Here is a 111,279-nt window from a genome sequence, read left to right as displayed (position 1 = left end):
GGTGGGAAGCTGTGGCGAGGTCGCCCTCTAGGACCCGGGGGCGTCCAGCAAAAGCCACGATGACATCACGCCCATGACTGGCACCCAACCTCATTTGCATCGTTGGTGCGATGATGTCACAAGGTGCATGACATCACTTCCTCCTCGGGGTCGCCCACCCCGGACCCCTGGTGGGGCCAGCGTGATAGATAAGACGCAATGGGAAAAATGTGCGAAAGTTCAGAAATGGGGGGGGAGAGGCGAAGGCTTCCCCGCCCAGGCACATGTAACATGTTTGCAAAGCCAGCCTCGCGATCAGACGAGGGGGAACAGCTGGCTGTGCAACGGGCGCGGAGGGGCACCGGCGCAGCGGCTCTGCCCAGCCCAGCCAAGGCAGCGGCGGAGGCGGCGCGAGCCCCGGTCCGGCACCCCCGGCCCCGCCCGCCCTTTGCCCGACCGACCCCTCCGGCACCCGCCCCCCGCGATGGGCGTCGGGCGGCCCGGGCTGCCAGGTGCCCACAAGCGGGGAGTCGGTGCCGCGCCCCGCCGCGCCCCGGGGCCGAGCAGCCCCGAGGCGTGGCGGCGAAATGGAGCCTCCCCGGACAGCGGCAGTGCCCCCCGCCCGCGGTGGCCGGGAGCGCCCGCGAGAGGCGCCCCAGGGCCGGGCGCCGGCTCTGGCGCTCTTCCGCCGCGCGCGGAGCCTCCCGCGCGCCTCCCCCGCGCTACCCGCGCCAGCGCAGCGCGGCCCGGCCCGGCCCAGGGAGCCCGGCCTTCCCCGATCCGGGCGGCCGCCGGGCCGCCCCTCCCGCCGAGTGCCCGGCCGGCGCCCGGCGCCTCGCCGCCTCTCCGCCCCGCGCCCGAGCCGCGCGTCCTGGCGCGTCCGGGGCGGCGGCGGCGGCGGCGTCTCCGTGCGCCCCGCTGCCTGGCTCGCTCCGCCTCCGGAGGGCCGGCCCTGCGCTCTCGCCCGCCCGCCCGCCGCCCGCCTGGCTTCCTGCAGGAGGGGGAGGCTGCTCCTGCTGCTCCTGCGCCCAGCCCGGGAAGCGGCGGCGGCGGCGGCGGCGGCGGCCCGGAGGAAGCCGGGGCGCACAGCCCAGGCTGGCCGCCTGGCCGCGCAAGATGGCCCGGAAGGTGCCTCGGGCGGAGGTGTGCGCCGACTGCAGCGCCCCAGGTGAGCCCCGGCGGGGAAGGCGGGGCCGGGCCTGCGGCTCTTCCCTCGCCCAGCCCTGCCCGCGCTGCCGGCCAGGTGCGGCGGGCGCAGCGCTGGCGGCGGCGGCGAAGGGCGCCTCGGCAGCGCGGCCCGGCCTGGGGCTGCCCCCGCCGCCGCCGCCGCCGCCGCGCTGCGAGGGATGCGCCCGCCTTGCCGCCCGCGCCCCATCCTTGCTCTGCGCCCGCCGGCCTGCCCCTCGCGTCCGGCTCCCCGGCCGAGCGCAGCCCGGCGCCCCTTCCCGCGGCTGCCCCGGCCGGCCTTCCCGCCGTTGCCCCCGCCTTTCCCAGCAGGCGCCCCCTCCCTGCCGGGCCTGGGTGCCAGGCGCTGCGGAGGGAGGGCGCCCCGTCGGACCCGGCCTTGCCAGGGAGCGCGCGCGATGGCCCCCCGGCCGCCCGCCCGGCCGCCCCTCGGCAGAAGATGCTCGGCCTGCCGCCGTGGCCGGGCAGGACGGGCCGGGCCGGGCCGGGCCGTGGCTGCGCGGAGGCTTCTCTCGCTTCGGTCCCCCCCCCTTTCTTGATGTTCGGATTTTGCTCGCCGCCGCCGCCGCCGCCGCCAAGTCTCCGTCCACTTCTAGAGAGTCGAACGCGGCCGGGCCTGCGCCCTTGCTCCGGGTCCCCGCCGGCGATCTGAAAGGCGGCGGCTCTCCAACCCCGTGCCCTTGCAGATGTATTGGACTACAACTCCCATTGCTTTGCTCCCCACTCCCCGCGGGCTGGGTCTCAGGGGAGTTGTACAAAACCTTTTGGGTGGGGAAGACTGACCGTTTCAGGAGGGAGGAAAAGCCCTGTCTCCCGGAGGGATTCCTGGCACCCCAGACCTCTGCTGGAGGTAGCCCCGTGCCCACCTGAAGCGGCTTGGGGGGCTTCTGGCTCCAGGTGGGGTTTCCTCCAGCTCTGGGCCAGCTTCTAACCCCTTTCTGCCACCTCAACATCTTTGCCCGGGTTTGGGTGGGCCAAAGATTGGAGCGGTGTTTCTCAGCCTTGGCCACTTGAAGATGTGTGGACTTCTTCACAGCTGGGGAATTCTGGGAGTTGAAGTCCACACATCTTCAAGCGGCCAAGGCTGAGGAACACTGGCTTGGAGTCAAGCTCAACAGTTTCAGGATTTTTCTGGACTCACTCCCTTTTCTTTCTGAGACTGGGCAGTGGGTCTCCTTGGCATCAAGGAGGTGGGACCCTTCCGTGCCTGGTCTGTCAGCAGTGATGCTGGTGGTGCTGTGGAGGGCCTCTGGCTCTTCTTTGCACGCTGGCTTTAGCACGGCTGCCTGAGCCCACATTGTTTTCTCTAAAAAAACGAAAGGAAAGAACTGATTAAGAGAGACCCACAGGTGGGGCTCCAAATCCATCCCAGAAATGTGGACCGTGTGGTTCCTAGCATCCTCGTAGGGAGCAGCTTCCCTTACCGCCCTCCCCGCACTGTGCTGTGCAAGCCCAGTGATTAGTGTGAACCCAGAAATTTGGGAAAATGTAGTCATGATTTTCTGAGACCATCAGAAACAAAAACAGGGTGTAGGCCTGTGACATTCAGGAAGGGGCACCAGCCAATGGCGTGTCCACAGAGACTCCATAACTGTGTTCAGCCCGGGGGAACCTTTCCACTGGGGGTATCACATGAGGGTAGCCACTCTTGTGGCACCTGGAAACGCGCAAATGCTCCATCTTGATGATCTCCAAGTGGAGAAGCAAGCTGGGCCCTCTGTTCAAAAGCAGCTTGAGATCCAGAGGACCCCAAATTGAGGATTGGATGTGAGAATGGCTGGGTTCACGCCTTGGGCTAAGCCATAATGGAGTTTTTAGACCTGGATTAGGGTGAATCTTGCCTTAGCCCTCTGCAAACCATAGTGGATGGTGTTGTGTGTAAAGAGTTATGTGGGGGGGGTGTTCACATGCTATGGGAAGCCATCCTGGGGTTAGCCTGCTTTTGGCTTCTGGGCATCCTACAAATGTAGTTTTTGTGGTTATTAACCAACGCTTTGAATGGGGAGCAGGGTGAACCTGACTAGAGTCATTTCTTCAAGAAACCAGGGTTAAAAATCCCTGTAATGTGTGAGCCGGGCCTCCATGGTAGGGTTGAATATCTGGATAGTTTGTGTTTTGGAGGTCTCTGCACCCCTCTGTCTGCCTTTAAGAGCTAAGCAGCCCACTCTGTCTTGTACCCCCATGAGTAGGAAGACGGGAGTCACCTGATGACCATGCTGGCTAGGAATTATAGGGCTTGTAGTCCAACACATTTAGAGGAGACCTGTTTCTCAATCTGGATGGTTCCTTCACTGAGACTGGGAGGAAGCAGGAAAACAGGGAACGAAGCGTAAAAACCCCGAGACACGCAGGCGGCGTGATAGCCAAATCCAGCTATTCCCCCACACCCCCGGTTGGCGTGTCAGTGCAAGAGGCTTGTGTAAGACTCCTCTCGAGGTCCGGTGACCCTGTCCTAAGAAGGAGAGAGCTGCATCTAAGTGAGAGGGGCAGTGACCACATTTGCAATATAAATAAAGAAGTAAAATGTAGTCTGTTGATAAATGCAGATGGGTTACCCCTTCCCCGGTCTAGTTCCTCCCTTGCCAGAATTTTCAGTTGCAGCCCTGACCCATCTGGAGGGCACCAGGTTGGGGAAGCAGGCCTAGAGACCCCAGGTGTTTGGGTCTCGGGATCCTGGGGGTCTTGACCTCTCTCGTTAGAGAATGGCAGCGTCTCTGAAGTCTTCCTACCGGAGCTCCCGTAGGCTGGAATTCCAATATATAAGGTTGGATCGTTCATATTTGCTCCCATTCCTTTGTGTTTCTCAACCTTGGCCACTGTAAGATGTGTGGACTTCGACTCCCAGAATTCCCTAGCCAGCATGGCTGGCTGGGGAATTCTGGGAGTTGAAGTCCACACATCTTACAGTGGCCAAGGTTGAGAAACACTGATTTAGACTGTAAAAGCTTAAAGACAGAGAGATCGTTCTTTTGTAGCTCTTGTTCTATAAAGTTCCAAATAACACCGTGGGAACTGTAAATCACCTTGATAATGTTTAAAGTTTCCATTATCTCTGGACACACGGCACGCCTCTTCCTCCGGATTGAACTTCTGCAGTTGTAATAACTTAGCGAAAATTTACATTTGCACCGATATCTGGGTTTCGTTTCATAGCAGACTTGCTTAGGTCATGGGTTTTTTTAGTCTTGTGGGGGAGCGCCAGAGTGCCCTGTCGAAAGGGACAAAACCTGGAAGTTGATTTAACTGCTCCTTTTCTGCCGGTTGTGACTGAGATTTTTCTCATCTTCATGGGTATGGATGTAGCCTTTTACACACACACACACACACCCAGAAAACGCCCACCTTATTTAATGTACTCCTCGTAAAGCTCCAGACATGGGCTTCAAGGGAACGAAGAACGCGGTGGCTTTTTAAACCTTTTTTAAACTGAGTTGTTTAACGACAGAAGCTAAAAATTGTAATCGCTCCAGAACCTTGATGGCGTGGAGCTGTTTTTTGCAAAACGCAGGGTGGCTGTAAATGCCCAAAGCAGGAAACCAACTTGTGTGGTATGAGAGATACTGCTGAGGTCAACAAAACCCTTGTTAGCGGCTTCTGATAAATTTAACAATCATAGTGGGAGGTCTTGGGATTCAAAGCCGTTGGGGTTTCTTGGAGGGACGAGCGGCTTCTGGTGGGTATCTCCTGATTGCGTCAATAATCCATACGGTCTAGAAGGTTTTTTTCTCAAGGCCTGGCTTTGTTTTAAGTTGATTGCATAACTTCAGAGGAAGTGGGTTATGGGGGGGCTTGGGAGTCAGGCTACGGCATGGAAGTGGATTGGTCACTCTGGTGGATGACCTGTGGTGAGACCGGGACGGGGCCTCCTCGGCCATCCTGCGGCTTTCAGTGCCATCCAAGAACGTGGAGAGGGAAGCCCTGTTTGCAGTAGGGGGTCTTCTCCTTTTGGATGGGGTTCCAATCACGGGGGGCAGGGCGCTCTGCCTGGAGGTCCTCACTGTGGCCAGGGGCCCTCAGGACTCTCTCTTCTCCCCACTTTTTAACATCTGCCTGAACAGCTGGGGCAGGACATCGGTCAGCACAGGGTCTGGTACTGTCAGGATGCTGACGATGCCCAGTTATGCATCTTCTCCCTGGCCAAACAAGTAGTGCAGCGAACCGCATGTGTGGACGGGAGGAATAGACTCCGACTGAATCCCTCCAAGATGGAGTGGCTTTGGGTCTGGGGGCCTGACAGGTACCGAGCAACACCATCTTTGACTCTGAACGGGCGTGGAATCTGACATTCGGGAGGGGTTTGCAGTTTGGGGGTCCTCCAGGGCTCACGGCTCCTCCCCGGTGCAGGTGGTAGCTGTGGCTACGAGGGCTGTTGCACGGTTACCTCTTGCACACCAATTGTGGCCATTCCTGGATCACGAGGCCTTCCTCACAGTCACTCACAGGCTGGACGACTCCCGCTTGGATTACCGTTCTGCGCGGGGCTCTCCTTGAAGAACATTCAAAAGCTGCCGCTGGTACCGAATGTGGCTGTTCAGGCAGGGGAGGGTTATCCTGGTATATCGGGGTGTCCCCACGGCTTCGGGGTGATTTTAAAACTCCAGCCCTGGTTATCTGGGAAGCCGCCTTCTTGCATGCTGGATTCCTGTGCCCGTCCGGCCAGATCACCCGCCTCCAGGGCCTGCCCGTTCATGATTCTCGTCTCGTGGGGCTTGGGAGGTGGGCTTTCTCAAGAGCTGCCCCCACTCTGGGAACTCCCTTCCCGTGGAGATCTGGTTGGCTCCCACCCTCCTAGGCTTTGAAGACTCCCCTACGCCATCTACGGCAGGAGGAAGAAGGCTTTGATGGGGCAGACGCCGGCTCTAATATTTTGGTTTTATTTTTTACTGCTTTTTTGTATCCCCGTGTTCGTTCTTTCTCAATGTTTTAGGATGGGATTGTTAGTCTAGAGCAGGGTGTCAGGGTTCAGGGTCGCTCGGCTGCCTCGGGGCCCGGATGACCTGCCCTCGTTGAGGGAAGCAGGACGTCTGCTCTGTGGTGGAGGGTTCGGTGGGGAGCCATCGGGCCATCTGTGCACCAGGTGAAGCTGAAGCATAAGCGGGTTATGCAACCCGACAGTGATCCCCAGCATACCAGCAAGTCTACGAGGGGAAGAAGAAATTCAGTGTTTTGGAACGGCCAAGTTGGCCTCCAGGCCTGATCCCATAAAAACGGGTGTCGGCCAGTGAAGGGTGCCCTTTGTGCTAGAAGAGGCTCCGATGTTCCTGAGGGGAAACAGTTTGCATGGAGGGGGGGGTCAGAATTCCCAAGCAGCAACATGAGAAATTGCAGGAAACGTTTGGGTGCAATTTATTTTGTTCCTGTCTGTTTTTTGTCACTTTCCCCATCTTCACTCTTTTGTTTACTGTTGCATTTTTTCTTGCTTTAAACGTTTTTTTTATCTGTAATCGCCCAGAGTTGTTGGGAGTCAGGTGTAATAATAATAATAATAATTAATAATAATAATAATTATTATTATTATTAATTAATAATAAAGAAGAAAAGGGACATTGGAAGAATATTTGAAGGACAGTGAAGAAGATGCACTGAAGCTAGTACACCATGAAGGCTTACTGAATACCGAAGAGGCCAAACTGGCCTATAAGAAAGACCAAATGAAGAACAGAAAAGAGACATGGCAAGGCGAAGTATTACATAGCCAATACACACACACACACACACACACACACACACAACCCTAGCAGGCAAAGCAGATAACAACACGACCTGGCAATGGCCAAGAGCAGGAAAGTTGAAGAAAGAGAAAGAGGGGCTCATTCTGGCTGCACCAGACCAAGCCTTAAGAGCAAATGCATACAAAGGCAGAATCGAGAAGACGGCAACAGACAGCAAACGCCGCCTCTGCAAAGAGCTGAAGAAACAGTGAACCAACTAGTTAGCAACTGCAAGAAGATCGCAGACTGACTGCAAACAACGGCATGACAAGGTAGCAACAAGGGCGCATTGGGATATCTGCAAGAAAGGCCACTGGCCTGCCAGCAAGAACTGGTGGGACCCCAGAACAGACGAAGGGACCGAAGACGAAGAGGCCGAAGCGCTCGGGGGCTCTAGAATCCAGACAGACCGGCCCCTGCCACACAACGCCCCAGACTTGACACCTGCGGATAAGAAAGACAAAGAAGGCTGGATAGTGGACGTTGCCACACCTGGAGACAGCCGAAGAGAAGAGAAGAGAAGAGAAGAGAAGAGAAGGACCTGGAGAAACTCGCAAGACACAAAGATCTGCAAACAGAAGAAGAACGACTGCGGCAAAAGGAAGCAAAGGTAGTCCCAGCAGTAATAGGCGCCTCGGGTGCCATCCCAAAACATCTGGAGCACCCCTGGAAGACCATCGGCATTGACAAAAATCACCATCCGTCAACTGCAAAAGGCAGCTTGACTTGGAACAGCTTCCATCCTGCGACGATGCCTTCAATATTATTAGACAACATCTGCCTATCCCAGGTCCTTGGGAAGGACTCAATAGGCGGATAGAAATGCCAAACTCAGTCTAAACATCTGGCTGGCTGTGCGACCAACCACAATAATAATCAGCTACAGGTAGTTTCAATCCCTTGGAATCTCAAGGGGTGGTTATTTTTCATGCTGATATACGACATGTTTGATGCTGTTACAAAACCAGCACCAAACTTTGGTGTAACTTGTTCACTTAGGCTGCTTTTATATACTGTATATATATATAAATATAAATATAAATAGGGCCCACAGAAGGCCTACAGAAATTCAGAAAATCCCAAAGGGTGTGAATACTTTTTCACAGAATTGTACGTTGTGTGCCTATCCATAAATATAAATCTCCATTCTGTGTAGAACAGATCTGTTTAGCATCTGTACACATTTCACCAAGATGATTTAAAATCTTTCAGGAAGAAAAAAGGGGGGTGGGGTGGGGTCTGGCTGGCTGGCTGGCTTCGGAGCTTCCCCAAAGCAGCTAGTGCGGACTGCTCTCTGCCTATGCTCAGGTTGCCTGTTGTCGTCCTTGGTTTCCTGCGGCTGGACCCGTTCCAGGTCGGCCTTTAAAGCTGTGGGGACGTGCCGGGAGCTCGCGGCCCTGAGGTCTGTGGCCTCGCTGCAGGGGCTCTGGGTTCCAGTGGGGTCCCACGGCTGGTGGCTGGGCAGGGGGGAAGAGACGCGAGAGGGGCGGGTGCTGAAAGCGAGAGGAGGGTCTCCCTTCAAGCGGCAGCCCAGGGACGGTCTGGTCCCCCCAGCGCCCAACTTCCTGGCCTGCTGGGAGATGCCTGGCGCTTCTTGGCAGGCTGCTCCGTCGTGCAACACCGCCCGAGTGCATCAGCGACAGGCATCTGCCGAGGCAGCTGTTGCCGCCACCGGTGTGGAGGTGCCCACGCGCCTCGCTCAGCATTTGCCGTTGGAAGCTGGAAGGGGCAGCGGGGGCAGCGGGCGGCTTTGGGGTGGCTCTCGGCGGTCTGCCATGGGGCTGCTGGAGGGAGGGACGGAGCAGGGTAGGCGACCCCGTCTCCGGCTGCTGAGGGGTATCCCTTAGAACAGTTGCTGGGGGTCCCCCAAAATAAATAGCTTTACCCATCAAATAAGCCTGACGTACTAGATAAAAAGGGGGGGAAACTCCCCATCCCTGATTTGCAGACCCGGTTTAGATTCCTGCCACATCAAGGAAGGGGTGCTGGTTGCACGTGGGTTAGATTGCAGGAAGGGGGGAAAGGATATTTGGGCTCACCCTTGCTGGCAAAAGCGCGCGCACCCGCCCAGAGGCAGTGGACCGGTGGGTGGTTAAGTTCCCTTTTTCTTTGGCTGCCCTTTTGCGTTCGGGGGGGGCGACGAGCAGTTGAAGCCTCCCTGGCTCAGGGCAGTCTATCCCTTGAACACTGGAGGGAGGGAAACCGAGTCGGAAGTCCCTCTCTTTCTCACGCAGCTCCTAGCTTCTCAGTGCAGGGGCCATTGTCGGTTGAATCCTGGGAGAGGATAAGTCTCCGTGGGCTTTCTCTTCTGCTTTCCCCCTTGGGAGGCAGCCGTGGTGGAAAGCTGGCCAGCCTGTGGGGTGGCACGCCCACCCCCTCGGGAGCCCCCTCTTCCAGGCGATCTGCTCAGCCTTGCGAATCTTGCTGGTTTGTGGTGAATTTCGGTTACGCAGGACGGGGCCTCGTGTTTCGGCCTTACGCCTGAGGGCCAGGGAGGTGCGTGGCGAGGGGGTCGGTCTGACCCGCATCGCCCTCAGCCACGATAGCCCCCTGCGGGACCTTGGCCCGAACCCACTCCCTTGGCCCAGCCTACCTCCCAGGGTGGATGTGGTGGGGAGAAACGGGAGGAGGGAGCGAACGGGCACCACCCTGAGCTCCTGGAGAAAGGGGGGTGAAAGCTGGCGTCCTCAAGAGTGTCGGGTGACGGCTCAGGGGGCCTCAGTCACGTCGGTGGCGAAGATCGGGAGTTGCATGATCGGAGCGTTGCCGCCCAACACATCTGGAAGGCGCCTGGCTGTTGGATGGCGGGGCAGTGTGGCCAGCTGTCCGTTCTTGGCATTTTGCTGCACTTTGAGCCCCCCCCGGTTCAGATGGAGAAAGGAAGCAAACGGGTGGGGGGTCCTTCGGCATAACAGAGGAAGGGTCTGATCTAGCAGAGCTCTGCGGCCAACCGGGCGTCTCAGCTCTTTTCCCACCTGAGCAGGGCTGGTTGGGGTCTCTGCCTCATGCTGGAGGGTGCTCTGCATCCCCACTTTCTGCAGCTCTGGGTTGCCCCAAATCTATCGCCGAGTTTGCCCCTGCAACCCCCAAGCCTTTCTTTTGGCTTCCCAGGGATTGGGTGGGGGAGCCTTTTCCCCTCTGGGGCTCAGACCCAGGTCACCCGGGGGCACGCAGAGGTCAGGAGGGGCTGCTTTGGTCCAGCCTTCCAGCCGCGGACCATCTCCAGAATGGGAGAAGAGGAACCCGGGTGCGACGCTCCCTGGCCTTGGGGCACACCGAAAATAATAAAAGTCTGTCTCAAGTTTTGCTCAGCTCCTGGGGACCGCATGGCGAAATCCGTGCAGTTTTCTTCTCAGTAGTATGCTAGTGGCTCACGGTTGCTGCCTTCTGCGTTTTTTTTAATGTCGTGATTAAGTTGCAGACCTGAGATCTCCTGGTGGTCTCCTATCCAGTACAAACCAAGTCTGACTTTGCAAGGCAGGGGAACAATTCTCAGAGTTGCTGTTTCAACCGGGAGGTGCCCCCTGGGTGAAAGCCGCTGCGGACGCTCCGTGGTTCCATAGGTTGATCACAGATTAATCCAGAACTTTATTCTTGTTTTGTCACTTGCAGCTCCTGGGGGTGGGGGAGACCCCTAACCAAACCCTCTGCGTTTAAAAAGTTTTTGGTAGTTGAACTGATGGCTCCTTGGCGCCTTGAGGTTCCCACCGGGGCTAAGGGCCGTTCCTGGAAGCCTTGGGGCTTAAGTCGACATGTGCTGGTCAGAGTGCAGAAATTGGGCTTAAAAGAAAATGTTTTCATTATTTTTCAGGAAACTGAACGTTGCATGTGTGCCCTCTCTGTGCACCCGCTTGGTAATTGTGGAAAAAGTTGTCTCATCGGTCAAAACTGGGGCGAGCCTGATGGGAGAGCAAAACAGAAACAGACTTCCTTTGAACGGGGCACTTTTTTTAACACGTATCCTGTGTTGGAAGGGAAGTGACTTCAGGGCCGTGCGTGTGCATTAAAAGGGTGATTGGTGGCCTTGCATGGGTCATCCCCAGGAGGTGGGCCTGGGGTGGGCCTCAAGCGCTGCCATTTTCACTTTTGCCTTTCTTTACATTTTACAAATCCTGCTTTTTTCCGTATTTTTGAAAAGTATTTGTGTTTGCAAAAGATAGTCACTTTTAGGTTCTGCTTCATCTGTCTTATGCTTCCCAAGGGGGGGGGGGTGCATGCATTTCTCTCAATTTCTGAAAAAGACCTGAACGTAATTATAACACGGCTGAGTTTAAAAACTGAGAATAGCGCAGGCCGAAAAGCTGAAGTTTAACAATAGCAGAGAAATCCCACAGCGAGCGTGCCCTCTGCAGTTGGAGGTGGCCCACAGGGCAGAGACCGCACAGAATCTCAGGTACCCGGGCACAATATCTCCTGCCAAGTTGAGGGACAGGACACGAGAGCTGAGGCTCTCCCCTTGCTGCCTCCTTCCTGTCTCTGGCTTCTCCCTCAAGAGGGCTAGCAGCATGAGCTTTTAAAAAGAGGAAGCGGCTGACTTCTCCCGCTGCAGCCAAATGGGGGGGAAGCATCCGTAGGATATCTTTGTTTACTTGCTCCATTTTGATGGCACCCAAGCGAATTGTCTCCCTGCCCTCCCAAGCGACCCACTTCAGCGCTTCAGCCCACGCTGCGCGGCTCATTGTCCAGAGAACGCGAAGTTTAACGAGAGAACCGCTAAGCCTGGGTCTCCTCCATCCCTGCCCTCGAAGTTGACTTAATTCCAGGTTTCTAGCAATCTTTGGCTGAGCGTTCTTCCTCTGTTTGTGCATTCTGGCTGCACCCTGCACTGTTCCAACTTTCATTCTTCCCCGATTGCACGTTCAGCCCTGGGGAACTTCTGCACACGTTGTCGAGCAGGCGCCTGAGACCCCCGCCTTTCCCTAAATGATATTGGGGAGGGGGTGCAAATTCTGTCAATGCTCCGCCTCGAACGTGCCGATGGACGCTGGGCTCTTCCAAAGGCGGCAGACCGACCTCGGAGACCCTGATTCCAGGTCTCTTCTGCAGAAGGACCTTCATTCAGCCGCAGAAGAGCCAAAGTCCTCAAGGATGCCTGGGTGGGGGAGTGCTGGTCCCCCCCTTACGAGCGCATGCATGGCGAAGGGGCCAGGAACTCGCCGGGTCCAGCTTGAACAGAGGTGGAAGGTCCGACGTGCCAGGCCACGGACAGGACAGATGCGTGCGGCGGGAGGGAGGGCCTTCTGCGCTGGCTCCCGGTCTTTTTCGAGTCCGGGCATTCCAGGGACGGCCCCCGCACATGCCATGCTGGGGCTTAACCCTTTCCCCCCACGCAGGCTGGATGGCAGCGGTTGGGGGCTGGGGGCGTGAGAGGCCTGTTAGCCGCTCGCTGGCAGCCAGCGTGGCAGAACCTGGGAAGCAGGCCAGCGGGGGCCGCTGGTCGGGGGCCATCCTCGCCCCCCCGCTTCGTGCCTTTTTCCGCATCCTTTCACCGCTGACCTTTTCGCTGAACTGCATTCTGTGGCTGCAAGCGAACCGGAAAGCACGGCTGTTGTCTTGGGGCGAAGAAGAAGAGCCCCATCCGGTGGAAAGTGTTCCTGGTAAGGGGGCTCGGGAAGCCCCCTTGCTCACTGGGGCTTGGGGGGCCCCTTTCTTGTTTCCGCCTGTCAGACTGGGGCTGGCCGGAGGCGTCCCCATCTCCGGATGGCAGATGTGGCTCCCATCTTCCTAGCCAAGCGGGGGAAGGGCAGCACATCTGGAGGGGAGCAGCTGGGAGAAGCAGAGCCAGAAGGACGGAGTGCCCGCCTGCCCCTTGTCAAGGCAGCGGCAGACGAGCCACAAAGGGCAAACCGGTCCCTCCCTTTTCCGCTGGCCTGGCTGGGATTGTCAGTTGTAGCAACTGCCAGGCAGGGCCTGGGCTCCTGGAGCCCATCGAGGGCCATGCACCCCAATACTGTGAATCCCAAATACAGGTAGTCTTCAACTTACGACCATTGAAAGTTATGACGACGCTAAAAAGAGTGACGTATGACTGGTCCTTACATGACCGTCGCAGAGTCCCTGCAGTCACGTGATCAAAATTTGGGCGCTTGGCAACTGGCATGCCTTTATGATGGTTGTAGCATCCTGGGGTCACGTGATCACTATTTGTGACCTTCCCAGGGGGCTTCTGACATGCCAAGTCAATGGAGGAAGCTGGATTCGCTTAACAGCAGCAGCAAAAAAGGTCATAAAATTGGGTGCGACTCACTTAACAGCTGCATGACTTAGAGACAGAAGTTCTGGTCCCGGTTGTGGTCGTAAGTCAAGGACTACCTGTATGGGTGCTCTGGAACTGGCCAAGAATAAAAAGTGGGCACTTCCCAGCCCACTTCCCAGGGATCCTTCTCAGGTTTTTCCAAGTTGCCTCTGATCTTCCTGCCTTTCTCTTCATTGCCTCCACAGGGGGGGTTCCTGCTCCCACCTCTCCCATTTTAGCTTTGCAATGACCCCGACCCCCCATAAGGCTGGGCTGGGATTCAGTGGGGACTGGAACCTACGCCTCTCCAGCCGGCCTGGCCCAGCACAGCAGTTGTGTTTTTCCTCTGAGTGCCAGCCAGCTGTTTCTGTGGGGGGGGGATGTTGTTTGGAAGATCTTGACTGGTCCAAGAAGGCTCACCTTGAGGGATGGGCAGGTGTGGTCAAAAAAGTCAAGATGCAGCTGTGTGATTAAAGTTCTGCCAAAGCACCATCTTTTATGCGCACGGTGGGCCTCTTGGCTGCAGACACCCCGGGGAAGGGGGCATCTGGTTTCCCTTCTGAACCACCACCTGGGCTGCCCTTGGGGGGCTCAGAGTGGGGCCCGGCCTCCCTCCCTCCCTCTGTTGCAGCCAGGGGGTGCTCCCCACCCCGGTTCCTCTCCTCGTTCTGAGCAAACATTGCTTTCGATAGGAGCTTCCATTTGTTGTTTAAAAATAGAGTCACAATGTTTTTTTAAAAAGGGCATTGTATAATGCGCACGGCGTGTGTGCGGGAGATTTCCTTCCAATGGGCTTTTTCTACATGCGTTGCTGCCTGGGCCTCGTTCTGCTGCGTGCGCACAAATGCCCAGCCGTTTGTTTACCTTCTGCCTCTGTTCCATCCGGTATTTGCTTTAATCCGCAATTAATTAATTTTTAAAATCCGTTCGGAAGTCCTGCAATGTGACTTCCCAACGTGTCTTCCGGGGCGCCTTTGGAAGTTCGCAGCCCGCTGGCAAGACGCGATTTCAGTCCTTGGATCCTGATTTTGCACTCTAACATCCTGGCGTTGTATAACCTCCCCGGTTTGCCCAGATTAAGGGCTGCTCAGATTAATTCCCATCAAGGTTTGCAGAGAGCGAGAGATGGCTCCGGGCAGAACTGGAATCCAGGGTGAGGGTGGGTGGGGTCCACGTGCCCCACCCCTCAAGGGCCTGGCGCACCCTTGATCTTTGGAAACGTTGGGAGGCTGGCAAAGAAGTCAGGCAATCAAGTTTCTGTGTGTGTTTGGGGGCGGTGGAACAGAAGAAGGGGTGACTCATTTTGCAAGAATCTGGAGTGGGTGGGAAAGGGGAGGTGGGCAGGATTGTCAGGAGCAGCCCAAAAAGAGGGAGCAGAATGTCTCTTTAATTGCCTAGAGCAGTTTTTCTCAACCTTGGCCACTTCAAGACGGGTGGACTTCAACTCCCAGAATTCCCCAGCTGGCTGGGGAATTCTGGGAGTTGAAGTCCACCCGTCTTGAAGTGCCCAAGGTTGAGAAAAACTGCCCTAGAGTGCCTCTTATGGGGGGACGCTCATAACAGCCCCTGCTGGGTCAGCTGGGGCATCCCCCCGCTTTTCCCTGAAGGCAGGACAAGCTGGAAGCTCTCACGGGGCACACCGGAGGTAGACGGCTTCTGAACCTGGAGGCTCATTTTGGAATCACGACGAATAGCCAAGTCAGATTCGGTTAATTAATTGTGCGTGGTTGGCACAGGGGGGTGGGGGCACCCGTGGCATTGTAAGTTCCTGGATTCTGTGGTCATAGGGTTGTGGCATTGAAAGGGAGCACGGAGATCATCTAGTCCAGCCCGTCAACACCATAAGTCTGCTGTCTGAACGGTTTTTCCTTGTAATGCAATCAAGGTGGTTGCTCCTCGGTGTAATCCTGGTTTGGGGGGGACCCTCTGCCTGATTGCATCCCAGCATCCAGCCGAGGGCTGGTGGCTCTCGGTCTCCTCCTCCCGCTGGTCCGAAGCCCTATTTTGTTTTCTGCTCAAAGAACAAAGAGCCCCCAGTGCCTGTGGGGAGGGGAGGCAGGCACAGCCTTGCTGGGCCTCCCAGTGAGGAGGTGGAGGAGATCCCACAGTCCTCCTTGGTTTGGGGGGGGGGTTCTGTGGGTGTAGAAGTGGCCCAGCGCCCCTTCCCCTCCGCCCAGGATTGGAATCTGAGCCCAGAGTCCTGGAGTTGAACCTTTGCTTGCCAGCCACGCTGCCCGGTGGGCAGGGCCATTGGCAGATCATCGATTTGCAGAAGTTGGCTGTTTACGGATTACTTGCAGGCATGCTCAGAGTTACTCTTGATGCCTGTTGGGGTTGCGGGGGGGGGGGTCCGAGGCTGGGCTGCAGGCTCAGAGCTTGATGGCCATTGATGGGAGGTAACTGTGTTGGGGGGGACCCCTGTCTGTTTTGTAGGTCCTCCCCCCTTCCGGGTCTGTGATGCAAAATGCCAGGGCACAGAAGAATGATTTTCTGCACCTCCTTTGGGGCAGGAGAAAGATGTAAAACCCTCACCCTTTGCTAAGCCACGCTGAGTCCCAGTCCGAAAGCGTGGGGCAATGCCACCACCAGGGCACAGTTGAGGCCACCGCCGCGGCCTGCCTTGGCCCTGGGAAGGCGGCCCCCTTGTTCTCCCCCCAGCCGGGCGGGAGGCAGGGCGGAGGGCTGCGTCTCTGGATGGCGGTTCTTCTCCAGGGATCTGGGTGTGGGGACAAAGCTGAGAATAGCTGAGTGCGGGGGAGGCATTTTTGCAGAGGCAAAAGAAGGTGTGAAAATGCACTTTGTCTTGTCACGCCGCCGGAAACTATCAATTAGAACAGGGTAAATGCTGGAGCTGCGTCCTTTCCTCACCCTCCCAGCGAGATTGGCAGGGATGCGACATCTTTCCTGGCTCCCTGGAACGCTCCAGGCCCTTCTTTTGCTCCTCTGAGTTGTCCCTATCGCAGGGACCCCCCACGTGTGGTAATCCGGAGGGGTGGGGAACAGAGGGGACAGGGCATCGCTTGGAGCCCTGAGGGAGGGGCATTTAGCTGGGTGCTGCAGGGTTCAGGGGCTTCAGCAGTACAGTCAAGGGGTGTCGGCATAGCTTTCTGCCCCACAGAACGTTTGCAGAGGGGGCTTTTTCTACAGCCAGTCCTGCCTTGATTCTTAGGACTCAGCCTCCTGCCATTTGACAACTCTCGCAGTAGGTGGCATTCCCTGGCACTTCGGGGGGCCCTTTCTGGCCTCCCCCAGAGATTGCTGCCTTGGGGTCTGGGTCCATGCATGCTGGGGATCTGAAGCGTAGGGAGCTGCCTTCCACACCACCCTCTATCCTCTGCTCACCGAAGGGGAAGGCTTTTCCAGCCCTCTTTGGAGCAGCTGAGAACTGCAATAAAGACTATAAGGAGGCAAACTTCTGTCATGGACAACGGCCTGCCTCCCATAGGCTTGGTCCATTGGCATGCAGAAGAGGATGACTCTGCTTCCATCCTGGAGCGTGTCTCATGCCTTCGCTTCCAGGGAAGGTGGTCGGGTCCAGTTTGGGACTGAGGTGATCTCCTTGGATCTCCGAGAGGAAAAGGACCGTGGGGCAGCCCTGTAGCCCGGCTGTCAGAGTGCACGGCTAGGCATTAGGCGAGGGCTGTGCCTTTGTTAGCAGCTTGGAGGGCCCAAGGGCATCTCCTCTGCAGCCGAGAGGGAAGGCCTGGGGGCTGACTATTTTGGACGGCGCATCCTCCCTCGGTTGCAGGCATCAGTTTGTCTGGGAACGGAATGGAGGGCCGGTGACGCGCTCTTCTGTTTTTCCTCCTCTTGCTGCCATGCCATTACTAAGGGAGGGTTTCCTTAGCGACTGGCAGAACCCCCTGGCTGTTACTAGGGAGACCTTTAGGGGTTTCCCTAGCAACCAGACAGAGACACAAGGTGTGTCTCTTCTTCAGGGCACCTCTGATGCCCTTTGCCCCCTCTTTCTCCCACCGCCCTCCCCTCTTGGCCAGGAGGGTCCCAGGGAGCTATCCCAGATGCTCCTTTGGAGTCTCAGTTGGTCTTAGCTTGCATTTGCTTCTGAGCATGTGCAGAATGCGTTTCCGCTTTTGCTGAGACTGAGGGGTGGGGCACAGAGGGGGCAGGGCAGGATCTTTTGAAAGGCGGAGTAGCAAAAAGGCTTCAAGGCCCCCCTTGACACGGGCTGCGGTGATGGCGTCGTGTCGTGACTGTGGATGGACGCGACACCTTTGTGCAAAGAGCGCACGAGCCGGCCTTATATAACACCCGGTGCGATTTCTAGAAAAAAGGCAGTCCGAGAACGAGAAGGAAACAGCCTTTGAAAGTGGCAGGTCTCGTTTAGAGCAAACACGGTGGCTTTCAGGAGCCCGGCTCAGTAAAGCTGTGGCCTCAACAGCCCTCAAAGCTTGGCACGCCTCTCTTCCCAGTCCGGGGTCTCCTCCGGGATCTGGGTGGGCTGTGATTCTGGGGGTGGTTTCTCGAATCCCCCTCGGAGCACCTCCCGGGCTTGGTGAAGGGCTGGGGGTCCGGCTGCCCCCTCTCGCCACGTGCCTCAAAATTGTTCTCCCTCTCTTTCTGCAGACCCTGGCTGGGCCTCCATCAACCGGGGTGTGCTAGTGTGTGATGAATGTTGCAGTGTGCACCGGAGTTTGGGGCGCCATATTTCCATTGTGAAGCACCTCCGACACAGCCCCTGGTCAGCCACGTTGCTGCAGGTGAGTGGGGGTCCCTTTTCTGGGGGTGGGGGGTGCGGAAGACCAGCGGTCAACCCAGTAATCCAGCTGGGACGGAGAAGACCTATAAATGTGGTCCGTTCTGTGGGTGTTTATTTCATACGGATGCCCACCCTGCAAAGGGCGCTCTGGCTGGCAAGCACCAGGATTAGAACCCAGGCACATCAAAAAGTAGATCAAAGCAAGCATTTAAAAAATGCATCACGTCCAGGCCTCCTAGTGCCCTGGTCCAGCGCCCGCGGGCAAAGGTGGAAGGTGGCAATGTCAGGGCCACCCAAATCTTGAGGGCAGGTGCCACCACAGAGAAGGCACATCTCGTGGGTCCCATCAGACAACGTTGCTCAATAGAAGGGACCCAGAGCGTGTCCAACGGGGTGCATCTCGGGGCGGGCTGACATAATAGGAGACCGTTGGTCTTGCAGACCACCTGCCCGTCTGTGAAGGGCTGGAGAGGTGAGAGCCAGCGCCTTCAGTTGCACCAGTGCAGCTCGAGCAATGGGTGTGTCATACACACCTGTACCTCCTCGTGCTGGACAATTGCAGATTCCGGGTGGTCTTCACAGCAAGCCCCGCCTGGGGTATCTAATCTTGTTCTAAGGCCATCTAATCAATAACAAAACATAAAACCAGGATGCAGCAGATCACACAAAAAAGAGTTGGGAAGATACTGCACGAGAGCCAGTTTGGTCTCGTAGTGAAGACTCCAGGCTAGAAACCAGGAGGCTGCGAGTTCTAGTCCCGCCTCAGGCACAAAAGCCGGCTGGGTGACTTTGGGCCGGTCTCCCTCTCTCAGCCCAGCCCACCTCACAGGGCTGTTGTTGTGGGGAAAATAGGAGGGGGAAGGAATATCAGATATGTTCGCCACCTTGCGTTATTTATAAAAATAAGAAAGGTGGGATAAAAAAAATCTTTAAAAAAGCTGCACCAACTGGAATTGTGCAAAGGTGCCCCCCCAGCCACGGCTGCCACCTGCTGTCTGAGCGAGTGCTACCTCATGGAGAAGGAATTGATGGAAAGCCCCCTGATTTGGGGGGGGGTCCTAAACCCCACAGCAACTCAGCCTGAGCTGAGGCTTTCCCATCTGGACCCCAAGGCCCTCCAACTGAAAAGCAGCTTTGATGGCACCACCCGGTTGGCCCCGGGCAGAGATGTATAGCTGGGCATCATCGGTGTGGTGATGATACCTCCCCCCCCACCTCCATTTAAATTACTCTCCAAAGATGCCTGGGCCCTGGTGGTTCCCGTTTAACCCGGTGCCCGGAGAATTGACCCCCTTCCCCTGAGCCTAGAGAAGAGCCAGCGCGTGCTTGAAAAAAGCGGTGCCCTTCCTTTTGCACTTTCTGGACAGGGTTTCGATGTTTGCTTTATTTAAAATCTAATCTGCTGCCTTTTATTTGGTTAAGCAATTAAGCCGGTTGGTTAACCAAACGGAGAGGCTGGCCGTTCACTTGTGGGGTAGGTTTGGGGCAGGGGAACGTGTTTGTTTTTTATTTGCAGTTTTTGTAACCCGCCCCAATCCGAAAACGTCGGGCTTCGGGTAACAAAGACGATGAAAGCCAGCCTGACAGTGAATGCAGATGAACACCCAAGATGACCACGTAGGACAGTGTTTCTCAACCTCAGCAACGTTAAGAGGGGTGCACTTCAACTCCCAGAATTCCCCAGCCAGCATGCTGGCTGGGGAATTCTGGGAGTTGAAGTGCACCCCTCTTAACGTTGCTGAGGTTGAGAAACACTGACACAGGATGTAAAGACCAGTGGAATAAGGTTGCTTCGCCCTCTTATTAGCGCCCGGAGGGGCTTGGGCACTGCGTGGACCTCCAATGGAAGGGAAGACCACCACGCGTGGGCTGCCATCTGGTGTCCAAGCCTTTTTGGGGCACCGAGTTGGGGAAGGCTGACACACAGCCATCGTAGGTCGGCGCCCCAAGGCGTACAGTGTTAAATTTATTCCCCAAAGTGGGAGAGGCACATCCAGGCCAAGGGATTCAGAAACGGGACCCCAAAGATACGTATGTGGGCTCTGTCGTTCCTTTGGGCCACAAGCCAAAGAACTGAGTTTATGGTCCTGGGAAGAGCTTCCCTTTATTGTTATCCAGAGAGGAAATCGGGTTTATTGCATTAGTCGTATTTTATTCTGCAGCCCTTATGACCGCTCTATCCGCCTCTACTTTGCAACGTAAAACGGAAAGACCCTCTCCCACATGTTAACAAATAGTGAAATCAGAGCAATGTCCCCTTCAAAAAATACCCCCCTACCCAAAATTCCCAACATAAGGGTGGTAAGAGAGAAGGAACATCATCACGTCAGGGAGGAGGGGAGTTTGGAATTTGCATCCAAAAACGGTTGGATGAACAGAAGCGATGAGCAATGAAATGTTCCCGGGGAAGCCTTGCTGGCGGTGGGGGGGGGGGTCCCTCAACCTGTGCTTGTGCTGTGCCCCCCCCTTTTCTATTGGCCGCCCTTTTCTTCTCTTCCAGATGGTGCACACTCTTGCGAGCAACGGAGCCAATTCGATTTGGGAACACTCCCTCCTTGATCCGGCTCAAGTGCAAAGTGGCCGGCGTAAAGCGAATCCTCAGGACAAAGTCCAGTGAGTCTGGGGGACGGCGGGGGGACAGGCAGGAGTGAACGGATAGCTGCCAGCCTGGCTTTGCACTTGGCCCTAGCCCTTTGGAGGGGGGAGGAGAAATTTCCATCCCGCTCTTTCAGACTCGTACATTTTTTACTGGGCATCCTCTTTGCCCGTGCTACTGCCCACCCAGCCTGGTTTCCTCCATCCTGTGGATTTGTTCCTACCCAAATCTAGGAATTTAATTACTGGCTTGCTTGTCACAAGAATTGGGGTGCAAACTGATTCCCCGGACTGTAGGTAGCCTACCCAGATGAAACCGACGGAATAAAAATTATTTGTGCAAAATCTCTAAGCCCCGCTGTGCCTAGAATGTGGGCTCCCCAAGTATTTTGCACCAGAGACAGGGAACAAAATGGCATTCCTGCCACCCATGTCATATGCTAGAGCAGTGTTTCTCAACCTTGGCAACTTTAAGATGAGTGGACTTCAACTCCCAGAATTCCCCAGCCAGCCTTGGGAATTCTGGGAGTTGAAGTCCACTCATCTTAAAGTTGCCAAGGTTGAGAAACACTGTGCTAGAGGTATCCACAAGGGGGTCCAAAAAGTCAAGATGGGAATGGAGACAGTACAGCTAAAACCCCACACATAAAAAGGGGCAGGGTACCCTTCCAGCCACCATCTTGACTTTTTGGACCCCCTTTGCGGACACACCTGGCCACAAAGCGGGCAGCAAAGTCCTCAGTGCTGATGATGGACCTGGGGCCGGTCTGAGGCTGGTGGCATTTTCTTCCTGCTTCTTGCTGCCCCTCCGCCCCACAGGGCCAGCCCCCGGGGCAGAAAGATCCCTTTCCGCAGCTCCGCATCCTGATCCCTTCTTTCTCCGCCCCCCCCAGCCCCACCAAGTCCGAATTCATCCGTGCCAAATACCAAATGCTGGCTTTCGTGCATAAGCTGCCATGTAGGGACGACGACGGGGTCACCGCCAAGGACCTCAGCAAGGTGAGCGTGTGCGTGCGCCGGCGCTGCGTTTTTGGTATCCTCGGATCCATCCTTTTTAAAAGCATTTGTGCTCGCCTTGATTTAATGAAGGAAGACGGAGAGATAAAAGTAAAATAAAACAATTGCGAAAGAAAAGCAGCGAAAATGATGTCTGTAGGGGCTTTTCCTGCACGGAGGCCAGTGCGTGAAATGTGCAAAACATTTTCAAAAGAGGGGTGACCGTGTTTCATTGCACGCTGGCTGGGGAATTCTGGGAGTTGAAGTCCACATGTCTCTGAGTTGCCAAGTTTGAAAAACACTGACACAGAGCATCATTTTCTGCACGTTTTTGCTCAGCCTGTGAGGCAGCTTGGCTTTGGCAGGCAGGCAGGCCTGGCCAGGTTTGGGGTGGGGAGGGGGGGCTTGGCTGGGGGCCCTGCGTTTTCAGCGCTCCGATCTCCCTCTTCCCCCGCAGCAACTGCATTCGAGTGTCCGGACAGGCAACCTGGAAACCTGTTTGCGCCTCCTCTCCCTGGGGGCACAAGCCAACTTCTTCCACCCGGTGAGTCCAAGGCGAAGCTGGACAGCGTCCAGAGCCAAAGGAATGCCCTCTGGGCGTGTGCAGAATTCCCACTTACCCCTTCTTTCAGGAGAAGGGGACCACGCCTCTGCACGTGGCTGCCAAGGCTGGGCAGGTCCTCCAGGCTGAGCTGCTGGTGGTGTACGGCGCTGATCCTGGCGCTCCCGATGTAAACGGCCGTACGCCCATCGACTACGCCAGGTGAGGGCTGGGGCGGTTTGCTGCCGGGAGGAGAGAAAACTCTCCCGATTCTGGGATTTCCAGAGCCAGAACCGTGTATTTAGCAATCCCCAAGGCTGCACATTTTTGCATCATCCAATCCATCAAACGCTTGAGTGGGAAGGGGCGTTAGAGGTCGTCCAGCCCAACCCGAGTGAGGGCAGGAATGCCCTACACCATCCCCGAGAGACGACAATGCCGCCCCTATTTAAAGCCTGCAGCTAGAGGGGTCCACCACTGCTTTAGGCAGACTCGCCCATTTCTTAAACGGCCTTTCGGTCAGGAAATTCCTCCTGAGATTCAGCCTGACTCTCTTCCCCCTGCTCCTTGTTCTGCCCTCCGTGCCCATCCTCTGAGGGCACTACCCTTTTTCTACACGGCAGTTTTTTTTCAGTATTGGTAGATTCAGAGACCTCTTCTGCTAGCTCCTTGCACCGTTCCTCGTGAGGTTTGCTTCCCAAGCCCCTTCTCCAAATCCACGATGGCCTCTGCGTCCCATATGCCAAGTGGACCCCCATCAGTGCCAATGGGACTATTGCCAGCCTTGACCTGTTTGCCAGGCTTTTGTGAATGCACCCCAGGATCGCACTGGCCTTTTTAGCCGCTGCATCACGCTGCAGGCCCATAGTCAGTTGTGATCCAGTAATACAGCTAGACTTTTTTGACATGTGCTACTGCCAAGCCAGGTCCCTGCAATCCAGTATCTGTGAATTTGATTTCTCCTTCCCAGATCATGCAAAATGCATAAAAATAGTCTCCATCTAGTGGAGACTTACTTTGCCTCCATTATTCGAGCTAAGAGCAGTCCGTGTCATCAGATGCACAAAGGGTCATGTTGAGTTGCAAGCCTGTATGATGTGTGCATCAATTGCTATGGCGCGTAACAGTGTCCCTGGCTTCACACCACAGGCCAAGCCAGGTTAACGTAACACCTTGGCTGCATTCACATGTGGCATCAGGAACCAAGCCCTGTCATGGCTGAACTTGATAGCATGTTCAGACCACATGCTCAGGGAATGACGGGGTATCTGCAATGCTCTGCACCACAAAACACCCAGACCTGTTTTGGCCTACAGAGTGATGTGTGAACTTGGCCTGCAGATGTACATAATTCTAGATCAGTATCCTGCCCCCTATGAAAACGGGGGCTGCCAGATACCCTCCCCCTGCTACAACCCTTTGGTGCTGAGCTGGGCATTGGCATCAGGTAGACCAGGCAGGAAACACGACCAGATGAGCTCATTCTACTTGATTGTGAGGCTACATTAACAGAATTGTGCAAGTCTGAAAGTACAGTTCTCCTGCCGTCTCCTTTACAGCCCAAGAAACTAGGGATGGTCCCTCCTGAGCCTCTTGCCCTGCCCACTATGCAGCTGCGGGCTCAGCTCCCTCTTATCTGACTGTTCCCGAGGCAGCATCTCTTTGCCCCTCTCCCACGGTCTTTCCCATATACCATTACATCCATTGCCTTTACAGCCTGAGAAACTAGGGAGGGTCCCTCCTGAGCCTCTTGCCCCGTCCACTATGCAGCTGAGGGCTCAGCTCCCTCTTATCTGACCCTTCCCTAGGCAGCATGTCTTCACTCCATCTCCCAAGATCTTTCCCATATACCATTACATCCATTGCCTTTACAGCCTGAGAAACTAGGGAGGGTCCCTCCTGAGCCTCTTGCCCCGTCCACTATGCAGCTGCGGGCTCAGCTCCCTCTTATCTGACTGTTCCCGAGGCAGCATCTCTTTGCCCCTCTCCCACGGTCTTTCCCATATACCATTACATCCATTGCCTTTACAGCCTGAGAAACTAGGGAGGGTCCCTCCTGAGCCTCTTGCCCCGTCCACTATGCAGCTGAGGGCTCAGCTCCCTCTTATCTGACCCTTCCCTAGGCAGCATGTCTTCACTCCATCTCCCAAGATCTTTCCCATATACCATTACATCCATTGCCTTTACAGCCTGAGAATTTAGGGAGGGTCCCTCCTGAGCCTCTTTCTTCTCCCACTATGCAGCTGAGGGCTCAGCTCCTTCTTATCTGACTGTTCCCGAGGCAGCATCTCTTTGCCCCTCTCCCAAGGTCTTTCCCACATGCCATCACACCCTCTGACCTGCTCTTTCCTCTCTGCAGGCAGGCGTCCCAACACGAGCTGGCCGAGCGACTGGTGGAGTGCCAGTATGAGCTGACTGACCGGCTGGCTTTCTACCTTTGCGGGCGCAAGCCAGGCAAGAGAAAGACTCCGGGGGTGGGGGGCTGCGGGGCCCTTGGCTGGGTGATGGGGCTTCCTGTTGAGGCAGACAGAACAGTGCTGAGCTGTTGAGGTCTGGTCCATCTGGGTCAGCCCTCCCTGCCCTCTGGGGCCAAGAGAGACTTTTTGGTGCCCTGCTGGGGGAGGTGCCCCCTGCACCTGGCCCCAAACTAATTTGCTGGTGGTGTGGTTGTGAGAGCCCAGATCTTGGGGTCTGCTTTGCCAGAAGTGAAGGTTGATGGGGGGGGGTGTAGTCCAACAGCATATGGATAGGATGCATCTTCCAGGTTCCCCCCCTTTGGAGATGGGATGGGGGGCAGGTGGGGGGGAGGGACAGAAAAACCTTGTCTTCCAGATATGCACAGCTTTTGGGAGGACATGGCGGCTCCCCTTGACACCTCTGTCCCTCTAACCCAGCACTTCTCAAACTTGGCCACTTGAAGATGTGCGGACTTCAATTCCCAGAATTCCCCAGCCAGCACGCTGGCTGGGGAATTCTGGGAGTTGAAGTCCGCACATCTTCAAGTGGCCAAGTTTGAGAAACTCCCCTAACCTGTTTCATTTAAGTCATTCCCAAATTTTGACTGTCAGTGTGAATCTTAATTCCGGCCCCCACCCCCTCCAAATTTGCTGGGTTGGCTAGGCATCCTGGGAGTGCCCCTCCCCAGCATCTGAAGGGCAGCAAAGGCTGTTTTGTTCTGTATTACTGTTTTAGAAGGGGGGTTCTGGGATGCTGCTAATGTTAGGAGACCCAGCCAGCCAACAACACCCTTTCATAAAATCCATCATTCCACTCCCCTTCTAGTGCCCGCTTCTTGGGGCCATGTCTGGTCCATGGGCATCTTTGGGGGGCTGGGTTGTTTCACTGGGACCCTTGGCTGCTCCCTTATTCTTCATTTTGTTTGGATTTTTGCACGATGTCGGCTTCCCCGAGTTCGCCAACCCTTCTCTCTTATTCCGTGGCTGCTTCGGGGCTCAAATCCCACCAGCCCCGTCAGCTCTTTTTTTGGCTTTGGGGGTGCGACTGGGGGCAGAAGGATTTGGCAAGACGTTTTGATTGGAGGACAAATCGTGACTTCTTCACAGAAATAGGAAGACTAACCCCGCCCGTGAAATAAAACCACCCCTTTAGCAGTTGCATTAAACGTTTTGCACCTTGTCCGGCTCTCGCTCTAAAAAGCGCAGCGTTTGGAATCGCGTCGCATTTCGAAATGCTGGAGTTCGAGCCGGAGGTTTGCTCTCATCGTTTCCTTGTTTTGCCCACCAAAACGGCTTAGGAAAACCCAGTTCCTGCTCTTCTTACCTTCCGTTCCTGGGGGTATTTTATTTTTCTACGGCATTGCCGGTGGGGGGGCGGGGTGTTGGTGATCCATTGCAGATATGCTTATGGCCTTTTCTTAAATGCATTTTGCATCTGTGTGAGAAGATGGCAGCGGGCCTGGCCAAGGTATTCATTCGTTAGGTCTGCTCAGCCGTGTTTTTCCCCGTCTTTCCATGCAGATCACAAGAACGGGCATTACATCATTCCCCAGATGGCAGACAGGTGAGGATCCCCTTCCCCTTTGACCCCCTCCCCCCTCTGCCCTCCGAGGGAAGAAATGCTGCCACCGCGTGGCCGTTCTCGGTCGCTCGTCCCCCGTTGGGGATCGTGGCCGGAAGGGACCTGAAAAACAGCCTTTCCTCTCCGCCCGCTGCAGAGAATTCCTTTTAAGAAAAAAAAATTGCTTGTGCCATCAAAAATCTAACCCAACCGTATCAGCGTGAACCTGACATCTGCCCTAGAGAAGGAATTGCCTTAATGAATGAATGAATGGTTTCACCTCTCCTGCCTGGTTTACGTTAAAGGAAGCCCTAGAGTGAGATCCAGTAAGGCAGGCCTTTGCACAACATTGCAGGAGGTAAAATCATACAAAATAATTGCAATTTATTGTGTACCCTTCCAGAAGAGTTTGAAACACTGACATTTTTTCCCCCTCAAGTCGCTTTTGTCTCTATGTTTTCGGATGGACATAGCAGGAGAGCGCCAGGGGAGCAAAATCCCACTGTGTAATCTAATTATCCATTTAGTGAATATGAGATATTACTGCCTTGCCAGTATTTAGCCATTAAAACCATGCAAAGCTCAACCAAGGTTTTTTTCCCCCCCTAATCTTGAGGCTCTCCAAACAGATGGCCCAATTCCCCAAATTCTCAGCAGTGGCCCAGCTGGCTGGGGAGTTTGGGGAGGTGAAGTCCGTACACATCCACAGAATACTGTATTTGGGGAAGACCCCCCCCACACACTTTTTATTTTTGGCAAGGAGTCAAAATTAAGCAAAATCTGCCAGAAGGTTTCCAGGTGTTTTACAGTAACACACCGGGATTTCCAGCCCCTGGAGATTGAACAATTGCAGCGACAACAGGCCTAGAATAATCAGGGGGCCCAAAGCACAAATGGGTGGATTTGCATTCAGGCCCCAGTTCTTGTACTGAAAGCAGATTCCTGCTGGAGCACAGCTGGCTTTGGTTAGTGCAGTGTTTCTCAACCTTAGCAACTTGAAGATGTGTGGACTTCAACTCCCAGAATTCCCCAGCCAGCCATGCTGGCTGGGGAATTCTGGGAGTGGAAGTCCACCTGCCTTTAAGTGGCCAAGGTTGAGAAACACTGGGTTAGTGAGTCTGGAAAGGCCAAGTAACCAAGTAAAATCCCCAAATGAATGCTTGTTAAGTTTCTGTGACAGTATCTCAGATGCCACTTCCTCCATTCGGCCTCTTCCTCCGGAGCCCCCCGGGCATGGGGCAGAAGAGCCGGGCTGCAGATGGGTTCAGCCCCGTGCCAGCTGCATTAGCAGAAGGAACATTGTGTGGTGTGTCTGGCAGGCAGAGGGCCATCCCGGTCCGGGGCGAGAGAGTCGGGAAGCCACCCTGGCATTTGGGGGGGGGCGTTGTGGCCGATGCTCCCCCCCCCGAGCCTTTTTAACCTCCTCCTCCTCTTTCTTTCTTGCTGCTCTTTACGGAACTCAGAGTGCGTCCAAAATGCATGTCGCAAAGGTACGGAGGGCTCAGCTCTCCACTGCACGCATTGCCATTGCCTTCCCCCCTCCACCCCATGTTTTGTGGGGCCTTGTGCATGTGGGGAAGGTTTGGAGAAGGGGGCCGCGGGGACCGTTGACGCCCAGCGTGATCATCCGTGCCTCTGCGTGGGAGAATTCCCAGGCTGCTGGACACCCAAGCGGGCGGCGTCTGGAGCCCCAGAAGATGGATAGACTGATTCCGTTTTTATTCCCCCCCGCCCCCCGGCAATCTTCCACCTGTATCCATCTACCAGCCATTGACCATGCTTCTTTTCTTTGCCTCCCCCCAAAAACAAAAACCTGGTGGTCTTTCTTCACGGGGGTGGGGTCCTGGGGCTCTGAACAGGGTTTCCGAGAGCGGTTTGTCTCTGGGGGGTCCCGTGGAGATGCCCTCCGCGAAGGAGCAGGTGGGGGGCACTGATGGACCTTTTTCCTGCTTCCCCAGCCTGGACCTTTCTGAGCTGGCCAAGGCAGCCAAGAAGAAGCTGCAGGCGGTGAGTGAGCCCCCGGGGCGTGGCTTGGTGCCCCATCACCAGCTCAGCCTTCCTTTCTCTTTAATGTGGGCAAGGGGAGGTCTCTAGCGAGTTGCCCCTGCCCATCTTGAAGTCTGGAAAGAGCTTCTCTGCCTTATCAGCCACTTGGGTGTGTAATGGGCAGGGGGAGAGGCATCAAAGGGCACGCGCCCTCCAGCAAAGTGGTGCAGAGCTCTGCCGTTGCTGTTTGTTTGGTACAGCCGCCTCCTTGGGCATCCTTTGGAGCTTGTTCTGCTAATCTTGGGAAGGGGCCGAGAACTGGGCACCAGGCACCCAAGCCCCCCCGTCCCACCAAAGCACCGTGCCCCAAGACCCCTCTCTAAACTGAACAGGAAGCCCCGTGGCTGACTCTTCTCCTCCCTCCCCTATAGCTCAGCAATCATCTCTTTGAAGAGCTCGCCATGGACGTGTACGACGAAGTGGATCGCCGCGAAAACGACGCTGGTAAAACCTCGAGTCTGTTTTCTGGGAGGTTGATCTGGGGATGATGGTCCACCTCTTCCGAGCCCTCTGCTCTCGCAATGATTAAGGACTAGAAACCTGCAGAGGCTTGCCAACTTCTCAGCTTCTTCACTGAAGGGGCAAGCCCGCTTTGGGAGCAGTCATCCAGGTTCCTTTGCTGAAGAGATTGGGTGTTGGCATGGGAGCGGGCTTTGGGGTAGCTTGGCTTACTTGCCCGAGCCACCCGCAGCAGAACATGGCATCTGTGTCTGATTGCTGCTTGGGGTTGGATGGGGTCAGTCTAAATGATCTTTTCCTCCTTGTTGGGTTCTAACAGACTCATCTCGGAAGGCTTGAAATGTGGTATCTAAAATTGCATTTCGTTAACTCTTTGCCCCCTTCCGGTGCACCTATTCTATTTAATTAGCACCTCTGCTGCTTCTGCTATGGCATGTTCACAGGCCCTTTTGTATAGCTTAGCGGAGCGTTTCATTGCTCCGTCCTGCTGGGCCTGGTTGTACTCCAAGCTCATCACCAGGGTCAAAATTTGGAAATCAAAAGAAATTAAAAAATGCAGAGTTTGAACGGAATAAAAACGACACCATGAGCAATTCTTATGCACGGCCCCCAAATCCAACTTCAAATCCTCACATCTGAGTGGGACTCAAGGACGGGAAAGATTTAGCTTCCACAATCTGGTGCCCTTCCAATGTGCTGGACTACCATGCCCATCATCCTATCCTCCACAAAGTATGCGGGAATCGCTGCAAGGAACTTTCAGGACTTTCATATCCCCAGTTGCATTTATTTACACATCATATCTCACCCTTCTGGGCTTAAAAACAAAACCGAGATGGCTTCTGGGTTAAAAAGCAGAGCTGCAGCAGAATTTTAAAAGGAGTGGATGCCAGAACAATAATAAAACATCTGCAAACCATTAAGCCAGTGTTTCTCAACCTTAGCCACTTTAAGCTGTGTGGACTTCAACTCCCAGAATTCCCCAGCCAGCATGAATTCTGGGAGTTGGAGTCCACCCATCTTAAAATGGCCAGTTTGAAAAACGCTGCTCCAGCCTGGACTTGGGCTTTCTCTTGTAAAACTAGGACCCCGAGAGGCAGCTCTTAATATGGGAGACTGATGCTGCCAGGGTTTAATAACCCTTCCGAGACCCCGTGAAGGTTGGAGACCGGGTTTCTCGAGAGCTGCAGTCCAGCATGCGTTGCTTGTGAGCGAAAACAAAATGGTCTGGGGAAGAAAAGGTGTTGCCTTTTTGGTGATTCCTCGGTTGTGAGCACAGCTGCAGGTCCGCCGTGGCCCTTTGCCTGCGGGAGAAACCGAAAAAAATCTGGGATGCCGTCAGAGTCGCGGCACTGAGTTGCCAGCAAAAAGTTGACATCACTGATGTCCATCGTCCCCCTTGCGTTTCCGTGTTTGGGGAGGAAAGGTTCTTGTGATGGGGGGGTGTTTTCAGGGGAACGCAGCAGGATTTCTCCCCACCTCATCGCTCCCGGAAAGGATGGCTCCCGTCGCTCTGCTGAAAACCGAGAGGCGCCAATGCGTTGTCCTGACTGATGCGTTTCAGCCCTTCTCTTCCGCGCTCTGGGGACGTGGAGCGTCTCCCCTCGATCTGCTGGGCAGCAGAGCACGTCGGAAACAGCTTTGCTTTAATTGACCGGGGCTCCCAGGGAGGGTGATTGGGAATGCAAGGGGCTGGATGAGGAACAGGGCCCCCATCTGAGGGGCTGTCTCGCTTCGTTGCAACGTGCCTCTAGTGCCCCTTCTTGCTTGAAATGGGTCCCCAGACCTCCCTAAGCTCTGGGGTGGCTTGCAGGGGAGGCGGGCTGCGCGTTGGCTAACCGTGCCTTTTGTTCTCTGCTTCCTGACCCCAAAAGTCTGGCTCACCACGCAGAACCACAGCACCCTGGTGACGGAGCGCAGCGCCGTCCCCTTCCTTCCGGTGAATCCCGAATATTCGGCCACGCGCAACCAGGTAACCAGGGAGGCACCATGCACTGGGAGGGGGTCTTCTGTGGGTGCCGCGGTGACCCAGGCAGGCCTGCCTGCCTCTCTTGGGCAGAGGGTGGAGGCAGATCCCGGTCCCCCAGTCCCACCTGAACCCGCATCTTCTGACTTGGCCTTCTGGTCTTCTGGATACGGGATACATCAGGCTTACGTGGGTCAGAGCCTCGTTGACCCAGTCTGGGTTCAAGCCTCGGCCACGTCAGATCTCCGGCGTGCATCCCCTGTCTTGGGAGGATTCTCACATGCAGATGGTTTTATTCTGGCGGGGGGGGCGTATTTTTAATTTTATTTTTCTTGTTAACTGCCAAGAGTCGTCACTAGTTGACAGCATAACAAATGTAATCAATGAAATAGGCTGTTTATATTTAGTGGAAGGATCAAAAGAATAACCTCTCTCTCCGTGTATAACAATTTTAAGGTCTTTTTGCGTTTTGGGACTGGAATTGAGGGATTTCGTTGCTGACTCCAGTCCTCACCCCTCCTGCCCTGGCACTGAGGGTCTTCCAACCAAGGCAGTTAACAGGAAAAATAAAATTGGGGCCGGAAGCACCAATAGCGCACTTTCATAAGGAATGATGTTTATAACTTGGGAGCTGCTGAGCGGTGGATAAAATTGGGAATATAGGTTAAAATGGCACGGAAATCCATGAGGTGCACAGGGGTGTTCACTGGGTGTGGTCAGAAGAGTCAAGATGGCACCCACAGCGGTGCAAATTGAGCTCCATCTGTTGTGCCACGCATAAAAAAAAGGTGGAGCTTTGATTGTGCTGTCACCATTGCCATCTTGACTTTTTCGACCACACCTTGCAGACGCCCCTGGAGGCAGAACCGTTTCAATCATGGCCACCTTTACGTGTCGCTTTGGCCCATCTCTTTCTTAACACCAAGACTGGCTTTTGGTGCCTGCTCAGAGTTGGGCATTTTGAGCTAGGAGTTGGTGCTTTCAACGCTGCTTCTGCCTGGGGCTGCGGTCCTCACCCTGTCCTTTCTCCGCTTGCCCCCAGGGTCGGCAGAAGCTTGCTCGCTTCAATGCCCGGGAATTTGCCACTCTCATCATCGACATCCTGAGCGAGGCCAAGCGGCGCCAGCAGGGCAAAGGCCTCACCAGCCCCACAGGTGGGTTTGGGGAGGGAGGCGGCAGTGGGGAGGCAGAGCCTGGCCGGCGGTGGGCCCTCTTCCCCTGCCGGTGACCCGTTTGCTCTTGCTGCAGAGGCCCTCGACTCCTCCGTCCACGGCCCCAGCGACTTTGATGACCAACACGATTACGACAGCGTGGCCTCTGACGAGGACACGGACCAGGAGCCCCTGCGGAGCGCGAATGCGGCGCGCAATAACCGTGCGCGGGTGAGCCTTCTTGAAAGGGTGGGTGAACGGAGGGCGGGCGGGCAGGCAGGCCTGGACTATAAGATGGATGGATGGATGGATGGATGGATGGATGGATGGATGGAAGGAAGGAAGGAAGGAAGGAAGGAAGGAAGGAAGGAAGGAAGGAAGGAAGGAAGGAAGGAAGGAAGGAAGGAAGGAGCTTGATTGCTGCCATGATAAACAATTCATCCCTGGAGAAGCTGCAGTCTTTGACAATGTTCTGGGCTGCGCATTTGTCCTGCAAGGAGGTGGCTTCCTCCGGGTCCCCGCTCGGCCATGGAAAGATGAATGGTGTACCCGCAGTTGAGCTTAGAGCAGACCGAATCTGACCACCTTTTCTCTCCCCGGCCGTCCCAGAGCATGGACTCTTCCGACCTCTCCGACGGGGCCATCACTCTGCAGGAGTACCTGGAAGTGAAGAAGGCCCTGGCCGTCTCGGAAGCCAAAGTTCAGCAACTCATGAAGGTGAACAACAGTCTGAGTGATGAGTTGAGGCGGCTGCAGAGAGAGGCAAGTGACCGTTTTGGGTGGCCGCAGAAGCCAGGGTGGCCCAGCCCTCCCATTCCTGGTGCCCCCTGGCACTACCACTCTCGGAGCTGGATGGGATTTGGGGAGATGTTGTTTAAGTCCTTCTGGGGGGGCTGGGATTGGGGAGGCCCATCGCCCTTTGCCTGCGAACTCAGAAAAGGAATTGTGTTTTCAAACAAATGAATGAAAATGGCCAGAGTCTTGGGAGGTAGCCCACGTCTCAGACATTCTCACGGGAAAACTTGCGCAGTTCTGGAGATCTTCTGCAGCTTAAATGCTTTTAAAATTGTACTTATATTAAATTAGTTTTGGGGTGCAAAACAGAGATATTGCAGACCCAAAATGAGTCAGAAGCACCATTCCTGATCCTGGTCTAGAGCCAGGAGAGATTTATCCCCCAAGCGCCAACCCACCTGGGAGAAGTGAGTGGGTGGCAAAGGACACCCCTGGGAGGTTTGCCAAAGCACCCACATTTACAGAAGGGTGGACCCCAAGGAGATGCAAATACCTTTGGAGGAGCCAAAGGAGGGCTTAGGGGCAGTGGGCTGCTGGTGGAGGGTCCGGGTTAGTATCCTGCCGGTGGACATCCAGCATAGGCAGGCTCAACATTGCGATGATTTGTCACAGATCTCCTCATGCCCAGCCCTGAACTGTGAGTAGATGTCTTCTCCTTGCCCAGAGGTAACAAGATGGTTGGGAGAGAAAAGACATCCAGGTTGGAGGCTGTAGATCAAGGCTGAGAAACTCTGCTGCAGAGGATGGAACACGGAAAGCCGCTTAGGCCCCACAAGCGTAGCCTTCTCTGTGTTGACGTGTCATTGCAGAACTTTGCCTGGAGTGCCAGATTTTGAGCCTGTGGCCGAGCAGATGCCCTTTCCCCGTCGAATGTGTCGTCTTCATCTCCTTTAGGCTCCCTGGAGACCCCTAGCTGCTCCTTGACTTGAACAGAGGGCTTCTTGTCTCTATTCTGCCCCGAGCAATTCTGTTCTGAGTCCTTCCCTCCCTCGTTTCAGATTCACAAGCTGCAGTCAGAGAACTTGCAGATCCGTCAGCAGGCGGGGCCTGTCCACCCCGCGGCCCCCACCCCTAGTGAGCGCCCCGAGCACGGCCACGTCCCCTCCACTGCTCCAGGGGCCCACCGGCGCGACCGCCACGCCTTCTCCATGTATGAGCCAGGCGCCAGTACGCTCAAGCCCTTCGGCCAGCCGCCCATGGATGACCTGGTTAGCCGCTTACAGCCCTTCCACCCAGGGGTGAGTGCGAGGGAATTGGGGCCCTGCCAGAGCTCACGAGCGTGCTTAATCTGTGCATCCAGGTGGCTTTTAGCACGGGGCAGGAGGACGTTGAAAAGTGTCTGAAGGAGGGCAAATGGTGGGGCAACTGTTGTTGCACAGATCAGCCTGGTCTAATGGGAAGAAGTGTGCGAGGGCACTGGTCTGTGTCACACACTTCTTGACCTCGTTTGGCCCTGTTCCTTCCAGGAGTCAGACGAGGATGGAATGTATTCCTTGCACAGCCAGCCCAACATTTACCGAGTAAGTAATTTTTTGGAGGAAAGAGAGGAGACCCTGCCTTGCCCATCTCTCCCCCCCCGGCTGCTCCCTTTTGGGGTTCCCACCCCCCAAGGGATCTCCCAGCTTCCCAGACCTGCCCGTGGTGCACCCGAGGGACTGACCCTCCGCTCTGCCCGCCTTTCAGATCCGGAAGGGTGGCTCCGTTTCGGCCATGCCGTTCCCTCCGTCTTCTCCGCTGGTGGTGGGCCCGCCGGAGAGCAGTGGGCGCCACTTGGTGAGTAGACACAGGTGGAGTCGCCGGGGGCTTACGAAGCACCTCCCTGGCGCCTTTCCCCTCGGCCAGGCATAGTGTTGCCTGCCTGCGTTCATGCCGAGCATGGAACAGGTCACTTTTGGCGTCGTGTGCGGTGTGACCCCAGGCGGCCAAGGCCCGTTTGAGAAGGAGGGTTGATGGCTCCTTGTAAAAGAGCCACATTGGCTGAAGCTTGGTGAGAATAGCTGTGCAAAAGGGCTCTGCCACCAAGGGAGGGCCATCCCTGGCCTTACTGCCTGGTCTGCCTCTGTAATGGTCTGTGGGAATGGCCCTGAGAGATGGAGGAGGAGGAGGAGGAGGAGCTGCAGACTAGGCAGCGGTCGGATAAGAGGCAGCTGAGCCCAGAGAAGGAATGGGGACATGGCAAACGTCTCAGAAGGGACCCTCCCTAGTCTCTCGGGCTGTGAAGGCAACGGGGGAGAGAGGTACTTCCCAACTTGCAAAATTCTGTTAATGTAACCTTACAATAAAGTAGAATTAGTCCATCTGGTTGTGCTTCCTGTCTGGATTACCACACGAGGCTGACATCAGTCTTGCACGTCTGGAAGTACCTCTCTCCCCCGTTGCCTTCACAGTCCAAGAGACTAGGGAGGGTCCCTTCTGAGACGTTTGCCACTTCCCCATTCCTTCTCTGGGCTAAGCTGCCTCTTATCTGATCATTGCTTAGCTGCCGCTGCCGCTGCCGCTGCCGCTGCCGCTGCCGCCGCCCCCGCCCCCGCCTCCTCTCTGTCAAGGTCATTCTCACAGACCATCGCAGCCTCTTTTAACCAGGTTACAGATTCTTCTCCACAAGATGATGTGGTTTCACTCTCATGAGCTGTAGAAGCTTGTCTGTGGCCCTCAGTTAAACATTGGTGGTTAGAGGGACGCCACCCCCCCTTTGCTCAGTGTTCAGAGATATAGTCTTGGCCACCCGACATCAACAGCTGGAATTCCCTTCCAACAGGAGCAGGGGCCTCTCCGGTATGAGGGGAGGGGGGCTTTGGTCTTCTAAACCTTAGGAAAGCCCTTGGCCCTGTGGACACTGAATCCGTTGCAGAAGGTATGTGGCCTGGGGGGCTGTCCTATGCCAAAGCCCTTTATTAGTGGTATGGGAGGGAGGGAGGGAGGGAGGGAGGGAGGGAGGGAGGGAGGGAGGGAAGGAAGGAAGGAAGGAAGGAAGGAAGGAAGGAAGGAAGGAAGGAAGGAAGGAAGGAAGGAAGGAAGGAAGGAAGGAAGGAAGGAAGGAAGGAAGGAAGGAAGGTCAAGGGAAAGGAAATACTGTGTCCATTTGGGGGCAGAAACAATTCCAGGGGAGGCTCTGCCTGTCTGCGCTGGACGTTTGTTGCGCCAGGTGGGGGCCACCAGCGAGAGCGTCACCCTCACAGCGAAGAGCATTTTTCCCGTAAAAACATGCGGATGTTCCCAGGGGGTCAGGATTAGCTTCCCCCCAGCCCACAACGACAGAGAGGCCCAGAAAGTGGGCCGGGCCAAGGTCACCCCGCGAGCTTCACTTTGCAAGCCCCCCGTCCCCTTTCCCCCTTCCCCATCCGCCACCCCCGGCTCCGTGGCACCATTTTTTTCTGCCCCTTCCAGAGCGGGAAGCTGGACCGGCACGGCAGCGGGACCGACAGCGACTACGACAACACGCAGGGGGGCGACCTGCCCCTTAGGTGAGCTGGCACAGCCCCGGTGGCCGTCATCCCTCCCTGGTTGGGGGCATGTCCGATGCCGTTCTGTGCCAAGGGGTGGGGGGCTCTGCGGACCGTCTGCTGGGGGGCTCTGACCTCGGCTGTTGCTGCGCCTTGAGATTTCAACGGGGACCTTGCATCGTTCCCACCCCCGGTTTAAACAGGCAGGGGAGGCCGACGTAAGGCGGCTCTTTTTCCCTTTCTAACCCGTGCCCCCCGTTGCCTCCCCGCCAGCATGGACGGGAAGCGCTTCCTGGAGCTGGGCAAGGAGGACGACCTGCACCTGGAGCCGGAGCTGCTGGAAGGGGAGCTGGACTGCGGGCTCCCCAGCACGGAAGACGTGATCCTGAAGACCGAGCAGGTCACCAAGAACATCCAGGAGCTCCTGCGAGCCGCCCAGGAGTTCAAGCACGACAGGTCAGGAAGGATCCTTCCTGCAGCCCTCCTGGGCCGGGGGGCCGCGCAGTGGTCGGAGGAACCGCTTTAGCGAAGGAAGAGGGTCTTGGGGTGGTAGAGCAAGGCGGGGTGACGAGGAAGCTCGGAGACTTTGGGAAGTTAAGAGCCAGGAGGTGTCTGGTAGAGCAGGGTTCCTCAACCTCAGCAGCTTTAAGATGGGTGGACTTCAACTCCCAGAATTCCCCAGCCAGCATGGCTGGCTGGGGAATTCTGGGAGTTGAAGTCCACCCATCTTAAAGCTGCTGAGGTTGAGGAACCCTGTGGTGGAGCCGTTTCCAGCAAACACAATTTAATACATTTACTGAATTGCTAATAATTTATTTAAATGCCGTTGTTTATTAAATTAAGTGAATGCCTGCTGCGTCCCTGCATGATGCCCTGTTCTGGCTGGGCCTTTCTTTGAACCAGGAATTGGGAACCTTTTGGCTGGAGGCAACGGCTTAGACGTTGGCTTGAGGGAGAAGCTGAGGGGGGGGGGCGTAAAATGCTGCTGCAAAATGGGTGTAGCCTTGTTTGCCCCCCAGCCCAGGGTTTTGGATTTTTTTTCCTTATTTGCGGGGGGGGGGGTAAGGATGTTTAACCTCCACAGTGGTTTGGAGCCCCAAAGGTTGCAAAGGCTTAATTCTTAATTAATTCGCATCTTGTTCCTTGCCAAGTAGGCATCCAAAGCAGGGAGGGGCAATGCCATCATGTGGCAGCAGGGGTATTTGCGGAGTTGTCATACATGCGATGCATGTAAAAAAAACGGGATGGATCTGCAGCCCCAGCCGCCATCTTGACTTTTTTGACTCCTCCTTGCAAACGTCCCTGCATGAGGAGATGGCGTTCATCCCGCCTTGCCCACGTTCCCCTGCAAGGCTTGAGGGCAGAGGTGGAGGGTGCCCCGCTCCCAGGGCTGCAGAAAGACCTGTGTTTTAAATCATTTTTTTAATTTATTAAGATTTACATAGCTGCCCGTCTTACGCACCATAACCCTGCGCGGCCGACAAGTACCTGGTTTCCCCAGGTGGCTTCTGTAAGCGGGACAGAAAGCACCCTGTGTCTGTCTCGGGCAGTGCCAAAAGGTTGACTCAGTCCTGGGGAGGGTAGGATTCCTGCCTGCCCAGGAAGGTGCCCGGCGAGTCTCTCTGTGAGTTGCTGCTCCGAGCTTGCCTCCAGAATCCCAGAGGGGGTCTTGGCGTATCTGGGGCTGAATCCCATTCCCTCCCAACGATCCTGCCAGCTCTTTCTGGGTCTCACTGTGTCTGTGTTGCCCCCCAGCAGCTTCGTCCCCTGTTCAGAGAAGATCCACGCTGCTGTCACGGAGATGGCGTCGCTTTTCCCCAAGGTAGGGTAGGGGGGCAAGAGGCCGCCGCCTTCCCATCTGCGCCCAGCCAGGGTGGGGCGGGGGGTGACGTTCCGCCATGAAATTCCTTTCCCAAGGTTTGCGCCTCCCCTCGCCTGGCTGTACCCCAGAAAAAGTGGGGGCCAGGAGGAGAATTTGGGGTGGCGGGAGAGCAGGGGAGGGCTCTTCCGGGGAGGCAGTCAGAATCGCTGGAGGCTTCTGGTCAAACCAAACAAACCTGGATGGAACGGGCCCCGTGGACCAGACGCAACCACTTTTGCACTGGACCCTCACCTAAAACAACAGACTAAACGCTGCATTTGCAGTCGTCACTTCGTATAAATTCACATTTAGTTATCAACGGGAGGATGCCGAGTTTACAGTGTCGTGACTCAAATGACGCAAAACCGATAGCTAAATCCGGATTTTGCAGAAAGCCTTGGGAGCCACCCTGCCCCAGTGACAGAGGGGTCTTTCGCATGGGCCCCCAGGTGCACGGGGGACTGGGAGGGGGCCGCCAACCCTGGGGCCAGGGCGTGCCCGCCCGCCTGCCCGCGCCACCTGTCCGGACTCTCAGGCCGCCCTCCGCATTCCTCCCCGCAGAAACCGGCCCTGGAGACCGTCCGCAGCTCCCTGCGGCTGCTCAACGCCAGCGCGTACCGGCTGCAGAGCGAGTGCCGCAAGACGGTGCCGCCCGAGCCCGGGGCTCCGGTGGACTACCAGCTCCTGACGCAGCAGGTCATCCAGTGCGCCTACGACATCGCCAAGGCGGCCAAGCAGCTCGTCACCATCACCACCCGTGAGAAGAAGCAGTGAGGGGGGCCCCCCTTCGCTCCCCCGGCTGCTGCGCCCGCCCGGAAGGGCCCTTCCCCTGCTCGGCGCAACCCGGCCCCTGTAGAGCAGGAGGGGGCCTGGGGGCGGGGGCTGGGCAGGCCAGAAACTGGTTGTGTAAATACCCCACCCCCCTCTGCCCCCAGGAGGGGCCTTCAGAGCGGCCCTCCCAGCGTGCTCCTCCCCCCCCATATATAGTGCGTGGAACTGTCCATCTGTGTCCCTCTCCCCTGTGCACACCTGTCTGTATAGAGAGAGACCAAGTGTATTTATCTCGCAACCCCCGTCCCCCAATAGTGTTAACACTGGAATAGCGACATCAAGGAGCCATGGAAATTGGAACAGCCCCCCAGCTGGGCTCTTCTCCCCCTGCCCCCCAGCCAGCAAAGACTAAACTCCCCCTTTGCTGTCCAAGTCTTTTTTTCCCCTTTTGTCCCACATCCCACACCCTGCGGTTCTGCTGCCAGGAGGGGTCTCCGACTGCCCCCTCCGCAGAGAAGCCTGTGAAGCTGAGGCCAGTGACGGAGGTGGGGGGCAGCAGGGTATCTGGGCGCTGCGCTGGAATCTCTGGTTTCGAATCTTGTAAATTTGTAACAAATAAAAGATGACGCCGTCGGCACCCGAGCATATGGCTTTGCAGCTGGCGGCCGTGCCCGGCTTGGCAGGCCCTCACCACGCCCTGAGCCCCCTCGGAGCTTGGCCTGGGGGGCAAACCCAGCCTCGGGGACTGCCGAGGGTTCAGTCTGTTGCAGGGACACGGGAGATGGGGTTGGACAGGGTTTTAACCCCAGGACGTGTTGTGCCAGCCCACCCAACGCTCTTTGAGCAACGTGGTGCTGGGGCCCCTGACCGGGCTGCACCCAGGAACCTGAGCAGCAGGGGGATTGGGGGGGAGCCCCACTGTGCTGAGCCCTTGGGCAGCTGGAGGGCTGGATTAGCAACATCTAGGAGGGCTGCTTGGTTCACACAATACGCTTGGCCACTGTGGAGGGGGCATCAGACAACCGTTGTCTTTAGTCAAAAAGGTTGAGATGCCAGTTCTGTGGGTGCCACCGTGACCCTTTTGATGCTCCCCCAGCACTCCTGAACAAGTTCCCCATACAGACAAGCCAGTGACCCGGTGCGACATTAACCCAATTCCCTGGAGTTCTGGCTCACCTCTTCTACCGCTGTGATTTTCAGCCTTGGCACCTTGAAGATGTGTGGACTTCAATTCCCAGAGTTCCCAGCCAGGAGGAATTCTGGGAGCTGAAGTCCAACCATCTTCAAGGCGCTAAGTTTGAAAGATACGGTTCTACCATTACCTTCCCCTTCTTGCAGTCCACGTGTTCCCACCTTCCCTTCCCAGGCCAGCAGTGCACATTTAGCACCAGGTGTGAATTGTTCCTGAAGTGTGGGGTTGGAGGGACTCCAAAGACCATCTAGTCAGACCCTCTGCAACACGCAGAGAAACCAATTAAACCATCCATAAGAGATACAACATTTTCTCAAAGCAGGACTTCTTTCACACCGTGCACCAGATTAAAACATGGTTTGCCAGCTGGAGAGGGGGTTATAGGAACTCAGACCTTTGGAGGAATGTGGTGGCCCCTGTGCCAGCATGGGCACGGTGCAAAGAACGTGCGCAGTGCTTCGGGCAGCTGTACGTAGGAAAATATATTTTATTGAGTAAGAAAAAAATTGGCATTCAGGCCAGGAGCCTGATCCTCCTCGGGCGGTGAGCTTTTGGGCAGCCTCCCCTGCAAATGTGCCAGGCCAGCTGAGGCCTTCATGCAGAGCTGTCGTCGCTGGAGGAGCTGGGCAGGAGCACCCGTTGCTGCTGAGGCTGTTGCCGTAGCCGCTTCTTCCGTCTGTGGCGCGAGAAGTGCCGGCGCTTCATGACAGCTGTGGGAGGGAGGGGGCATCAGGGTGGCACCAAACTGGCACTACGAAGGAGACTGCCCTCACAGGGCAGCTGACTCTGGAACGCCAGCAGCACTCCCGACACGCATCGGGAAGGCCCCAGATTGGGGGGAGCTGCAGTGGGGCCGAGGTTGTTAGATGGCAGCCATACCAGGAAGTCATTCTGGGGGGGGCGTTCCAGGGGAGGGTCCAGAGAGTCCAGATGGTGTCTGCAATGGCGATCAGAGCCATGTCCCTTCTCTAAATAAGCAGGACCACCCCCAAATGCTTTCTCACCCCCTTTTGAAAACAACAGCCTGCCACACAGGTGCAGGATTTCAACTCCCATCATTCCCAACTGGCAGGGAAAGGTGGGTCAGGACAGCTCCAAGTCTAAACAGACCCCTAAGAATTTGCCCGCCCAACTGCTTCACCTGCCCCCCAGCCAGGCTGGGAACTGGCCCTGGGAGAGAAGCCACTGCCTCCCCAAATGCAAGCCAATTATTAGGTGTACCCGCCCCCCGCTGCTGTCCCCCGAAGGTGGCAGACCTCTTGATGAACTTGGGGGGCACTTGCCACCCTCTGCTCAAAACACTTTTGAGTCAGGATTGAGCCATGATTTACTGAATACGCCAAAGGGGCTCTGCTCGCCCCACAAGCTAAACCAAAAATCGTAATTTTTTTCAAAGGATGGTTTGCCAGCTCTTAGGCTCAGGTCCAGCAGAACCAAGACATGGCACCTGGGGGTTCAGAAGGCAAAGCTTGAGCCCAGCCCAGACTGGATGCCAGTCAGGACAACTTGAGCTGAAGAGCTCCAGAAAAGTCTCCGGGACAGGGAGGGCAGAGGCGTTGCCAAGGCTGGTAGATCATCACGCCTGGCACAGCTCAGCCGGAAGCCCAGCAGGCACGGGGCAAGCACAGATGGGGCTGACCACACCTCTCCCTAATCCCAGCCACCCTCTTCAGGGGGGCCAACAGAAATACAGCCAAGGTCCAAGCACCAGCGAGGCTCTTCGGGGCTGACATGCAACGGGCTGTGAGAATAACCTTGAGGAACAGGAGGACGAGCCACAACCCAGACAATGATTCGACATAAGAAATTTGAGTGAGGCGGAAACGTAATTCAAGAAAATGCCTTAGACTTGACCCTCCCTACTTCTGTTGAGGATAAAGGCAGGAAAGGGGGAGGCACGTGCAGACTGGCAAGATTGGTGTCAGCCCTTCGGGGTAGACCAACCTTGGAAACCAAAGACACGCAAGCTAATACTGTACTACTTTTATTATAAGGTTACAGTAACAGAATCTTGCCAGTCTGCACATGCCACCCCCTTTATCTACGAGAGAACTAGGGAGGGTCCAGTCTGAGACGCTTTTTCAAATTACAGTTCTGCCCTGGACTCCGGTTTCTTTTATCTGAGCCTTGTCTTGGCTGCGTCTCTTCCTCCTGTTCCTCAAGGTTATTCTCGGAGCCCGTCGCAGATCGGCATGTGCAGGGCTGGGGAAGAATGTGCTGGCTCAGCAACCATAATTGCATGTCAGCCTAGCCCATAAATGTGGTTAACCAAACCAAAGGAAGGTGAGACATGACAGCCCTGTCTTGTGGGTGTGACTGCCACAGATGACACGTCAGGACATGGGGTCAAAAAAGTCAAGAGGCCAGCAGCAACCGTGCAGTCAAAGTGTGCAAAGTATGTAAGAAAGGCCTGGGGCTTCGATCACACGGTGGCAAAGACAGGTGTGCCTTTGACCCACGCTCCCCTGTGAATGCTCCCAGATCGGGTGCACCCTGCCCTGCAGGGTTCTGATCTCTGCATCGGACTCACCAGCCACTGTGTCGCGCCCCTCCTCGCCGCTCATCATCCAGTAGAGACTCGGCCCGCGGCGGCACTTCTGGTGGAGACGGGTGTACAGCACCGCCAGCGTCAGCACCACCAGCAAGAAGGTGAGGGCGCTGGCGGCCCAGGCTGCTTCCTCCGTGCGGGGCGTGGGCACCCGGAGCCCCACCTGGCGACCCTCCACCTCCTGGACAGGGACGTCAGTGTGTTTGCTGCCTGGGCACTGGCACGTGGCCCTGTGGACTGCCCCAACCTCCGTGGCCAAGCTGGGCAGTGAGGGCTGCGCACCCTGCTCGGTGACAGGGGGCTGCCCAGAGGGCAGGCTGGAGCTGCCCGGGTGGTTCGGCAGGGTCCTTTGGGCAGGGTCAGCTGGCTTCGAAGCCTCCTTCTCCTCCCTGGCGTTGCGCAGAGCTGGGGGCAAGCTGCTTTGCCCTGCCTGGGCACGACCTCCTGTTTCCGCAAACCTCTTGGTGCCACTCAGGGCAGGGCGAGAAGGCAGGCCTGGCCGGAAGACGGCTCGTCGTTGTCTGCCAAGCGCCCGCAGCTGCCGGGCGACAGGGAGCCTCTCCCAGAGGTGGAACAGCTTCTGCGGGATTGGGAGGGTTGAAAAAGGAGATTGAAAAAGAGAAACGGGGATTAATCTCCTGGATTACGTCGCTAGACTTCCTCTGTCGAGTAGCCAAACGTGCTTAAAAAGACAAACTTGTACATTCGCGGGGTTCAGTTGAACTGAATGGACCTTTGGAATGACGTGCGATTGTCCCACAAAATCCAAGAGCTCCATTGCCCCCGTTCTGGGGGCGTCAACCTCTCCAACCCAGGCCGGGCAAGCTCCCAGGGCTGGGCCGATCTTGCATGCAGGCCAAAGGTTAGAGAATTTTATAGCACCGAAGGAAGGTGTCCTGTCTAAAATCTACTCCCCGGCCTGAGAGAAACTCATTTGTCTTTCAAGACGGCAAACGGGTGCAAAATCTCAAAACTGAAGCAGAACTGCTGAAAGTCAGTCTCAGAGAGGGGATCTGGCCTCTCCAAATGCCCGATTAAAAAAAAGTTTTCCAAAACGGAAAGTGGCCAGAAAAACAGCTTTGATTGTGGTGCAATTTTAGATTGGATTCCTCACATCGAGGTTAGATCGTCCCAGCAACGCGGGCTAAGACCTGTATCATTTATCTGTGGATTTTTAGAGCCCGCTGTCCCTCAAGAGTAGCGTTTGGGGTGCCACTAGCATTCAAAAACATAGAAAAATAATTATAGCAATACAAAATCAACTAAAAACAAGCAAAAATGCAAGCTAAGCACAATGAACTTACTTACCCCAAAGGAAGGAACGCTCTGGAAAGCAACATTCCTGGTGAATCCCTTGCTCTGCATCCGAAAACCTGCCCATAGCAAAGACGCCCCGCTTCCTGCTCCCTCGCTGCCTGGCCTGACCCCTCAGTTGCCCCTCCAGCCACTTCTACCTGCCGTGCTGGGCATGCCTCTCTGCCCGCAGCGAAGGCTGTTCCCCTCTGCAGCCACTGACGGCGGAGGCGTGTCTTCGGCCAGGCAAAGACCGGTTCGACTTTGGCGGTGTGCAAGGGGGCACCCCGGGGGTCAAGGTGAGGGGCTGGAAGGGAGAGGTGGAAAGGGGGGGCCCTCCGTTCCTGTCCTCCAAGGCCTCGAGGGGAGACAGGCTCAGGCAAGGAAGGCTGGCTGCGCTGGAGGCAGGGGGGCAGGAGGGCAATGGGGAGAGAAGAGTGGGTTGCTCTCCTAGTGGAGGCGCTGGGCGGGTGGGCTCTTCCCTGCAGGTGGAGGGGCCTGCCCCTCCCCATTCTGCAGCCCTGAAGGGACGCTCCGGGGAATCGAGGCCTTGCCCCTTCAGGGGAAGATGCCTCAAGAGCTCCTTGGCAAATCGTAGCCTGGGGAACCCAAGCAAACGCTGGTGTCGCCCGTTCTGCCCACGAGAGACGCGCTTCGCCCCTTGGGAAGGCTGACTCGATCGAAAGAGATCTCCGCCGCCTGAATCCAAAGCTTAAGCCCCGCTGGGCCAAAATTAGTCGCTTGATATTGAAAGGAATCCAAAGATGGGCAGGGGTGACTGAAACCCCCCACCAAATGGGAGGGGGTGAGCGAGAGGCCATTCCTGCCCGCGTCCTACCTTCGGCCTGGGCAGCCAGTCTGGCGGACGCCGGTCCTCGTATCCCCCCAGGGCTGCTCCAGCGTGGCCGGTGGCTCTGCTGCGGACAAACACGAGTGAAAGGTTTGTCAAAAAGCACTTCCCCCGTCTGCCCCCCGGAGCACCCCAGAACGTGGGGCCTTAACTGAAGTGCCCCCAGGTGGAGCCGCAGGCTGGGGGCTGCAGGAGCGTCTGCAAACCTGCCGGCTGCACAAGAGGCCGCAGCAGAGAGAGCCTTCTGTGAGGCCCGAAGAGCCCGCCGCCCGCCTGGGGTGGGGCGTTCTCTGCTGCCCCTGGCTCTGGGAGAACCCGCGGGCGTGCCAGTTCACCTGCTGCCAGGAAGGCTCCGATGAGCAAATCTCCTCTGGTCCACGAAGATGGCCTTGCTCTCCTGGGGAGGGAAAAACCGTGGCTGAGCACCCCCCAAATCTCTCATTTGCAGCCCTCCGGCTGCTGCGGGTGTCGAGTCAGCCTGCCCCCCCAGGGAGATCCACAGGGGGGCCAAAAATTCACAACCCCCCTGGGGACCCCACCCCTCTTTGATTCACATCAAGAAGGGGCAGGACTTGGCATGGGCATGGCCACCATCTTGACTTTTCTGACCCCCCCATCTCCAGTCAGGCTCCATCCTGCTTTCAGCTCCTGTTTTAGCAAGCAACACTTGCAGCAACAACAACAACAACAAAAAGAGGGGAAAAAACAGATGTTAAACCCCCAAGAGAAATGCCCCTCAATCCTGCCTTCCCTCCTGCTGCCAACACGGTTTGAAAACTGGTGGCAAAATATGGCTTTACAAAAGCCGCCTATTTTTCAGTGTCTCAATCTCATTGCCTTTAAGACGTGTGGAGTTCAACTCCCAGAATTCCCCTTGCTGCCTGGGGAATTCTGGGAGTTGAAGTCCACAGCCTTAATGCCTCTGAGATTGAGAGAAATTGCTTTCAATAAAGTGCAATTCCGTCTCTGGATAAGTTTTTTTTTTTAATAGGATTATTTTAACAGGAGTTTGGGATTTTAAAGCCATTTTTACCAAATGCCAGCCCCAATTTTGGTCTCTTGCTCTTTGGCAGCCCCACCTCAGCCCCTATTTTTGGGGATCTTTTCCAAGGCGGGGGGGGGGGGCTTTGCCCCGGGAGAAGTGCCAAGGCACAGCCCCCGTTTCCGGCTTTGCAGCTGCCCCGACTGGGCACCTGGTAACTCCGCGGGCAACAGGTGGCAGTGCCAACTTGGGATCTGGATGGAAATCTGGAGGGGGCACAGACTGCGACTGCCACTTGGGCAGCTGCTGATTGGCCCAGGGCACAGGGGGAGGGGCCCCTGGCTGTCCGGGGAACCAATGGGGAGGGACGGAAACGCCCCCGAAGCGTCGGAAATCGGAGGAGAAGCGGACCCCGGCTGGCGATGCGCTGGGTGGGCCCTCTGCACGGCGCGCGGAGCTCGGCCGGTGGGTCTTAAGAGCCGCCCGGTTTAGCCGCGAGCGCCCGAGCGCGGGGAGGCGGCGCGGAGACCCCTGCAGCAGGGAGGCGCCAGGGGACGCGGGGAGGGCGAGCGAGCTCCGGGGTGGGGGCAGGCCCCGGTCCGGCCATCCCTTTGCCCCCGGCCCTGGCGCCCGCCGCCCTCGCCAAGCCCATCGGGCGGCAGCGATTCTGGACGCCGCCCGAGCCGAGGCGCTGCGGGGGGCGGGCAGGGCGGCGGCGCGATCCACCCCGACCCGCGCCCGGAGGGTTGGAACAACGCCGGCGGGAGCCCGGGGCCACAGCAGAGCGCCCCGCCGCGCCGCGCCTTTCCTAGGCGCCCGCGGGAGCAGAAGGGCCGCCTTCTCCTCTCGGGCTCTGCGGCCGCGGGCACCTTCGGCGGGCACGTTCCCAGTCCCGGAGGGCCGCCGGTCTGCCTCGGACTCGCGACGGCGAAGGGTCGCGCGGGCAAAGCAGCTCCTCGCGGTCGGGAAAGCTGCGGGTGTCGGGGCCACCGACCGCCCGGGGGCCCGTGGGGGCGCCGGGCGCGTTCGGAGCGGCCCGTTGGGCAGGAGGACTTTTCCAGGGGGCTGCGGGGCAGCGGGCAGGAGGCATCGGCGCCCTGCGGCGGTCCTCCCGGGGACGCTCCGCCGCGCCCGCGAGTAACTCGTGCTCCGCGGGGCCCTCAGCGCCGGTCGGCTGGCACGGGCAGGCTGAGGGGGGCCCCGCCGCCCTCTGCCCAGCTGGGCCGGCGGCGCTGCCAGGCCTGCCTCCCGGGCCGCTGCAGGGACCCCCGCCCCGGACTCCGCGAGGCCCCGTCCGCCCAGCCCGCCGAGGCGCGCCGCCCCCGGAGCCCCGCCGCGCCCGCGCCCGCGCCCGCCTCACCTGCCCGCCGCCGCTCCCCGCCAGGCTCAGCACCAGGAGCAGGAGCGGCGCGCCCGGAGGCGGCGGCGGCGGCGGCGGCGGCTCCCCCATCCGGCCAGCTCCGCCTCCCGCCTCGCGAGCGCCCGGGTGCAGCCCGCCCTCCCTGCCCCGCCTGGCCCGGCCCGGCCCGGCCGCCGGGGCGGAGTCGGGGCGGGCCGGGCTTCCCTCCGGGCGCCGCGCTCCGCCTCGCTGCACGGGCTGGCCGAGCTCGCGCCCCAGCGCCGCGGAACCTCTCGGGGCCGGGCGGAGCCCACCGGCGCGCCGCTGGGAGGCCGACGGGCAGGCCGCGGCGGGATGCCCTTGGCCGGGCTGCGGCTGCGGCTGCGGCTGCGGCGGGGCTGCGCCCCCCGGAAAAGCGCCCTCGTTCCGCCGCGCGACGGGGAGCCCCGGCCGGCGCCCGCTCGGTTCTTTTTCTTCCGCGGTGCGCCTGTTTTCCTTGGCGACCCACCCCAGCCGCGGAGCCGTGCCGGACAGACACGCAATCAGTGCTAACGGCGGAGGCCGCCTCCGGGCTTCAGAGGGACGCGGCGGGGGCGCCTGGGCCCAGACCTGGCCGCGGGCCGAGCCTCCGGACTCCGCTGCAGTTCCGCTGGGCGCCTGGACCCCCGGGGCTCCGCCGTCCCCGTCGCGTGGGGCGGGTGGTAAGAGCTTTGGGCCAGTCAGACGCTGCTGCCCGCTTGGGGCGGCTGGTTGCCCCCAGTGCCATGGGCGGGCTCGCCAGCAGCTGGGCCAGGAGGTTCCGGAGCAAATGTACTCCCTGGACTCTTCAGCCAGCAGGGCAGAGCGGTGCCCGCTCACCCTCTCTGGCTGTAGGCCTGAAAGAGGCCCAGGTCAGATCCCAGCCAGCTGTCAGCCCCGGCACTGGCTTGGCCCTCCTGCCCGGCTCTCCAGCCTCCCGCCTCGCCCGGGTTCAAGGGCAGGGCCTGGGGCGAGGCCGGCTTCCCTTTCGGAAGGGAAGCATCAGCAGGGGAGTGAAAGCCACTCTGGGGGCCTCCCAGGACCACCATCAGAGGCTGGGGAATTCTGGGCATTGAAGTCCACGCATCTTCAAGCTGCCAGGGTTGAGAAACCCTGCTCCACATTCTCCAAATTCAAAGCGGGAACCCCCCCCCCCGTATCCCTTGACCATGCGTGACCAAGGGCGGAGGGGTGCCGGGGGGCCCCAGCCCCTCCAAGGGCTGCTGTGAAAGGGAGGGTGTCCTTGCAGAAGGGTGGGGAAGTAGCCGAATGAGAGTTTCCAGCATCCTTTGCTAATTGGCTGTGCCTCCTGCCTAAGGGAGTCCGCTCGGGTGCGAAGGCAGCCGGACTCGAGCAGGAGGCCGCGGCTCACCAGAAGAGGCAGGCACGTTCCGCAGATTCTCTGGGATGCGGAAAACCCTCTGCTCTGAAAGGGGAAGGTGCTGCCCTCAACAGCCGCCCCACGGAGCGGGGTGCCATGAGGCCGGGCCCCTGGAGGATCTGTGCAAACTCCAAATGGGAGCCTGGTCTGCGCAAGCCGCCCTCCGGCTTTCCTTGCGGTTGCCGTTGTTTTTTTTTATATCATAACTTTATTAAATTTTGAAACAGAAAGTTAAAAACTAACAAGAACGGATAACCTAATAATAATGTTTTACTTCTATCTGCTGTAAAAGAAGTTGGAAGTCATTCGTTTTTGGTATTTCTGTTTCTTTATCTTTCTGCACTTTGGCTCTCCTTTTTCTTTATTCTTTCTTTACTTCTACTGGTTTTCTTGGTTGTTAGTTCTTGGTTTTTAACTTGCGGTTGCCATATTCATGGCCGAGAGCCTCTGATCAGGACAGGCCCAGCTGGCCCCCAGTCCCCTTCCCTTTGTAAAAGGAAAAGCCAACATGCCTTCATCTACTAAAATTAGTTTATTACAGCTCATTTTCTTAAACATTTCCTTTGCTCTGATACAAGGGATACTTACAAACAAAATATTACACATGACCTCACTTATTTTTCCACCAGCCTGGCGAGAGCTTCAAATGCACGGTCTATGCAGTTAATACAGGTCGTACAGGAGCTGTGATGTAGGTCTGGACCGGAGGAATCCTGGAATACTGACAAGCAGTGCTAGAATCGCTCGCGCTTCCCATGCCAGCAAGTGCCAGGGAGACGCCCCTGCCTCCTTGATGCTTAGCCATGACCAGCTTGCTAGGGAGAAAACATTAAGAAAAGCCAGAAACTCCAGAACAAACCCAGAGGTGGATCTCGTTGCCAAGCACTCACTCCTAGTAACAGATCCTCTACGAAACGCGCCCGACGTCCTACCGGGGAGGAGGAACCACAGACGGAACAACGGGTGAGGGCTTTGACCCAAGAACGGGCCCTGGTTAATACCATTTTGAACCTTTCCCTCCAACTTCTCTCCCCTCACCCTGAATCGGTTATGTTTAAAGTGATGGTTGCTCTTCTGGCCTGTGGAAAGAGAGGGTTCTGGTCCAGCCACCAGGATCCCTTGTCTGGGTCTTCTCTGTGCCCCTCAACCAATAACCAGCATCGTGCCAAGCCTCTCTGCTCCTCTGTTTCCATCTGCAACCCAGATGCCACCTTCTGCCTTCCCCCAGACCCACTTCTCAAGGCCTGCCTTCTGAATCCGGGTTCGTGCCTTTTCACCCTAACCCGCCCTTATCCAGGGACCTTGAACCAACGGTGCCACGCTTGAAGGCGCTAGCTCTGCCCGCCTCCAGGGGCACATACAGCTGTGGCCAGCCGGCAAAGGTTGCCATCGCACCGATTCTTTTCTTCTGAGCAGCAGTTGAGGGCCGGGGGCATCTGCAGTGTGGTCAAAAACGTCAAGATGGCAGCCCTGGTGGTGTGATCGACACGGTTGCCATTCTGACTTATTTGAACGCGCTGCTGCAGACACCCCTAACGGAAGCACATAGAGTAACTGGGGAAAAATGAAGCGTGGTAAACCACAACTTTCCCTGGGAGGCTGAAAGACCCCAATGACTTTGCAAAATCACCACGCTGAACTTTACAGCCCTTGTGCGAGATGGAAGTGGGGGGAGAAGGAAAGGACCAGAGCCGTGCTATAAGAATCAGGAAGAGGGAGGGGGGGTTAATTATACAAAAATTAATAAATAAGATTGTCCAGTTGGCAGGTAGAATAAGCCATTCTACCTTATAAAATCCCAAGTGGGATTTACATTGTTACGTTGAAGTTGTTAATAGTTCATTAGAAAGCAAGTTGTCTTTTCGTTTTCAAAATTATTTCCACAAGACAAGCAAGTTTCCAGGTTGCTTGGGTTTTCCCCCCTTACTTTTTAAACATCAAATGTACACTATTCACATCTCACCCAACTCATCTTGGGGACTTTCCTGTGCATCTGGAACAGCTGCTCTGCTTGATTACTAAAAGCAGCAGGCCCTGAGGAGGCACCTCCACCCCACAGTCCCTGATCCGCTTGTTGGATCCCTGAAACGTTTCCAGGAGGGAAATATGAAGGGCCTCCAGCAACCGAGTTTTCAAACGATTTCAACCAGTAAAACTGCTTTGTGTATGGGATTCTGCATGATTAGTTTGCAAACTCTGTTCCTCCAACACTCAACACAGAGTGCTCAGATGGAAATGGAGGGGGGGGGTCTTCTGGCGTGGGAAAGAGAAATGGTGGGAGGCACAGAGAAAGACGGGTCACATCTGGGTGCTGCTGCAGCTTCCCCCTGTGGCTGACCCAGCCTGAGCACCACCCTGCAGCTTTCAGACGACAGTGCTCTGCTACCCCTCCCCAACACCCACTGCAGAAGACCAGCTTTAGCCACAAGAAGGGCCCCTCACTCACACATCCTGCTTTAAATACCAAAGTGGGGAGGGGGAAGGGATTCATTTAATGGATTTACTTCAGGCCAGACAGATGCAACCCCCCCCTCCCCCCCCCCAAGTGCCACATCCACAGACAAGCTAGAGTTTTGAGCAAGAGTTTCACCATCAAAAAGCCATTTGAGTTGTAAGTTTCAGGTTTTAATCTTTTGATTCTGCTGGGTTTGGCGTTCCAATAGAACCGCCCAGTGTCAGCTGTTAAGCAGCAAGTAAGTGGAATAATCTAGGTCCTCTTTTTCCTTAATTCCAGCGTTAACTTTTCCTCTCCAGTTAGAAGAGGTTTCCGAAAAGAGGATCATGCTAAAAGGAGGAGAAAGAGAGCCCAAAGCCAAGAATGGGGAGGGGGGAAGAAAGCACCCCATGCTTGTGACCCCACAGACAGACTGACCGGCCACCCTCACCCAGGATAAGCAAGGCTTTGCCGGATCGATTCTAGAAATGGGGGGCACAGCCTCTACGCCAAGTCTCCTGTCCCCCCAGATGGGGGGGTCCTTGCTGCCCTCCCCTCCCCCACTCCCACCTTGGCACTGCCATCTGCCAGCAGCCCTTTGGCACTGGTCCTCAGGAAGGGGCAATGAGCTTGATTGGCAAGATGTCTAAATGCCGTGGGCTGGCGAGGGGCTGCGGATGGCCAACCAGGCTCTCCTACTAAGGAGAACAATGGTGGTTTCAGGAAGCAAGCAGAGGTTTGGGGTGGGGGCTCACGTGGTGCAACTCCAGGTGCTCTGCATTATTGGAAGCAGGTAGCCCCCCAAAAAACTGCTTTGCAAGTGTGGTAAACCTTTCAGGAGAGAGCCAAACCTCGCTTGGGGGGCCTGTCATCAGCCAGACCCCTCTGGACTGCAGCCTGTTTGAAGCAGATCATGACCCTTGGTTGGGGAGGGGGCTCCTGAGACCAGTGCCCCCATCTTCCAGGGATCCTGGTCCCACCCGAGACCTCAGCAAGCTCCCTTCCACTTGAAAGGAGGAGGAAGCTGGCCAGCTGTTTCCGCCCATTGGCCTTCAAGACCTTTGTGCGTGCTGGACTACAACTGCCATCATCTCCAGAAAGCCCACCTCGAGGACGCCACGGGTGGGTGTGGGAGGATGCTAAAGCAACTCTCCAAGCAGGCAGGCCCCAGGCTTCAAGCCACCCCGAAGCTCGCTTTGCGGGAGAAGATGCTTTGGGCACGCCTGGGCACTCCTGAAGGGGCGGGCGGGCAGGCTGGCTGCGCTTGAGATGGCAGTGTTTGCCACAGCTCCTCCCCCGGGGATGCCCACGGAGGGGGTAATGGACTCCTACAGCTTCTGTTCAGCTGCTCCCCCCCCCCAATGGATCAAGGGTTGCCCACGATTGGCCGCTGCACCCAGCAGAGATGACGCTGTCGCTCAGCCCTGGGGACGGAGGCAAAGCAAGGGCCGCCAGCCTGGGAAGGAGCTCGCGGCACAAGAACCACGAAAGCTACCCGGAGCTTGGCAGAGACTTTCCAAGGGCCCCCTTTCCTCCCCAGCAGCCTCACTGTCCGAGGCCTTCTCCCAGAGGCTAATCCGGGGGGCAGCCTTGGACGTCTTGATGGCGGCAGTTAAAGATCTCCTCCTGGGGAGGCCCCGTTCATGCAGCGGGAACCGCATCAATTGCTCTGGGCCTGGAGTTTGGAGGACAAGGCAACCCATCTCAGGGCAGCAGCAAGCCCCCCACGCTCAGGGAACTTGAAGCCAGCGGTTTGTTCCTTCTCTGAAAAAGCAGTTCCAGGGATACAGATTCGTTCTGGCCCCGAGGGATCCAGCAAGGGCACCATCTGGGCAGCCCTCAACCGAGCAGACCAAGGCACCCTCTCAGCCTTCCATGCGTCCTCCTACCCCAGTGGGCCTTTGGCTGAGAAAATGTTGATGTTCTCAACAGAAAGGTGGGGTGGGGTGGGGTCTACCGGATGTTTCTGCCGCAGCTCCCCTCTGGCTTGCTTTGCCTGCTAGATGCCTTTGCAGGCTCTTCCCTGGTGCCCCAAATGCCAGGGCGTGCCTTGGGGAGAGGGGCACTACACCAGACCATGGCCCCCAAGGGCCTCCAGCCATGGGGATGAAACACGTGGAGAAAGCTCCTTTTGAAGGGACTTTGGAGTATTCTAAGTGGAAACTGGCAAGGGAATACATGGAAAATTCTCCCCCCACAAAACTCATGAGATAAAATGGAAAGAGTTAACTTTGCAAGGGAGGCGAGAGAGCTCCAAGGAGAACGAAGCACCACTAGGAAATCCCACAAAACCTGAGTTTGCCGACAGATTCAGAAAGTTCACAACTTCTCTCAGAAAAACGTCCGCATGCTGCTACTGGCTCTGTAAGACTCACGCGCAGGAGGAATCCATTTCCGAGTGTCATTAGAAGCACTTACCAAAAGTCCGCACTGGCTTCCCTGCCTCGCCATCCTCAAAAAAGCAGGCCCCGCAGGAGCCGCAAATCAGGTTGACCCCCTGGCCCCCCACCCACGCCCCCACCCCGGCTCCTCTTCACGCACACCACACACTTAGACCAAGGCAGCCGAATCGGGTTTGGCAAATTGTTTTACTTAAAGTATTAATTTCATGAATAGCCTAGGGTCTGGCACAGAATGATGTACATGGCAAGTGGGGAGGGAGAGAACTGCTTCTATCCCAGTTCTCCCCAGTAAAAAGGACGCCAATGTTGAAACCGACATCACATCTGCTCGGAAGGTCAAGGTCAAGGCAAGCAAAGCTATGGGGCCGCTGGGCGCGTTCAAGTTCTGCTCGGAGTGCAGCTCCTGGGTGGGACGGGCCGGGAGGAGCAGAACGGGAGCACCCCGCCTGCTCCCCCCGCCCCAAGTAACCTGTGCCATGCTCCTCAAGGGGCACCTGTCCTGGGAGGCATCGCCAGGGCTTGGGGAAGCCTTCCCTCGTAAGATGCCTTCCCGGCAGGCAGATATGCAGACGGGGAGTTTGGGCTTGGTGGTCCTTGGTCGAGGAGGATGGGCTGGGAACGGGAGTGAGACGGATCGGCTTCCATCTTGGTGGTCGCCCTCCCCTCCCACTTACGAGTAAGTTAACCAGCTGAGACACCCCCGACCCACAAAGCTCCCAGCAGTCTCCCAGCTGTGGACCTCTGGCAGAGGCACATCAGCCCAGGATAAAACGCCGAAGGGGGCTGTGCTGCTCCCCCCCACCCTGCCCTCTTATAGAACATCACACTTGGCAAGAACAGCTGTGTCCAATTCAGGAGGGGGGCCCTTCTGCACCCTCTTTTCCGGACAGGCTCCAGGCCCCCTTCTGCTCCCTGTGACCCCCACAATCAGAAGCCGAAGTGGGGAGGAGGGAGATTCAGCTGAACCAAAGGACCTGGAGTGGTTTTTTAATTTAGCTAAATTAAAAGTCACACTGATTAAAAAAGGAGCAGAAGTGTGACACACGAGAGTATATTCTTCTATACAAGTATGTCACATAAAGACATAAAAAAAAAACCTTTACATTTCTGAGCCCTATAGGTGTGTTAAAAGGCAAATCCTAAAGTTAGTAGCTAGTGTTTGTTTATGTGTGCAAGGAAACTAATGTACAACAGAACGCCAGGGGGAGCAGCCGGTGGTGATTTGACTGAGCCTCTGGCCAGCTGCTCCCGGGCGACCCCGCAGGTGCTCGTAGCGGGACCCCTTCCCTTCCCTTCCCTGCCCTGGCACTGAAGGTTCCCGAGACCCTGAGCACAGAGCCACCTCCTTCCAGGGTCCCAACGGGGCCTGTGCGGCTCCTTGGAAGCCGAGTCTCTTGATGCGGGGCCCCCAAAGAACGAGCGCCCCCCTTGCCATGGGTCCGGGAAGGACTGGCAGCCACTCACACTGCCCGTGAACAATGTCTCCGGTGGCGGTGGCGGCGGCAGCGGCTGGAGGGCCTGGGCTCCCCATGGCAAGTCGAACACTTACAACAGTGGCGGAGTGACGTGTAAACGAGAAAACCATGGCAAGCCCAAGAGCCTAATAACAACTGGCAAATGTAGTGTCAGGAGGAGACTCCTGGTCTCTTGGCGGCCTATTGGCGACTTATGGCAGCGTTCACAAGACCTCTGGAATCTGGGAGTGGTTGGCTGCAGATCTTAACGTTTCTGAAGGAGAGCAGGCTGACCGGGGGGGCCAGGGATCCGGGGAGGTGCTCTGATGCTGAGCCTCGGTGAGATGTCACAGTATTAAGCCATAAAAAAGCTCTCCTCCCCTCCTGCCTCTTCCCCTCCCACTCACGCGTGCACACACACTCACACACGACACAGCCTCTTGGGCTGAACTGCAAAGAGGTTTCTAGCAGGTGCATTTTACTAGTGCAGTTCTGTCCAAGCCATCACGTGCGCCCTGAATCCTCAAGGCTGAGCATCTTAGTGCAACAGAGACAGCGAACGGCTGCAGGCCTGGGGTGCGCCTCAGCCTCTTCCGACGGGCAAGGTCCCCGGGAGCCGCTTTCCCCGGGCCCCTCTCAACAAGGAACCGCCCCGAGAGGCGTGGAAGGGCGGCTGGCCCGACGCAAGGGAGAGGCAGCCGAGACTCCGTGGGGCAGCTCGCCCCCTCGGCCAACTTCACCCTCTGAGGAAAGGGGGAGCACTCTTGCCTCCCTTCCTGAGCTGCAGGAGAGGCGGGGACCCTGCTCTCCCCATAGCCCTGGGCGGGAGGAGGTTCTTCCCCCCGGCCGCACGTCGCTTCCTTAAAACGAGTGCTTTTGAGGCGAGAGAGCAACTCTGCAGCCAAATACTATGACATCCCAAATAGCAAACGCAGAACGCAATGCTTGCCCCGATATACGGGCCCACTGAACGGCACCCTGAGCCTGCGCTGCCCGGGGCCGGCTCCTGGGGAGAGAGGCCTGTCAGCAGTTCCTGTGGGCAGACAGTGCCGGTGGAATGGCCACCCGCACGGGGGCACCGAACGGAAGGGATTATGTGTAAGACAGGTGTGACCCATTGGAGATTTGTGAGGTGACACTGGCACTCCGGCTCATGCCCTGCTCTGTCCGTCCCCCAGAAGGCGTCCGCCTCAGGGCCTGGGGGCTGTTGCGGACCCCGAGAGAGCTCCCCCGAGGCACCCCCTGCAGGGGCCCTGAGGGGTGGCCCCACGGCTGGGGTCCCCCCTGCATCGGATGGCCCCACGCCTGTGGCTGGCCCCCCATAGGGTGACCCCAGGGAGGGCCCGGCCCCCCGGAAGGGTGATGGGACCAGCTAGAGGCTCCAGGGTAACTGTGGCTGAAGGCCTCGGGGGAGAGATTTGAGAGGAGCATGTTACTAAAGCCGAGGCGCATGCTCTCCGAATCAAAGGCCTCGATTTCCCGTGCCTGGCGCTCCAACAGGCCCCGGATCCGTTCCGTGCGCTCGTTCTGCAGGGCCAGCATCTCTTCCTCGATCTGGACAGAAAAGAAATCAGGAAGGGGGGGGCGATTACTCCAAATCTTTGAACCTGGTTTCTGAGGGGCACAGAGAGCCCCGAACTCCCCTGCTTTTCCACCTGGCCAGGGCGCCACAGAAGCTGGTTGAGGCCCCTCTTTGCTGTGGCTCTTTGGAGAATCGGGCAGATATCAGCCTTCCCTCTGGGCTGGTTGGACCACGATGCCAAGACCCTTCACCCAGTGTTGCACTGGGGCCATGGAGCGGGCAGGGGGCTACAATGAATGGGGCAGCGATAAAAAGTTTGGCAGGGCCAGGGATTTCAGAGTTCGGGGCACAGGATGGCAGAGCAGGAGTACTTGTTCGCGTTTTACTCAGTTAAACCTAGTTTACAGCTTACAGTGGGGCAAAAAAGTATTTAGTCAGCCACCAATTGTGCAAGTTCTCCCACTTAAAAAGATGAGAGAGGCCTGTAATTTTCATCATAGGTATACCTCAACTATGAGAGACAAAATGGGGAAAAAAATCCAGAAAATCACAATGTCTGATTTTTAAAGAATTTATTTGCAAATCATGGTGGAAAATAAGTATTTGGTCACCTACAAACAAGCAAGATGTCTGGCTCTCACAGACCTGTAACTGCTTCTTTAAGAGGCTCCTCCACTCGTTACCTGTAGTAATGGCACCTGTTTGACCTTGTTATCAGTATAAAAGACCCCTGTCCACAACCTCAAACAGTCCCACTCCAAACTCCACTATGGCCAAGACCAAAGAGCTGTCGAAGGACACCAGAAACAAAATTGTAGACCTGCACCAGGCTGGGAAGACTGAATCTGCAATAGGCAAGCAGCTTGGTGTGAAGAAATCAACTGTGGGAGCAATAATTAGAAAATGGAAGACATACAAGACCACTGATAATCTCCCTTGATCTGGGGCTCCATGCAAGATCTCACCTTGTGGGGTCAAAATGATCACAAGAACGGTGAGCAAAAATCCCAGAACCACATGGGGGGACCTAGTGAATGACCTGCAGAGAGCTGGGACCAAAGTAACAAAGGCTACCATCAGTAACACACTATGCTGCCAGGGACTCAAATCCTGCAGTGCCAGACGTGTCCCCCTGCTTAAGCCAGTACATGTCTGGGCCCGTCTGAAGTTTGCTAGAGAGCATTTGGATGATCCAGAAGAGGATTGAGAGAATGTCATATGGTCAGATGAAACCAAAGTAGAATGTTGTGGTCTAAACTCAACTTGTTGTGTTTGGAGGAGAGAGAATGCTGAGTTGCATCCAAAGAACACCATACCTACTGTGAAGCATGGGGGTGGAAACATCATGCTTTGGGGCTGTTTTTCTGCAAAGGGACCAGGACGACTGATCCGTGTAAAGGAAAGAATGAATGGGGCCATGTATTGTGAGATTCTGAGTGAACACCTCCTTCCATCAGCAAGGGCATTGAAGATGAAACGTGGCTGGGTCTTTCAGCATGACAATGATCCCAAACACACCGCCCGGGCAACGAAGGAGTGGCTTCGTAAGGTCCTGGAGTGGCCTAGCCAGTCTCCAGATCTCAACCGCATGGAAAACCTTTGGAGGGAGTGGAAAGTCCATGTTGCCCAGTGACAGCCCCAAAACATCACTGCTCTAGAGGAGATCTGCATGGAGGAATGGGCCAAAATACCAGCAACAGTGTGTGAAAACCTTGTGAAGACTTACAGGAAACGTTTGACCTCTGTCATTGCCAACAAAGGATATATAACAAAGTACTGAGATGAACTTTTGATATTGACCAAATACTTATTTTCCACCGTGATTTGCAAATAAATTCTTTAAAAATCAGACATTGTGATTTTCTGGATTTTTTTCCCCATTTTGTCTCTCATAGTTGAGGTATACCTATGATGAAAATTACAGGCCTCTCTCATCTTTTTAAGTGGGAGAACTTGCACAATTGGTGGCTGACTAAATACTTTTTTGCCTCACTGTATTTGAATGCTTCCCACCTCTAAGTGGCTGCGAGATGTGCAACTGATTCTCAGCAAACGGGGCTGGGAGGTGGGGGGGTAATCCAGGGGGGCCCTAAAGAAGTGGATCAGCAGCCCTGGCGCTCTGGTGAAAGAACAGTCACTTGATGGATCCAGAGTCTCCCACAGCATTGGCCTCGGATCAAAAGGCGCTGCCTTCGGCGTGCTCTCCCCCTGACCCGCAGACAATCCTGACGCCACTTTTTTCCACCAAGCAGCGCATCAGCCCTATTTGCCCTCCCCTCCCCTGCCCATGCCGTGCCCTTCCTGATGCTGAGAGCAGAGGAGCCCTGCTGGGGCAAAGCTCCCTTCTGCTGAGATTATCCTGGTATCCCTACCCAGGACATGCCCAGAATCACATGGCAAGGCTGCAAGGGGACGTCCCATACTTGAGGCTCCCATGCCGAGGGCTCTGAGCACCCCTGCATTGCAACATTAAATGCGGAACGCCTTAACTTCACTCCACTCCACTCCAGCAGGCTGGCCAGCACCATTAAAAGCCAGGGCCGGGAAGACCAAACCCACCTTCTCCAAAATCCTAAAGCAACGTTGTGATGCAGTGAGATGAGATTCCCCAAATCAACTGGGAACCTTATTCTTGGACCCTGTGTGTTGCTCTGAAGCCGCTCTTCGTGCAGAAAGAGAGTGGCAAAAGGAACACAGATTGGATCTCTGGCTTCCTCCAGCGCACCCCAGGACTTGCAAGAAGCTAATTCGCAGAACTGCATGAGCCTAGAGCTTAGTTCTTAAGCTGTTTGACTCAACTACTCTTTTTCCTGGTCCTGAATAATGTTGCTCCCCCCGCAAAAAAACCCAGGCTCTGTTGTTTTACACAAGCATCTCGCCAGCCCCAATCTGGATCCTCAACTCACAAAAAAGCAATTACAAATTGCTTCATTACCCCCAGGAGATGCCCAAATTACCCCCCCCCCCATTTAAGAACCACTGGGCCAGAGCCACCTAGGCGGTCTTTTATCACTTCACTCAGCAGCCAACTCAGCAGCAGAAACTGGCAGCGGCCAAGAAGGCAGGCAACCCACCGAAACAGAAGGAAATGGCGCTGTTTGGGCAGCCTGGAGGTGGTGGGCTGGGACAGGGGAGAAAGACGTTCTTCCCATTCCCTTCCTTCCGAATCCAAGCCCCTCCAGCTGCTAGTACTATGGGGAGGGAGACACGCAAGCCTATCCTCCACTTCTGCTGATCCCCCGTTCTAGCAATGTGTTCGCGGGGCTCTCCGCAGCTACTCATGGCACAGGACGTGCTCTTTCTGTCTCAGTGGTGACTTGCTGGGATGGGGAGGGTGGAAAGAGAATCTAGCAAGGTGGGTTGTAGGGAAATTCTGGCCACCGCATGACACAATCTACTTGGGTAGACCAGGGGCTGCTCTGGGCCTCCACCCTCCTCTAACAGAATTTGGCAAGAGTGGAAAACAGCACGAGGACAGGAGCCCAGCACGAGGGCTGCGCTCCTTGGAACAAGGGCCAGCTTCACTCCTGTCCGTACCTTCTGCTCCAGGAGAGCCCTCCGCAGGGACACCCGCTGCTCCAGTTCACGCAGCTCCCGATCATGCTGGGCCTCCGCCTGCATCTTGATTTTGCTCTGGTAGGCGTTCAGCAGCTCAAGCTCCTGCTGCAGCTGCATCTTTAAGACCTGGCACTCTGCTTCCTGGGCCTCATCCAAGCGCAGCTGAAATACAAGGCAATCGGTCAGCGGGGCAGGGCTGCCACTGAGGCACTGCCGCCTGTTAAGAAGGTCCAGCGAGCAGGCCGGCCGGCCAGCCGCATGGCCTACCACTTGTTCCGTGGGGGACCGTCCTTCCCTGGGCTCGGCTGGACTTTCTCAGCAAAGCCACAACCACCATTTTAGCTTTCTGTGGAGCAGCCTCTGGAGCTGGCCAAGGCGGCCGACCTCTGATCTTCTGGCAGCTCAAACTTGCAGGAAACAGTTCCTGGAAAGTCCCCCCTTGTAAACAAGAGCAGCGACAGTGGCAGAACACAAGGGGTGGCTCACCGCTTGCGTGGAGAGCATCTCGTTGATGCTGTGGTCATACTGCTCGGCCAGAATGGCCAACTTGCGGGTCTGCTCCTCCTTCAGCCGCTTCAGGACTGCCTTGTGCTCGCTCTTTGGCGTGGTCTCCAGCAGGTGGTTGCGAAGCGCCTTGTACTGCCGGGTCTGGATCTTGCAGGTGTCCTGGAACTGCTTCTTGATCTGGAGCTCCTTGGACTAGGAGGGAAGGCAGACAAAGAGACAGGCTGCAGACAGGTCGGGCACACAGGAGGCTCAAGCTGCCATCCAGCTGCCCAGCCTCCATCATGCGAGCCTTCCCTGCCCCAAGGCAGGAGGTCCCACCAGTTTGCCAGCAGGATGAGACCCTCTTTAGATGCCCTCAGTAAGCCTCTGGCATCCATGGCAATCCTGCCTAGTGCACAGAAAAATGATGCCCTCCAACAGTGACAAGCTCACTGGGGAACCCTTATCAGATCCTGCATGCTTGCACTGATAGAGTACTGGTTTCATCAAAGACATTTCAGGTCTTATCCCCACCTGGGTGCAGAAAGAGATTCCTGGCAAGAGAGGGTCAAAGAGTCACGCTTACAAATTCCCCATTGCTGGCTGCTGGTTCCAAGGCAGGGCCAGCTCTGCCCTCCCAGGGCACCCCATTATGAAGTACGATGCCCTATGTGCTGGGCCCAGCATCCAATACTGGCCTTGGAAATCAGGGAGGAAGAGGAAGAGGTGGCGGCGGTGGCGGCAGCGGGACCAGGTTCCAGAGAACAGGTGGGAGGGAGGGGCTGCCCCTTCCTCTCTGCTCTCCCACCTGGCTAGCTAAACTGGTGCTATGCAAAGACATCCGGTTTGCATGGTTCATATAGATCTTTGGTCAGCAGAAGATTCCGGTTGCCCAGAGTAGGTGGGCCCCTGCCACTAGCTGATTCTTCCTCCTTTTGCTCAAGGAACAGTGGAAGAGGCAGATCGGCCGCCCAAGAAGGTGCCCGGGGCACCTGGGGAAGACTGGAGGATGGGCCTCTCTTAGCAGGTTGCTGGACTGGCCGGTGGGAAGTGCCTCGTTCATCAGGATTGGCCAGGAAAGGGGTAGCCCCCAAAGACTTTCCCACCAGGCCAGGAACAGGGCCCGAGCTGCCGCAGCCTCTCAGCACACCCCAGCTCCGCTAAGGGGAAGAGGCACCCTCCCACCACGAAGGGTTTGACTGCAGCAAAACTTCATTCACTGGCTGGAGCCCCTGTCTGAAGCGGGCCAGCCCCCCAGCTCCTAAGGGCTGCCCCTTGTTCGGCAGCAAGAGCTTCCTTGGTGCGATGCTTTCAGAAGAAGCACAGTGCGCTGTCCCCATCTGAGCACAGCTCAGCGGCGAAAGGAAAGTCTCTCTGAAGTCCTGGGCCTACAAGCAGGCGGGACTTTTTGGGAGGAGCCCCTTTGGCTGGGTCCACAGGCCCCTTTATGCCTCTGTGTGTCCTGCCAACACAGTGTTTATGTGGGCTGTGGTACTGGGTGGGGTTCAAATGAGTTCCTTGTTTGCTAGGTCCAACAATTTGGTCATGCCATCAACCCACAGAATCTATAACCACCTCCTCCAAGGTGCAAACTCTGCCTGGTGTGGGCGTGGGAGCCAACCCTCTGCCCCCAATTTCTTTCCTTGGCAATCAGACACCATGTTGGGCCAGACTTGGGTAACACTCAAGAAGCAGCACTGCAGATCTGCTCCTCTCCCTTCCAAGGTCCAGACCGAAGTCTGCCGTGTTCTCCACCACGGCAGGCTTCCTTTCAACAGTGTGTGGGGAGAACTATGACCACTGAAGATTACTTGGGTCAACCTGGCATGCAGGAGCCCTGGCCAGCCTCCCCTCCTCGTGGTGTCATCAGACAGGCCAGCCAGCTCTGGGGCCCAGGAGAACAACACCAGCACTAAAAACCTACAGCTGTGCACAGACCACACGGCTTGGAGGGCTGCTGGGAGAAGAATCCATCTGGTCTCAGACAGACTCAGAGCTCAAATTGCTAATTCTGAAATCCGAATCTCATGGACAGCTGTAATGGTTTCTCCTGTTTGTCGTAGCTGGATGATGTTTTCAGGAATCATAGCCCTGATTGTGGAAGGGGGATATTCTCTCACTTTTTGAGGGACAGTTTGTACAAAAATGGTATGCACCACAGAGTTGGCCCTAGGCGAAGGACTGCAAAATTTTGGAAAGATGGGTGCAGAGCGCTAGGGAATTAGGATGAGTGAAAACAGGTGACATCTTTGGGGTCTTATGTTCCATTGGCAAAGCCAAGGAAAATGCTGCAGGGTGGGGTACCGGATGAGGCCCAAAGGCTTTGGCATCTCTTATCTTGCAAGTAGCCAGGGAAAGCTGGCCCTCCCTGCCCCACAGACCGCACCTCTTTTGATGTTTCTGCTGCTTCTGGGAGGAAAACTGAGCAAAGTGCCACCGATGCTGGCAAAAGCTCTCCGTTCACTGACAGCCCCAAAAGGCAGAGGTGCCGCCTTCTTCTCAGCTCCCGTGGGGGGCTTCTCAGCACGGCGGAAGGCACTCATCCATCTGCGCGTCTTTCTTCGGCCAAGCGCCTGGCCTGGGCCTCACGGCAGAGGCACTCGCTTCTTACCTCCCTTGCCGCCCGGAGCGCCCGTCCCCAGAAAGGTACCTTGAGGCTCTTGGGCTGCTGCCGGACTTCCATGACGTGCTTTCGCCGCAGCTCCCTCTCCCGGCGCTTGTTGTACTCCAGCTGGTTGGTGAGCTCGGTCTGATGCTGCAGCCGAATCAGTTCGCAGCGCATCTTCTGGATGGTGCTCAGGTGCCGGAACTCCAGCTCCTGCATGGACTCGTGCTGGCGCAGCAGCATGGCGTGCTCCAGGTCTTTCTGGGTCTGCCTCTTGTTCAGCTCCTGGGTTCAAGAATAGGGCTTTGAGGAGAGGTCCCTCAGCGCGGGAGGGGAGGGGAGGGGAGGGAAGGGCAACCGCTGAGCCCAGAAATCTGCCTGGCTGGCTCAGACAGAACCAGGGCACCACCGTTGGTCAAGACAGCCAACCAGGGGCCAACGGACTCGCCTTCTCCCACCCGCCTCCCCTACAGATAGACTACAGACAGTATGCTCTGCTTGCTGTTATGGGTAACTGAGGAGTCTGGTCAGCTAGAAAAGCCACGGCTGCATCCCCAGTTACTACATGGGACTGCCCTTGAAGATTATCTGGAAACTACAACCGGCCCAGAATGCAGTGGTGAGCGCGGTTTTAGGCGCCCCACAGTTTGCCCTGCTACTGTGCGAGCTGCACTGACTTCCAGTTTCTTTCCTGGCACAGTTCAAGGTGCCAGTAATCGCCTTTAAGGCCCTAAATAGCACGGGCCAGGTTACTTGTGGGGCCGCCTCGCTCTGAGGGTATCTGCCCATCCCACCAGGACAGACAGGGCGGATACACCCCAGGCCCCTTCTCTTAAAGGCTGCCATCTAGTGGGACCCAGCAGGAACATCCTTCCCCCAGAGACCTGGCAGGCCTCCGCCCCCCGGCCTTCCAGAAGGCCTTGAGGAACTGGCTCTTCCCACGAGCCTGGGGGAGGACGAGGCCGGGGCCCAGCAAGATGGCATGCGGATGTGTGAGAGAGTGTTGCCCCGGGTCGCCGTGGGTTTTTATTGGGATTGTTTGGGCTTTTTACTGTTTTTATTGACTTGTGAATCACCCGGGATTGGGGTTACAAAATGGGTGGCTATGTAAGTCTTTTAAATAAATAAATGAAATACATTTTCCTTCCTTTTCTGTTCAGAATCCACTTCTGACAGGCCGAGGGAAAATATCCCCTACAATCTAGGCCCTTGCTAGGTTTACAGTGTGCCTTTTTTTAACCTTTGCTTTCGAAACGAAAATGGCGCACGTGTTTTTATTTTTTCCTTGGGAGAAGATACAACAGGGCTAGTTCCTTGTGTCCCTTTTGATTCTTCCCGAGCAATCTGAGAGATGTTCAGAGAGTCAGGAGGAGGCAGGCCTGTGACTTTCTACGAAGGCTACAAAACGGCCCCCGCTCAGTAGAGCCGGACTCCGCCGAAGCCTTTTAATCCCATTCTCAAAGAACCATCCTGATGTCCATGCTGGGGACTTCAGGCCCTTTAAGGCTGCGGGCGCTGAGTTTACAGCGGGGCTCGCTCAGACCTCAGAAAGGTCACATCTGTTCTAGGCAGCCCAACCCAGAATATCAGCTGAGCAGACGGGCACCCCGTCTTCTTCAATGGCAGCTCCCCGGTGGTGCCAGGCTCCAGCCACTACGCCTGGAGGATGCTACCAAGGGAAAGGCTCCTGCAGGTGATCAAGCAGGCACTATTCTGCTTTACAAAACAGGGCAGTGCAGAGAGCAAGAACAACTCCTTCTTGATCAAACGCTCCCTGGGACCTCTTCTGCTCCCCGGGCCTCAACGCACCTCCCGGACAAGATCCTGCTCCAAATTATGACGCGCGAGCAGCATCCTCCTCTTGAAGCGCCGGCACTCCAGCTCCAGGTACTGCCTCTGGCGCCGGAGCAGGTTGGCCTCTTCCTCCGCCTGGAAGTGCTGGATGTTCTCCTTCTGCTTGGACAGCCACTCCTGCTTCTCCTTCTTGGGAGTGCTCTGGTTCTCGTTCAGTTCCTGGAAGCAAGAATGGGGCCACCATTGTCACGGGAAAAAGCAAAGCGGCAACTGCTTGGTTCCAGGGGCAGAAGGAAAGGAAGACGCTCTCTGAACGTTGCAAGGGGCTCATAAATACACAAGCCACCCCAGCAAGACACCTCTTCTTGTGCACGTTAAATGGGAAGAACTAGTTCTGCCAAGCAGAGGAGGCCCAGAGGCTGGGCCTTCCCAGGGGAAGGCCTGCTTGCCGTTCCTCGGTTAAGCAAGGCCTGCACAGTCCTGTTTCTGCCAATTCTTTGCTAGGCTAGACCCAACACTATAGAAGCTGGCAGCGTTACTCCATCCAAAGAGAAATATGGAATTTTAGAGGGTTTTTTATGCAGGAGCTGTGCACGAGAACGGCCCTTAGGCAAGACAAAAGCCACCACTTACTAGCTCCAACACCTGAGTTATAAAACGCGTTTCCAAACACCCTCTAAGAAAGGCGCGCTTGCTAGGAACCCGCCAAGAGAAGAGCATTCTCTTTTTACCAAACAAGAGGCTCAACTAGGCTGCTAATGAGGCGTTAGAACTAGGTGTTACTAGTCATCTACTGGTTATAACTAGGTGTTCTGCTCACTGACACTGGTGTCAGCCCTTCGAGGGAGTCCAGACAGGAAACCAAACCCATGACGTCTAAACGTCTAAGCTGCGGCTCCTCCTCCTGCCCCCGACATCATTCTCACAGCCCGCTACATCGGGTTACAAGCTGGCTTCTGGGTGCAGTTCAAGACTCCGGTTATCACCCTGACCGCCTTTCATGGCATGGGGCCTGGCTACCAGGGGGACCTCTTAGCTCCACTTGCTTTTGCCTGCCTGGTGAGATCAGGCAGGGTGGGGGCCCTCCAGGTCCTGTCTATCAAAGAACGTCCCCTTGCAGGACCCAGAAGGTGCCCCTACGCGGCTGCAGCCCCTGCCCTCTGGATGAGATTCTCCTGGAGATTTGCGTGGCTCCGATCCTTACGAGGTTCCGTAAATTACTCAAAACCTGGTTGTTCTCTCAGGCCTTGAGATAAGGCAGCCCGGTGCCCCTCAGAGTTAGTTTAGTTTGGCTTTGTTTAACTTAAGGCCATGCGTTTGCCCTTCTGGTCAGCCACATTCTTCTTTTTTATGTATACTGTTTTTTTTGTAACCTCCTGAGAGTTGAAATTCAGAGGAATGAATGAACCAACGGATCAACCCTCCCTCCCCCTCTAGTTACCTCTTTGAGCTGCTCTTTGCGGAGTTTATATTCTCTTTTCTGGGATTCCAAAAAGCTGCTGAGTTCCTTTTTCTGCTGGGTCTGGATGTGCTGCTGAAACTTCTTCTCTTCGTTGGCCATCACTTTCGCCTGCCCCACACCAGGAGAGAAGAGCGAGAGGCGGCCTCTTTGTTGGCGACTGACCATTTTGGTACCACAGGCCTTGCGTGGCTTCTACAGACCAGCCCCCAGCCCCACCCCAACCCCCAGCTGCCTTCCTGTTGCACAGGCTCCCTCCTGACAGCCAAGACCGCGCCCGGTTTTAGCACCAGAGGCTGTGCTCTGCCCAGGAAGAGCACGCTTCCCGCCAATCAGCCCTTGCTCTGGCGCAATCGCCTCGGAAGCAGGCCCTCACCTCCTTCTCCATGGCCGCCTGGTGCTTCTTGACGAGCTTCTCCATCTCCGCAGCAAAGCTGTTGCGCTGGGTTTCGAGGTCCTTGTCCAGCCGCAGGCGATGGTCGTCCATCTCAGCCTTCAGCTTGTTCTCCAGGGCCATCAGCTGCTTCTGGTGCTGTCGCCGCATGCGCTTGTAGCCGGACATCTGTTCCCGCAGCTCGGAGTCCTGCTCGTGCTCCTGCATTTGCCTTGTCACCTGCGCAGACCGAGAAGCCCGGGGGCCACGTTGGCTCCTCAGCACCTCTGCACAAAAGCTAGGCTAGTGGAGGAAATGGCACCTGGGGGTATCGGGGACTCCTAAGGCAAGGAAAAGGAGCCTCTTTTTCTTACACAACGGTCCAGATGCCCCAAGAGAACCCTGAAAAATCAGAGCCTCGCCAGAACCATCAAATCTGACATGGTGGAGAAAGGAAGCCCCTTTCCAAGCTGAGCTTGACTCTTGGTGATCCGTGGAATTTGGCAGCGATACAGAAGGAGTTTGCTGCCAGTGTCCCCCCCGAAGTTGCTTTGCTCCCCCGGTCTTGCCCACAGCCCTCGTATTCCTTGGCAATCTCCCATCCGAGTATTAACCAGGTGTGACCCTGCTTAGCTTCCAAACCCAGGCAAGGGCGGCCAGGGGCCAGCAGGAGCCCCCCTGCTCATTACAGCCGAGTTTTAATTTTAAAAACACGTTTAATTTTAGGGAGCCATTCACTCTGATTAGGACAAGAAGCTGGCTATCCTGAGCTGAGGGTTTCTCTTTCGAGCCTGGAGTGGCCATGGAGGTCCTGGCCAGTCGCAGCTCCCCACAAAGCAGCCTGGATCCTTGGGATGCTGTTTATCATCCCAGTGGGATCTTTTAGGAGTCTGAGGTCATTGCTGGAAAGAGACAGTAGAAGCCGGTTCTCTACTCTCCCCTCTTTTTAAAAAAAGCTAAGTGAGGGGGTTGTCTGAAGGGCAGGCTGGCGCATGATCATCACTCTGGCCAAGGAGAGAGGCCATGGCCACTTACCAGCGACGCTGTGCGGATGGTAGCAAAGTGCTCTCGGTTGCGATAATGGGACCTGTGGCGCGACCCTTGAGGTGGAGACTGCGGCTCCGATCCTCGCAGCCGAGCATCTGAATCCTCTCCGTAGTTTTCTTCCTCCTTGGGACCAGAGAAAATAGCGAAGAAACTGAGGGCCATTTGGGTGGCGCTTGGGAAAATCAAACGCAGGCCCCAGCAAGAGGGATTTACAGAGACCACAGCAGGGAGGAAAACTGCTCCTTCAGCCATACCCGAGACACAGAGGCGGTGTTCCCATCGCTCTGCTAACTGAATTACTAACCAAGGTTAAAACTAACTCAGATCAGTATGTTGTGAAAATGCAGTTGTTGGGTTTCTGACTGACTGGGTTAAGCATGTTATGTAAATCCAGAGTACGGGAAGAGGTTCTGAAGCACTCAAAAGATAATTCTCACATACCTGCTAAACACCTGTAGCCTGATTTCCATAACCGCTATTACAATACGCCGATGTCTCTACTGGTTTAATTTACAGAAGTTTGAGTGCAGGTCAACATATGGGTATTTATTCGTCTTTATGACTGGTCTTTTATGACAGTAATATATTTATCTATCAAGTCCTGACACCTGTGTTCTCTCTGCCCTCCTTCAAAACTAGCTCATTTTAACGGGATATTCTTTCCTTCCTTCATTTGAATTTCCTTCAGGAAGCAACCAAGGACAAGGTGCCACTGAACACATGGCTGAAGCCATTCAGAGCATCATCCAGCGCTCCTCCTCCCACTTGCTGTGAGAAAGGGGTCTTCTACTCTGGCGCCTGTTTGCCACCCTTTACTACACCAAGTGGAGGCGGCTCGACTACCACGCAAAGAGAAGTTCAGGGGGCAAGTATAAGAGGCCAGTGAAGAGGCAAGCCAGAAGTCAGGAAGACCTGATGAAGGGACACAACACACAAGGAAACATAGATTTCCTGAAAAACACCTCAGCCAAAGCAGCAGAGGCAGCTATGGGCCAGGGGAAAAAATGGCCCTCTTCCCTGGCACTTGGGGTGACATTCTGCCACAACTCTGCCTTAGTGACGATTGACTCCGCAACCTTCAAGAAGGCAGTGGCCAGCGCCTGCCTCCATGCTGTCATTCTCAAAGACCAATCTTTCAGCTGGCCTCCTGAAACATACTGTACGTTTCTGGTTGAAGCCAAACAAAGCCATTGTATGATGCCATGACACGTGTGATGTTGCTTGCTGCTGCCCCCTCTTGCAGATTCCCGAGGCTCCCGCTGAGCATCTCAGCCTCCTACACAAATTACCGGCTTCAGGTGGATGACGGAACTGTTGGACATCACCGTGTGGTCTCCCTCCATCATATCCAGCTCGCTTTTGTCATCCGAGGCATCTGGAAGACTATTAACACTACTGCTTTGGCTACTGGCACTAATGGACATGCTGGGAATGGACTGGTTGCTCCCGACACTGTTCACTGTTCCTGTCCTGCCCACGCTGGGGTCTTGCTCCTGGGGAGAGAGGGAAAGGGTTGAGAGCAGAGTTCAAGCTGCAAATGCAAGAGGGGCAGCCACAGAAAGGCTCCTAATTTTATAGACAATAAAATAGGTAGTAAATAAGCGAATAGAAACATCAGCTTTCCCAAGCCCTGTGGCAACTCTTAGGCCTCGTCCAGTCATTGAGTGGACAAAGGTAGGTCAGAACTTTTGCAGAAGGATGACATGGCTCAGCTCTGGTAGATATTTGCCAGTTTCACAAAGTGATTCCTACGGTTTACCAGGTAGGCCTGTCTATAGGTAAGAATGTAACACAGAGGCTTCAGTTCACCTGGTTGAGCTCAAGCTTACTGTCTGACTTCAGTATAGATAATCTGAGTTCTACCTTACTGTTGCTGAAATATAAAGCTCGTGATTATTCTTTCAAAGCATGAACGGTGTATTTGCCAGAAAATGTGACTCTTAAATATGCAGTCTAAGGCTACCTTGCCATTTCAGCAATGGGTTTACTTTCTTTTACCTGCCCCAAAACCTGTGAGACTTCAGGGGATTGTACAAAAAGGGGAAACCGCTGGGCCACCACCCAAGAGGACAGGATGGCAACCAATGCCTGAAAAGCTGTCCTCGATGAAAGAGCCTGAGCAGCCCTTGTTATAACAGGAGAGGACATGTCCCTATCTGCAGCAGCCATGGCGGGAGGCAAGGATGTGGTGTGGTGTTGTTTTTGTTGTGTTTGTAATTGTGGTTTTACTACTTTTATGGAAGGAAGCCACCTAGCATTGTTACGAGGAGGTGGCGTACATAAGGTTGATAAATAAATCAACTAACCCTTGTCCAAAAGCAAACAGCCGTTCTGTGGGCACAGGGGGGCTGGCTCCATGCAACTGGAGGCACTCAACAGATGCACGGGAGGCATCTGCTGATCGGCAGGGGCCAGATGTTGCCAGCCACTACCTCTGTGACTCCCAGCCCACCCTCCTCCATCTTCACCTCTTCCTCCTCCTGGGCTTCCACCGCTGGTCCGTTGTGAGCCTCCTGGAAGAGGAGCTTCTTCATTTTGCGATACTGAAGATTGTCCAGTTCTCTAACGGCATCCTTGGTTCTCTGGATCAGGTCTATCAACACGGTTTCAGGGCGGTCTCGGAGGACAAAGACGTGCTGCGGCACAACCCACAAGGAAAGCCATCAGGGCCCCATCTCCCCAGGACCACACCTGTGCAGGAAGCCCCACCGAGATCCCAGGCCTGGAACCCTGAGATGATGTGGGAAGCCCTGGTCTCTCTCAGGAGGAGCAGGAAGGGAATTCCTCCAGGAAGAAAATAAGGCAAGAAAGCACCACGCAGACCCCTCCAGCAGTGCTGTGCCTGGGCTGCAAGGGCTACGACTAGGGGCATTACGGATGGCTGGGCACGTATTAATTTAAGGGGGCATTCTCCACACACCGAAGGGCCGGGGTCAGGCCTTGGCCAATTACATGAAAAATGGATCCCAGGAGTAGACCTTTCTTTGTCTGAGGTCTGGAGAGATCCTGCCTGTAAAAGGAGGCAGGTGCAGAGATCTTCTTCAAAATTAGAAAACTGCACTTTTAAAAAAAAAATTAAAAAGCCTCTTAACTGAAAGAACTTACAGTCATTTTAAATCCACAGAACAGAAGAAAAAGGGAGGGGAGAAAACAGGGGAGGTTGGAATAAGCGCTAGACAGGCCCGGCAGTGTCGGACAATGTCCACTCTTGCCCGACCCAGCATCCCCTGATGAACGGGACTTCCCATCACCCAGCAGCACAGAAGAATCTGTTAGGGTGCGGAACTGCAGGAAACTGAGGTTCACCAAAGGTGCAGCCAGTGCGGGAGACCCACAAAAAGTCTGAAAGGCTCAAGGGCTGACCCTCAGCTCCAGAGGTGGGCTTGGCCTTGGTAGAGAATGATGGGTGAGAGACGTAAAAGCCAGAATTAGAGAGAAACCAACAATATCTGCTTCTAAGGAGATGAACCCTCAACACTGGACTCACCTTCAGGAGCTCCTCTGACGTAGGTCTGTCTTGGGGGATTTTCTGGAGACAAGAATCTACAAAGTTTCGGAAATAATCAGACCTGCAAGGGAATGGGGGGAAAGTCAACTGAAGTGAGGCTTTGGCCAAAAACTTCATTTCCCTCCAGAGATTTCTCCAGCTTTGCAATGGGAGGATGCTAATACAATACAGCATGTATAATGGAGGCTTTCCGTCCCAGTCAGAACCCCGGGGAAGGTCAGAGCAGTAGAGATTATGCTCAGAAGCCACAAGGGCAGTGAGAGGTAAGTCAGTCTGATATACAGCAGCTGCTTCCCCAAATGGTGCACAGCTAGATCAAAGCCCAGCTCAGTTCACAACTTCCTCAGCTCCCACCCTTCAAGACCTGCCACCAACTCACCACTCGCTGGACTGGAGGACGGGGGATTCATTCTGCGCTATGTGATATAAGGCACTCATGGCATTCATGTTAAACAACGGAGGCTTCCGTTCCGCTGGGCAGAAAGAGAAAAGTGTTTGCTTTAGACCTTGGTGCAGACAGTTGTGGTGCAGTCTTCGTCACTAGCCCCCATTGTCCCACTCCTGTCCCTAAAGCAGAAAGACCCACACACATGACCACTTCTGCCGCCAAATCTACCAAGGGGGACCCATTTACCCTTTGCAGAAAACCTCCCCGCCTTAAAAGGGGCTGCTGCGCTAAACAGTTCTGTGGACCGTGATGACTTAAAGGGCGCAGGTGGGACAACTGCTGGCTGGGGGCGGGGAATGTCTCATATCCAACAGTGACCCACTAAGGAGCTCTGGAATATTCACAAACATAAAGCTGAGAATTCCTCCTCTTCCTCCGTCCCCAACACGTGGGACTACAAAGAGAGATCCAAATCGTGCTGTACGTGGAGGCTCCATTCTATAACGGTGCCAACGGGAGCCAATTATTAGGGCTGTCCTGAACATTAACCAGTGGAGTTTCTTCCTGGACACGACACAGCAGCTTTGCAGGGCTTCCCCTCCCTGAGATCCAGTCCATGAACTGGAGCAAATGCAGCTCAGCAAGTTTGAATCTGACAGGGGAACTACCAGGAGCTTCACCTAAGATGGAAGCCTAACTTTTAAATAAGTAAAACTGGTTCAGACAGAAAAGGAGCAAGGAGAACAGAAGCCTCTGCTGGGAGCACCGAGTAAGGCCTACGGAGCTTACCTAGTTCAATGCATGTTATCCCAAGAGACCACACGTCAACTTTACCATCGTACTGCCCTTCATCCATGGCTAGAATCACTTCTGGGGCCATCCTAGGAAGCAAAATGAGGACCAGCTAGTTTCTATGAGCAAGATGAGGGGCCTGCAGCCAAGAGCTAGGATGGGGGCTCGATGATGTTCACGTGCAGGGCAGAAGGCTTCGGGGCTGGCAGAGCAGGAAGTCCACACATGTGAGGGGGCCAAGAATGCATACAGCAGGCCTCCTGCTGACTTTCTCCTGTCTGAGTCTCCTTCCTTAGTACTGCTTCAAGCCACTTCGGAACAAGCCACTTCAGGACTGGTGAGGAAAATGCCAGCGCATTGTCCTTTCACTTGCATGCGCTTGTCCCGAGCTCATCTTCTCTGGCTCTTCTGGGACACAGTAAGGGGACAGCATGTGGGCAAGGGGGAATACAGGACTAGCCCAGAATCTTCCCTAGACAGCCAGGAGGCTCAACGTTAGTTACGTGATGCTAACATTCTCTCCTTTCCACCCCCTTGTAAGTGCAGAAATCCACACAGATGATCAACCGCCAAACATAATTCAGTCAGTCTGGAGCTATAACTCGAGAGGAACCCCTTTCTTACCAGTATGGCGTCCCCACAAATGAATTGGCCGGCGACGCAATGGAAGCAGATCCAAAATCAGCAAGCTTCACCTGGCCCGGTTCTGTCAGTAGAATGTTTCCTGCCTTGATGTCCCTGGGAGGAAAAGGAAGGGAGCCACAGGTTTCTCCACAGGCAAAAAAAGAGAATACTTGTGCCAAAACAGTCCTGCCCTGCAGTGATGCCAACACTTCTAAGGGACTGAACCGCCTGGGGGTGGAAAAGAGCTTCTCTGCATTGAGAGGACCAGGGGCCAACCCTGCTTTCATGCCACTCTGGCAAAAGGAGGCCACCAAGCAGCAAGGTGGTGGCATCGTGGCAACCCTTCCGTGAGGCCACAGGATCGGGCCGACAGAACAGCTCTGTTTACTTTTTAAAGATACTAAAATTACTCCCTTCTGGTTGTTTAGAGTTCAAACCTTAGCAGAAGTGCATTCCAAAATGGCTCCAACCCCTGTAGCTTAAAATAGCCGTTTCACATTTGGAACCATATCCAGGAGGGGTGACATAGTATTGGCACCCTTGGAAAAGACTATAGCAGCTGTTCTCATTTGAAACCGGGCATTTTGTAGTTGAAATATTTTGAATTTAAAAAAAAATAGCCACTGCTATACAACAGCTTTTACAGTGAACACTGCATGCCACTAATTAACTTGCACTCTAACGGGTGCTTTTCTAAAAACTCAACTTCGTTTCATCAAGTGATTTCTGAAAATCACAGCACTTTTTTGCATCCCCATAATCCGTGATGGTGCTACATTCTGTCTTTCCTTTGTAAGATATAATTTATTTATATCTGGGCGTGCCTCTCTCTGACTCTCTCTCTCTCTCTGCTGGCCCTGCTGGGCCAGTTCAACCTTACAAGCTCTGTTCTTTATGACACAGAAACACAGAACTCACGACAAAGAGGCAGAAACCGCTGGTTCAGAAGGTCAACAGATACTACGAGCAGCCAATCCAGGCAGCTGCGGATGCAACTGGAGATACACAGGGAAGGACTCACCGATGGATCAGGTTGTGGGAATGCAAATATGCCAACCCTTGGAGAGCACCGTGGGTAATTGCAGCAATTTCCACCTCTTGCAATGGCTTTTTATGAACTTGAGGAAAGAGAGGCATAATTAGCAGAGCAGGCATGGCAGACAAACCAAGCACAATCTCTGTGACAGAGCTGACAGCCAGAGAGAAGGCGAGATGGATCTGGAAAGTCAGCACCCTGGAGCTGGGATGACCTTCTTGTTGCTAATTATCACTCAAAGATTTCTCTCTCCAGCCACCCCACAGCCCAGGCAGAAGCCACCAATGAAAGTTCAGGGAACCTTCTGGGTGGGGAATCAATCTCTTAGGAAGCCAATGGGTGGATTTATGCCCACTGCTGATTTTGCTGAACGCTCCATCAAGAGGGGTACCAAATGAAGGTTACACACTCTTTCAACAGTAGGAAAGGTGCCTGGTTAGAAAAGTTCCTGGTAATAGGCAAAAAAAGTTAAATAAACCAGCTGAATTCACACATCATGCTAATGGGGTTGGTTGTTTTGTAGCTTGGTGTGCTGTGACATCCTAGCCATTGTGGCTTGCAAACCATGGTTTATAGACGTATGAATCCAGTGTATTCAACAAGCCATAGTTAAGTAAACATGACAACACAATGCGGACACCTAACTATTATCAGAGTCTAAGAAACGGTCTCTAATATATTGTCCAGTCTAACTTTTTCATACAGTAAGAGAATTAGGGTTAATTAAAAAAAAATGAAAAGGACTTACCTTCTAGTAAATCTGATGCTGATCCTAAACAATATTCCATAACAAGCTGCAGCAGACAGAAAGGAAACCAATTGTTAAGAGGGTACTACAAGCAGTGAATGAAGAAAGTGAGCCTTTGCTACCAGTTTTCTCAGCACCAACTTTCTCCCACCTTCACCAACTTCTTCTAGATACAAATGCTGTTTCTCTACAACCAAGAATCTCAAATGCCAGATAAAGCCTTATAAAATCTTGAGGAAGAGCGTTAGTGGCAACTGATGATTTGTGAGGTCCAGGCCTCACCCTTTTGACAGACTGTGAAATAACGACAGATATTTAAAATATTGACAGATGTATTTGTTTTGAATTTCTAAACTTGCTCCCCAGAGTTTAAATGTGCGTTATCCTTAATTTGGTATATGAAGTTGGCTCCTACCATGTGGAGAGATCTCGTTCATCCTGACTGGGCAAGATCCTTTTTAACAGAAATGGTGAGCTACAGCTGGACCTGCTTGCCCCAAGAAGCATTGCCTGCTCCCTGTTATCTTGCTTGCTGGAAGGAGCACTCAGCTAGAGTGGGATTATGAGTACTAGCGTCCTTGCAGACAAATTCTACATCTGTTGGGATTTCACAACCACAGATGTGTGCTGTCCAACAGAACCGCTGGCCCAGACCTGCAATCTGGATTTTCTGCCAATGGTTCCTGTCTGTTACAAGAAAACAAGGACATTTCTGTACTAGTTAGGATTTAAAAATCAAGAGAAATCAATAATCCTTGTACAGGTAGTCCTCGGGTTATGACCACTCATTCAGCAACCATTCAAAGTTATGACGGCACTAAATGAGTGGTACTTACAACTGGTCCTCGAAGTTCTGGCTGTCGCACAGCACCCCTGCGGTCACATGATTGCAATTTGGGCGCTTGGCAACCAGCTCACACTTATGGCAGTTGCAGTGTGTCGTGGCCATGTGATTGCCATTTGCGACCTTCCCTGCTGGCTTCCCACAAGCAAAGTCAATGGGGAAGCCGGCAGGGAAGGTCACAAGTACCTTCCATAAGTTGCTCCTGCCACTTTTTCTCCCAAGGAGCCCCGCTATGGAGTATGAAATCCAGGCATCTTGTACTCCATAGCACCCCCCCGCTGGCCAGCACTCTGTAGTGTGCGTGTGCCTGAAGCCCCTGCTGGCCTGCCCATGCTCCACAGCACCCACCCGCAGCAGACACCCCCCGCTCTCCTTGCCTGGGACTCCTGCCTCTTCCCGCATAACAACCCATACAGATCTGGGGTTACACGGCAACTGGGACTGCCATCACTAAGGAATGTCATGCTTTACGGCTGCATCACTTAGCGACAGAAATTCCCAATCCAATTGCCATCATAACCCAAGGGCTACCTGTATTAGGACAGATCAAATGTCCAAAGCCTTTGGTTTAAGAGGGCAAGGGACAGTCCGAAAGTTCTGCAGCCTTACTGTGAGGCTCTCTGATTTAATCCATAGTCCAGAAGGTTCATTCAGGGCCAGCCCAATTGCACATCTCACCCATTTCTGTGAAATGGACTCCTTACCAAGCCAAATCAAGGACTGCAGCCACAACAGGGTGAAGGTATATCATCAGTTTCTTGGGGCACCTCAGAGAGCAATGTTTTTCAAACTAGCCAACTTTAAGCTCTGTGGACTTCAACTGTGGAATTCTGGGAGTTGAAGTCCACACAGCTTAAAGTTGCTGAGGTTGAGAAACACTGATGCAGAGCAAACCCTAGGCTGCCACACAGTGGCTAGGAGGATCCCCTAACACCTTGCTTTCTTTTTACTTAAAAATATAGTAGTAAACCCTGGCCAAAAATGGACTCATCTTAAACAAACCAGGCAGCCTCTCTACTCTATGTTACGTATTTCTCTTCTCTGCCTTAAGTGTCAATTTCCTGGTGAGAGATTTCATCTTCAGCAGATGTTCTGCATATCACATGAAGAATGGGAACAAAGTCTGAGGACATTTCTAGGAAAGAACGTACAATTAAGTCTTTAATGTGAAGGCCTGAGCTAATGACACTGGATTAAAACAGGTGGCTTCACAATCCAGCAGTTTCTGCTAACCCATTTACAGGTTTTCTAGAAAAACGTTATTTCAAGACAGCAACTGGGAAAACGGAGGCACTGGCACGATGCCACACCCCACAGAGAGCCGGCACATACTCACCCATGCTGTATGGTCCCGCAGGTAGCAGCCTTTGTATTCTATACTGTTCGGATGCTTAATCCGTTGGAGGAACTTAACTTCTTTAATGATATCCTGCCATTTCTGTAAGTAGAGAAAAAGGATAAGCTTTATAAGGGGGAAAAACACTTTTAAAGATGGGGGGAAAGAAAGAGCAAGGCGATCAAATCAAGGAAACCGTACGTGTGGACGACTAAGGACCAATTAATTCTAATTCTCTGCCCAGAATTTTAGGGCTGTTACCAGAAATCAAATAATGAGCTGGTGTGTAGGAAGGAAGACCTCTTCTTCAGCTATGTATCTACAGGGTCATCTACTTCCAAATTTAAACTTGTACTTGGAAAATGTGTATTTCCCTCCATCACTTGCTTTTCAAAAATTCTAATGTCTCCATTTCATTTTAAAGTATATTTATTTCTAGTGAAACTGCCTCTTCTTCTAACTCTGCAATCCAAGTGCTCGATCCTTTGGTCGTTAACAGCCACTGTGTGTGGAGGCATTCTGAAGCCCTTCGCCCGTGGTCATCTGTTCAGACCCTTGGGAAGAGCAGTTCTTCTCTCCTGGCCTGTCTCTTGGGGGAGGGGAGAAAGAAGGGGTGCCTGAAAGAAACAATCCCCCTTCCCTACCCTACAGCAAGCCCCCAGGACAGCAACATGGAGCTTCACTAAGGAGACACACTGCCCCCACTTGGATGGATGATGGAAGGGAATCCAGGGAGGACCCCAAGCCTCCCTCTGCTCACTCACCCACTGCAAGAAGAAAGGAGAAGGCAGTGGCCGCACAGACCTGGAAGGAGACCCCCGGCTGCTGTCCCTCTAGTAGCCACCTCCCTCCCTTGCCATGAGGAAAGTTTTTCAAAACACACACCCATGCTGAGAACAAGGCACCTCTATTTTTGAAACAAGCCCTGTGTGCTCCATTCATAGGAAAAGAGTATTTATAGCTCGGTGGTAATTAAAACAGCAGAGGAGGAGCAGGTACCAATTAGACTTTCATCAGCATATGGTGAAGAAAAATACAGAAGGGGTCCAGGAGGAGAAAGACAGAGCAGCGCACAGAGCAGGGGCCCCTCTGCCAAGTCTACGGTCTCCATGCTCTGGAAAGACCGGGGCCAGCGTTCCTTGGGGCCACAAAACAGCACAGGCAAGAGGCCCCAAAAGGAGCAGAGCACTTCACCAGCAGCTGGAAATCAGGAGGAGTCTCCTGGCGCCTTTTCCAACTCTCACATTTTATTCAAAGGCAGAAGCTTTTCTCAGCTGCAGCTGCCACTCATAAAAGCCTCTGCCTCTGAATAAAGTGTGTGAATTGGAAAAGGCGCCACCAGGTTTTTGGCCACCGTAGACTAACACGGCTCTCCTTCTACAACACCAGCAGCCAGAGAGGTTTTATTTATTTGATTTACTATGCTGCCCACTCCAAAAGACTGGGCGGCTGACCAGGAGCTCCCGCAAGTTGCAAGGCTGCTCCGGAAGTCTGCTCTTCCTTGAAGCTCCCGCGTGAAAAGCCTGCAGGCGGCTCAGCCTGGCTTCCACGTGTCTTCCCTCCCCTCCTACAGCCTGGCTCTGCTGCTGCTAAGGAGCAAGAGGACGCTCTACCTGTTCCCCGAGCATTTTAACTTCCTACCCTGAAAACAAGAACTTGATGGTAAAAAGAAAAGAGGGCATAGTGACAAGTCATGGGTCTTGGTGGCACAGCTTGGGTCCCTCCCCAGCACTCACCCCATCCTTGTTACAGAACTGGCTAGGAGGGGCTGGGTTTTACAGGCCTTCCCAAAGCAAGCCTCCACGACTCTTTAGCTGGCGCCCCAAAAAGGCAGAGCCAGACACGCACCCTTCCTAACTCCCAAGCTAGTTGTCACTGGCCGGCCATATTCAAAACTGGCCTTAATCTGCTGCGCCTCTCACATGCCTCCTGGTGCCTCACTGTATCTTTGGGAACTTCTCTGGGGTGAATTTGTTCGGAGTGAAGGGTCGGGTGCAAACCCTGCCCAATCGCCTTTTATTCAGTTGTACAGGATGGCTCCCATCCGTGCCCAGGACGTATATTCAAGTGTGTGAGGCTGCACACACAGAGGAATGTTGATAGTGAAATGAGGAAGTTAACTAGCAGTTCAGTCTGAATGTTGCAGATGAGGCTTCTTCTTTATTATTATGGTTGGCCGCACAGTCAGCCAGATGTTTAGGCTGGATCTGGCATTTTTATCTACCTGAGTCCTTCCCAAGGACCTGGGATAGGCAGATGGTGTTGTTCGATGGTGTTAAAGGCATCGTCGCAGCCGTACTTGGAACAGCTTCCAACTAAAGCCGCCTTTTGCAATGGACAGGTGGTGATTGGGTCAGTGCCGATGGTCTTCCAGGGGTGCTCCAGATGTTTGGGGATCGCACCCAAGGCGCCTATAACTACTGGTACTATCTTTGCTTTCTTTTTATTATTATTATTACTATTATTATTATTATTATTATTATTATTGCTATTTTGTACAAAGCAAGCAATCCTGCTTTATTTTCTGAACAACCGATCAGATCCGGCCACAGGTCAACAGGAAACAGCAATGACACAGTAGAATTCCCCAAAACATTTTGCACAGCACGTTTCAAACCATAATCCCATTTTCTGCTTGGATCAGATTACAGCCTCCAAAGAGCAGAATTTAGCTTTCCTGCAAAGTATGCAAGAGATTAACAGTAAATCATAAAAAAAAAAAAAACCTTCTAGTCCTCATGATTGTAAATGTACATTTAAAAATAACTTTTAAAGACCACAGATACACGTTTAAAGAAATGGGTCTTTTTAAAGGCTCTGACTGGTGGGAAGTGTGGGCTAATGCTGAAGGAAATAACCTTTTCCACCGTACCTCATTCTCTCCCAGAATTCTACTTACTACACATGCTGTAGGTCTCATAACTGTCAGTATCGTAATGCCTTCCTTCCCATCTTCTGGCGTCTTTGTTTTTTGGGGTTTTTTTGCTCATGAGCTGCTTTAAGGTCACATTTTCCATTATCTTAATTCACCTTGCATGCAAATTTCTTTCCCCAGAGCACGCAGTGAGAATCCGAGTCCGCAGCTGCAGGATCCGACCAACAACAGTTCAGAAGGCGCTGGGCGCCAAAGGATCCACCTACCTCATTTGATTGCTTCCCACTGTAAGACATCTTCTTGATGGCCACCACCTCGTTGGTGCGCACATCCCGTGCCTGCAACATCAAACACAAGCCTTTTTCAAAAGCTCCACTCACTGAAAACCTCCCCGGATAAAGGTCGACAGGAGGAGAACAGAGCCCCAGTGTGACCGGGATGTCAGGGAGGAGAGGACCTGCTGGAAGGCCAGCTGCCAACCCAAGGAGGTCAGGGGCCCCTTCCCGCACCCTGAAAAGGCTTCTGGGGAACCCTTGGGTTGCCACCTCTACCAGGGCCCAAGTGGGGCAACAACATTTCTGCAAGTCCTCTGTGCTATGCAGACACTGCTGCAACAGTCCCAGGAGGCCACGCGGGCAGTGGGGGGCTTTTCTGTGGCATTAAGCAGGACCCCTGAACTGAGAACACCACAAAGAAGTTTGTACCCCCGAGGCTGAGGGAAAGGGCTTGGCCAGTAACCAGCCGGGAGCAGAATGCAAGACATTCTCACTGCAGGCTGGGGGCAAGAAGCTGCAGCCTTGGCAGACGCCATGCAGTCTTACTTGGCGCGCCAACATGATGTAATGGCTAGGCAACATCATGCATGGGGGGGAGCGAGGAGTGAGGAGAGCTGCTTGTTTTTAGCACTCAATACGGCCCTTTCTTCTGATCTGCCTGATCATTCCCAAGAGCCACAGAGCCCCCTGCTCTTCCCCAGAAGCCTCCCAAGGTCAGGGCGAAGGTTGGGCCAGTGGCCAAAAAGGCAGCAGTTAGCCCAGGTGGTGGACAAGCTCCACACCAGGAAGATCTCCAGACCCTCCCACCCGACAACTGGCTTATCTTGGCAGAAGCTTCCTGAACACAATATGGTTAGATCAGAATCCCTACGCAAACCAGAATGAGGCCTTAAACACAACAGATGGCTTTCCTCTGCAGGGAAGGTGTAAGCCTATGCTCCAGAGTTTAAGCTCCTGGCTTTTTCCTCCTGCTTCAAGAGTTAACATCTCCTCCTTGGCCATTCTCTTGATGCCCTCAGGGACATCTGAATTATGCTAACGTAATGGTTCTCTCAGGCACTGAAACTGCTGGTGGCCACCTTACCAGATGCCACTTTTACAGCTGGCATCTTCTACATTTTGAGCAATTAGGAGGTCCTCCCCCAACCTGGGGCCCTCTAATGGGTTGGGCTACAACTCTACTGACTTTGGTTGCAAGTTCTGGCAGCTGGAGGCCGTGAAGGTAGAGGCTGAATTATGAATCTGAACTGATTCTGCGTGGAACCAACCCTGAGAGAGAAACTAGTTCTCCAGTTCTTTCTGCTTATTGTTCAAGGGGTCCACCTAAAGGAAGACATACAAATCCTGATTTGCCCTTGGCCTTCTCAACCTGCCACAGAGTCCAGGTTGTGCCATCAGGAGCTTGCACTGCCTTCTCCAGAGTCTCATACTGTGCTGACAGTCAGCAGGTGCATGACGTTTGCAGGAAATCATACAACTTCCAGCTGCATTCCACGATGCCACACTGACAATGGATGCCAGTATGTGGCTTTGCAGTCATCTCCACTTTCACACAATGACATGCTTTTGTTAGGTCTGCTATTGTTCAAGGGTAGCGTTCCTCCTCCGAGAAGAGGACGCTGGAGCCAAGTACCAAGAGCTTCAACGACAAGCTCACAATTCAAGGGACACCAGCAGCAAAGCAAAGCTCTGTTGGATGCGGACCTGTGGGAGGTGGATCACAAGGAGCCCCTCCCCACTGTCTGTCGTTAACACCCCATGGCTTGAGCTGGCTGCATTCATCTATGCATTCATCTTTGCTGGAAAAGAGCACTGGAAGGCATTGTATGTAGGGAAGGGCTGGGAAGACAGAGGCTGCAACTAGCACAGAGTACCACAGCTAGATGCTTCCCGACAATCAAGCAGAAGACATATTTGGCTGATTTTACATTGCCTTGGCTGCTAAAAAGCTTCCAGTTTTGAGTACAGGGTATTGGCAACGTCATCCTAAGCAATAACTGCTTTGAGACCATGCTATCTGAGTTCATCCCTCCCCCTGACCAGGTATTAAGGTCTACTGAAATGCTTTCATGTCCCATTGCACCATGACGGAACGCCCTGTACCATGGAGATCAGGGTCTGGCCAATGTTGGCTTTACTCGGGCACCAGGTGAAGACCTGGCAATTCAGCTGAACATCTGAGCTCTCCAAATTAACTGTTTCACTGACTGCATCCCACTCTCAGATCGACGGCTGATATGGCAATAAATAGTTTGGCAATTTGATTCCCTGTCTGTGTGTGTGTGTGTATGTGAGTGTGTGTGTGTGTGTGTGCTCTCTTGAAGGCAGAGGACCAAGAATTTAACCCAATTTCAATCTGGTTTTCAGTCAGGGCTTGGCAGAGGTGGCCTCAGTGGCTCTGATTTACCCTAAGAACGGAAGGGGGGTACACGTCCCTGCTGGTTCTCCTAGACCTCTTCGCGACAAGGTTCATGACAGTGCCCTTTGGGATAATTTCATTTGGGTTGGCTCAGATGGTTAGCTGTTACATCTTCTCAAACTGAGGCTCTTTGGTGATAATGCTGGACACAATATCCTCGTGAGGCCCTAAGTATGTATATGACAGTGCTCACACAAGCTGCTAAGCCATAGTTTTACTATGGTTTACTGAATAAAACTTAATTGGCTGGGTTTGCACATCATACTAAGCTGTAGCCCATCAGTTAGAGCCACAAAAACTAGACTCACAAAACACCAAGCCATAAAGTGATTTGTTTGGTTTTTGCTTAGCATTCTGTATTATCCTAGGTTGTGAGCGTGACAGTTGCAAGTCGCCCACTCAAGCATCATCAGTATGCTAATTGCATACACCCGCCTCACATTTCCCTCTACTGATCCCAGGGGGATCAGGAGAATTTCTGAACAAGTGTCTCAGGGCTGATAGGTGAGGATGAACAAACTGAAACTTAATATAGGCAAGAGCCATCGTACATCACCATGGTTGCTGAATGGGTTATGACTGGTTGAGTATATCCAACACGCTAAGCCAAAACCAAGCAATTCACAGCCAGTAGGAAAGGGAAAAAAAAAACCCCAACCACTTATTGTGGCTTATTTAGCAGCCAGTGATTTAGTAATATTGTATGGTTTTGAACAGGCTTGATTACATATGGCATTTCTGCACACCAACCGAAGTCATTTAGTTTGGGGCCATATATATATCTTGCCAAATAAATAAACAAGGCCTGTGTGTGTGGGGGGGTCCTTCTCGGGGGTAGCCTCTGAAATGTGGAAGTGCCTGCTACCTGCCACATTCCCTGTTCCTCCCTTAAAGGCGGAACAGGCTCCGCCTCAGGCTTCTAACCTCTCCACGTGGTCTTCACTCTTGAGCCCCCCGAGAGCTTTTTACACAGAAAGTTAGGATCAATGTATTTCAAATTATACACACACACACACACACACACACACACAGAGCAGGTACTGGGAAGAAGACTCCCCCATAAATGAGACCAGCATGTCTCACCAACCCAAATTTCTATCAAGAAGGATCAGAGAAAAGGTTTTGCCTCTTGCTAGGTTGTAAATGACTGCTCTGGATTACAGACCAAGATTCCAGCTCAACCTGGGCAGCACCATTAGAGAGAGAAAGAGGGGATTGAGGGGGCATATCCTAAGCTTGGAATAGTGTTTGTCAACCTTGGCTGCTTTAAGTCCATACATCTTCAAGCGGCCAAGGTTGAAAAACACTGGCATAGAACAAAGGCCTTCTTTCTGCTCCAGCCTGGGGGAAACAGTACTTTGGAGGTGCCAACTCCAAACCGGGGGTTCATTCTTTTTCATGTGCCCTTGCAGAAACCACCCAAGACTTCTTACAAAATAAACAGCTCCAAAACTCCCATGGCCGATCTCTCGGAGGTCTGTGAAGAGCTTCTCTGGGTCTTCTTTGAAAAAGAGCTCGGCGATTTCTGGGTCCTTCAGGCTGCCCGCACGGCTGGTGGACGGCATTCTGCTGGGCAGGTGGTCAACCAGCTATCTGGGCCTAAAGTGCCTTGTCAGCCCTGGGGGGCTCATCTGTGTGAATGAAGCTTCTCTAGCATGGATCACTGCAAGGGAACAGAGGTAAGAAAAGGCAGCCCGTTACAGAAGGTGGAAGCAAAGGAAAGATTCCTGCAGGGGTGATGTAGGGGAATTATGCCAGCCTGCCCAGTGCTGTTTTTACAGAATGCCTTTACTGGACCCAACAGGCTCCTTAGGGGAAAAAGACCCTGGATATTGCCAGACAGCGTACATGCTGTATCTAATGGCAGCTGTAAGCAGAGATCTCCAGCTTTACTTTTGGGGATTCAGAGGTCAGCTTTATGGAGAAAATCCCAGGCCGCTAAGAATAATAACCAGGAGCATACCTCTGACAAGTCTCCAGCCTGAGAGAATGGCTAAGCTGATGCTAGGCCAGATAAATTTTCCCTAAGGCATATAAATGGATGCAATATAAGGAACAGATTTGATTCCTGTTGGCCACTAGGTTTGTTATAGCAAAGCAATGGAAAACTAAATAACACCTTTCTCTGAACCATCAGTATTTAAAAGTGTGGGAAACTGCTCTGACAGCAAAGAGTTCTGAAAAACAATGAAACCATGAAAGATCTATTTGTTCAGACCACCATTTATTAGCTTTATCAACCATGTTTTCCCTAATAGATTTTTGTCTGTGCAAATATCATTCCAGAAGAAATATTCAACAAAATGCTTATATTTTTTCCTTAAGATCATGTAAGATTTTCTCCTCCCCCCTCCACCCCCCTCCCACCATACACTTTTTTCCTTCCCCCATTCTGCTCCTGGGATTTATTCTGGGATTATTTGCATTTTTTAATTTTAATTTGTTTTCTTGATCTTTTGTTGGTTCAATAAAAGAGCAAAAATAAATCAATAAAGGTACAGACCATACTGGGCAAGATAAACGAGCAATCTGAGTTTGTGAAAGGTAAATATAGGTTGCCTGTCTCTACAAAGAACAATAGAAACACATATAATGCTAAAAAAAATACGGTTTACAACAGGGCTTCCCAAGTTTTATATAAATGGGGGCTTTTTTTCCCTCAGTACCTCTTTCTGAAGCCCCAAAATGGAAACACTTATAAAAAATCATTTCCCCTCAATCGGTGGTTTGCATATCCAGAGTTTGGTCTATTTTTTTGTTGCATTATGCATATGCAAAATAGAGGTGGATGTCTTTAAGCCTCGGGTTGCCTGATTGCCAGCGCCCTGGCCTCGGCTCTGGTCTGAGGGGAAAGGGGAAAGAGACAGCTTTCTTCTGGAAAATGCTGGCAAGGTTGTGTATCCTTTTATTTTTAATTTTACCAGGACCGGTCCTGGACTGCAGACCACACTTTGTGAAACGCTGCCTTCTAAGATCAGTTATAGCTTCACCAGATTATGCAATTAATCATCACCACCCATACTGCCCTGAATTCTCCATCAGAGGATTCAACAGCTCCGGTTTCTATAGCAATAAAATCAGAATTGTAGAAATAGTGCAGTCAAATCTGACCAAATACTAAGTCCTTTAGCTCTATCCAATATCTTCATGTATGCCTTCACTTGGATAACAAACAAGATAACGTCAGAAGCCATTCAGAAATAATTAACCTCCTGACTGCAGAGTGAAGAATAAAAATCACCTTTCCAACATAACGTACTTGGCACTACTTCAAGGCTGCTAGAAGTTCTGCAATGGATTGGGGCTAGTTCCCCTAGGCAGATAGCCTTCTAGAAAATGGAGTACTGAAATTAGCTTCTTTCCTTCTTCTATTCTATTTTCCAGGAAAGTCCAGACCTTCTTTATGATCAACTGGGAACCATAACACCCCTTTTTCAGACAGACCTTCCATCTAGGGTGGTTTGTTGTGATCTGAAGTTGCTAGGGCTGAAGGAGAAGAAGGCAATTGCTGATGCCTCCTTACGTATGTTCCTCATGTTTCCTCCTGTAGCTCAGTTTTGCTTGTGGTGTTAAACCAGATCATCAAAAGGTGGATATTCTACATGAACTGAACTTAGTAAGGGATACATCATTCTAACTTCCCCAAGCTGATGTCTCCAAATGTGCTGGATTTGTAATTCCCCTAATTCCAGACCAGCTCAGAAGTCAGAAGTAGGTGTTGCATTGTTCAGTGCTCCTGAGGAACACTTAACCATGTTATAATTTAATGCTTTTAGTACTTTCAGTCCATTGTTGACACAAGAGACAGAAACATAATACAAAAGAAAAAGTATGGAAGGAGTGGCAACCAAGACGTGAGAGAGCAAATCTTGCAACGCCTCCGACCAAGGTCCCCATCCTGGAGCGTAAGCAGGCTGTCTAGGAAACAGAACATGCAGCAGTTCTGCCTATATCCACTACCAAGTCTAGGACTAAGACTGAGATGCCTTCAGAATGCCAGTGGCAGAATCTGATGGAGAGTTTCCCCTTGTGGAAGCAACTCCCACTCATGGAACTGGAAGGCAGGCACCCCTGCATGGGGGGAGACATTCCTGGCAGCTTTCAGATGCCCTGTGCCCTGAGTTGCTCTCCAAATGCCTGCAGCACATTTCAAGGGAACACAAAGGGGTTCTAGAGAAGATGTTCACCTAAAATTTGATTCCACCCAAAGAAATTACCTTCCAGAGTTAGCCAGCATCACAATGGTTATGTATTATCTCCAGGCATCTCTGAGGATCAGTTGGCGGAAAACAGCAGCTAGAGGGGGGTTCTTGCTTTTTTCCAGCCAGCATCCCTAAGCATTTACTACATCACAGGCGTGCACATGGAGTCACAGCTCCTCTGCACCTGTTTAAAAGAGCAATGTTCAATCCTTTTATCAACAACTTGGAGGATGGAAGTGAAGGGATGCTCATAAAGTTGCAGACAATCCAAAGCTGAGAGGGATAGCTAATACTTTAGAAGAAACAGAGGAGATTCAAAAAGATCAAGACGGGCTTGAGCAGAGGGGAGAAACAAATAAGGTGGGAATGAACAGGGGAAAATGTCCAGTTCTGTATCCAGGTTAAAAAAAAGTAGGATATAAGTATTAGATGGGGGGTATCTGGCTTGACTGCAGTGCGTGTGACTCCTAGGGTTTCCTAGTCAGTCACAAGGTAAATATGAGCCACTAGTGGGGCACAGCTACAAAAAAAGCCCAAGGCTTTCTTTGGAGCTTACAGTAATCATCCCCCTCTATTCTGCTCCAGTCAGACCCCATTTGGAGTCCTGCGTCCAGTTCTGGGCTCCATAATTCAAAAAGGACAGTGCCAAATTGGAGCAAATTCAGAGAGGGAGGGCTACCAACATAATGAAGAGAAAGGAAGCCGTATGAGGAACATTTAAATGCTTTGGGTATGTTTGGCCTGCAAAGAGATGACAGAGGAGAGAGATATCAGCGTTCAAATATCTGAAGGGCTGTTGCACAGAGGAGGCGGTGGGCTCATTCTTTGCTGCCCCAGAGGACAGGACCAGGGGGTGAAAGCCTCAAGGCAGGAGCTTCAGGCTAGACACCAGGAGGAACTCTGTGACTGTATGAGCTGCCAACTAGTGGAACAGGCTGCCACATGAAGAGGAGAGTTATCCTTCTAGAGAAGTCTTCAAAGAGAACCTGGCCAATTATAGGATGTTCAGTTGACAAAAGAAGAAACAGGTGTTTGGTTTTTTCATTTAAATATAAAGAGTGGTTTTCAGTACTTGCCCCTCATGATTTCAGATATAGAGTCAACAAATTTGGATTGGCTCTTAAAAATGATTGCTATCTACCAGAAGTTTTCATCTACTATTCCTGTATTTCCCAACCAGGAAACCAACTAACCTTGCTGGCGATGAATCATGGGAATTTTGGTCCAAAATGTCCTGAGGGTAGCCAGTTAAAAAAATCTGTTCTACTTTTTAAAAATCTAGTTTTTCTATCATATTCCACCAAATATCAAAGTCAGTTACACCAACAAAAGGAATCCTATACTAGGTTTGCAAATGATAATTTGAATGTTAACTTCAGTAATATATTTTAATCCATTTTTATAAACTGAAATGAGAATGCTTGTTCTAAAGGAACACTGCTGTTTATTTCTCTTTTATTTGTCTGTTTGTTCAATGTACAAGCATTTAAACCCATCATAAGATTGCACTGCATTATCGTATCAGAGCATAAGCAGCACTGAAGAACATTTTCTGACGTCACGATAAAGATTTCTTGATTAACCTTACTGTCATACACCTTTAAGAGAGAAAAGCAGTCAGGCCCTTCTAGCCGACTGACCACAACAAGGGGTGTGGTGCTCTTCCAAGGACTCAGAAATAAAGCCTGCCATCTAATGGCCAAAGAGATACACAACCCATTCTGTGGAGTAGCCCCTAAGACCACGGAAAAGAAATACAATCAAGAATTTAGCATGCATGTCAAATACTATAACCACAGAGAATGGCTCATGTTTGCATACAACAATAAGCTCACATTCCCAAGAATCTTACTTCCTGGTCATGAGTTGGGCATTTGTACACACAACCTTTCATTCTACTTGTACACACTGCAATGGAAGCACTAGACTGAACAGCATTTGAAAGCTGAGGATCTTCTAAAAAGCAAGACATCGTGCAAGCTGTCATTCCCCAACAGCCTTAGAATCAAAAACCAGGAACAGACTCTCATTGCAATTCTGGCTTGTGAAGTGAGCAACAAGTCTGGAGCTCCAGTTCAAAGGATATGCTAAGCTTTGGGGTTGTGTTTAATCACAACAGCTCCCACTGGTAGGAGGAAGAGTTAAGAGGAAGGCAAAAGGCTATACAGCAGTATTTTTCACATTGCTGGCTGGGGAATTCTGGGAGTTGAAGTCCACACATTTTAAAGTTGCCAAGTTTGAAAAACACTGCTGTACACACAGAGCCAGGATTCTCGAGAATCTGGAGTTATGCTGCATGCAAATATGGCTATTTTTGCAAGCACTTGCAACGTCCTGCTGCAGTCTATGAGCGCTCTCAGGAAGCAACTCACCTTCTACATCTAGAAGCTTGCTGGCTGCCATGAGAGTATCTTCTGAGAGGACTGTAACAATATCCAGCCACAATATCTAGTCAGACTTAACGTTTTAAGGAAAACCCAAACCAATATCATTACAGCTTCTCCGAGCTTTGGTTTCTTTGGGGCGGGGGGGGGGGGTTGACTACCAAGGTCACTGGCACTGGTCACCCTGGATGGGCCAAGCAAGTTTCTAGAAGTCTTGCTCTGTCTGATGAACCATCTTCTTGGGAAGATCAGACTCAGGAAGTTAGCAACGCGAAGCGCCCTGCCCACGGGGGGTAGCTGCAAGCAAAGCAACCATGGCTACATCTCCAAGGAGGAAACTTACTCTCAGAGTAATGTATGAGCAGGAGCAAATGTCACGCTCTAGGGTCCTTTCCCCCCGCCCCCCCCTCATGTTCCATGAGGTTACGTACAAATCCGGAGAGGGCAGGCAGCAGAGATTAAAATTATCCCCTGCATACACTATTAAACCCTCCTCTAATGCCTCTGGCCGGCAGTAAGAACAGTTATCTCTTTTATGAACACCAAAGTAAACTGAGATTGAGCAATTTTCCCTTCTGCTACTCCTAAAATTAGGCTGAAAGATCTAAATGGAAAATATGGCTATTGCCATCCTGTGGGCCTCTGTCCAGATCCAATGACAAATTAAGACTTTGGTTTTTATTATTGTTTTGTAAGCTGCCCAGAGTGGTGACACATAAGATGGGCAGCCCATGCAACTCTTTTAAATAAATAAATAAATAAATAAGCAAGCAAGCAAGCAGCAGGCTAAGGCTTAGCAGCCCAACGGACAGAGATCTTTCCTGGCTGCGTCCTTGGTCAACGGGACCCAGCCAACAGCTCCCTATGAACTGCACCCTTGGTAGAAATATTACAGCTAGTAACAACAGTTGTAAACGTCTTCCTTTTACCCACTTGCTTGCACAGGAATAGGTTATTTAGAGGTTCTACACACACTTTCTCAGGAGGTGGCAGCACCCAACCTTGCCTCGGGTCAAACCAGAGAATACAAGGCCATAGACTAGAGTGGGAAATCAAAATGACGTCCCAGATCCCTTCCACTTTCTGTGGCCAAGAAAACCTCACCAGCCTACCCACGTAGTTGCCAGGAGTAGAGTTTGATTCAAGGACTGGCTTTCCATAATGCAATGCAAGCCCATTCTCAAGAAAGGAAGTCAGAGCACCAGAACTGCCCTGACACCCCTTTAGAGAACAGGGAGGGCTCCATCGTCCTCCGGAGGCATTTCTGCGGCCCCCAGTTGGTGTCATTAGCCAGAAGGAGCCTTACGCTGCTCTGGAGGTCGAATGGTTGCGCCTCTCATGCATACACACCTACTCCTTCCGTGACTTTTGATACCTCATAATCAAGCTAAACTCACATACTTGTAGGCCGGAGTTATCTGGCCCTTGAATTAGAATCTGTTAGGACGTATCTCCCCCTTTCCTTCAGGGCCGTAGCCACTGGGAAAATCCTTGGAAAGGGAGGGAGCGAGGCCAAACCCTAGAAACCTGGTTGACTGGGCTCTTCCTTGCCCCCTCTCCATTAACACCCGTGGCCCTACAGAAAGGACCTCAGAGGTTGGTTGGCTGGCTTTTTTTTAATTACCTCATTTTTATATATACTTCTTTATAGCTCAGGAAGGTTGTGATCCATACAGGCAGGATTTATTAATTTATCTACTGAATTTGTAAGTCACCCCATTCCAGATGACTCTGGGCAAATAAAATAAAGCAGTAATAAATACAAAATGACTTCAGCAAAAAACAAAAACCATCCAAATTCCTCACAACTCCTGGAGCCTGTCCATTCTAGCCTAACCCAAGGCCTAGCCTGTGGGAAAAGCCAGGTTTTTTAAAGAGCACTTGCAGACAGCACAGTGGGAGCCATGCAGATTTGGGGGGGGGGGGGAACGCAGCAGAGAAGGGTCTGGCTGGGAGACATTGCTTAATTGAGGGACCCGAAGCAGGCCAACCTTGCCCAGGACGGGCTGACGTTGTGGGAGACAGGCAGCCTTTCAGCTAGCTAGGCCGCAGGCCACGGAGACCTTTCTAGGTGACAACCGGCCCCTTGAATCGTGCCCAGAAGCTGACTGGCAACCAGTGCAGCTCACGCAGGGCATAGCAAGGCTTGCCCCTCGCTGTTCAAATTCATTTGTCTGTCTGTCTGTCACGTTTATATAGCCGCCCATCTCACGCAAAGTGGCTCTGGATCAGCTGTACCTTCTGAGTGCTCTTCAAGGGCAGCCCCACACAGAGTGCATTGCAGCAGCCCAACCGTGAGGTGGCCATGGCAGCCTCCTAATCCAGACAGAAATAACTGTAAGTATTTGTAGTCAATTAAAATCTGAAAATTGTACCAATCCCAACCCACCTTCCCTAAAAGGTCAGATCTTTTAGTGTATTTCTACGTACAGCAACCACCGGCAGAAGGAAGAAGCCCAGAGAAGCGTCTTGCAGTTAGTCACGGGTGGGCTGTGGTGGTGCCTGCGCTCTGCCCACCCGCAAAATTTCCTTCAGTTACATCCTTTAAGAGCTTGTCGAAGGCCTGCCCCTTCACCCGAGCTTCTTCTAGATGGGCAGTTCTGTTTGGGTTTCATTTTTCTCCTCCTCCTCCTCCTCCTCTGCCTCGACTTCTATTGTTTTTGTTTTCTCATTGGACTTTAATGCTTTTACTGCAAATTCCTTTGAGATTTATTGGTATGGAAAGTGGTACAGATAGAGAAAATAAATAAAGGTGTGTCATTTACTGACAGGGCAGCAGGAAGAGATAGGCTGCCAGCTGAAAAAAGATCTGAAGTACGGATTTGACTCATGATACATTTTCTTCAGAATTACGTTTTCCTCATTCTTTAGGTACAGAAGCACAGCTCTAAAGACTATCATCCCAACATAACCCCAATTTTCTAAAAACTATCATTCTGACATACTCCCAGTTTTTATTTAAATCAAGGAAAAGTCTTCCCAGTAAATTTGCCACACATAATAACTAAACTAGCCTTTTTATGTTTTTTAAATCCTTCTAATTAATTCCTCTCGGTGGAAGTGGCCTGCCACTAAATGCCCTAAGTGTGCCAGATCCCTGTTTATCAGCCCTTTTCGGATTGGTACCTGATGCTGGTGGCTGATTTCCTGAGTCAGAGCTGTACAGTTGCAGGCAAGCTGCCTCCAGCGAAAGGTTGTTGAGCCAACAAAACGTCTCTCCTCTTTAGAGACGGAAGCAGGAAATGCCACTTCCACAATGCCATTCCATGATCAGTACCACGGCATTAGAAAGCCATGGATGAAGCAAGATGCAACACCAGGGGCCTGGATATGGGACACTGCGATGACCCATATTCTGATCATCTGCACCATAACAAAGCAACTCTTTGGGTCTTCATACTTAAAGTTTAAGGTTTTTTTAAAGTAACTTTTTCTTCTGTGAGTTTTAGAAAAGAGCACTAAATCAGGCATTTGTGAACAGATGAATGACCCAATGTCTTTGCCCGAAGCCATGCCACTTAAGGATTTTAAAGGGCAGCAAATGCCAGATTCACTGGAGCAAGTGCTGAGACATTAGGAGGAATGTCATCTTAAATTGAAACAAAGGAACGAGAATGAAAAAGTGCGGGACTCCTACTGCTAGAAGACTGCCATAGGGACACTCACCCTGCCTGCTTTAATCAGGGAAACATATCAATGTGAAATGCTCTGGGAATCCAGAGCTTATTCTACAGAGTAACCAAGGGGAATTTTGTTTGGAAGTGCTCCTTTGCCTTCTGGAAAGGTGACAGGGCCACTGCAATGATTTTTGCAACCAGACAGGCACTTTCCAGAGTTCGTAGAAGAGATAAACTATGAGGAGTGGAGAAAACCTGCCAGGCCTCCCATCTTATTGACTGATTAATTATATGCCCTGTTTTTCTATATATACGATAATCAAAGCAGCTTGCAATAGTGAAAAAGATACGAAATGAAAAGATTGCAATTAAAATCCAAACAAAAATATAACGTTAAAACAAATAATAGCGATGAAAAAGATGGAAGAGAGGTATTTTTGCCAAATTCCTGATGGCTAGGAGAAGAGGGCCCAGTGTATTTTCCCCAGGGAGTGGGGCTGCACTGCCTGGGAGTCATACCCCAAAAAGTTCTTTCCTGCCTACCACAATGCTTTTGGGAGCAGCGGCACCCTCTGAAGGCTTTTTCTGCTGATCTGAGCAGCCAGGCTGGTTTAAAGTGAGAGAGGTAGCCCTGCAGATGGTCAGGCCCTAAACCATGCTGGCTGGGGAATTCTGGGAGTTGAAGTCCACACATCTTAAATGTGCCAAGGTTGAGAAACACTGCCCTAAACCATTCAGAGCTTTATAGATTAACACCAATACCTTAGATTATGCCCAATAAACAATCAAAGGTAGTCTCATGTACAGCATACTGCAGTAGTCAAGGCTGCCCCTAAGTCCAACCAGCTGCAGATGGTGCACTAGCTGTAACTGTGAATGTGCTCCTGACCACAACTGCAATGTACAACAGCTGGGGAACAAGAAACTCTCCAAAAATGCAAACCTGCTCCATATTGGGGAGTACATCCAGAGCAAGCTTCATAACAATCCCAGAATTTAGTTTTTTCTCACCAACAGCACATCTAGATGCTTGGAGTTTCAGCTTGTTCTCTCTTATCTAATTCGTTACTGAGGTCAGGCCATTGTTCCCTTGGAGTTAAAAGATATGGAGGCAGTAGAGCTGGATAACATCAGCATATTTCTGATACCCAACTGCAAAGCTCCAGATCACCTCTCCCCCTAGTTTCATCTAGATGTTAAAAAGCACAGGAAACACAACAGAACCCCAAGAACTTCATAGCAGGTCACTGACCTGCATGTTGAACAGTAGTCCACCAGCACTATCTTCTGGGCAAGATCCAACAGGAAAGACCAGAACCATTGCAATTTAGTGCCCCTGAGGCCCAGTCTGGGCAGACAGTACCAGAAGATACCACAGTTAATGGTATTAAAAGACACTGAGAGCTCCAGGAGGACTATCAGGGCTGTACTGCTTCTGCCTAGTTTTTTGCATGGGTCATCCACCAAGGTGACCTAAGCAGTCTCAGTACTATATCCTGGATGAAATTCTGATTGACATGGATCCATAAAATCATAGCGAAAAGAAAGGAGACATAGAACACCACAGATTCATACCTGTGACTTGGGGAAAAAAAGAAAGATGTAGCCTGAGTGACTATCAAGCAAGGAAACAGGATGCGGAGACAAACTACCGCATTGACCATATTCAAGCAACAAACTACCACATTGACCATATTCAAGCAACTGCATGGAAACAAAACCAACTGCTCTCTTATGCACTTGAGCTGCAACAGCCTAAAAATGCCATCAGTCCTGTGGATCTCAGAAACTTATTTAGGATTTCAGTCTTTCAGCCCCAAAAGAGAATCTCCAGATCAGCAAAACTGGCTGTCTTTATAATCGGAGGACTTTCCATCTTAGTTCTCTCTGAATAGTTGAAGAACCTTGTACCACCCCAAGCAATAACCAGAAGAATCCTTTCACTAGAGTGTGAAGAATTCTTCTGGACCAACCCAATGCTTATGGCAGCTGAAGGAAGCCCATAGGGTTGCCCTTTACCGTTCTCACAGCCATTTCTGAACCTCTTGCTTCCTTTATCCTAGTATGCACTAACAGCTTCATTCAATATTAACTGAACAGAAAGGAAGACTTTCCCTTTTTCCCCTAGGTTCTTCTCTTCCCAATAAAAAAGGGATAATGAAAAAAGGATAGAATGTGGGAACAGTAACATTTTCTTTCATGGCCAGTTTTTTTTTGGAGGTGGGGGAAGCCTAATTAAGCATCTGGGATGGCAAGGAATCTTGGCACTGAGGCCTTTTAATTCCCAGGTCTGCCAAAAGTAGCTCAGTAGCTCCATTTCAAGTACGCAGCAGCCTCACTAATTTTCTTTTTCTTCTCCTCCTCCTTTGGGGCTACATAAATACCTTTTGATCCTGGTTAGTTCTCAAGTGTCTTTCCGGGCTTACCTGACCAACCTGTCGAGTGGCTATTCTCCTGTGTTTATCCAACTGGTGGCCTGCTTCCTGACCCTCCTGGTGGGCTGAGGCCCTCTGGTCTTTGACCCCGTCTCTGGATCACGCCCCAGTTCATCCCAACAACCTTCCAGCTCCAAGGGGTGCAACTCTTATCAGGATCCGTCCACGTTCCAGTATGTGTACTGGTGAACAGGCCCCAATTAAAAGTTATTTGTACAAAACTAATATTGGCAAGGCTATCCACACATTAGTGTTGGGCAGTTTTAACTCAGGTTTCCTCTGTCTGGCAGTCTTCTCACGTGTTATGCTTTAACCCTCTGAGCCAAGCTAGGTTTGCAGTCAAGGGATTATGGCAGCCCAAGACATCTGAAGAGCACCCAACTGAGAGAGCCGGACTTAAATTTAGGCAATGCTGTCAACATATGGCAGAGAACAAGATGGACCAGTTTTTATGGCCCTTGCAGGCTAAGGTGTTCACAGAGCATCTACTAAGGAAAGCATGAAACTGCAACAAACAGAAATCAGGCAACATGAGAAAATAGTTTCTCTAAACATATACCTTTTGGAGCATCTAAAAGTAGGATACCCCAGAAGGCAAATTAACATTTGCATAGAGCAAGCGTGGCTTAGAACCAAGTGGGAACACTATTTGAGCAGCAAACTAATGGGATCTGCTGTATAATTAAAGCAATTATTTTGGAGTGATGAACAGCAAAAACTTCTGGCAAATTGTTAGTATCATAGTGGAAAGGTAACCATCAGATGTCTATGAAACATATAAATCAAGTAGGAAAAAAATACCAACTTGGAATTTTTTTTAAGCAACATTCAGAAGGTCACTGATGCTAATGCTCTTCAGGAAGCAGATAAAGCTGTCAAAAATAACACACACAAAAAAAGCCAGCTAGAACTCTTTATGATAATGTACATCTAATTACAGGATTGTTAACCAATACTCCAGGCTACCTGGAAGGGGAAAAGAAGCTGAAGAAAGGAAAGTTATAGAAATACTTTTGTTTGCCATTTTGAATTTACTTAGAAAGTCACATTCTGCTGAATCCTGCAAAACATGCTGAGCAAATTAAAGGAACTGTGCCATTAAAACATACACAATTCCAGACACAGAATTTGCCATGACATTCTGTTTTCTTTTTTAATACCATATTAAAGCCTATAAGTGAAATAAGCCAAACAATTACAGTGTTATGGTATCACTCTATCCCACAGGAGAGAAAGAACTGGTCCAAATTCATTAGGCTCGTTAAATTCAAGGATTCATCCTTCTTATCTTCACGTGTCTGAATGGAACCACTTGTTAACGAACATGTAGGGAGAGGAGGTTGACACAACTGGAAGAAGCACCGCAAAGCCCAAGCATCAAAGCCCAGCATTTCTCTGGTCTCTCTTCCCACCTCCATCCCCATGTCAAGATGGCCAAAATATAGTCTGGGCTTCTTTAATTTCAAGTTACATTATTTTCTTGCTGTAAAAACAAGCAAAACCCCCGGACTGACATCTTACACCCAACTGCAAAGAGCCACAGAACAATTTCTTTCTGTTTTTATTTTTCATTCTCTCATTATCACCAGACAAGCAGTTTGGGGCAGCAAACAGAGACTGCAATGTAGCAGCAACAGGAGATACCTGTTAAAATAGGGCTGAAACATATCTCTTTGCCATTTAGGTCAAGGCTACACACTTGGGGTGCTTGCCCTTCTCTTCTCAGGCAAATGGACACCTGCCCTGGTGCAGAGTTATGAAGGAAGTCCCAGTTGCCGACCTTTACAATATGAAAGAGGAGAAGGAAGGTTAGACAGTGGCCCTTCGGCTCTCAAACCAGGGGCTCATCCAGACTCAGAGCTCTTCTGAAGCTTTTAAGAAGAAAGGGACAAAGGAAGATCTTCCTGGAAGAATAAATGATTAGAGCTTAAAAGGAAGTTATAAATACTCAGTTTAGTATCAGCAAGAACAGCTGAATTATTCTAGGAGGGTGGTTGCTCTAGGAAAGGCAAGGTCAAGGAAAGTCAGTATTTTGATCTCCTTGGGGGTGTCTAACTTCTATAGCAAGAGTGTCAATGGACCTCAAATTATGACTTATACAACAAAAAATAATATTTAGAATTTATTGGATTCCATTATGTTTCTATAGAAAAGGATAGTCAAAAATAGTGTTTCGTTGGAGATGTAATAAGGATAATGCTTCTTTAAAACAGGTTTCTACAATGTCCTATACTTACCAAGTTTGGGGAGAAAGCAGTGGATTATATAAATATGCTTGTGCGACAAAAGCTAAAATTTTCAGAGGATAATACTCTTTCTGAACCACATTAGAAGACATGCATGTAACAAGAAAGAGCAAGCATCATCCGAGCTAGGGAGAGCATGTATTTCTATTTCCGAAAAATAAGAGAAAAGGAATCCAGAAGTGTTGCCCAAGAGGAAATGGATTATTTTTGCTTTAAGTGGCAAGGTTCCAGAAAGGGCACATGACAGAAAACCTGGGCAGCAAAATGGCAGCGGACTCCAATGGCGATGCCCTCCTGGACTCCAATGGCCAAAGAACCGGGGGCCCATCTGCTCGGCAGGCTTCTACAGGCAGCAAAGGAAATGTCAAGACAAATGTTGCAACCCCTGCATGCACCACACTTACACAGTGAAAGGCTGCACAACTTGCACAGCCAATTTAAGAGAGCTGAAAAGCTACAGCCATGGACACGCTGGGATTCTGTGAAGAACGCAGAATGTGAGTTTAGCATGGATCTCGTGTTTAGCTCTGAAGTGCAACTAACTCTCGAAGTATGCCTACAGAGCTGGTGAAGTGGCTAAATAAGATCGTGACTGCTTGAAGAATGGGCTTGTTCCCAGAGTGAGCAGTACCAAAATAAGCCACGTAAAATGAGAATGTATCCATGTTCACGCAGAGTGAGCAAGTCTGCCAACAGCATCCAGCTTTCCTTGGCACCTGGGCACAAAGTCTTTCCTTTTTTACAGGACTGAGTACACAGCGCCTCAGACATCACCATGCTAGAACCACCCAATGAGATTCAGAACTGATTCATACATGCATAACTTAGCAGCAACCGATGAGTGTAAGAACTGACACTGCGTCTGCAACTCCTCTCTACTGCATTTGTTCAGCAGAGCAACCGTTTCCCACATCTCCACACTGGACAGAATGACAGCTGCACCACCACCACCTCATGTAAGTACCACAAGTCAGCTTCACACCTACAGAATTCTCTTTAAAGAAGACGGGACAAAGAGACAGAACATTTCGATCTGCCAGATTACGTCTTACAATAGAAAGCAACGAAAATGGCATTTTTATTAACTTCTGTGATACTGGCTTTGAGATAGTGATAAAAACACCAAAAGAGTGCAACCATAGCTGCTAGTGCAAGATATTTTCTAATGCACAGGGGAAGAACAGGGCCCTCAATCATTCACAGACCACTGGAAAGGATCATATACTGTATCTCCTTAAATCTTATTAGGGCTTCATTGGTTCTGGTTTCATGAGTTGTTAAACTCATACCAATTATGGTTTATTCAATAAACCGTGGTTAAACAAGCCATTTTTCAATACAGTGTGAGAATTCAGAGCCTTCAGGAATGGTTGGCATACTAATAAAGTAAATATATAAATAATACACAATAATCTGGCGTTACAGGATCTTATGAGCACAAGTGCACTTGGTCCCCTCCTTCATTTGTGCACCAATGATAAAACCATCTTAACTTGGTTGGCAATAAGCAAGGGCTTGCTGGTGTATAAGGACTGCAATTGCATTTAAACCTAGGCTCATGCCATAGCCCCAAGCCATAATTTGGCAGTGGTTCCACAGTGTGCTTCCATTCTGCTGCTGAAGCAAAAATGCCACCAGCAGTAGTGCCTACTTTGCAGCCTGCTTCTCAATTCTATGCCAGTCGCTTCAACCCCAGCCTTGCAACAGAACTTTATTTTGAACCAGAAAAAAGGAATACTGGGCAAAGGCCTAGTCAGATAGAAGACCGCAGAACTGGAAAGGTGCACAAACGGGCAACCTGAACAATCAAAGGTATTCTATCCTATCTGACCGTATTTTATCAAAAAAAATTAAAAACCACAGAGGTTTGCATAAAATTGATATGTAGTGTAAATGAAAAGCGGGTGGACTGAAAATTCTTCCCACTCTCCGTGAGCCCAGTGAGTTTACCCACGAAGTCCATCTCACCCCACGAAGCCAGGCGTTCAGAACATTCAGGACAGATGCTGGGGGGATTCTTTCATGTGGCATATAGGTCAGCTGTGAAATCTACCGTTTGTCTTCACCAGGTGGTGATGCCAATAGCTTAGATCAGGGTTCCTCAACCTTGGTGACTTGAAGATGTGTGGACTTCAACTCCCAGAATTCCCCAGCCAGCATACCAGGCGCTAACCCTCTCAGGCCCTCCTATGGGCTTCTTCCCATGGAAATCTGGCCAGCCATAGCAGAAAAAGATCCTGGTCTACAAAGCATTTGGTCTGAACTAGCAGGGCTCTTCTGTGAAACAGGTTATTGGATGCAGAGATTAAAAATGACTCACCCTCAAAGTACGTTTTGTTGCCGTATTTATCTGTATTCATTAGAGCCAAACATTATGCAAGTTGATTACTCAGTGCCACAAGCAGATTTGCATCTCATCTGAACCTGACAGAGTAATGCAAATGAGAGGGAACAGATAACAATTCTGACTACATAAATGTTTCCCATTTCTTCTGCTGATCTCCTAGAACTGCTCTCCTTCTCCAAAACCATCCTTCCAGATCTTCCACTGTTTCACCTTGATTTGCTACCCACCAGCGGTGGCCCGATACTTGAGAATCCTGCTCTGTGCACAGCTACAACCTTGGACCTGAAGCTCTTGCAGCCAATTTATGCACAGCTGATGCAAAACCTCCTTCCATGTGAGGAAATTCATTTGAACCTTTCAGGTCAGGAACTTAAGAGTTTAATTTTTAACACCTCAACCGGGTTCACACATTACACTAAGCCATGATGTGTGCTGTTGGTTCTAGCTTGATCAGTATGGTTTACGAATCACCCAGCTATTATGGTTTCCAAACACTGGTTCATGGCAGAGCATTATCTGTAAACTAGGCCCACATGGCATACAGTATTCAATATACCATGGCTAACAAACATGGATCAGTAAGCATGATGTGTGAACTCATTCTGTTTGTGAGAAAGGGGCGGGGGGAGAATATCAGTTTAAACATTTCACCCTTATCAGGAACCTAAGAGGATTCCAAGCTAACAATCATTTACCTTACTATCTCAACAAGTTGTAATTGTTTCTAAATGGTCAGATAGAAAAGATATCTAAGGACATTACCTTCTTCCTGTGTGTGTGGGCCTACACATACATGTATGTATACAGACAGGTGGGATGGAAAGAACTGGAATGGACAACTACATTTTATGGGCTGCAAGGGCAGCAGATGGATATCTACAAGCTTTGGGTACATGGATGCAGCTAAATCAGGCCATAAACCTAGGATACCCTTAGCAAGTCGTACACTGGCAGCCTTTTTCTAGCTGTGGCTTCATATCAACACTGGCTGGGAATCTGACAGGGATTGCTAGAAGCTGAGTTAACCTCGGAGAGCAGCACCCAGGGAAGGAGTCTGTCCCAATGCAGTTTCATGCTTTGTGCAATCAGGAATATCTTGCTGGGCAGACCCAGGCATTCTGGGAGCAGAGTTCATTTCCAGAGAGGATTTGCCAGTTGTACCAAGCCTCAGCCTCGGCTTACAGGAACCAAGGACACGGTCAGGAACTTATCCAGTGCAACACTGTCCTGTGGCTATATATTATCCAAAAGGTTACATAAAATCCTCTATTTCCAGTAAAGTAATGCACTTTAAAAAGAAATAGGTGTGGTCTCTGAGCTCTCTGATGCTATGTATCAAAAGAACAGATTCTTTTCTGCCTAAGATCAGGAAATTAACTGACCTGAAAATTAAATGCAGCTAAGTCAACTCATAGCTTATCAAAAAAAGCAGTGAGTAAACAGGCAGGGCTCACAGCACACACCACAGGTCAGTGCATCTGGACCATTTTGGAATGAGGACCAGGGTGTGGAGTCTGGCATCATTCAGAAGGAAGCCATCTGCCAGCCCGCAGCTTCTTAGTACTTACGCAGATGCCTCCCATGCCAGACAAAAACTAAGTGTCTGAATTATGCCACCTAAACAATCAGGGTGGAACCAACATTTCCAAAGGTCACAAATCCCAGCCAATTAATACAACCCTCTCACTTGCATGTATACCAAGGGCACAAGGATGAATGAAAGCTCAGGCAGGTCCCCTCACTTAACCAGAGCAGGCTGGAGGCAAATGCCAAGGGACCTTCAACTAAGACATCGGCCCTACTGTACACTAAGATTCAAAGGGAATAGCACCAGGCAGCGTGAAATGGGGCTGGGTTTGAAACAGTCATGGGGCAAACAGCAAGGGTAGGAGCCAGCTTGGGCAATTCTTACCGAGAGAAACAGTATGCTCACAGGAGGCTGACTTTCTTACAACAGAAGACACACGGGGCCACAGGAGCTACTCGCTTCTCAGCACCACACCAAATTTTCTACAGATGCTTGGAAAGACTACAACAAGCAGCCCTACCAAGCATGTTTCTCCTGCAAATTAAAAGCTATGGCAACCCAATGGCTATATGCATGGCAGCATGTAATCCATCTTATGTCCTTCTTATATATAATATATAAGATACAGAAGGATCCATCCAAGATGTAATATACTCTAATATCTCTACATACATAAGAAATAACCCTCTGGTTAGTGCTGCCTGAGCAGGTCAACCTTACAGATGGAAATGGCCTGGAATTGAGGAGAAATCCACCACTCCCACTCTCTGGAAATGACTATCCAAGTAAGAATAAAACCACTGCAGAACAGCCCTGCCGACACCAGTTCTAACAACTGGCCCAGAACTGACAGAATCAAAAAACGCAAGAAAATCAGTTGTGTTCTCATGGTCTCTCTCTCTCTCTCTCTCTTTTAATGAAAGCAACCAGCAAGGGTAGCCAAGGTTACTTCGGTATCTTAGTCAGGCTTGAACCTCCAACTACGGGATCATTCACCACAGGTCTGACACTTTCCACAACCTGCAACAATTCCTTCTGGGGTGATGGCAGCTCTACTTCCTTTGAAGGCAAATGGGACCATCCCTTCATCCTAACCCTTGCCATGCCAGCTATAAGAGGCAAACTCTGTGCAGATAGGAAGTTGACCAAACCTTAACAAGTACCATAACTTCATCCTTGGAACACAGAACTGAAACTGATTCAAAAATGCAGGCCTAGAAAATGCCCTGGACACCTCTAGACATTGGCTATGCCAGCTGCAGCATTTAAGCTGGGACAGATATAGGGGATTTTGCCTTCAAGATACCTAGCAAAATTACAAGATTCCACCAAACCACGATCAGGGTCAGCTTTTAAACTTGTCAAAGCTCCATCGGATGACTGTCAGAGGATGCTTGGTAGAGAAAAATCAGCTTCTTTGTTATTATCACAGAATCAGCTTGATGATTAGCTCTTATTGTATCAGCTCTGAATTTTTCTAAATCAGTTGTGTCCTAGACATCTTTCATCTCTGAGGATGTCGCTCAAATATGTCAAACACATACCACCCAATCTCATCAACCATATTTAGCTTGAGGTAACTGAGATTCCCCTCTCCTAAACAGGGACCTGTAATGGAGACTACCGGCTCTTTCCTTTCTTGCATTGCCCAGTAATGCCTTTACTCCGAAGGAATGATCCAATTGCAGCAGGCCTCCTACTCTAAGATGGCAAAAGAAAATGGAGAACTGAAAACTGCAGTTCTACTATACACAGAGAGCTTTCAAAGGACACTGGGCACATCTGGTAATAACCAGATACTATACAGCAGCGTTTCTCAACTTCAACAACTTGAAGATGTGTGGACTTCAACTCCCAGAATTCCCTACCCCGCCATGCTGGCTGGGGAATTCTGGGAGTTGAAGTCCACACATCTTCAAGCTGCCGAGGTTGAGAAATGCTGCTGTATGGTATTTTCATAGCATTTATGGGAATGGTTCAATAAAAGTTATTATTCCAGTAAAAGTATCACCAAAATTTGGCTCTTGTTCCCTGGTGAAAAGCTCAGCTCTCCCTCTGACACCAAAAATAAAATCTAAGAATAGACTGTTATTTACATTTCCAGTATTTGTAAACATTTTCTCATCTAGAAAAGTACTACAACACTATACAGCGTAATTAAATCACAAGATGCTATGCAAACATTCATAATAAACACAGTGAAAAAATCCAGTATTTTGGAGGGTTCTGCTTCTGGTTCTCCCTTTCCCTACACACATTCTTTGCGATGAGGGGAATCTGGTCAGGGTCACTGGAAGGATAAAATGTTGTGTCAGCCAAACAACTACATCCAAAGTTTGGAAGAAACTGAAAATAATCTTTAAACTGCCAAGCTTTATCCAGCAAATTGCCGGGGATTAGAATCCACTTAAGTACATGCAAGAAACAGGATACCAACGTGCCCCGTATGCAGGGTACGCAAAAAGTACTGACAACAGTAGAAGCAGTAACCAATGCAGAGAGGCAGCACGTAACGCATTTGGGTAAAACAACCCAGAAAGCAGGATCGTGGCAAACGTTTGCAGGGTCTAAATAAAAAGGCAAGCCAATACTTGAATAAAAGAATATTCCTTTTTGTACAAGGAATTGTATACACTGGATTTTGCCCTATCACAATGATAGAGAATGTCCTGACCACCAGAAAAGAATATTAAGGCTAAATCCAAAGACCCACTTCCTTTAAAAAAAGTTGTCAAATTCAAGGTGATACACCAAGAGCCTCGCTAAAGTGTTAGATTTTTTTAAAAGCAATGTTTATGTAACTTGAGTATATATAGACTAAACTGTTGCTTATAACTGTGTGAACAAACGGGATAAAATACCTTATTCTTCGTGCCATGCTTTTATTCAACAAAACATATATTCCTGACCTTGAGAGTTGCCAAACCAGGGCCAGCTGAAAAAAGTTGTCACAATTTCAGAGTTTTAAAGAGTCCACTGTTTTTCATAATCTTTCTTAAAGAAAGACTATTGCAGCCTGCACTTCTGCAGGGAGTAATCTTTCATACAACTTAAAGCTGGGTTCCTTGACAATGTCCACCACATGTTTCAGATTGTCTTTTCACTTCATAATAGTCATATACACACGTGGATGCACTTACACGCTACACTCAATTATATCAGAGCATTTCACTTCAATCACAAAAGCAAGTCTAGGCAACTGACATATTAGGCTTAAAGTCACCACCACCAAATAATAAAAATATAGTACATAATGAAACCTAAGAACAATAATAGAACATAAATTAACTCCAATGATGGAGAGTGGATTATAACCCACCCACCCTGCTCCACAGCCAACAAGAAGAGCCAGGTCTTAAAGATTTGTCAAAGTACAGCAGAGTTGTGGCCGTATGAACTTCAGGGCAAACGGTATTCCCTACAGCAGGGGCAGCCACAGAGAAAGCCACCTGCTAGGTCCCACAAGATGACACTGCTTTACGGATGGGACGTGGAGAGGGCCAACTCTGCCAGATCTTACCAGCCAGGCAAGAACAACAGGAGAGAAGATGTCTCCTAGGTGTCCAGGACTAAGCCATGAACCCTGCATATTTATTTACTGAAGTTGTAAAGCTCTTCAGTCTAAACTTCTATATTACCCATAGTTTCTCACGGAAACCTGAATCTATTGGTATTTATTTTCATGCCTGTATCACAGCAAAAGTAGCATTAGAACAGACTGGACCATTTAGTATTATGTGGCTCAGCCCAGCTGGACTTTGGGGGGGAGGGGCTCACATATTCTTTACTTTCCACTTTAAAGGCAATCTAGCAGCCAATTATCATGAAACTCAACCCAGGGTATGGGGTATCTTAAGTATGTCGGTACACTGTCTATACTGCCTAGTTCGTGGACTACAGCATAGTACATTGGCTTAAAGATAGCCTGCCTACAGATTAGATCTCATAGCTTGCATAGAATAGTATAAATGTGTTCGGAAAAACTGGGCTTTGGCCAAAACCAACCGGTACTGCCCTTGCCATTAGCAAGGAATGCTGCATGTGGCAAAGGTAAAGAGAATGAATTCATGAACGAACTTAAGGAAAATAAATAAATTTGCTGTTGATCTGTGGAGCTAAGAGAAAGGGGAAAGATGGAACAGATCTGAATGAAGGTGGTCTGATCTTGAAAGGAGCTGAAGCATACATGCAGAGAAGTGAAGGTGTAAGTTTACTTAGGAATGTAAAGGTGAAAATTATGTATGGTGTCCTCTAGATTGATGTGAGCATAATACTAAAGTAGGAATCCACAGAGTGGTGATATGTTTCGCTCCAGTGAATGATGATAATGAAGAACCAGCAGTGAGTTTTGGGAAAAACTCTGCAACACTGAATAAATGAGATCCAAAGGAAAAATTATTCTTTTTGAATGGGTGAGAACAAGATGAAAATGTACATAAAAAGTGATTAGGCCACTGAGAGACCCAAAAATAAATGAGAATCCTGACTGATGAGTATCTGTTTGTTTCAAATATGTGTTTTAAGCATACATCTGTTCATACATACAAATGGCAAACAAATTAATCTAAATGCAAAAGCATGATTGAAAGTGAGAGAATTAATGGAGGATACAAGGGTGAAGAGAGGTTGTAAATGGGGGACAGACCACTGATAGTGTGAAGAATAAATCTTGAGAAAAATGACAAGACAGAAAAGGAAAAGCACAAGAGAAACTAGAGTGAAAGCAGAAGGACTGAAAGAAGAGAAAGTACATGTAAGGAAAGAGGTTGTGGAAGCAGCTTAGAAAAGAATGAATAGTTGTATTTGTTTAGCAAAATGTACAACTCACTTCATGGGAAGCATGGAAAGGGACAATTGATGGAATGACAAAGATGTGAGAAAAAATGCATATAAAGAAAATGTGAGAAAAAAATGTAAGACAATGAAAGAAAATAATGAGAGAAAGGTAGTTGCAAATGTCATAGTCAAAGATAGCACGGAATGGTTAAGAGTAAAAGACACAGAGAAAACGTGAAGAGATTTTGGTGGAAATAAAAACTGTTTTAGAAGTCAACAAAGAGGACTAAACAAGGAACTTCCAGCAGAGTGATCTGACTTGCCAAGGAGGGCAGGACTGGAACCAGTGGGTTCAATTACAGGGAAGCAGATTCAGTTTAGAGACAGGAGCTGTCAACCAGTACAACAGGCTGCCTCATAAAGCAGTACGTTCCCCTTCACTCAGGATCTTCAAACTGAGCAAGGGGTTGCACTAGGCCCCTTCCGTCTTATGGTTCTGTGATTTAAAATTAAAAATAATGAAATAATTACTTCAGTTCCATCCCAAATGCTAGGAGGTTTATTTTAAAGATTTTTAAGAGAGTGATGGTTATATGTCAAAGGGTGGAATTGAAACAAAGGCTATAAATGTTGGCATTCAAGAACATGTAAAGGAAGTCCTAAATGCTTTCAGAGTGTTGAAAAATGGTCATTGCTGCCAGTTATGTAGATGGCATAACTGAAGAAATATCAAAATATGGATGTGGTTTGCTTATGGACTAGATATGTGCCTTGTCTAATGTGTGCTCAAGATGGCATATGTGCCTGATGGCTGGAAGAATGTCCTTACCGGTCCCCTACGTAAAGGATCAAGGAAATAGTTGGGTATAAAGATGTATGTATGCCCAGCTTGTTATACAAAAGTAACACTGGTGGAAGCAAAGATAATTTGCAAGTAAGTATGAAGAGGTAGAGTGAACCTAGGGTGCAGTTTTATTTATATTGCATTTCCAAAAGCCTACTTCAGGCAACTTTTATATAACATATAAATTTGTTTAATAAATAAATAATAAACTTTGAAGTAATTCTAACCTCTCTCCCCAAACCCATGCTACTTATCTCACATATGAATTGCAAAAATGATATGAGAATGTATTTTAATGTAAAACTGGAATTTTGATTGTATAAGCTTACAACACAAACAACCCGCTAATAAGACTCAATTCTTTTTAATAAAATTGTGAATAAACTCATCATCCAGTGTTAATTTCTCCATTCATGGATAGTTACATATGGAGAACAACTGGTGTGTGTGAATGTGACTGAGTATTTAGTTCTGAAACACATCCACATTTGTAAAGATACTATATCTTTAGCGAGGAATGACAGCTTGGACTAATATGAAGTTGCAAAGAATTTAACTTGGAAGGACTGACCCAGTTATGCTCTTGTCCTTTCGGGCACCAGCAAGTAAACTTGCAAGTTGCAAGGAACTATTGAACATATGCAAAGGAACTATTCTGAAATCAGAAGCCCAGGCCCCTATGAGAAAGAAGGGGCCACAGTAGAACCAGTAGACACTCAGTTGCAAAATATGTAAAGCCTCTAACACACTGCACTGTGCCTGATTTTCTGGCTGTGCAAATACAAGATATACGTAAAAGTGTGCTATAGGTACTTGGTTTTTATTGTATTAATTTATTCATAGACCACTGACTTCCAAAGACTCCCATCATTTTATTTGTCCCACCCTAGCTAATTCCGGTATGGCCTTCTCAACTCTGAAAAACAGTTTGGTCTCCAAGGCCCTTCCAAAGATTGATCTCATTTGGAGATGGGACTCTTAATCCCCTTCTTCTGGCTGTTCTACCTAGAGTAGGGGGCCATTCAGGTATTAAGCTATAAAAGGCTTTAGGCATTATGACACTTAGCACTTTGAATTTTACTCAAAGCCCACTGAAAGCCAGTGCAATACTCACAACATCCGTGTTATGTGACACTGGTGGCTCTCACCCACCAGCCAGCCAGCCACTGCCTTAGGCATCAACTGCACCTTCCAAGTAGTCTTCAGAGGTACCCATGTGTAAAGCGCACTGCATTGCAGTAAATATTTGAAGCGAAGCGGGCATGGGTAACTTAGCCACAATACTCCAGGTGCACCAGTCAGAGCTGGACAAAGGCCCCTCTAGCCATGACCTCCATCTGTGGAACTAGCAGGAGCCGTGAGGATCCTCAAGTCCCAGGCAGTTCTGTACAAACAGCACCTCCACCTTGCAGGAACTCACTCTTAGCTTGTTTCTTCCCATACAGACCCCCAAAGCCTCCGGACATTGGGTCAGGACCGGACCTCCACTGATGCCCAGCTCTGAATGGGGTAGGGATGTATAATTGGGCATCTTAGCATATTGATGATATGGCACCCTGAACTGAATTGATCCTTGTCCAACAGCTTCACACAGATGCTGAATGCCAGGGGACAACCCCTGCAAAATAGCTTCTCTGGTTTCCAAACTTCACAGGTAGTCCAAAAGAATACTTGCATGTCCAACGTATCTTGCTGAAAGGTTTAAGCCCACCAGTATACATCAGCCAGTAATGGTCAAAAGAAGAGAACAAAGTGGCTTTGCAGGAACTTCTGTGCCTACCTGCCCACAACCCTTCCTAGCTTCCAGTGAATAGTCAGGTAGCCAATGGCAAATCCAAAGATAAGCAGAGAATGAAAGGTGCAGCTGTCCAGTAAATCTGGGCTTCGGGAAACGTTTCACTTAAACCTTCCAAAGTTGAAAGTCTCTACAGCTCAGATGGCATATGTCCTATCAACAGCATAAATACAATGAATAAAACATCCAACATGGGAAACATTGCCGAATTTAGCTAATGGTGAAGCCAAAGTCTGTGTGATTTAAGATCAGTTCAGGCTCTGGAAAGGCCACATATTCAAAGATGATCTCTTCTGATAAACGGAAGATAAATGCTTACTCCTTCCTCTAAACAGCACTGAAGGTCTAGTAGGGACAAGGAATTTGCACCTCTTCTGGTTTTGCTGCACTACAATTCCCAGCCAACCACAATACCAACAGCGAGAAACACTCAAAGTAGTTGTTCAGCAACATCTGGAGGGTCACAGGCTCCCCACTCAGACCTAAGTCCAAACCATGCTCCAATAAGGACAATGCACATAAGAATGTGACTTTAAATTTTACACAGTTCCTTGTACCACACCCCTCACTGAGAGGTCAACATATGCATTTGTAACCACTGACAATATTTTCTATCTGTTTTCCTTGGCATAACAATATTGACAGCCAGATTTCAAAAGATATTTGTCTTGGATATATTGAAACTGTATTCCGCTGTAAGCCACCAGCCATGACTGAAGGAAAGCCATAAAACATCATTTCAATACAGATCCCTGCAATCAGGCAGCTTTAAGGCCACTAGAAAAATGTTTTGGGCCCAACTTCATTCTACATTGCAACGAAGGAAGCAAAACTCCCGCACGCAAATGTACGCTATATGAAGCTAAGGGATCAAGAAGGTGTAGCGTCCTTTTTCTCACCAGGTCAAGAAAGCCACTGAAATTACATTTGCCTTTTCCGATCTTGCTGCAGGAGACAATCAGACCAACCTGAGGAGGGATGTGGAAAGCTTCCATGCCCCCGCCCCCCATCACAGGTCTCAGAGAAAAAAGATGTCAGACCATGCTATTGATTAAATGTAGAGGAAAGTGAGTAACCTTTCCATTACGAAGGAGGCTGCTCCCTCTTCTTTGCAAGTGTACAACACAGTCACACTTAATTTCCATGGCTGTTATGTGGAGAGACTCTGTGGACTTCTTCAGCACTGCAGAGAATAAGGAGGATGGGAAAGCAGTAGGTCTCTTCCCCCACCCTCAGGGTACTTTTTTCCTACAACAATGCTAACAGGCCCTTGGCAGCCCACAAAAACACAGGACTACCACTGATTACTGAGTGGCTGTGGTTTGTTTTTCTCGGTGGAACTCAGAAAGAAATAATGCCCCAACTGACCCAATGCACCAAGGGAAGCCTCATGCCTCCCACAATTGGGCCTTCCTCCCCAATTTGAGAACCAGGGGGAGGGTTGGTTTAACACCCCTGGAGAGTACCAGGTCAAGGAAACTTGCTATTTCAAGGGAAGGTCTCCAAGTCTCACAAAGGGGGAAAACAATGAATGTCTCACCATGGCTAGGCATTCCTGCCCCGTGCCCACCCTCCTAGTTGCAGATGCCCCATGGCTGCCCTCCCACCCTCACCGTTCCGATCTCAATGGAAGCAGTCCCAAATCAAGCGAGGGCACTTAAGCCACAATCGCCCAAATTGCTGTTCGCTGGTTTTTGAATCCAAGCCAGGATTAGCGTTTCAGCCTCGGCTCAGGTGAGTACTACAGACTGCTGGAGGAAGCAAAGACCACCCGCCAGTCACTCATTATCAGTCTCTCGAACCCAGACCCCAGGAAAATGCCCCCAGCCGAGAAACAGCGCAGACCTTACAAAAGGTTATAAGCCATCCAGGATATTTGCGCCCCTCCTCAACTTTTTTCTGTGATCCCTCTACAAGCACGCAGAAGACCATTCCCCAATCACGGGGGAGGGTGAGAAAAAGGGAGGCCCACTTCCGTCCCCACCCCGCAACCTCATTCCCATTATTTTTTAGGGAAGGAATCTTAACATGCGCCTCCCCCAGGTCAGCATCTCTTCCCCCCCAGAAGGCAACCGCCCACCCCCCAACGGGTTTTTGAAGCCCTGGACGGTAAAAGCCCCGGGCGGCCCCCTGGCCCGGGAGGAAGGCGCGCCCCCCAAGGCAGAAACCCCCCGCCCGGGCCGGCGGCCGACCCCCCCGCGATACGGCCCTACCGGACTTTAACGGGGGGCGTTTCCCCAACACCCCCGGGGGGAATCGATCGGGAAAGAGGCCACACCCCCGGGCTGTCGGGGAGGGGCGGGAGAGCCCCCTCCCCGCGCCTACTTGGGGGCGGCTCTCCCGCCAGAAGGGGGGCAGGGGCGTGCCCGGCCCCGCCCAGCCAGGCCCCTCCCCGCGCTCCGGCCCTGCCCGGGCCCACTCACCCGGCGGTCCTCCCGGCGCTGCCGCCGTCTGCAGAGCGAGCCCTGCAGGCCCCGAGGCCCGGCCCGGCCCGGCCCGCTCCCGCCCGGTGCGCTCCGGCGCGGGCGGGGCTGAGGAAGCCGGTCCCAGGCCAACGCTGGACGGGCGGGGTCGCGCTCCCCCTGCCGCCGCCGCCGCCCTCCGTCTCCCGAGCCGCCGCCGCCGCCGCCGCCGCCCGCCCTTCCTCCTCTGCCTCAGCAACCCCCCGCGCTTCCTCTCGCGAGACCTGGGCCAGGCTCGCGATCGTGAGCCCGCCCGCCTCCCTCCCTCACTCACTCAGCGGAGGGTATGGGAACGGACGGGCTGACTGAGGAAGTGACTGACAGGGGGCGGGCCGACGCAGCGAGCGTGCAGCGTCGGGGGCGAGGGTGGGGCTCCGGGCGACGGCGCTCCGCCCCTGGCCGCGCGCTCGCTCCACCCCGGGGGCAGGATTGGGAAGCGCGCGGCGTGTGTGCGCGCGCATGCGCTCTCGTCCCTCGAAGGGGCTGAGCGCGGCGAGCGGAGTTCGATGCCGGCGGGAGGAGCGGCAGGGCAGCGGGGCGTACCACGTAGAGCGAAAGGGGAGGGTGAAGAGAAGGCGGAACGTACCACGTCG

At 52.2% G+C, this 111,279-nt stretch overlaps 3 protein-coding genes and 1 long non-coding RNA gene across 7 annotated transcripts; 2 read left to right on the top strand and 2 right to left on the bottom strand.

Moving 5' to 3' along the window:
• Positions 1–893: 893 nt before the first annotated feature.
• Positions 894–39,110, top strand: GIT1 (GIT ArfGAP 1). Of its 2 annotated transcripts, none has more exons than XM_088138735.1 (21): positions 894–1,147; positions 17,695–17,828; positions 20,328–20,440; positions 21,316–21,421; positions 21,876–21,962; positions 22,051–22,181; positions 24,319–24,413; positions 25,937–25,979; positions 27,935–27,983; positions 28,394–28,466; positions 30,356–30,453; positions 31,490–31,601; positions 31,696–31,829; positions 32,208–32,360; positions 33,392–33,631; positions 33,860–33,913; positions 34,077–34,166; positions 35,781–35,857; positions 36,110–36,292; positions 37,592–37,658; positions 38,259–39,110. In XM_088138735.1, the coding sequence occupies exons 1-21, from the start codon at positions 1,096–1,098 to the stop codon at positions 38,469–38,471; spliced, it is 2,304 nt and encodes a 767-aa protein (XP_087994861.1). In that variant the 5' UTR covers positions 894–1,095; the 3' UTR covers positions 38,472–39,110. The 2 variants fall into 2 exon arrangements, with proteins under 2 accessions (XP_087994861.1, XP_087994862.1); XM_088138736.1 differs by having other exon boundaries at positions 897–1,147; positions 37,595–37,658.
• A 1,013-nt stretch (positions 39,111–40,123) lies between these two features.
• On the bottom strand, positions 40,124–46,850 carry TP53I13 (tumor protein p53 inducible protein 13). 2 transcript variants are annotated; one of them, XM_088138732.1, is made up of 5 exons: positions 46,694–46,850; positions 44,687–44,748; positions 44,340–44,418; positions 42,191–42,788; positions 40,124–40,370 (listed from the first exon to the last, which is right to left on the bottom strand). In XM_088138732.1, exons 1-5 carry the CDS (start codon positions 46,781–46,783, stop codon positions 40,255–40,257), a joined length of 945 nt encoding a protein of 314 aa, XP_087994858.1. In that variant the 5' UTR covers positions 46,784–46,850; the 3' UTR covers positions 40,124–40,254. The 2 variants fall into 2 exon arrangements, with proteins under 2 accessions (XP_087994858.1, XP_087994859.1); XM_088138733.1 differs by having other exon boundaries at positions 44,340–44,415.
• On the top strand, positions 45,702–48,891 carry LOC148216217 (uncharacterized). The gene is made up of 2 exons (XR_015795809.1): positions 45,702–45,798; positions 48,701–48,891. It is a non-coding gene; the product is annotated as an uncharacterized LOC148216217 (long non-coding RNA).
• Positions 48,892–53,959: 5,068 nt separating this feature from the next.
• On the bottom strand, positions 53,960–110,945 carry TAOK1 (TAO kinase 1). Of its 2 annotated transcripts, none has more exons than XM_088138731.1 (20): positions 110,648–110,945; positions 83,484–83,713; positions 79,623–79,694; positions 76,482–76,583; positions 74,302–74,347; positions 73,539–73,635; positions 72,518–72,631; positions 71,891–71,982; positions 71,093–71,186; positions 70,693–70,774; positions 69,674–69,841; positions 68,495–68,698; positions 67,194–67,328; positions 66,162–66,398; positions 65,768–65,896; positions 64,342–64,545; positions 62,578–62,817; positions 59,928–60,140; positions 59,421–59,603; positions 53,960–55,915 (listed from the first exon to the last, which is right to left on the bottom strand). In XM_088138731.1, exons 2-20 carry the CDS (start codon positions 83,613–83,615, stop codon positions 55,454–55,456), a joined length of 3,006 nt encoding a protein of 1,001 aa, XP_087994857.1. In that variant the 5' UTR covers positions 83,616–83,713; positions 110,648–110,945; the 3' UTR covers positions 53,960–55,453. The 2 variants fall into 2 exon arrangements, with proteins under 2 accessions (XP_087994857.1, XP_025025412.1); XM_025169644.2 differs by lacking the exon at positions 110,648–110,945 and adding an exon at positions 90,875–90,896.
• Between the last annotated feature and the right edge of the window lie 334 nt (positions 110,946–111,279).

Source organism: Python bivittatus, unplaced genomic scaffold (genome assembly GCF_059951505.1).
Source record: "Python bivittatus isolate LINGU-HERP-01145 unplaced genomic scaffold, Pbiv_v1 ctg000240_np1212, whole genome shotgun sequence".
In the NCBI taxonomy this organism is placed as follows: domain Eukaryota; kingdom Metazoa; phylum Chordata; class Lepidosauria; order Squamata; family Pythonidae; genus Python; species Python bivittatus.
This window is presented reverse-complemented; position numbering and strand designations above follow the sequence as displayed.

Excerpts from the sequence above, each read along its gene's own strand:
- GIT1 (XM_088138735.1), top strand. The coding sequence starts at position 1,096 with ATGGCCCGGAAGGTGCCTCGGGCGGAGGTGTGCGCCGACTGCAGCGCC. Across the intron at positions 17,829-20,327 it reads GGTCAGCCACGTTGCTGCAG|ATGGTGCACACTCTTGCGAG; the intron begins GTGAGTGGGGGT and ends CTTCTCTTCCAG. Across the intron at positions 28,467-30,355 it reads TCGCCGCGAAAACGACGCTG|TCTGGCTCACCACGCAGAAC; the intron begins GTAAAACCTCGA and ends TGACCCCAAAAG.
- TP53I13 (XM_088138732.1), bottom strand. The coding sequence starts at position 46,783 with ATGGGGGAGCCGCCGCCGCCGCCGCCGCCGCCTCCGGGCGCGCCGCTC. Across the intron at positions 44,419-44,686 it reads CGGAGCCTTCCTGGCAGCAG|CAGAGCCACCGGCCACGCTG; the intron begins GTGAACTGGCAC and ends GTTTGTCCGCAG. Across the intron at positions 40,371-42,190 it reads GGGGCGCGACACAGTGGCTG|CTGTCATGAAGCGCCGGCAC; the intron begins GTGAGTCCGATG and ends TCCCTCCCACAG.
- TAOK1 (XM_088138731.1), bottom strand. The coding sequence starts at position 83,615 with ATGCCGTCCACCAGCCGTGCGGGCAGCCTGAAGGACCCAGAAATCGCC. Across the intron at positions 76,584-79,622 it reads GTGGGAAGCAATCAAATGAG|AAATGGCAGGATATCATTAA; the intron begins GTAGGTGGATCC and ends CTCTACTTACAG. Across the intron at positions 66,399-67,193 it reads CCATCCGCACAGCGTCGCTG|GTGACAAGGCAAATGCAGGA; the intron begins GTAAGTGGCCAT and ends CGGTCTGCGCAG.